Source organism: Dunckerocampus dactyliophorus, chromosome 12, assembly GCF_027744805.1.
Source record: "Dunckerocampus dactyliophorus isolate RoL2022-P2 chromosome 12, RoL_Ddac_1.1, whole genome shotgun sequence".
Taxonomy (NCBI): domain Eukaryota; kingdom Metazoa; phylum Chordata; class Actinopteri; order Syngnathiformes; family Syngnathidae; genus Dunckerocampus; species Dunckerocampus dactyliophorus.
In genome coordinates, this window is record NC_072830.1 from 28327969 (window position 1) to 28435679 (window position 107711).

The window sequence follows — 107711 nt, forward strand, 5'->3', positions numbered from 1 at the left end:
CTCTCTAGTGGTAACACCGGCTCTGATCCAAGATGTCGAAATTCAAGTAAGATTGTCTCATCGTGTCTTTTGTCAGTCTTTTTCACCTCCTGCTTTCTCTGCACTTTTGCAAAGGGATTCACCTGATTTCTCTGCTTGAATCTTGCCTTACAACATTTCCTGAACTGATACGAAATAAATTCTTGTCTTTTGCACCGAAGTGTCCACATTTTGGAGTTCAGTCCGCCATCCCAGCACCAACCCCTTGACAAGTGGGGCTTAAAACATTTTTGACACACTGTGGTCCTGCGTATTCAAACCTAGTAGTAGTCCGGTACTTTGGACCAAAACATTGGTGTGCGGTTCCGTTTGCGTTGGCACATTTGTCAGCGAATCAAATAATGCACTCAGTGACGGTTACAGCGATTGTCGCATTTGGTGACATATTCAGTGTTTTGGTCCGAGACCCATCTCTCGGGTCCCTGTTTGTTCCTGGACTGGGTGCATGTTTGACCGAACAAAGCGTACCAGCAGAAAATAAGGACTTGAACGCACCCTCAGTGAACAAGACAATCGCTACAGTAGAAAGTTGACAAATAAAGCAACCCTAATCACCACACTACATGATGACCGTGAAGTTTCATCTTGGCTTGGTAACACACGTTCCCACACCAGCATTGTTTTGCTTCAAACACCAAAGTTCCACTATGACATACTGCACTACCTAAATGATGCATTATGGGAAACGAGCAGTTATTTAAGGCAGGGCTACTTTTGATTCACACACTAAATACGCAAACTGTAGAGACGCTCATCCAATTATAATTACGGCTCTGTCCCTGGATGTGCATTGTGCTTTACCTGTAATGTGTATCTATTTCCATTCATTGGCAGGCATTAAGATAACAGAAGTAAAGGCAGATAGGAGTGTATTCACTCAACTCACCCACAAGAAAGACGGATGCTCGCCTCCTCTCTGTAAATCCAGCGCGATAATAATTTTTTTTAATGTAGATTTATTTGTATTTTGTCCACAGAGCTTCTTCAACCGCTCTATGACGGCGATGCATGGAGTCGAGGCGTTACTCAAGCAGCGTTCACTCTCACACACACACACTCACTCACACACACACACACACACAATGCAGGCACAGCGTTACAGTAACGCCACAAGCTCACGCATATATTGAAGAGAAAAAAAACAAAGAAGACATGAATTAAGGTTTCAAGCTGGTGTAAATGCTTGCTCGGCTGCTTTGCTTGCTCACTGTGCACTGACTGGGCTGCTCCACCCCGAGGACAGCCCTCACACTCATTGGCACACACACTCCGACATGCAAATACACACACTTCCCATTGATGTTTTTCCACAAAGAAGAGGAAAGCGGAGGGGAGGAGTGTTTCTCCATCGCTCCATTGCGCCACCGTGCGGTAAGCAGCCCTCTTGACGTCACTTCGTGCGCTGTGTATTAAAGAGTGTATGCAGCTGGCGCAAAATTCCTTTTTTTTTTGCAACCAAAAAATATAAGAACGCCACCGTCGGCAAGCGTAGTTACCAACAGTGGCGTAAAAGAACACATTGTACATGAAAACGTCTACATTTTTCACAATTACGAATTAAACTGCATAAAAATTGGCTGTTGGTATTTACGCTCATGCCCGTGGCGCATACACACACTGAAAAGCAGGAAAACTGCACTTTTTTTTTAAATTTTGCCCATCATCCACGATCCTTATGTAAGACATGAACATATATGCCTTTCGTTTCTGTGCATTTAAAAGATAACAACAGATAAAACGATATTAAAACACATAATGGGACAAACCAATTCCGCCTAAATGCCTCCAAAAACATTTTATGATTTTATATCCGTGCTGTAACCGTGTAGTAAGAGGCACATTCATGATAGCGTGTGATAATTACAGTATTTTGCCGCACTTTGGTCGTTTCAAGCATTCCTGAAACACCCTTTCTGAACGCATTGATTTCACATAACAACATAGCAACAAACGCCTCCACCGACCAGGAACTTTTCCAACCTCAAAAACTAAAACCACAGCTCCAACATGTAGCGTTACCTTTCTGTAGTGGCGTGACGCATTGTGAGCGTGGCGCTGACGTGCTACGAGCGAGTGTGTGGGGAAGCTAGTCGCTAGCCGGCGTGGTGGGGCTAGGTGTCACTCCTCCATTAAAGTAGTTCTTTGGCGTAAAAAGCGTACTGAAAAATATCGGTCTCACCACGCTATTTCCATCCGATGCTGATAGTCCCCTTGATATCGATAAATATGCAGATCCTGATCGCTGGTGCGGTGTGATAATCTTCAGCCCTGACACCATTCAAAGTCTACAAGCGTGTTAATCAAGTTACCTGAAAACGTTTACTCAGCTGCAGAGAGTATGTGGCGTGTTAACAGCAGTAAAGCATTAATAAGAGGAAGTAAAAATGCATTTTTTAAATAACATTAAATTATTTTTTCACTCTTTACAAAGAAAATCTAAAGTGTTTTATTTAAATATTAGTCAATGACAACACAACTGAATGCAAAATGCAGTTTTTAAATGAAACTTTTTATTATTAAGGGAGAAAAAAATCCACGCCTACATGGCCCTGTGTGAAAAAGTGATTGCCCCCCCCCGTTAAAACATAACTGAGATTAATTGAGCTCTATCAGTCTGGAGAAGGTTTTAAAGCCATTTGTAAAGCTTTGGGACTCCAGCGAAGCACAGTGAGAGCCATTATCCACAAATGGCAAAACATGGAACAGTGGTGAACTTTCCCAGGAGTGGCCGGCCAACCAAAATGACTCCAAGAGCGCAGCGACGACTCATCCAAGAGGTCACAAAAGACCCCACAACAACATCCAAAGAACCGCAGGCCTCACTTGCCTCATTTAAGGTCAGTGTTCATGACTCCACCATAAGAAAGACACTTGGCAAATGACAGAGTTCCAAGACCAAAACCACTGCTGAACAAAATGAACATTAAGGCTCATCTCAACGTTGCCAGAAAACGTCTTGATGATCCCCAAGACCTTTGGGAAAATACTTTATGGTCTGACGAGACAAAAGTTGAACGTTTTGGAAGGTGTGTGTCCCATTACATCTGGCGTAAAGGTAATGCCGCATTTCAGAAAAAAAACACCACGCCAACAGTAAAATATGGTGGTAGTAGTGTGATGGTCTGGGGCTGTTTAGCTGCTCCAGGACCCGGAAGACTCGCTGTGATAAATGGAACCATGAATTCTGCCAAAAAGGAAGGACGTAGCAAAGATTAGTCAAGATGAGGTGAGGAGGGCATTGAAGAGGATGAAGAGTGGAAAGGCCGTCGGTCCTGATGATACACCTGTAGAGGTTTGGAAGTGTCTAGGAGAGGTGACAGTAGAGTTCCTGACTGGGTTGTTCAACAGGATCTTAGATCATGAAAAGATGGCTGAGAAATGGAGGAAAAGTGTGCTGGTGCCCATTTTGAAGAACAAGGGAGATGTGCAGAGCTGTGGCAACTCCAGAGGAATAAAGCTGATGAGCCATACAATGAAGTTATGGGAAAGAGTAGTTGAAGCTAGACTAAGGACACAAGTGAGCATTTGTGAGCAGCAGTATGGTTTCATGCCAAAAAAGAGTACTACAAACGCAGTATTTGCTTTGAGGATGTTGATAGAGAAGTACAGAGAAGGCCAGACGGAGCTGCATTGTGTTTTTGTAGATCTGGAGAAAGCTTATGACAGGGTGCCCAGAGAGGAACTGTGCTATTGTATGAGGAAGTCTGGAGTGGCAGAGAAGAATGTTAGAGCAGTGCAGGACATGTATGAGGACTGGAAGACAGTGGTGAGGTGTGCTGTAGGTGTGACAGAGGAGTTCAAGGTGGAGGTGGGACTGCATCAGGGATCAGCTCTGAGCCCCTTCTTGGTCGCTATGGTGATCGACAGACTGACATGAGTACATCAGAGGGACAGCACATGTCAGAGGTTTTGGAGATAAAGTCAGAGAGGCCAGACTGAGATGGTTTGGACATGTCCAGAGGAGAGATAGGGAATATATACTGTAGGTAGAAGGATGCTGAGTTTGGAACTGCCAGGCAGGAGGCCTAGAGGAAGACCAAAGAGGAGGTTTATGGATGTAGTGAAAGAGGACATGAAGGTAGTTGGTGTGAGAGAAGAGGATGCAGAAGACAGGGTTAGATGGAGGCAATTGATTCGCTGTGGTGACCCCTGAAGGGAAAAGCCGAAAGGAAAAGAAGAAGGAAAAGAAGGAGAATGTCCAGCCATCTGTTTGTGACCTCAAACTGAAACCAATTTGGGTTCTGCAGCAGGACAATGATCCAAAACACACCAGCAAATCCACCTCTGAATGGCTGAAGAAAAACAAAAACTGGTCAAAGTCCTGACCTGAATCCTACTGAGATGCTGTGGCATGACCTTAAAAGGGTTCATGCTGGAACACCCTCCAATGTGCTGAATGACAACAATTCTGCAAAGATGAGTGGGCGTAAATTCCTCCTAATTGCTAAGGGTGGCCCAAACAGTTAATAGGTTTAGTGGGCAATCACTTTTTCACACAAGTTTAATTACATTTTTAGAAGGTACCGTGGGCCGCACTTTGAACACCCCTGCTCTAATCGATATGCAACTCGAGGCATTTTTTTTCTTCATTAAAAATAAAGTCAAACACTCTCTTGAAGCAAAATTAGTTCCAGAAAAGATAGAGCCTTTATTGCGAACACCTTGGCTAAAATGATGGTCAATTGAGGCCCGGTGATTGTGTTTTAATGGACCAAAATCTATACTGGACTCCACTTAATGATTATTTCTCAAAGCTGTCTAAAACTGCACCAGACAGATCAATACAGAAAACAATCTTGGCTTCCCAGCAAAGCTCATTTATAGACATAAATCTTTATTTCACATTTCATTAAAAATGAGAACACAAGGCCCTGTAGGTTAGAGGAGCCACAATAATGCACTGCACGTTTTAAGTGGAATATATTGTGTAATGTAAGGCAGGTGCTGGTAGTATCACACAGGCCATGAAGTCAACATAAAAGAAAGCGACTATGGATGTTTGTCCGTTGCGGCTTACTGTACATAGAATTTGAACATAAAGTATGTAGCATCTTCCAAGTCGTGAGAGAGATGCAATTTAAAAAGCATAAATAAAGCCATCACTCCATAAGTGATCATTTATTTTGAATCAATATACAGATTTTGTTGATAATATGAGCATCCCATCCCAGCTTCAGCCTGCATCACCAACATATCTCATTTTTATATAATTATTTACAATATGTTGGTGTACAGTCATGAAAGCTGAGTGGAATAAATAATTGTTACGCCATAATGCCGAGATTGGAGAAATTAAAAACAGTCCTTAATAAGCACATCAGCACAGTCCAACATGTGCAGAACCCCATCATGCATCAAAGTCTTTCATCTGCAAGCCTCCTGAGGTGTTTAAGCACTGGACTGTGCTGCCTGTTCGGCGTGTCTCCTCTGGTTGTAGGCGTTGTACACATCCAAAAACATGTCCCTGCATGCTATGCTCGCCCTCAGTTTGGAGCAGATGAGGAAAGAGCCTGCCATCTTGCGGTGCAGCGAGTAGGTCTCCTCGGGTGGCGGGGTGAGGCGGTGCCGCAGCATGATGGGGACGAAACTTTGGATGCGCTGCGTTGTGCTCTGGGTGCCGAAGTCGAACGGCTCCGAAGATGCGAATGCTTCGCCGAGAATCATCACAGCCTCCACATGAGCGTCCTCGAAGGCCTGATGGCAGATGAGGAGAGAATGCAGTCTGGTCAACGTGTGAGTGTACACGGTTCATGTAAGAAATACAGCATCTCAAATGTCTTGTATGAGGAAGAATCGTCAAGAGACCAAACACTCATTGATGAATTCATTCGAATGAATTAGAGGTGTTTCTGCACAAATCATTCTGCATGCTACAAATGATATTTAGCAGAGAAGTGCACAACAAATACATAAATGTGAATTGAAGATGACAAGATCTGACTGTGACATCAAGCAGAGGAATGGAGAGCCAGTAAAAATAGACACAGGTGGAGCCTAAACTTTATGAAAAATGCAATCGGCACATCAACAGAAGCTGAAATGTCTTACCTTGGACTCGAATCCTGTCAGGAACTTCAGGTCTTTGGATTTGGCAAGAACAGTGGCTCGGTCACCTACGGAAGCTGCGTGCACCACCTAAACGCGTCGTTGTGAAACATAGTCAAAACCTTGTGACCTAAATCAAGTTGAACTAAATTGTACATTTCGGATGCCTCTTCATACCTCTATGTAGTCATTTGTGAACGATTCTGGGTAGCTTCTGCACGCTCCAAAATCTAAAAGAATCACCTGAAGGGAAAATGGTATGCATATGTTGACTGCTTTCCATACAAGTCACCCTTTGGTTTCTCACAGGACTGTAATCTATGTGTGGTGGTGCCACTCGTGCCAAATTGTCATCTCATTTGCATAACCGTCCATGACTCATGTATGTAATTGTGATGGTGTAATGTAAGTGTTAAAGTGTAAGTGTTAAAAACTGACACGCACAGACAGCCCCATTATAATGTTTTATGAGCGAGAGCAAACAGGAAGGGCCAAATCAATTTGTGGCAGCCTGCCACAAACAAATGAACGCATGGGAAACACTGACATAGCATACTACTGGGCGAGAAAAAACAAATTAAGGCCGTACCCGCTCACCTTTTTTGTTTCGGAGTTGTAAAAGAAGTTGGCCCAGTTAGGATCCGTCTGCATGAACCTGAACTCAAACAGCTCCCTGAGACACAACTGGAGGATGTTGAAGCAGATCTGAAGCGAAAGGAGGAGAGGTTTGCATTTACGGCTTGTCTGTCTCTAAATGTGCTTCTTATTCAGGCATCTTCCCATTGTAGCCACACGAGTGATATTGTGCTGTTCGATTGAATTCTATGGTTGATTTGAGTGGTTTTAACAAAAACATCAAGTACCATGTTTTCCGGACCATAAGTTGCACTTTTTTCCATGGTTTGAATGGTCCTGTGAGCCACGAGAGGGTGCTCTGGGCTAGTGTGCCAGTAGTCTGCTACTCCTATCACTCCTCTACCACTGTACAATGTAAACATCAACTTATAAAGACAACTGAGAAAAACGGAACACAAATGCCCCCTAAAAGGAAATCATATTCTGCAGATTCCAAGCTGCAAGTAAACTAGTTATGTTGTTTAGGCTATAGTTACCTGAATAACTGTTAATCTTACGTCAACGTTACATTAACAGACGCCTATTCAGCCTGTTTCTATAACTTCCCTTTCAAGCTGAAATGTCTGTTCTTGGTCTTTGATTTTATAAATAGATTTCCCCCCAAAAATTCGACTTGTTTTTTTTTTCTCATCTTCATTGTGCATTTTTGGCTGGTGCGACTTATTATCCGGAAAATACCGTACATGTGACACATTTGGGACAAAAATGGGACAGTCCTTTTGCTACGACGTCTGAATTTTATCTGGAGGGGGAGGGGTTTGAATGAAACCTTGTTCCTGGTCTCCTGGTCCAAGTCCACACAGCCGTCTAATGGAACTCCTTGTACGAGCTCCATCGCCAACACTCTGCGTCCCGACAACTCGTCGACCACCTCAGGAACCTGGAAAAACTCGTCTCCCTCCAGCAGTGATCTGAAGGCCAGAGATGCAAATACTGTATCATCACAAAAATAATTCCAATGTTACTCTGCACAAAGCAGACCAAACCCCCCCCAAATGCAACAGGTTATTTCTTCTACTTGCATCATCCATCAATAATGTAGTCTGTGAATCACCTTACTTATTAAAACAGCCGTGCTCAATACATAACCTCTCACTGTAGTCCAAGGAAAAGCATGTACCCTATTTTCCGGACTATAAGCCGCACCTTTTTTCATGGTTTGGCTGGTCCTGCGACTTGTACTCTGGAGTGACTTGTATAGGGTTTTTTTCACGACGACAGCTGCAAGAGGGATACGAGAATAATGACGTCATCGACCCACCACGGTCTCGTCGCAAGTAATTCCACTTCTCGACAGACTTGCGCGCATCCGTTCTCTCTTCTTCTATGGTTTGGAGTGCCACGTGGTTCCGTCTGCGTCACACGTGGGTGTAGAACGACGGGGTACAAATGCCCCCCCAAAAAGAAAATCATATTCTGCAGATTACAAGCTGCAAGTAGTGAAATATGCAGCCGAAAACTGTCATCGAGCAGCAGAAAGAAGGTCTGGTGTGAACGAGAAACGTGTGAGAGACTGGCGCCCAGCGGAGGACACTCGAAGAAAACCAAAAGGGCCAAAAGAGCTAATCGCGGGCTAATGACGGATGGAGGACACAGCTTCACAGCAACCGGGAGGATGCGCCATGCAACTTTCCTGGAAGTCACTGGGTGGATTGACAAAGCATGGGCTTCAGTGACACCCGAAACCATACTATCGGGATTCAGAAAGGCCGCAGTAATAACTGGGACTGATGCCGAGTCTGACGACAGCCACGCAGAAGGCGAAGTGGCGCGCCCTCTACTGCACCGAGGATGAAGAATTCACTGGATTTGGTAGCGACTTGGAGTGAGTTTGGTAAACTAGTTATGTTGTTTAGGCTATAGTAAACTTTTAATATGTTACGTTAACATACCACCTATTCATGCCTATTTAGCCTGTTGTTCTCCATTTTATTGTTATTACTAAAACTTGCCTTTCAAGTTAAAATCTTTGTTCTTGTTCTTAAAGTCCGGAAAATACGGTACATTTTGTTCCAAGCTTTCCTTTTTTTTTTTTTTTTTTATATAATCAAAACTATAAAGAATATTCGATTTTGTTTCAGATAAAAACAAAAGACTCTAATTTGGAGCTACTTGTTCAACGAGCAAACAATATTGGTGCAATGTGAATACATGAAATGCTCACTGCAATCAATTGTACCTTTGACTCGACACCAGCAAATGTATAATCAGATACATTCCAGAAGAGTACCTGAATTTCTTGGCGCACTCAGCCTCTCTCTCATAGTTGCACTCCCATGCTAATTCTCTCTGAAGAACCTCTAAGCTGCTGTCTGCAAAGAGGCCTGGTGGAAATGAATAAAGATAAGTTGTCAGTCATGGCTGTCTGCAAATGTAAGAGTGTGGTTTCTGCAACTAAACAAACCATTAAAGTATATGAATGATGTACAGTTCAAGGTTAAAGTCATGTGGACTGGGTCCAGCACAAAAGCATCACCTTTTGTGAAATGAACACGTGTCCAACAAATTCTCAACATTTTGCCACAATAATGTCTGCGTTTTGGATTTGACACCAGCGCACCCCCTGGTGGTCTAAACTAAAAACAAACCAGTCCAAAACAGAAGTTTGACTACCAATAGCCAAAACCACTGGATATGAAACTGTAAGTGGGTATACCGCAAGTACAGGTGGTCCTCGTGTTATTAAAGAGTTTTGTTCTTACGAGGCGTTCTAAGTCCATTTGTAATGTAAGTCATAACTTATACCTGAAACATCACAGACAGACTGCTCTTCTGCAAAAGATACTGTTTGGTTCATAGTAGTGATGCCTTTGTTTGAATCTGTCGTACCTCCAGGTGTGCACCCACTACCGTTAAATCTTAATTTTAAAATAACACATATAAATCGGTATCAGTCTTGAGAAGCAGGACATTGTCAGTATTTGTGTCCCTAATTATTGCACAGGCGTGCTTAGGCTGGCCACAAAAAAGACCACTACAGTGACACTGCCCGTTAAGGAGTGGCTGTGTATTGAGGCCAACCTGAGGCACAACAAAAGTGTAGTGTTTTTGTTTTGTATAGTCCTTGAGCGATTCTCGTATTTCTGAGCCAAAATGAGGTTTTAAATTCATTTATGGGAAACGTAACACGCAACGTTGTAAAACGAGGACCACCTGTGAGTGCGACAAAAAGATAATTTCCATATAAAACTACAGAGATCCTGTTATTACCTTCGGGTAGGACAACACTCATCTTCAGCACTGACATTAGGTTGTTTATGTCACTGTGGATACTTTCTGCCACTCCAGGGTACTGGGATGAATATAAAAGAACAGATGAATAAATGCGCTAAACGCCTCAGGAAGACAGGGTGTCAAATTTCAGTCCTACTTGGATCTTCATGGCAATTTCTCTGCCATCTTTTAAGACACCATGATGCACCTGGCCAATGGAAGCTGCGGCAAACGGTTTGTCCTCAAAAGACGACAGCTTCGCTCTCCAGCTTGGTCCCAGGTCTTGCTCTAATACGCTCTACATGATAAAGAATATACAGTATATTGAGGCAGACAAAGGATAAGAGTGTTAATTGCATTAATGTCATGATATCAACGTAGACAACTACAGTTTACTAGCGTCCCTGCTTACAGTCATTTGCCAGGTTGGCATAAAGTCTGCGCTCTGCCGCACCCTCTCAAAGATCTTCTGCAGTTGAGGGCTGATGAAGGAGTTGTCTGTGGCGGGGGAAAAAAGGGGAATTTCCCTTTTTACAGCAGCAAAGTGGACAGTAGCAGCACACAAGAGTTACAGGAGTAAAAATCTAAAAGTCCCTATACAGAACCAGACAAGCAGAATGAAGCAGCAGCACAACAGCAAGAAATGACAAGAAATACTGTATATTCAGATGGGAATGGCAGCTGTACATGAATAAATAAATACTATAGACTAGGGCTGTCAAAAGGTTAAACATTTTAAGGAGATTAAACACAGTTTTAAATTAATTTGTCATTATTAATCACCATTAGCAACTATGCATGAAGCGCTGCAAAAATTAATCAATGATTAATCCATTTTCTATTAATCGACCACTATTTTTGTATTCGATTTTTTTTATGTAAATATACTCTAATTTGAGCATCTCAAATGTAAATATTTTTAAATTTCCTTAGTCATCCTTCAAAGCAGACCTATTATCTTTGGGCTTAGGCAAAACAAGATATTTACACACACATCAGCTTGGACTCTGACAAACAGTGATCAACATTTTTGCCTGTTTTCTGATACGTTGTGAACCAAACCACTAACTGTTCATGTTTGGTTCATATTGATTTGGTCCATTATGATGTTGTATGTAGCACAAAATTCACAACCATTTCTTAATAACTGTGCCAGATTAAGACCTAAAGTCAAAATAATTGAACTGTACACAGCTAAAAACAGCAGCACCTTAACCATTACACCCTGTCTGTACAAAATAACACCTTAAAAAGGCACAGGACAGTCAAAAGTGATCATTTTAACTACAGCAAAGCATACTGGGAAACGCGTAATCCGCCCATTCCACAGCTGCAAACTATTCTGGGTTACACATGTCGCTGATTGTGATGTTTTTGTATCGATATAAAATACTGTATCTTTTTCCCGGACATTGAGAGAATGACGAAGAGGTGCTCGATCAACACCCGCTATATTGAAAACAACCATAGTCGTATATCCGCAGACTATCGGAAAGACTTTTGAAGCAGGAACAGACATGAAAAAAATGCACATTTCCTCCACTCCCATGCAAAAAAATGTCCACATAAAGACACATTCATCAGCTGTCCTGCACATTTTCTCCCAACCTGAAAACACTACCAAAGGGGTGTATTATACTGTACTGTATGTTCCGATCCCGGGACTGCGCGCGCGGGAAACCAGCATAAAAGGTGTGTAGGCCTTTTACTTAGCTATTCATCAGCGCTAATGAGACATTTTCTCAAAATTTGATCATACTAACTACTATTTTTTCAGCCTGGATTATTGAGGCAGGTCCTGTCATGTTCACAACTTCAAACGAGCATCTGTGTGTGTGTGTGCGCGCACTGATGATGCATATGAGAAAATAGGAGGGTTCACTCTGCTTGCGTCTGAGCGCATTGGTTGTATAGTCAAATGAAGGGAAAGAGTGAGCCTCCTGTCTTTGTCACAGTACGTGGAGGAGGTGGCTAGCTACCTCGTGATTGAATACACTGAGTACTAGCTAGCAGTTAGCAACCAAACGCTAATATGAATGAAAGCACAAAAGCGACAGTTTCTACGCGGAATGCCACAGTTCCGGTGTGGATGTGTGGGGGGCATTCGTCATGGCGGTTGGCGGTGCTGGGTCGTTTGAACGGCGAGGTGAATGTATAGTGCCGGGCGGCGCGAGCTCGCCATATGATTCATAAGCGATATAGTAGGCATCTTCTGTGCCTGACACAGATAGACTACACTAGTACCATCTAGTGGCTCAAATGTGACATGACACAGTGATCATTGAATGATCAACTTAATGATAATATGGTCCAAAAAAAGGTCGAAATGATCCATTGTCGTTGACTACTGTCGACTAACAGCAGTGAAATAACAGCTAACAAATAATTAATAAATAGAGACTGCGCTTTTCTTCTAAACCGATCTCAGTTCACACTGACATTCATTCTAATTTCTCAATATTATATAATAATGAGATGCATCACAAACAAACGCTGCCATTTTAAACAAGGACTCACGCTGCGAGGGTCGCTGGCTATCATTCATCCGCTCACGGGAGAAACGATCAAAGTAATTCGCTGACTTTTCTTTTGACTTGACTTCATTACAACCATGAATCTATTGTCGCGTGAGCGAGCATGCAATTTTTTTTTGGACTTGATGGATTCTTTTGTCTTTCTCTATTCATTTTCTGTTAAAAGTCCCCACCTCACCTGTCCTTCTGGGACTTCCCATGACGAAAGACCATTGTAAGTTTCATTAAAGCAGAACAAGACAATGACGAGTCTAATAATAATGATAATAATTTTTAAAAACTGTGTGATTTCTTTAAAACAAAATGGCTTGGCCATGAACATGGTGTGTTTGTATGTTTGTGTACGTGTGAAAAAATATCCCAGAGAATCGCTATTCCAATTCTAAGCAAGAAATTTGTGACTGCCATTTTTTTGCAGAATCGTGCAGCCTAAATACAAATATATAAATACCTTGGATGCTTAGCATCTGTCCTATCTTGAGTGCAGCCCCGCGGACTTTGCACAATGTGCTGACAATTCTCTCCGCATTGGCTTCCGACAGGAGGGGAGAGTCTAGCAAGGCGCTCTTGTCTACAAAAGAAGAGAGAGAATGTGTGAAAACATGAACGCTTAGCTCCAGGCAGTATTCGGTGGTGAAACAGGCTTAACTCATTCAATCCTAGACGTTTTTTTGTTTTTTTTTAAAACACCTTCAGTACCGGCCATTTTATGTTGTGATAAGAATATACTATGAAATAACATATTTACTTATATAACATATAATATATAACATACAGGTATTAACCATTGTGAATTTGTCTTGGAGATCGATACAGCATCTATCTACAAATGTCTTTAGACGATTTTGACTGATTTTTCAAGGCACACCAAATATTGTGTTCTATGGCTATAAAAACACGGAACCTCCCAAGAGAAAGATTAGCCTCTCGTCTTTCATCAGAGAAAAACTTTGTTTCTACCTTTTTCCAATCTTTAGTAATTAGCAGTAGAACACAGGTAAGCTTCAGGAAAATATCAGTTCCCGACAAAAAAAAAAAAAAAGAAAAGTCTAACTTTCACGTTGAGACAATTTTTTTTGCTTTTGTGACAGCTCAAATATCGAAACAACTATTCCCGCATAACACAAAAAAGGGTTGTTTTACATCAAAATAACAATTTATTTTCAACTATAACACCATAAACTATTTACAACTTTCACACTGTGTGTGCAAGCATATGCGTGCGCGCGTGCCTGCCTATGCGTTAAAATTTCCCTACAATGCGTAACCTTCTGCACGTTGGAGTCCTCCATGCTCTTCCACTTCCTCCTTCCTCTCGAGTGTGTTTTTACAGGTAAATGATCTATGCCGAGCTCTTATCAAATGCACTTCCGCCACCTTGTGCCCGTTTTTATGGCTTAAAACATCACCTCTTTTTGCCTCTTGCGCAAAACAACATAAAAGACGTATAAATACGTCTTCGGTATTGAATGAGTTAAGGGCCAGGCAAACGCTTAATTTAATGCCAGTGAATCTAGCCCTCACGACGGAGTTAGCATCCTACCAAATGTTGTTTTCGGAAATGATTACCTCCTTTTTGTTTGCCTCCCAGTGACTGCTTAGCTACTTCAGCGATGGCGCCAATGCCCAGACCCACTGCCAGTCCTGTGGCACAAGTGGGTTTCATAATATGCATCTTGACAATTTTACAAAAGGAAATGCACAACGTAATGTATTATTTTTACCTCCAAAATTAGCCAGCCTGCTCATTCTTGTTGCAGGTACTGTCCTCTCCCTGGCGCGGTCACTCAGCTGAGGAAGGACAATATATCTTCATTATGGTGTTTCTTACTGTTAATGTTACTTTTACTATCACTTGCTTGTTATTTTAGTTGAAATAATCAGAGCTTCCATTCGCCTTCGGGTGACGTTTTGCTCCGCCCAATCAAGACATTAACATTACATAACACGAGGGTAAAAGTATACCTAATCTGTAAGTTGACTCCACAAGAACTCGTGTTGAATATTTGTCATATTTGCCACCAGAGTAACATAACTTACCCTCTGTCGAATAGGCTTAACCAAGGCCTGCTTAGCCTCTCTGGCCTTCTTGATATCTTCTGGTGTCAGCCTCGTCACCACTGTATCATGGACACATCGGGTTTGACAGAAGAATGGCTGCAGGGAGGGAGTCGTGTGTAGCAATCGTGTGTTCTGGCCTCGCCAACCTGGGCCTGCTGAAGATGCCCCTGAGCCAGAACGCACTCCTATGGAAGGGAGAAGACATGAAGAAGACATGCAGCACAGCAAGGATGTCCCTGCTCCGTTGTAAAGCCGTTTAGTCAATGTAAAAAAAATAAAATTTATACTTCAGCCAAACCAAACTTCAAGGAAAACTGCACATTTTTGGGGTTTTGGTCATCATCCACAATCCTTATGTGAGACATGAACACACGTCTTTCTCTTTGCTTTGCGCCCTAAACAGAGAAAACAGTGCTAGCACGGGACAGCTAACAGTGCAGGTAATGGGATCACCTAGTCCGCCTATAGAGCCCTCTTTTAAAACGCCTCCAAAAACATTTTATATATACCTGTGCTGTGACCATGTAGTAACCGGCACATTCATGATAACATGTAATACTTACAGTATTTTGCCATATTTTAAGCATTACTTGAACTTCCCCCTTGGGCACGGAGTCCACAGCAACGAACGCTACTTCCATCAACAATAGCAGCACAGAGCGAGCGTTTGCTATCACTAATTATGGCAGACTTCGTGAGAGCCAAGGACAACTACTACTTTTTCCTTTCCTCCACCAAGGCAGAGAATAACGTTGCTGGGTCCTCGGCAGAGAAACACTGAGCCATCCTCGTAGTGGCATCATGTAGCATAAAACAGCCACTTCCAATGTCCATTCTCACTGGGATGCCTACTAATGGGATGACTGTATATTTCAGCACAAGACCTGTGCTCCCTGTTGTGCTGTCTTAGCAAAAAAAATTTATTTGTATTTCTGGGAAAATCCACCCACTCATGCTTTTTCTCTCCAAAAAATGTTTTTTTTTTGCAGAAAATCCATCTGCTGCAAGTGACCCTAAGTCTGTAATTATTAATAAATACTTGATAATGTTATGATACAGCATACATGTTCGTAAAAACGTAACATAGGTGTAGGATGAGGATCACATATGATTCAAACCAACTCTACTTTTAATCCAGCATGACAACTAACAGGTCCAGAAAATACCTGTAGCTCTGGTGTCTGTCTGTGTTTGGTCTCCTGCATCAGGAGGGAACTCCGAACCCACAGCCCATTTGGCAGCTTCATCAGCATCCATATTTTCCCAGCCGTCCACTTCAGGAAACACATCCTCCTTGACTGACTGTTGCTGCGGACAGGGTTGGACATGTAATTTAGCAACATATGCATATGCAAACATATATCCACATTTAACCTACAGTAGCTTCTGTAGTTCTTTTCATATTTGATTGTTAGAAGAGTTCAAATGTCAACATCATTACATCAATAGCGAGACAGTCTAAAAGGTCGTGACGACTAATCACATGTCAGCATAACAGACAGAAAAATCACATTTGCGGGAAGTGTTAAGAATCCTCACCACACTGCTGCCACCCATGAAGGCCCCCACCAGCCCTTCTGCAACTTCCTGGGCAACTTTGACCCCTGCTGCCAGTGAGGAGTTACAGGCAATGAATTGGAGCTGTTCCCCTTGGGTGGCGATCAGTGCAGATCCCACTTTACTTGCCCCGCGAAGCACCTGCAGGACCTCTGACATCATCACTGTACACAGACTGGTGGACAGGTACAACATGGGAAGAAGGTCAGAGGACTTTACCATACTATACGGACAAAGACAACACGTTCCCAACACGTTTACAGAAATACAGTATAAATTGAGTATAAATATTGTGCGAGAAAGTAAGTCGTTACTGTGTGTATAAATGCACAAGATATGTTTAACGTTTGCTATCCCACTGGATGCATTGTTTGACCTTACACGCAATTGGCAGGTATGCTAAAGTCATTGACACGTGTTTGCATAGCTGACAGAAGGTAAAAAGTGGTTAAAATTAAACAGATGTGTGACAGAATACTCTTAGTTACGCTAGCTACCTCCAAAATGACTTGACTATCTTTACGATTGCTGTTGTTAACCATGTTGTGTAATGCTAAGGCACGAGCAGGGGCAAATGGGGCGAAAACAGACAGGAGTACGACTACGGGTGAGTCTTCTAAGCGCAAACAACCTTATCAAACAACAATACTTAAAATTGTTAATTAAAATACTCACTTTTTCAAAAGATATGCAGCTCAAGTTTTGCAGCACTATTGTCCGCTCCGGTCGGGGTCTGTGTGATGGGACGTCTGTTTTGCAACGTTTCAGCACCCGGAAGTTGAGTCTTGACTGACGGAATTATGATCCAGTCAAAGTGCCCTATATGAATAGTTATACGACGGAAGCGAAAGGGGACTCATTTTTGAACGAATAAAAGAAAAGAATTGTGGACCAAGGGGGTGTAACACCGGATTTTTGGTCCAATAAAATGCACTGTAAGGCGGGCCTAAAACGAAAAACCGACAAATAGGAATCAAGGGGGTGGTACCGTTTTTGAAGACACCGTCGATGCACGTGCTGGGACGAACAGCATGTTCCTTCATCTCTTTTCATACATACAAGTGCTCTGTTGGATATCGTGGTGATTGTTCTTATTGTTAAGAGATGATCATGTTTAACACAGCTCTCCAAACGTCTTAATTATCTACATTCAATACATTGCTGAAAGCTATGACAATTTCATATGTATTTGTATTATCTGATTATGCAGGAGCTTGATGCAGCCACAGTAATATACACTATATGTGGCTGCTCTGCTATACAAATCCGAAATAAATCACAATACCACACAACCCCACTTGCTGTAAAATGTAACTATATTCCACAGTAAACATAATATAATGTTTTTAAAAATAAATGTTCTACTGTGGAATGGAAATTGTGGTTTGTTATTGCTTTATTGTGCTTGCATTTAATTGATGAACTATGCAAAAAAAGTTACAAAAAAAAAAACACCAGAAGATAATCCTCATCATACAAGGCAGTTTTCAGTGTTGGGAGTAATGTGTAACACAATTTCAGTGACTATTGCTTTTTACTGTAATGACAGGCATTACTTATAACATTCCAGTAATGTTATACTCATTACAATCTCAGTAATGCAAGGTACAATGCGGGTTGACCTTGTGGTGATCAGACTTTGTCTTTTCTCCACATATGTCCACTTTTTAGACATGCAAAAATTGTCCTCCTGCGATTCCTATATGTGATCATCAGTCAGCATGAATTACTCCAATATTGTCATTGTCACGTGCGTTGCTGTCTGTGTAATGGCAATTTTATATTAGACCTTTATTTCATTTGTTTTGACTAATATTAGTTATAGTTATGCACTGACATATGTATACAGTATATGTATATTTCTGCTAATATATACATTCATGTCACACTGCTTGCTAGAAGAGCTGACAGACTACGCTATGTTATCATTAGCTGCTGAAGGATAGAGACCTTGCAACTGGACATTAGATGTGGGCGGATCGATCCAAATATTGATAGTCTCGATACCAAGGGTAGTACGCTATCAGTATAGCATCATTGCTAATGATGTATTTAAATATTGTTAAATTGCTTACAAGTATTTTTTGTTTTCCCATTGTTTTATTTTGATTTTAATTATGATCAACAAATTGACTGGGAAATCAGAAAATCATTCAACGACCTTGAACATTTTTTAAAGTAATCAGTATCGTTATCCCTATATTTACATGGTATCGGATTGATATCAAAATTTGCAGTATCGCCCACTCACTGGACAGTGCTGTCCAGTGAGTGGGGGAGTGTAGCGTTGAGAGGGAGGGGGCCGCGCATCCGCCATATATGGGCACACCACCGACTCTGGTTTGCTATTGGCTGGCCGCCTTATGCAGCTGCTTGTCAACAAGATGGCCTTCCTCTCTCTGTCGTGTTGACACTGATTATTTTGGTATCCCAGTGCACATACCGTAAAAGCTTGTGTCACTTCTAAATAGATAGCGGGAGAGGGACTGCCGAGAGTCCTAACAAGGTATACAGTCAGCCAGGCTGTGTTCAGGGAACTGACAAGCTTCGATAGCAGCAGCCGCCGCTCAAGAAGGCTGATAATAGAAAGTAGCTGCTGTCGACGTTAGCTTAAGCGTGAGCTAGCCTAGCTTACGTGGACACGGACAGTTAAGTCGTGTCACCTGCATCTCACAAACAGGTTTGGTCAGGAGAAATACTACGAGGAAAGTCTAACCATCGACAGTTTAAGAGCCAAGTTGGTTGTGTGTGAACACCGGAGTGGTTAAGGTAAGAGGGCAGACGAATTCCAATGTTTTTTTGTTTTTTTTTTTACCTTGTTAGCTTGCTAGCTACTTTGCAGGTAAATTACAATATGAAGTTAGCAAGCCTGTTAGCCAATGGTGTATATTTGTTTATTTACGTAACTTTTCTGTGCTAACTGGACAAAATACAAATTGCCTTCTAAGTATTCTTAGTTAGAAGCAATGCAGAATTAAGCATTACACTTGCTTGCCCCGCATTATGAACAAGAAATGGCGTTTCTGTGACGCTACGTAAGCTTGACTCTCCTAATTGGGCATACATGGTTTGTAAAGACTAGTTAAACAGTGTGCTTACAATAACCACCAAACGAACTTTAGAGATTTAGAGAGACTGCGGTTTCTGCCATCACGTTTGATATAATGTATGGGTATTAAGTAGTTAAAACATACAATTTACTGCTTTGAGCTAGCGTTAGAAATCATGTATTCACTGGCTCTTACATGACATTACATTACACATGGTAACAATAACCCCCTTTTTATTTAAAGTCATGTGGAGATTGACATGCTTTGAAAGGATCCGTGAACCTGGGTTTGAAGTAGCCATGTATTGGACATGTCTGCTTGTGCTGATTGTATTTCGACAGATAAGGATGCATGATTTGTCGGCTGCCTTCCAACTTATCAATTAGGCATAGTGCCCCATCGATTTGACAAAGCAAAGTCTAACTTGTAGTGATGTTGCTGTGGAGGATAACCTCTCAGACACACAAGACAGCCCAACACACGCTTTCTCGATGTCTGTTGTTTGTGGGCTTTTTTGGTATATACTGTACTCTTTCACAGCTGAGTAGCTGGATCCTATATCAGTCAAGGAATTATACCAAATATCCATTTTATTTGGCTGGGGAGGGTGATGGTTGCCATGGTATCCTTGGCCAATGATTTGTTCATCCTGTTGCCATGCACTGTCATCTTCTGAACCACTTGCAGCTTTATTAATCAGCGATTGTCCTGGTGAAAATGCAGGACCACTGACTGTTAGTTGCTATAGGTGTAAGACTCAATATTGCAAAATTGGAGTCTTAATCCAGCCCTACCTAAAACAAAAACAAAAGAGGGAATCAGGATTTCCACACATTTCTTTACCTCGTCTTGCATCGTTTATCAAATGTGCACATTTTTTGGATCGATAACAAAATGTACAGGAGGTTATATCACCAGTGTCTGCAGATCAAAGCTGCTTCCTGAAGGTTAATACAACAGAATGTTTTTAGCCTACGAGATACTCGCCTGTGTGTGAAACTATCCGGTTATGTTAGTGCAGGTAATGCACGTGAAGCAATTATGCTCTCGATTGTGTGTTTGTCAGGGATCACAGCTACAACTTTATGTCCCAAGTCCCCAGCACTGAAGTGTTCCCGGCTGCCTCTGTGCTTGGTCAGGATTTGGAGGATTAGTTTGATGCAGAAAGCTTAAACCCAAACCTTTTTCAGGAACTGTTTCAAATGAAACGATTTAATGCAGCTTGGTTCTCAGGCTGCTGCGGTTTACCAGTTTTATGGTGAACTGCTAAGACGTTCATGCCCGCACTCGTCGCTGTCCAGTGAAAATATTGACTCCACTTCATTATGATTTTGTCTTTTTAAAATATTGAGACTGAACGTTTTGTCCTTCAAGAAGCCCTAAAGCTGTGAAGCTCAACATCAAATGAGAACATGTTTTATAAACTCGTGATCAGATTGAGTGTTTCTTATTCGGACAATAACAGCCCTTCAAAACACATATTTTCTTTTCAGACCACACATCCCAAAATTGGGCACCTATTTACTGACAATGTCTTGATAACCTTGTTTAATCTACAACATTTGAGCAGATGGATTAGCAGTAAATGTATATATGTACGTTTTGAATCAAGTCTGATGTGTGAAGGTCAATATTTGGCGACTAAATTCATGAAGTTGTGCTTTACAGTGCAGGTTTGGATGCCTTGAATTTTTTTTTTTTTTTAATTAAAATGAAATGTTAAAACACCTTCCAAAGTGGGGGAAATCTGGCTACGTCACTGCATTGTTTCTGTGTGGACAAGCAGACCACTTCCGGAAAACGACGACGTCGTGGACCAGAAGTGACTGCTGCCAACATAACATCTGAATGCAGGACTCCCTCGTTTATCGCGGGTAATAGTTTTTTTTTACCATTATTGGAGCCCTCTAGACATGAAATAACACCCCTATAGTCACCTTTACACTCATGCCACCCAATATAGTAGATGTAATCAGAGAAAATAAGCCATATAAGACATAAATAAGACTTGCTCGGGTGTTTCAATAAATGTCTTCCGGACGTGTGGACAGGAAGCGACAATAGCAATTCGGCGCTGGAGTACGGCCACAACAGTAGTTATTATGATAACGATAATGACTATTAACGTATTGTGCCTGTTGTGAAATAAGTAATTATAATATAAAATAATGAAAGCCAGCTGTTGGCAAACAAGACTGGTGCGTGTTACTAGTGACACCTAGTGGCCAGTAGACTACGGGTCAGCAATGTCTTCTATTGCCTTAAACTGTATTTGTATTTTAGTTCATTTAGAACATTTTTATGCTTGAAAATGTTTAATTTAGGCCAAGAATACGTAACATTTCCTTAAATATGCATTTTTTGACTAATAATAAGCAGTAGTCAACCATAGAACAGCAATGATTTAATAATTATTTTTTGGAAAACCGCAGTAGATGGAGCAATGTTGGAACCGCGATGGAGGGCCAACTGTATTTCGACTGGCATGGCTCACCCCGAGTCGAGATTCTCCTGATTATTTTTGTCTTATACTGCATAATGCCTCGCAGACGTAATTCCACTTCATTAGCAAGACAAGCCCTGGTGAAGCAGAAGATGACGGACTTTCTGCGCATGCGTTCTTTCTTCTTCTATCGTTTTGCTGTGTCATGTAGGTGTGCCTTATGTATTGATGCAACTATTAATGGAGGTGTAAATTCTCAGGAAAAAATGTCACGAGGCCATCGCTTCTTTCCATCAATACCCAGTTGTCATTTACCAAGCTTAGAAATGACATAATAGTCCAAGCTGTCAACTCATGTACCTAAACCTGTCAGTCTAGTCTCGACTAACCAATGACAACCCCGACCCCACACAAGCATTTACTGGGCTGTAGTTGCAGGCCTAAAATTCTCACATGTTCAGGATAAACTGCATTGCATGTCTGGTGCGCTCCTGCACAGACAAGGCTGGCCGAGTCGTCACCATCGATGTTTTAAGATGCCAGAATTCACTTGCAACCAAATGTCAGCTTATCCAATTACAGTAACAGTTGGGTCATTAAGCTTTATGCCGTTTGGTTGCTGATTCAATCATTTTTTTATGAGACTTGTAACTTCCATTTGAGTTGCAACAGACAGAGGCTACTTTTAACCTTAAATGACAAGTTCCCTTGTGCAGTCTTGTGCATTTACAAAACAATTTCTGTAATTTGAGAGTCAAGATATAAGTAAATGTAAAAGATTGTGTGGTACCTAATAGAATCAGGGTTACCGATTAGTGATTTTCAATAAACTGGTAACTGCTCCGATCTATGTGTTTGGAATATGTATTATGACTCATGGTAGCCTGTTCCCATTTGTCAGTAAACCTTGTAAAAAGCAGCAGCGTCTCGGTGTCTCTGTTGACACCCTACAGTACGAACACGCAGCAACGTTGATCATAGAACTCCAGTATAGCATTTTGACTCCGTCATTGATGGAATCGCTAAGTTGGATATTATATCAGATTTCACTGATTACCTATTTATGCTAATGTAAACACTGCCAATCGGATTGACTGATGTTCAGTCTGGTTTCTTTCCATCTTGTCACGAGCGGCGGCTGGCAGACAGGGCAGTAAAGCAGGTACATGGCGCCTCTGAACAGCACAACCTGCTGCTCTTTGTTGAATCCGTGTTGTGTTTGTTACAAAAGCAACTGCCTTTTGTGCAACACACTGTGTGGATCTCAACCTTGTCATTTTTGGACAAATATGCAGATAGACACCAGTTTGCCGTCGTGATCCTCCAAGAACATCTTCCACAGAGGTTGAAGTCATGGATTTTTCTGAAGCCGATCTGAGGAATTTGTATCTAGACCATGTAAGTTGGCTGTAATGACGGGTTTTGGTGTAACAATCTTTTGAGATTTATAGTACAAGAAAAGTGCATGTCGCAGTGACATTTGAAACACACACAAAACTGGAAAGCGCTTTTTTGTTACAAAAGCAAGAGTCATGTTATTTGTGAAAATGTTGAATAGCTTCTCTCTTATCAGCATGGGACCGGTAGTGCTACTATGTCCTCTGGCAAGTCAGTACTGTATTATTGTCTGGATTTATTTTGGAGTAGATTCTACTCGTGCTGTCCAAGAAGACACCATTCATCAGGCACATTTAAGGAAAGCAAACATTAAGTGAAGTAGGTGTGTGTATAACATGGAGCTCTGGATGTAATTACAAGAATATTTTGTCAGAAAATTGTACATTTGTCTTCCATGGTTGGGAGAGGGAAAAAAAAAAAGAGTATACACAGTACAAAAACAGTACACGATACAACAAACAAACAACAAAAAAGCAGTGAAAAGCATACAAACCAGTCGACTGTATTTTCAGTGTGTGAATTTCAGGATGGGCATCTCTGAAAGTGGCAATAAAAACATTATGAGTGTAATTTTCATAAAGGATTGAACTCAATTGTCCCAACTGAGTGCAAGCTAATGAACGACATACAGTTACGCTTACATGACATTACTGAAATAGTTGCATGTTTGGACCTGCACAGACTTGGTGTACGTAGTACTTAGTGAGACTTGGTGTACGTAGTACTTAGTGAGACTTGGTGTACTGTGCAAAATCTGTGTTGTAATCCATGTATTTTGTCTTCAAGATGCAGTATGAATGACAAAATAGCTGAGGTTGCTGGAAGAGCCGCATATGTGGGTTTAATCCGTTTTCAGCAGCAGAGAAAGGCCTTTTACATTGAGTCAAACTTGTTGCTCTAACGCTCCTACGTTCTCACAAGTATGCCTGCACTTTCCTGACAGCACTTCCAGCTGGTATCAATGCGGAAGCAAAGCATTTTGGGAGCACGAAAGGCTCCCTGTGGCCTGGAGCATATTCACAATGAAGGGGTGAGGGTAAGGAGGCTCCAGCGTAGGCATGGGCGGTATGGCCTCAAATCCATATTGTGACATATATTGCAGCCTGTTGCAATACCGATATAGTGTTTGACATATAAATTATAATAGAACCATTCCTCCTCCAGCTGCTGACTTAGCTGGTAACTTATTTCATCATTTTCTGACGTGTGCGTTCACAATGTAGTTCATCTGAGTAACTGTAGTAGTATTCGCTCTCTAGGCTCTTGTGACTTGCTAATTACCTGTTAAAGTGTACCAAGCACCTATTCTTTTGTTTTCACTACTTTACATTCAAGCTAGCTTAGCGGTTAGCATGGCTTCTTATTACCTTTATCAACATGCATTATCGTGAAGTATATTCTCTGTGGTAGGGCAATATTATATTGTTTTTATGGCATATTGTTTCTATTGCTCCTTCCTACTACTGCAGTTCCACTACTACCCCCACCATCTTTGACAGTTTTCTAAAAATAGGTCCAGCATATGCCTGCATGCTCCTCCTTGTGTTGCCTTCCATTAAGCAAGTCCTCTTTGTCTCACAGAGATGCAGCATCCATTTGACACCTTTTGGTTTCATCTCATCTGCTGGCTGTAGACGCCGAACCTGAAATCCCTTTAATTTGATTTAGAGGCTTAGATAGCACCGAGTTCCACTCATTATGACGCTGAAGAAAAATGCACACTGTGAAGTGCTTCTGATGCAAATGACCTTTATATCTATTGAGATACGGACTGTTCCTGAACGTTTGACTAATCTTGATCTTATTCTTTCATCTCAATCTTTTTTTTTTCTCTGCTTGTCCTCTTCCCTTTCCTCCTACCTCTGACTGTCTTCATGCAGGTTACATGCACAGGTAAAGGAGAGCTTTGTGGCAGATAGTGCTGCACAGGTTGGCGCCAACATAGGAATCTGACCATGAGAGCACTGGTCCTGGGTGCCTGCAGGCCAGCATAGGTGCTGGTATGTTACAGAGGTCCGCATCCTGATGGACCGAGACACCTTCTCCCACATCCGCCTTTGGTGCCCACGCCCCTTTGGCACCTACTCTCAGAACAAAGTGAGGAGTCCTGGCACGGGGAGCAATGTTATAGCTGTAAATGGGGCAGGGTCTTCCTCCCTCTGCAAAGGCGATCCCCCTACCGGTGCTCGGAGGGCGGGAGATGGAGCAGAAGATGGGGGAATTCTAGTGGGCGTGCAGGAGGACAATGTAGAAGTGGAGGATGTGGGCTCAGAGAACACGCCACCTGAACCTGAGCTTAACTCAAGTACCCTGACCCAGAGTCAGACGCCTATGCCCACTTCAACCCCTTCATCACTCCCCTCTTCTGGGTCCCAAATGGAAGACGGCCGAGTGCTGTTAGATACCTGGTATGTCATCAAACCAGGAAACACGAAGGAGAAGATTGCCTTCTTTGTGGCACACCAGTTTAGTGGGGCAGGCCAACCCAGACCCAGCGCAATGAAGGTAAGTTGCTAAACCAAACACCAATAAATACTGTAATGTCGTTCCTTATGTGTGCATATACTGTATGCTAATGCTGTTGTTTTCATCACAGGTTAAAGGTAACTGGGCGACTGACTGTAGTAAAGCAAAAAGACGAAGAAGATGCTCATCCTATGACCCACCGAACCGTGCCCATGGCTCAGAAATACATCTCAGCCATGGCTCCTCCGAAGCACCTAACATACCTCCTAGCCCAGATCAGCCAGCACTTGATGGGGCCAATGAGACAGACCTGCTGTCAGTGGCTCAGATGGTTGCCTTGGTTGAACAGAGGACCGCCATGGCCCTCCGAGATATTGTGGCTGTCCACGGGACCCACCAGCAACAGCCCTCTATTACCAGCCATGAACAGGGCCTTACCACACACCAGCACACGTTACTTGAGGGAACAGAATCAGACCCCACTCCTTTGAGGTTTGTGTCTGACAGTTCAAAAAGTCAACCTTCCAAAGAGGCCAAGCAATCATCAGCTCCCATTCAGACAGACCAGGAGCTCGAGGAACAGCAAGAGTCATGCCGGGTTGCACAAGCCATTGCACATTTTGAGTCTCAGAACCTGGAGAATCGCCTCCATATTGGCGCGGGTTCAGGAATGGGCTTTTCTAATAGAGAAAGGGAGCTGAGGGGAGGACCAGAGCCCAGTATTGTCACACCTCCTCCACCCCCCAACCACAGCCACGGTGAGGTGAGGATAGCTTTCCGAGTGTCTAACCTGGACCCACGTTCTCAGCTGGAGCCAGCTGGTCGGTCCCGCTGTATGTTCATGAGCTGTGGAGGCGGGAGTAACCAGTCAGCCGCAAGGTCTAAAGAGAAAATCACCTGTGACCTCTACCAGCTTGTCAGTCCATCTTCAAGAGACCCCAGTAGTCTGCTGCTTGCTGCAACTGCTGCCCCCAAAGCAGATGGAGACCTCCGTCACCCTGACAGGCAGGCCTGTGGCAGTCCGGAAACAACCCAGGAGCCTTCTTCTGGAGAGAAAAAAACTGTGGGTGTGGGTAGGGAGCGGGTGACTGGTTTTCACGTGGAAGTGGTGGTCACAGGGGCTGTGGACCAATGTGTGTTTTATGGCAAGGACAGCACAGAGAATGTCCAGGAGGAGACTGTGTGTTTTGCCATGCCTGGTGGGGGAGGAAGTGTTGGAAGTGTAGCCAGCTCAACTGACCACTCATCAGATGATCCTCCTCCAGGACAGCTCTTTTTTTTCCCACCGCCACGAGGGGCAGAGGAGGAAGCGAAAGCAACAGGTTCTGGCAGGGGGTCAGGATTATGCTCTCTGGACTGTGCACACAGCAGCAACAGCAGCCAAGGAGCAGGGGTGGTTGTGGGCTCAGGAGAGCGGGCACCTCGACCAGACTCTCCCCTGGCCAGTGTTGGGGAAGAGTGTTCAGACCCATCACTGTGTCGTCTCTATCGCCACGTCTCCCATGATTTTTTGGAAATCCGCTTTCAGATTCAGCGCTTGCTTGAACCTCGCCAGTACATGCTGCTGCTCCCTGACCACATCATGGTCAATATTTTTAGTTACCTGCCCACACGCTCCTTGGCAGCCCTCAAGTGCACCTGCCACTACTTCAAAGTGCTGATCGAGACCTATGGGGTGCGGGCAGTGGATTCTCGCTGGAATCAAGACCCTCTGTATCGGGATGACCCCTGTAAGCAGTGCAAGCGCCATTACGAGCGTGGGGATGTTTCATTGTGCCGTTGGCACCCTAAACCCTACCACCATGACCTGCCTTATGGACGTTCCTACTGGATGTGCTGCCGGCGTACAGACAAGGACACTCCAGGCTGCCGTGTTGGGCTACATGATAATAACTGGGTCCAGCAGCCTGCTGATGGCTCTCAGCCCATTCGATCCAAGAGGGAAGAGCGACAGGAGGAGGCCAGGTAGAAGAGGACATATATCGCCTCCCAGATACAACGCTCATCTCCTCTCTTTCTTCTCCATGCTATTTCTGCTTTGACGATGAGCATGGAAACGGAGTACAAAGAGAAATCATCACTCCAGGACATTGTTGAGTCCACCTCTGCTCTTGTTGTCAACATAGGGAGGTTGAGCAGAGGGAAAAAAAGGAGGTGTGCCCACACTCCATGCCTTTTGGATCAAGTCCTACAGAATTTCTCTTCTCCCACTGTACTCCAGAGTGGCACCTTTTCAAAAGAGTGCCTACCAGGGTTGGGGTGCCCTCTCACTGCTGTCAGTTTGCCCCGTTTTCATGTTTTCAGGATTACTGCTCAACTCCATACATGGTTGTCACACAGTCACGGTGACAGCTTTGCAGTGTATTTGATTGAGATTAGCATTAAGTGACAAATAGAAATGTAATGCCCTAGAGCCTGCTTATTGTTCGAAGACTTGGTCTACGTTCTGTTACATCACCTTTTTCCATTCTAGTAACACTATGGAATCTCACTGGGCTCAGTGCAGCTGATTTAAGAAATTACCTGTACGGGATCCAACATATGTAAAACCATTTAGTGTGGAATGTTCAGCGTTTCTATAGAAATGTGATTGTATGTGGCAAACTTGATATTCCAACATTCAAGCCTGCTACTTATCTGTCCTGCACCATGCATTTCTATTACTCTGAATGTGCTGTATTTATTGTATGTTGATCAGACCCCTGATAATGCTGCTGAAATCATTGCCTGTGTCACTGATATTTCTGAACTAGCCATACTATTGATGGGAGACAGTCTTGCATCCATCACTTTGTTTTTTTTCAGCTTGGACCCTAACTTAGTCGACCAGCCATGAACAAACTTTCTGGTTTACAGTGTTTTCTGGGAGATATAATTTATAGATTCAGGTCAGTGGGATCATGTTGCGACTTGTGTGGCTTGACTGACTTGCTTGTTTGCCTTTTTTTGGGTTGCTGTTCCACTACTTTCTGATTTTTAATCGGACCCCGCTACCCCTTTATGATCCGATTCCTCTCTGCAAGACAGATTGTTTTGGTGTTTTACTTCGTTGTTCAACTTCCACATCTCGCTTCTTTTCCTCCTCCGTCCTCCCATGTCGGCACAGGGCAGTGTTAGCCAAAGCCGCCAATGCTCTAAGCGTTAAACCAACTAACACACACCAGCCTCCAGCCTTAAATTCCCTTTACCTCTTAATCCCCCTGCAGGACGGAGGCATTAGATACCTCACAGATGATCAAGAGTATTGGAAGTTTCATAGACTTCGTCCTGCTTGATAGGATCCGCCTAGAACTCTTTAGTGTTGGTGTCAAAGGTGATCAGTGCCTGGTGACAGCTCTGACTCTTCATTCATGCAAAAAACAAACCTCCCTAACCTTCGCCCCTGCTTTTTGGAACCCCCGCCCCCCCATCCCAACAACCTGACTTTCTGGACTTTATAGTGATGCTGAAGCTGTGCATGAAGGTGGGAAACAGGTCGGTAGTCATGGGAGATATCTCTAGGTGTCAGATACAGTATGTACAACTCTATTGGGGATTACCTGCTTAAATATAAAAGAAGTGATGATTAAAACTGGAAATCCAAACATTTACCTCGTTTCTGTGTTGTTCAATGAGCCGGAGGACCGGGAACTAGTAGTAGTACATAAATGCTGAACCCGTTTTTCAGTGTCAGAACTGAAATCTATTGTGACTTTCTGAAGTTCAGAAACATAACACGTAATGACAAGCCCTGGCCAGCAGATGGCAGCGAAGTTATCCTTACTTTAGAAATGTATTTTTTATCCCATCAAATCTAAGTAACATTTTAGTAGCACACATGTACTTAAACCTTTCAGCCTGCTGAGCTGTACTCAGCACAGTACTCCGCATAAAGACTGCCACTGACGCCATGGTGAGATCATTGGCATCCAGTTGCTCTGATCCCTCAGGAGCTTCACATGCTGTCACTCCTACCCAGGAGTGTAGCACCCATTTCGGTGCCACTACCACACCTTAAACCCACCCCTGTTGGGCCCCATACACAAACTGTAATCTATCCTTAAATTGTGAATGAGCGGCTTCGCAAAAGCAACCTTTACTGTTCAGGAGTCCTACCAGATGGAATGAACCATTTTGCATTTTTGCGAGCTGGGTCGTCTCAGACGCTGTTAATTTAATTCAAGCAACATTATTGAACTTTTGCAGCAAAACGTATTTTATTAACATTTCTGACGTTGATTTTTGTAACTGGCATATGAGTGACACTAAAGTAAAACTGAAAAAAAAAACGACAAATGGGACAATCGGACATGTCGATACTTGTATGCATTACTTGTGTGTACTCTGCTTTCCGACCTGGATCACTTCCATCACCCTCCTGCTGGTCATCGTCCAAATCCACCCTCTTAGAAATAAAACAGTGCACACCGTGGAGCCGCAACGTTGACATTAAGTTTCGGTACGGGAAAAAAAACAACTTGACATTGTAGAAAAAGTTGCATGTCATACGGAAGCAAGTATGGAATTGTAAAATGTTGAATTGAACAGTCAACTACAGACATTTAAAAGTTTAGGGTTTTCAGCTTCAGGTTCCATTTTTTTAAATCTGGCATGTTTTGAGTGAAAGGTAGGGGAGGAAGTGGAGCGGGACTCAGGAGCCCCCAGGTTTTGAGGAGACAGTGGCGGTTCGAGATATGGGCCATATGGGCAATTGCCCCGGGCGGCATTCTCTTGGGGCCGCTGCGAGGAGGAGGGGGACATTGTGTTCTGCGCTCATCAAGTCATGATGTGCCAGACGGCGGGCGCCCTCTACAGGCGGGATACTCGCGCCCCCAAGCTGCTCGGACGTCCTCAAAAGTCCACCACGTAACCAAAACAAACAGTATGGCGGGTCACTTCACCGCTGGCGCAGGTTAATTATACGGTAAAAAAGTAAGTAACAACAGTAATTGCTCAAAAATAAAACATGTAATTCTTCATATGAGATTATATCCATTATATCGCAGACCAAGAGTGTCAAACATGTTATTTCACTACAAAAATAAGAGGACTTGAGAGTCAATGAGTTGGTTTAGCCTTGACTGCTCGTTGGGTGACGGTGGGAGATTGCAATTAAGTGCGGCTAAAGTCAAAGCCCTCAGGTGCACAATTTAGCATCGATCGATTTGGAGTTCCCTGCTTGGATAAGCCTTCTTTACAGACGCCTTCACGTGCTGCTTGTTTGTGGGTGTTGCTGCCTTCGTTTCTGTCTTACGTAAGGGTGAGAACTGTTGAGCTCTTGAAAAGATACATAATATATATTTTAATTTTATGCAAAATCTCATGAAATGCGAAGCTGTAACAAGTTTTATTTTGAATCTATTGTAGTGGCATACAAGGGCAAAAATCCAAATGACGTTCCTAATTGTTGAGGAAACGAAACATTCTGCATTAGTGCATTTGATGCTCAAAGAACACACATAGTGATCATCTATTGTGTCAAACAGCATGTAGTTTGCTATTGTGCAGGGACAAATACTGACTGTACCCCCAAATTAATCCCCTATAAACAACTTGTGCAAAGACTAGCCAAAACATGCCAGCAAACAGGTCATTTCATTTCATCCTAGTGCAGTTCACAAACTTTATTGATGGTACAAAAGAGCTTTCTTTGTGGATGTATGCGGTGCAAAGAGCTTGTGTTAAGCAGATTTACCCCTCGGCATAGAAAACTTGCACATTTTATAAACACACATCAACCAAAATACACACAGAGAAAACAACTGCATTTACACACTTCAATTCAAAATGGCATGACATCAATTTGTGAAAAAGTGGATCTTTGAACCACACAGACCACACTGCAAGTCTAAAAGGTGAAAAAATCCAGCCTGAAACTCCTAGACTTTTATAAAAAAAAAATAGTGAAAGAGCATGGCGCTACAGCTCTACAAAAAAAAAACTGCTAAAAAACGTCCCTCAGCTACATTGTGAGTAAATACACTCACTAGCCACGTTTTGTTACACCTGCACAATCTGAACTTTAAAAGCTTTGCCTTACCAAAAAGGTAATAATGCTCACTTCTGACTAATTACCTTCATAGATTTGTGCCCTACCTCATGTTGTGGCCAGTAAATGTAAATATTGTCTTTTCATTTGAGTTACTGTAAGTCATGATAGCTAACAAATTGATGACATTTTATTGGTTAAATGGGTATCTTTTGGCTGGAAAAGACATGAGAAAGTGGCATTTTAACATTTTTAAAAGTTGTGTTAGAGATATTAACGAAAACTATTCACCAGCACATTCTGAAAATGGCTCATAGCCCTCACAATTTTGAGGAAACAATCTTTTGCACCAGTCTGATGAATCCTCGTAAATTCTTACATTATTGTATGCATCTATCTTCTACCACTTTTTCCCATTCAGGTTCACAGGTGAGAGGGTGAAAAGTGGCATACGCCCTGGGCTGCTTAGCCGTTAGTCACTTTTTAGGGATTGGGAGGGAAGCAGAGTAAACCCAAGCAAGCATGTGACAACATGCAAACTCCACACCGAGAGGTCCTAGTGGAGCATTCTGGGTGTGGGAAAAAAGTGTTTGCCCCCTTCCTGATTTCTTATTTTGCATCTTTGTCATGTGATTTTTTTTCTCCCTTAAGTTTAATATAAAAAGTACGTTTTGTGTTGTCATTGGCTAAAATGTACGTTTGTTTGATGAACTGAAACATTTTAATGTGACAAACATGCTACGAAATCAGGAAGGGGTCCAACACGTTTTCCCACCACTGCATGCGCCTGCATTGACATGACGGTTTGTCAAACGGATCCTCCCACTCGTGTTTTTTGCCATTTTCACGTGCCGTTTCCAGCTCGAGTGTGGTCGCAGTATGAATACTTTTAGGCTTAACAGTATCTCACATTTAACCTACTGTGTTGTCTGACTGCACTTATGGGCCCTGCAGCAAAAACTACAAAAGCCTTGAAAACAAAAAAGGTGCAATCGTGTGATTATGATGAAGCAGTTTACATTCAAATGTCCCAAGCTTGAAAAGTTCATAAAAACACACACTTTACGCCTCGGAGTGGTAGCTTCTGAAACGTGACTTCCAGCAGATAAAACATGTAGAACACATACCTGACACATGAGCTATTGCTGTAATTAGACGAGGAAGGTTCTATTTAAGCAATGCAAGGCTTAATGGCTAGTCATCAAGCCAGCTAATGTGATTGGTCTATTTGAACCAAATAACTACATCCTTTTTGGCTAACTGTTGGTGTAATTAAGGGGGTCACACTGCCACACACTGGGCCAGTTGCAGTTGAATAAAAAAATAAAATAAAATGATAAGCCTGACCTGCCAAATTAAAAAAAATTGACACAAACATCATGAAAAATTAAACTGCAAAGGGAATACTTCACATCATATTTACCATCACAGGTCCTGCGACACTGAATGAACTCGTTGGACCATAAAAGGCGGGACAGTTTGAATCGTGGAGGACTGGAATAAAGTAAGAACCATTAAAGCTGCTGTATGTCACCCGCTCAAGATTACATTTATTTTTTCCAACCAAAAAATATAAGCCCACCACCACTAGCTAGAATGTTATATATAAAAAAAGTATATATTTTTCACAATTATAATCAATAAAAATTGGTGTAAATTGCCGTTTGGCCTGAATAAGATAACTGGTCAGCTCAACAGCCGTCTGGTATTCATCTGTATGTCCATCGCATGTGCACACGGACACACACAAGCAGTCCCAGAGAAGCGCTCAACAATGCTAAACTTTGTCAAATAGCTATCATGAGCTGACGTGTTACATACAGCGTAGCTGACATGCTGAAAACAGGGAGAGGGCGGGATATGCTTGCAGTGTGTTTGGAAGTTAGCGCCCTCTTGGCAGCCGCATTTCTGTGACACACAGCAGCTTTAATGCGGTGAAGCCCTTCAGGTGTTGTTTGTTCATATAGAAAATATTGTATATATTAGATTAGTGTATCAACAACAGTACCACCAAAATTTTGCCACAGCTATTCAAGTTTCTCAAAGGCTTCCAACAGACTTGTCCAGCTGAAGGTGCAAGTTTTATACAAACTTAAAGAATAAAACAAAAGCTTCTACCGAATGACTTCATTGCCGAGAGCCACACAGGACGAGAGCACATTCAGGCGCATTCGGTTAAATTCAGACCTCCATCTTGACCCGCTGGAACAAACCTCAACGTGTCTGCAGTTATGGTGTGGTGTGGAAATGCAAGCCCAAGGTGAAGCTCATCTCTGTGGTTCCATTCAAGCTACTCATCCAGAACACAGCTTTCTTTGGCTCGTCTCAGTCTGGACAGGATGTGCTTCTTGGGGAACTTGAGAGTGGTGCACCCAAACTGACTGACCCCACCCGTTTCTCCAGGGAGTTTCTCACGTCTCTGCACCCAGCTGCGCCAGCCAGGTTTCCAACAGTACACGCTGTCATAAAATCGGGCGCCATTTTCCCCGCCCAAAACATAAATCCTCCGTTTCCACCGAGCCACCCCCCCGGCTGCAATCCGCCGTGGCAGGCCTGGGAAAACCACAGGGCTCGGAGCTCTGTCGCTGCCCCCACCTGAACCCCCTCGCTGTTCTGCAGAGACTGTCACCCCTCCCCCAGTCACCTCCCGCTCCACACCAAACGCCCTGCCCTCCCGGAAAAACAGCACACGGCCAGTAGCGTCTAAAGTCTCCAGATTAGTGTAGTTTCCATCTAGGAACTTTGTGGTATCCCTAATGTAGCCCCCGATGGCACAGACTCCTCCTCGCACCGCTACACCGCCAGCAAGGCATGTGGCGCCAGAGTCCAGAGCCACACGAGTCCAGCAGTCTGTCAGGGTGTGATAAATAAGAACCCCCGAGTGGACCACGGCACGGTTTTGTTCAAGCGTGGTTCCACCTAAAAGGTAGAGTCGACCCCGCAGGGCTGCACAGGCGAAAGCACGCAGGGGGACTGGTAACCGAGGACCTGGTGCCCACTTAAGTGTCGCCAGCTCCAGCATCTCACTAGAGTCCAAAAGTGCTGATCGATTGCTGCCCCCCAAGGCGTACAGCAGCTCGCCACAGCCCAGTAGGCCCAACATACACCGGGGTAGGCCCATTGCAGGACGCTCTATCCAGCGATTGAGAACAGCATCGTATTCATGAACAGCAGCAGACACCGAGCCTGTCCCCAGAATCCCTCCAGCCACAAACAGTCTGTCGCCTACAGCCGTGCAGCCAGGACTCACCAGTGAGTCTAATGCCGCCAGCTTCTCCCACTTCCCTGTCCGCGGATCAAAGCAGTCCACGGTGTAGTCTCGTGCAACTAAATTCTCATCTTCTCTTGGCGACAGGTCCACACACACTATTTTCTTCTCGAACATCCCCTCCCTCGGACGTAGAGGCCCCCCGGGACCCTCACTGGCTGCAGCGGGACCCAACTCCTGGCTCAGTCTCCGACTCTCCTCCTGCGACAGCAGCCCAGGACGCAGGTGGTGAAGCAGAGTTGGCATGTGGGCGTAGCGATCCAACGGTTTGTGCTCAGCCCATCGGCGTGCAGCGTCGTAGACCTCCGCCTCAGATTCTACCCCCAAGCGGTCGGAGCTCAGGAGGCTGCCTAAGGTGCCGTGATCAAGCAGGAGGAAGTCCTTATGACGGGACACCTGAGGAAAGTGTTGGGCCACCAGCCTGAGGGAGGCACGCAGAAGCAGCTGGTCATGGTGAGAACGAGCTAGAGAGTACATCCCCAGACAGTTGTCCACTGAGAGGTGCTCAAACAGAAATCTACAGCGGATTGGTCGGAGCAAGGAAGAGAAGACGACAACCGATGTTAAAATGCAAATGAAAACAAGTGGAACCACACATGAGGGCACATGAGGTCACCTGGAGCACAGGTCCTGCAGAGGCATGACCTGAAGGCGATTGGCGGCCACAAATAGATCCTCAGCAGTTTCCAGAGAGAGCCCTGCCTCTCCAGTGTACACAAACTGGATGATGGTCTCCATGACAGATGGTGTCACTTCTTCCAGTCGGATCTCTGTGAGGCGCGACTCCACTAGAGGACTGGTGAACATGGCCCGGAAGTATGGGCTCACAGCTGCTAGCAGCACCCTAAGCGGATGAGGGAGAAGAAAAAGATGTCAGCTTGTGAAGTCGTCAAGTTAGTCATCCGGCAATTTTCTTCACTTTCCTTATTTTTTTACTCTCCTGTTGTAGCAGTGCTCGGAGTGCCTGTCCCAGCAAGGGCACGGATCCCAGAAAGACAAAATACACCTTGGACTGGTCGCCAGTCAGTCACAGGGCGATCATGAATGGAGTGCATGGGAATTGATCTCACGCCGGCTGTGTGAAAGTAAGCTACATCAACCGCTGCAGGCGGTCTTCAATTTACTGTGTTCTGTGGTACGACATTTCATCCCTCCCATAAATGAAGCCAAAACTTATCAACAAATGAACAAAACAGTCCTTTTGTAAGAGAACAAACGCGCAAGATGAGGCAATTATAAGGCCTCTCGTAAAAACACTCAATGAAACAGCGCTTCTCAACTTTCATATGTGCCAAGTTACAGTGGGTTAAAATACGAAGCTACGAAACACACGAAGTTAAGAGCACTTTGGGAGCCGAGCCAAAAGAGCCGAACTTCACATCACGAGTGAGCTTCATGAGGACATGCGATACAGAAAATGGATGGACGGAAGTTAAAGACTACTTTGGCAAGCATACCTGTGGCACATGAACTTCTTTCCCTCAACAAGCAGGGTCACATCACACAGCTGCTGAGCATCCAGGAGCTGCTTCAACCCTGAGGAGTGGACACAGAGGGAGGTCAGATACAGACGTGGTGCTAGGCTATGTCTCAGTTTGCGCACTTAGCATTTTGAGTGCATAAGTGCATTCGCACTGAGAAGTATGCGCAAATACAGTGCACTGTTAGTACCCAGATGTTAACACTCAAAAAGGCCAAAATGAGGAGTGCCCAGTCACGAACAATAGTCGCCATCTTGGCTATGTAGCTAGCAGGAGGCAGGGGACTAACATGAAATAATGGCAGCTGAGGAGCAAGCCTGAGGAGGTGGAAGATAGTGGACAAAAGAAGAAGCAGTTAAATACAATATTGTGATTTCACACACACACACACACACACACACACACACACACACACACACACAGTTGCACACAAAGCACAGAGTTGCACAACACTTCAATGTGACTCATGGAAAATGACTGGGAGACACACAATACATGCATTCTTCTCACTCACACCAGCTTAGCACTCACACTTAACTTTAACTTCCCAGGCACACAAGCTTAAGTTTCACTTTGTTGAGGAGTGCGGCAACTGCTACATGCGGCGGTGTGAAAAGGTGTTTCCCTTCCTGATTTCTTTGGGTTTTTTGCATGTTTGTCACACTTCAATGTTTCAGATCGTCAAACAAATTGAAATTAGTCAATGGCAACGTAACATACAGGGTCAGGCAAAATGATCTGACACATACGTAGGTTAAATAAAAGGCAAATAAAGTAAAGAAACAAAAAAGTGTTTTATTTTCAAAAAGTACATATGCCATTTCGCTTTGTTCCTTTATAATGCCATTGTTTTTCGTTTCTTTTTCAGTTGCTGCCATGAATTGGACTGGTGAGCATCGCGCTTTCATTGTGGAAACGTTTATCAAAACAAACGAATCTGTAACTGCAACACAACAAGCGTTCCGTTTGCACTTCAATCCTGGTAGACATGATCCTGTACCAGCTCCAAACACCATCTTGTTATGGTCACCAACTTCACAGCTACCGGATCTGCATTGTGTGTGGACAATAATGGATCCCATTTGACTGATTTCATTTTTAAAACATAATGAAACAGAATGGCATTATATTTACTTTTTGAAAGTAAAAACACTTTCTTGTTTCTTTACTTTATTTGCCTTTTATTTAACCTACAAATGTGTCAGATCATTTTGCCTGACCCTGTAGAATGCAGTATTTTAAATGAAACTTTTTATTATTAAGGGAGAAAAAAAATCCAAAGCTACGTGGCCCTGTGTGGAGAACTGATTGCCCCCTAAACCTAATCACTGTTTGGGCCCCCCTTAGCAACAACAACTGCAATCAAGCATTTGTGATAACTTGCAATGAGTCTCTTACAGCACTGGGGAGGAATTTTGGCTCACTCATCTTTGCAGAATTGTTGTCATTCAGCCACATTGGAAGGTTTTAGAGCATGAAGCGCCTTTTTAAAGGTCATGCCACAGCATCTCATTAGGATTCATGTCAGGACTTTGAATGGGCCACTCTTCAGCCATTCAGAGGTGGACCTGCTGGTGTGTTTGGGATCATTGTCCTGTTGCAGAACCCAAGTTTGGTTCAGTTTGAGCTCACGAACAGATGGACGGACATTCTCCTTAAGGATTTTTGGTAGACAGCAGAATTCATGGTTCCATTTATCACAGCAAGTCCTCCAGGTCTTGAAGCAGCCAAACAGCCCCACACCATCACACTAACACCACCATAGTTTACTGTTGGTATGATGTAATGCGACACACACCTTCCAAAAAGTTCAACTTTTGTCTCATCAGACCCAGTATTTTCCCAAAGTCTTGGCGATCATCAAGATATTTGATAGATTTGATCAAGATAACACACTGGTCTTATTTTTTTAAATACTATTTGAAAGCCTTTTAAATTGTGTGATTATTGACTACTTCTCGGATAGCAATGCGGCCCAAGAACCGAGAAGAAAAGCTCTACATCGGTAAGTGTGTAACGACAGTAATAGATTTGGGACAGCACTACGCTGTCAAAATTCACACTCTCAGGAAATACGTACACAGTGTGCAAAGTATACTTGATATAAGTGTACTAACGTAAGTATTCGATTTGAGATGGGGACCTAAAAAAAAAAAAAAAAAAAAGACTACTTTGAAATCATGTGCCTGAGCCTGTCTCACCATGGGTGATGTAGTCCCCCAATGGAGTGGTGCTGTCATCCGGGAAGTCCTCCTCCTCTGAATCGCTGTCGGACAGAGGTTCTCCTCCTCCTCCGTCCCCGTCCTGCCATGGCTGGGGGCGCCATGTGACTGTGCCCCCACGCACAGCATTCATCTAAGGCGCAATAACACACACAGTCCATAAGACATCACCAATAGCACCAAGATATCATCCAAATTGTTTTGCTAGTCAAAGTTCACAATAGCTTGGGAATATTGTAGAGTGATGGTTTGTCAGACATCGTCATACTAGACTTTAAATACACTAAAAGCTGTTGATGTCAAGTTAGTAGTTGGGTTTGTCGCTAACACTACCTTTGCTCTTCTTCTTGTTTCCACTTTGAAGGCCGGTTGTGTCTCACTTCAACATAAATACTGAATGTGAAGCAGGTCGGAGAGAGGGCTTGTTTGTACCCGAAAACTCGCTTATTTTTGTTTTCTCACAATACTGCGTTGTCTTTCTTGGTCCCCACCTGCGTGTTGTGGTGCTCCGGGCTCAGCCGACAGACTCGTTTGGCCTGCGGTGAAGACGCGTCAGACTACACGCTGCCCGTCCAGCCCCATTCATCACCAACGGACATAGCAAACATTAGCATTCTGCTGCTGTTCATAACGCCTCCTGCTTGATGTCAGTCCACCGAGGCACGGGTTCCCATGGATGAGGGTCAGTGGTGAAACAGTTTGGAATGAATTGTACGGTGTGCCTAAAACACCATCTTGTGCTGAGTTGAGGTCCAGCCGGCCGCACTTGTCATGTCTCAACCAGATCACCGCAGTCCTTAGTTTCCGCTCACCTGATTGGCTGACCTTTAGCTCGTGACGATCGCTCGTTTTTTTCTCCACTACTGTCAAAATATTCATATTCCTACTCCTGTCCTAAAATGTGTTAAATGTTACATACATAAAAAATTGCATTGTCTGTAATAATAGTTTTGAGTATATACAAGTTATCAAAAGAGTGTGCCTAGGAAACGTTAACGTATTACATTATTTCTGCTTCCGGAGTCGTGCTGCCTTTTTGTACAGCGTCTGTGTGGTTTCAAACAGTACTATGCGTTTTTCACAAGAGCGGAAAAAGACCTACTAATGGCTTTTATATACTTAAAATGAATAAATATGTCATACCCTTTTAAAGCACGTCATAGTTTACATAGCTTGTTTTATAATATGATAAATCTGCGTTGGCAAGGCGTGGTCGTAAGCACCCAATCCTACAGTCCTGGCAATTCCAGCGGTCCATGAACGCAACACCACACCATATGTCAAACATGGCGACATGCTTATTTACAAGTGCTGCATTTAAAAACTTTTTTGTGTTGACGCCGGTGGCGCGGCATTACTCTACAAAGAAGATGGGTTTCGTCGTTCCTTGTCGCTTTTCCCATAGATCTCGGAGCAGCTTGTATGACCATGTCCGTGAAGGATACAGTGACAAGCCGGAGCTGGACATGAGAGCAGTGTGTGAAGACACCGACAAAGTCATAGCTAATGTAGAGAGCAGGAAGGGCGAGCTATGCGGCGAAGACGTCAGGCTCATTGTAAGTGTGTTTGTATCCAAAAAATAGACATTGCTAGAATAATAGACTGAAATACACATGGCTGGAATAATGTGTGTTTCCCGCTTGGCAGGCGTGTGTGTGGCAGAAGCTCCAGGCAGTAAGAACAGAAATCGCTGAGCTGGAACAGCAGAAGCAGCACATTAGTGGAACAGTCAAAGCTTTAGTGGTCAGTACAGTTTTGGGTTGTTGCTTTCATTGTAAGATGCCTATTTCTGTAGTTGTATACACTTCCAACTGAACCTGAAAGACTTGTAACTTCTGTTATAAATTGTATTTATATAGTTAATGCCGCAAACCTAAAGTGCCCATCGGTTGAAAGTTTGTGTACTTTGCAATATGTGTTTTGGGGGGGGGACGTAATATGCATTACAATGGACCAAAGTTTGCCAGCACGTCAGGCCTGCTGAAAAATGTCATATTCCAATATTACAAATCTGGACACCCTGATTTCATTCAAACTCCTACCAACTTGTGTGAACTCGTTGGCAACGTTGCTCCAACTTGTAACTTTGATTGCAACTGTAGATGTCAATGATGTGAAGCTGAATCACACATTTGACGAAATCATCTCTCCTTAGGCAAAGCACACAAAGCAAGTTCTGACCAACGTAAGTCCAACTTTTGTGTATTTGAGAATGATCTTGTACATCAGTGTCAATTTTGAGCTCCTTCTCTTCATCACACAGCTTCCAGAGTACAACCGGGCTCTGCTGAAAGGTCGAGACATCCGCGGTAGACTGAACCAGCTGTATTCCCGAGAGACCGAGCTGGATGAGGAACACTATGGCCGAGCGCTGCGTCTGCCCAACACTTCACACCCTGATGTTGTGAGAATTCCCACACTTGACAGATAGATACAGTGCACGTGTTCATACCATGCAGTTTATAGTCTTCACTGGAAGGTGGCCTGAAATTTCAAACTTCCTTCTCAGCCCATCGGAGACGAGAGCCAGGCGAGGGTGGTGGAGCTGGTTGGACAGAAACCAGGTTAGTGTTGTAGACAACTGTGAGGAACAAATGGAAAAAAAATGTACTGGTTGTTTCTAAGTAAAGCGTTTAAAAATAATGTCTTTTTTGAAGAATTTGACTTCAAGCCCAGAGGCCATGTTGAACTGGGGGAGGAGTTGGGTCTCATCAGACAGAGGTGACGATAACTCTTTAAGTACTCGCTCCTACTTGAAAATCCACTCTGTACATTCTGAACATCATTTTTGAGCTCTATGACTATTAACCAGAGGGCTTGTTGTTTTTGCAGTTTAAACATGGAAGTTTTCAACAAGAAACAGAAATTCTGCCATTTTGAAAGAACATAGCGCTTCCTTTAAATGCCTCCCCACCTTTGCTCTCCTGCAGAAATCTAGCTCACGTCTCAGGCCATAGGTCCTACTATCTTAGAGGGGTGGGCGCCAGACTTCAGACTGCGCTCCAGAATTTTGCACTTGACACACTGCAACGTCATGTAAGCATTTTTTTTCTTGGGTGAAATTCATTTTTTGAATTATTCACATAAAGCAGTAGTTCTCAGTTATTTTTTGCCATGCCCCAACTGGGGGACACAAATGTTTTTGCGCCCTCCTGATTTGAAATACTATTGAGAAACGGATAATATTTATTTATGTATTTGTGCTGTACAGACTGAACTCGAAACCGAAACCAGAGAAATGCAACAAAATAGAGAGAAAGCATACAAGCGTATTCAAGAGTCAAATTTCATGCGGAATACAACAAATTCATACGTGTTGGCAAGTGTGCACTAATATTGAAGACCCCCCTGCCTCTCAGGCCGCCCCTGACAGTTCATCACGTCCCACCAGGGGGCCCACCCCACTGACATAAAGGAAACCAAACGGTGAACTAGTGGTTAGAATGTTGGCGTCACGGTCAGGAGATTGAGGGTTTGTGTTTGGGTATCTCTGTATGGAGTTTGATGGGTGTGTGGGGGTTTTCTCCTCCAAAAATAACGATTAACTCATTCAATACCAAAGAGGTATTTATGTATGTACTTTATTTATCCCACAGCGGGGAAATTTACTTTTTATTGATTATACTGATTATACATTTTTATAAACCCCAAAACCTGATCCATACGATCCATGGGCGTACTTATACGTCTTACGTTTTTTTTTTGCGCAAGAGGGAAAAAGAGGTGATGACGCAAGTGCACATTAAAAGAGGTCACTTTTCTAGCAGCTTTAAGCCATAAAAACGGCCACGAGGTGGCAGAAGTGCATTTGATAAGCGCTCGGCATGGATCATTTGCATGTAAAAACACACTCGACAGCAAGGAGGAAGTGGAAGAGCATGGAGGAGTGTAGCGTGCAGATGCTTGTGTTTGCATTGAAGGGAAATTTTAATGCATGCACACACATGCGCACACAGAGTTTAGTTCCAAATGTAAAATTGTAAATAGTTCATGGTAAATTGTTAATTTGATGTAAAACAACCCTTATTTGTGTTGGTTATGTTGTGGTATAGTTGTTTAAATATTTGAACCGTCACAAAAGCAAAAAATATTTGTATCAAAGAGACAGTTATGCATGAATTGTATCTTTCCACGAAAAGCTGTTTATTTTGCTCCCTTTTCTTGTTGGGTACTGATATTTTCCTGAAACTTACCTATGTTCTCCTGCTGATGACTAAAGAATGGAAAAATGGTCTTAAAATGGCCGCTACTAAAGGGGTTGTCTTTTGAAAAATGGCTGAGATTGAATGAGTTAACTGAAGACTCTAAAATGTCCAAAAGTGTGAACGTGAGTGTGAACGGTTGTCGATGTATGACCTGCGCTTAGCTGGCGACCAGTCCAGTGGCAGCTGGGATAGGCTCCAGCTCACCCATCACCCTAATGAGGATGAGCGATACAGAAAATAGCTGGTAGCCAAATATTGGGGATTTCAAACTTTTTTTTTTTCTTTCTCTGCTACAGGGCTTCATTCCCATGGTTGTACCTGACATGCTGAAGGGAGCAGTATTTGTGAGTAGCATATTTTTCTATCAGTTTTTTAACCTGTGTGCTAACCTATCTTTTGTCTTATTTTCAGCAAGTGGGGAAAAAAATAACCGCCGTACGAGCTTCAACCTTGGTGCACCGCTACAATCTAATGAGATTTAATACAAGAGTTACAGTTTATCTAAAATGCCCCCCTTAAGGCCACACTATAATGTGAGTCAGTATTAACAAAATGGATACTTTACTGGATCTGCTATCCAGATTACACTCCAAAATTGAATGTTCTTTTTTTTAATTGGAATTGGCCAGATCAGATTTGGTTGATTGCAATGGTGAAAACCAAAGGTGTTGCTTATATTTTATTTAGGGTACCTTGTTTAACCACATGACACGGGCATAATATTAGGAACGTACTGTATTTTCCCTCGGATGCTACTTAAAGCGATCATTTCTCTCATATTATGTTTGACAGACATTTCTTTTGCTGCTCATGTCCTAATTTCCCCCTCCTATTCTTTGTCATCATGTTTCATGCTTCTCCAGGAGGGATGCGGCATGCAGCCCAATGCCCATCGCTCTCAGGTCTATTCACTGGACCCGGCTCGGTTTCCCAACTTAAGTCTGGCTGGAACTGGAGAAGTTGGAGTGGCAGGTCTGACTTTTTTTCCCCCTAGCGATAATTAATGATGCGTTACAAGATTCTTCTTTGATGACTAGACTTTTCATGATAGCTTGGGATATTCATGCAGCAATATGAATTGATTTTGCACATGCTCATTGTGTGATGCCTCTCTTCACCAGGCTACTTCATGGATCACGCAGTTAACTTCAAGGAGCTACCTGTCAGGTAACGAGCATCTTACAGTCGGTGAAATGACTCTCGCTGACCTGCTGTGAGGCTTTCTGCTGCAGGACAGTGTGCAGTAGCACATGCTACAGAGCAGAGACTGACACAGGAAGAGAGACCTGGGGCCTCTATAGAGTTCATCACTTCAATAAGGTCAGTGTAGACCCCAGCAGCATTTGCTAAACCTGCACAATCTAATGATACTATAGTAGGAATTCTTCCATTACATCAACAGTGGAACGTGAATGAATTGTGCATCTAGGTCGAGATGTTTGGTGTGACGGCAGACGAGACAGGCGACGAGAGCACTCAGCTCCTGGAGGAGTTTGTGTCTTTGCAAAAAGAGATGTTTTCTGCATTGGAGCTGCACTACAGGTCTGAAACAACCATTTATCATATTTTAATTTCCTGTTTCTTTTTGTAATTTGGAGGTGTGATTTCTCCTAGAGTGCTGGACATGCCAACGCAGGAGTTGGGTCTTCCAGCTTACCGAAAGTATGACATCGAAGCCTGGATGCCTGGCAGGAACAGTTATGGAGAGGTCAGCGTTGTTATATTGTCGGCGTCCACTGAGATAACATGCAGTGTGTATCCTTGCAGCAATTCCTCTGTCTGCCTGTCAGATTTCCAGTGGGTCCAACTGTACCGACTACCAGAGCAGACGACTCAACATCCTGTATGAGAGAGAGGATGGCAGCCTGCAGTACGCCCACACAGTAAGACCAAAGAGGAGGCACACTGGCGTTTATTCCTGCTGTTGCAGCCTACAAAGCATACATCAAACCTTCGAGGTGTGTGTGTGTGTGTGTGTGTGTGTGTGTGTGTGTGTTACTTTTTTTTTTTTAGGTGAATGCGACAGCATGTGCCATCCCCAGAACAATCATTGCCATCCTAGAGACTCACCAGACCAAAGTAAGACATGCTTTACTTACTAGAAGATATTTGTCATGATTATGTTAAAGATAAGCAATCTCTCACTTAACTGGCAGCACAACATGATCTTTGCGGACTACCGTTAATTCCTTATGTTCAGTACACCATGTGAAAATGATATGTGTCAGGGAACCCCCTCCCCGACCATCGATGAATTAACAAAATGACCACAGACTACAAGATTTGAGATTTTCTTGCGCAAGGAGAGAGCGTCCGTGCCACACTGCAACACTCTCCTGCTTCTTTTTATGACATAGATGGGCGTGGCAACACATAGATGGACGCGTTCAGTTACGTTTCGATATTAGTCACACTAGTTCCGGTAGTGGACTGTTGAGGAGGCGGCTGTTTCGCCCACGTCTGTGGAATGTGTTTATGTCCTTGAGATGGCCTGTAGCTGACCTGAGCCCACGCATGTGGTGGGACAACCTTGGACATGTCTCGCACCCTCAGGTGCTCCCTTATCTCAACTGCTTCCTCTCAGTCCACTCACGGTACTTGTCCACTTCTACAGCATAAGCAGAGAATGACGGTGATACTTGAATGGTTGATTAACTTCAGATGCTAAAATATAGAGTATGTACATCCATTGGTCAGATAATCCTTAACAATATGTTATCCTGCTGAACACATCACAATATGGGCAATATGGACTTTATTTTTGTACGAAGTGGTTGCACAAATGTCCCATACATGCAAATTCTCAACGGTGTTGCGTGAGCACTTCGTGGGGAAAAGTTGTTAGAATTTGTTTCAGATAACACCCAACACATTTGTATCTTTCTCTACCGCAGGAAGGCTTTGTGCGTGTCCCCGCAGCCTTGCAACCATATTTGGGCCTTCAAGTCATTGAAAGACCAGCGTACACTCCACTGAAGTACATTGGTCCAAACCAACCCGACCGCCCACCCAGGCCTGCTCCCAAGATTAGGTGACGTCGGTGTCGGGAATAACACATAAAACAGCACATATTTTTCCACTTTGCCGCGAACAGAGTTTCTTGAGTCCTGCTTTGCTGGCAACTCTTAAAGCATCATGAATTCCACGTCAATCTTCCATCAGCACCACTGATTGATCATCCCTTCATTATCAATCAATGGTTACCCTTTGAGGCGTTTGGCTGTGGTTTTAGTTTTTTTGGGGGCCAGACTAAGAGGAATTATTTCATCAAAACGCATCTTCTTGAACAGGGGTGTCAAACCTGCTTACATTGGGGGCCACATCCAAGTAACCACCAAATAACTGCTATAAATATTTGCTTCATCATAAAAAAATAATACAGAAATCAAGGAAACAGTGGCAGAACCGTTTTTTTTATGTCCCGTCTTGTTACATCAAATGTTGTTGGAGTTCAAATTTTCTGCCAAAATTGAAAAGAACTACTGCATTTAGGAAGATTGATGACTGAGTAACCAACACCAAGTTACGCCCACCAGAGGTTTAGCACAGCCTGCATGCATGTCTGCATTTCTAAAGACACCCGTGTGTTTCTGAGGAAATGTGGAAATCACCACGTCTAAATCATCAAATACATAATGTTGCAAAAGCTGAATGGCACGAAGGCTTTCTGGATTATCATTTCTAATCTTGTTGGTATTGTTTTCTTGCAAAAGGCAGCCATTGCCATACTTCTGCAATTACCCCAAAAGGTGGCCACAGGCCGACCCGGAGAAACTACTGTATGTACCATCATCATGCACTCAAAACATGAAATAAAGTTTTGTGCAACAGCGCTACTGTTACTATGCTCTTTACATCCTCCATTAGCATCACATGTCATCACAATGGCTGGTTTTGTTGTCATGCAAAAACATTTGTAACGCAAGAGACTTGTCCACACACGTGAAATCCCTACATACTGCAACTACTAGTAATATTTCTATTTAATCCTACTTGTAATTGGACTTTACTTTATTATACTTCATCTAATCGCTCAAGGTGAGTACACTCTGCTGTGTACACCACACCCACCACCAGGCCAGATGTCAGAGTGAGGGCGTCTGTAAATGATGAGCTGAGGCTGGGGTGGTCTGGTGTCTTGCTCAAGGGCACATGCCATTTCTTTTTATGCATAGCAGGAACTGATGGCTTCTGGAGCCCAAGCCCTGATGGACTGAGCTACCGTCCCAAAAATAATAGAAGCAATAGCAACAATAACACTTACTGGTGAAATGGCCCACAGTTAGCATGCTTGGCAAAATACGGCCCTTATTGGCATGCAACTATTTCTACCGAGTTTCTTTTACCGAAAAATGACAGGATGGAGATACTTCTTCATGCTGTTCAATGAGAAGCTGTTTCCAAATTGAAGTGGTATTGTATAATATCATTCCAAAGGCTGGTCTTCCAATCTTAAGGGATTATTGTTTACCCAAACAAAAAAACACATAAGAGCCCTGTTCATAGAGGGGTCCATTTGGTTCTTTTGACAGTTCAAAGTTTGGAGACACTTCCTCACACTTCCTCATGCTACGGAATGAAAAGGTGTGTCCAAACTCGACTGGTACTGTGTAATACACTCCTGATCAAAATTGTAAGACCAGTTGAAAGATTGGAGGAATGTACATTTTGCACTGTTGAACACACCCCCACCTCATCCCCACAAGCCCAAACACCCACAAAAGCATCAATGATACGTCACACCGTACCACACCGTCAGAGAACAACAAAATCACCAATATCCAAAAACAATAATAGGTTAGCAACAGCAACCACAATAAAATACAACATCACAACCATTAAAAGCAATTACATGATGTTTTTAGAAAGCCAAATACGGAATTCTTGAGAATACAGAATTTTATTATGCGTGTATTGTTGAGTGTGTCTGAGAGGTATGGTGGTGTGAGTGGGAGGTATTCACACTCATGATCTCCTGAGCCCAAAAAAAGCTTTCGCTTTTGAATGCGGTCGGATTGTTGAACTGCATAAGCAAGGCCTCTCGCAGCGCACCATTGCCGCCGAGGTTGGACGCAGCAAGACAGTCGTTAAATAAGTTAAGATATGCCTTTATTAGTCCCACAAGGGGACAAGCCAGGTTTACAGCAGCAGAAGCAGAGTACACAGGTTTATTGCACGGTTTATTGCACGGTTATTGTACAGGATGTTTGGAGCAGTTCATATTATGGTCATTTGTAACACCTTAAAAGATCCTGAGGGTTATGGAACAAAAAAAGTCAAGTGGTAGACCCAAGAAATGTCACCGGCCCTGAGTTGGACGATCCGTTGGCTGTTCGTCAAGACACGAGATGTTCTTCACTGGTGCTGAGTGCAGTCCAATAACCTTCGGACGCCATCTGCCGGAGAATGGCTTTAAGAACGGAGAATGTTTTCCAAGTCCCTGTGTCCTTCAACGCCGCACGATGTCTGACTTCCAATGTTACTGAAAGGATGCGGGGGCCACTTTGGTATTTTACGTTACATTTTACACTTTTTGTGCACTGCTCGATCCATTTTTATGTTTTTCAAGTTGGCAAATATTTCTTCTGGTAATTATTTTTCAACACTGTGACTTTACTCCCATCATATTTTGACTTGTATCACAACTTCCCATCCTAATTTTCTAAAAATGACAACTTTATTCTTTGTTTTATTAATGATATTGTGAAAATTGTTGTGTAACTTATTGTGAAAATGTATTTTTTTTCCTCATAGTATTACGACGTTATGCTTGTAGAATTTGTTGTCGTAATCTTAACAGTTTTTAGAATAAAATCTCACTTTATTCTTGTAAAATTACTGCTCTGCTTTGGTCAGTGTTGTTTAATTGTGTTTTTAAAATATGTCAACAGCCGATTAAAAAAATATATACAGTAGCGGGCCATAAATGGCCCCGGGCTGCACTTTGGACACCCTGTCTGAACAGATGTCATGGGTACTGTAATGTACAGTATGTGACAAAATAGCTCTTTAATACGGAAGCCTTTTAAAAACATGCTTTATTTACTAAGTGCAGGTGACACAGTTGAGGATTTGAGCTGGGCTACGTCATTTGACCTAGCACACACACACGCGCGCACACACACACACACGTCGCTCTGCTTGGCTCTGCGCAACGAGGGTGCAGGTGTGTGTGCGTGTGTGTGCGTGTGTGTGTGTGTATAGGTGTGTGTATAGAGCATCCAGCCCGCGGTTTGAAGGATATCTCCTAAGGAACCTCTTTTTTGGATCCTATGGGGATTCTCATCACCGCAGTTTGTGTGTTGGCAGCCGTGGGAGGTAAGTGTTGGTCGTATTTCCACGTAATACATCGAGACATCTCGATAGGCGTATGACAGTAATGATAACGCTGCCTTGGCAAATGATTGCAATTACATTTTCTACACAAAATCACCGTTATATCATTTGCTGGCTGCCCCACCTTGTAACTGCTCAGATATGGTTGTGTATTTGGGGGTGGGCGGACGATCCCAATATTGATACCAATTTCAGAGTCGGCGTGGACTCGATACAAGCGTTCTCGTCTGGTTATTTTCATAATCATAAATATGTTTGTGTCATGTTCATATTGTTTACAAGTCGATGCCAAATACTGCAGTATCATCCAACCCTAGTGTATATTAACTTTTTTTTAAGAATAATATTTTGCTGCTTAAATGTGCACAAATGCGCATAAAGCTTAAAGCAGGGTGTGCATGCCGCTGCTTCCGGTATGTTGGTCCAAGTGATCCAATCTGTGCAACCATACTGTGGGGGATAATCCTACTGTGAGAACAAGCTGACATGGCTGCTACACACAGGGGGACATTGTTACCAGCCAGATAACCACCATCTTTAAGTTCCCCAGTTCCACCACGTCCTGGAAATACAACATGGATCATGTGTGTGAGGAATTCCCGTATCAAAACGTGCTATTGTGGTACCCATTTTGCTTTTCCTTGCACTTCTGACCGTAAGGCCCGTCCAAAACATGCACCTGGCCATACCACAACCTGCATCATTTTACTGCGTTTTTGACCTTGACACTTGACTTTTACAGCTTGGGAACATACCTGGAACTTTATTGGCATTGGGAAAGGTACGAACAGTCCAAGAATTATCCCTGTGCGTAGTCATGATAATCAATAAGTCAATTAACTGCACGATAACTAAAAACAAACTGGATAATTATTGTATATATTGTCGTGCATGCGTATTTGATTTCCTCCTCTTTCTGTACCAAATAGGCCATCGTGACGATAAGGAACGTTTGTATGGGGAAGTATTTCCCTGGCGGACCGCTCAATCGTGAGCACAGCATGCTACTGCGGCTGTGCGTGTGCCACTCGGGCTGCACGAGTGTGTTTGCACTGTGTTGTCTTTTACTGCTTGTTGATGGAAGCGAGCGTTTTGCCATGCCGGCAGACGTCGTGCAAGTTTTCAGTGAAATAAGGACGATGCCAACGTCCACACACATTCTCAATACACTTCCGGCCTTCACAATAAGAGCGCCACATCCTGTCTAATTGTGCTAGCAAAATAAGGGTTGGCAATGTTCAGACAATAACGAAAGTGACACTGATTCAAAAGTGCAATTTTTGCTAAAAGTCCATTTTCTTTTCTTTTTGTCGATTCGAGTGAATTGAGCACAGTCTTCCCTCGCTGCATCACGGTTCACTTTTCGCGGACTCGCTGTTTCCTGGATTTTTTTTGGGTGCTATTAGTGCTTTTTTGTATGAACGCTGCTACAGGCCAAGCCTGGCCCTTTAAGAAGAATTGTACTGTGGGAAGTTGAGTGTTGTAGTTCTGCGCTTTAGCAAGGGTGGCTGTGTCTATCTTCCGCCTGCTCCGCCCATTTTCTTCTGCGTCCTGATTGGCTATAGACCATTGTCAATGTGCCATCTCCTGTTGTGGTCATTGCTGACAAACTAACTAACCGTGTGAGCTGCTTGCCGACCGCCAATAAACAATAGAAGAAGAAGCTAACAGTGTGACTCTGAACGCTGAATGTTTGCAAGTTTTCTTCCCGACAAAACCCACAATGTTGACGAAACGTCCTGCACCCGAAATGCAGAGGGAGCCGAGCATCGCACACAAAGTTGGACTTCCGCACATGTTGAAGGAAGGTAGAAGTTGCGTCTGTAGGGCGAATAAATGAATCTTTGGTTTGAGGAGGAAGAAAATAAGATGACAGGAGAAATGTGTTTTAACAACGATACAGAAACGCTGCAGCGGAGCGGCGCCAGGACCAAGAGGCACAGTCAGAGGAGTGAAATACGTGTGAGGCACTTCATAATTTCTTCACTTATCTGTGAGTTTATGCGCATGCGCTCTGCGCCGAGTGTACCGATTCACTTCCGTGAGTGGCTCATCAGAACTGCAGCCAGCAAAGGGTATCGAGTTTCCCATCACTGCGATCAATGCCTGCCACGCGTCACCTGCCACTGCATATTTTTATTTTTTATTTTATTCATCTGGAAATGAGGAACGCACATATTGATCGCTCATCCATGAACCTGCATTGAGTTTGCAGGGAAGTGCTGCACTGCTTCGGGTGCCTTTAATGATATAATGACAGTATGGGATTTGAGACCGATTTAGCCCCAGGTGGAAGCGACCCGTGAGCTTATGCCCCTGGGAAAAGTGTGTGTGCGTGTGTGTGGGAGAGAAAGATATATAAGCCTCTTTGCTCTGTCACTTCACCAAGGTAACAGTGCTTACCTTAAAACAAGTCCTGCCTCTCGCACGAGGAACAGATCACCGCTCGTTGCACTTGTGTTGCTTTCTGTTTGTTTGATGCCAGCTTGCCGTGGCGGAAATGAACAATACCGTTCTTCTAATTCTCTTTTTGTCCGTTCCAGTGGGATGTCGGCCTGCGATCTTGCCTCTTAATGATGCAAAGGTCAGATATGATCTCCCTTGTGATATGTGTGTTTCACATTTTAGCAATAAGTGGGTGTTCTTGTGCTTTGTGTCAAGGTGGAATGTATCGTTCAGGAGGTGCTGAATGGAGATGGGTCGCAACATGGGTGTGCCCCTCAGCTAGCAGGTGATGTCCCCAGTAAATATTCACTTAGCCAGTAGCGTTAGAACCTTACAGGTAGATTAAAGGGAGGATTTTTCCAATACAAAGAGAAATAATCAGAACAGTTGTCATCATAAAACAGTTATTAATTGTAGTCTTTTGAAAATGTAATCTTGTGTATCGTTAGATGTTAACCACTTCTCTTCTGCAGCCGAACTTGATGAAGTACAGAGACACCAGGGTCTCCTCAGGGAGCTGCAAAGGCTAGCTGATGATGGTAGGCACTCGTTCACGTTATTCTTTTTGGACTTAAATGACACTTGTCCGACAGTGGGAATGTGGTGTGATGCGTTCTTTTTGCTGCATGATGACGCTGGCCATTGCACTTGCAGAGAGAGACGAAGCCAGGGAGGGGTTTGAGTACACTGATGAAGATAGCGACGTGGAGCAGACGGATGAGGAGAGCGATACGGCCAAAACAGCAGAGGAAGATGAGCCCAAGAATACGGAGATGGAGGAGCCAAGGATTGATGACACGGGGATTCATGATGAAGAAGAGAGAGCAAAGGAGCTTGAGGAGCTTCTAGATGAAGAAATCAGCAAGAAGGAGAAGGAGGAGAGAAATGATGAGGAGCTGAAAGAGCTGCTGAGAGAGCTGAAGAAGAAGCGTTATGAGATGAAGGAACGGGGGAGCCAGAAAGGCTCTGGAAATGGTCCAAAGGAGGAAGAAACAAAGCAAAAGGTGGCAAGAGACAAAGAGGGGGTTCAGAAGCAGATGGACCAGAGGAGGAACGAGGTGGAGCTGAGTGTTGAGAAGGAGAAGGTGGAGAAAGAGCTCAAGGAGTTGAAGTCCAAGAACAAGCCAGAAGAGGAGAAGGAAAGGAAGGAGAAGCAGGAAGAGCTGGACGAACTGGTCAAGAAGATGGAGCGAGTGCAAGAGGAGGCGCAAGCGGAGAAGAGAGATGATGCTGTGCAGGAGGAGGACGACAAGGCACGGGGTGAAGATGACGGAGCGAAGGAGCCTCGAGACGGAGGTGAGAATGAAGTGGAAAGCAAAGAGGAAGCAGCGGAAGTGAAGGAGCCGCAGCAGAAGAGAGTGATGGAGAAAGCCAGCGATGAGGCCACACGGCAGTTTGAGCGGGAGAGATTAAAGGATGAAGAAGAGGAGGATCGCAATGAGGAGGATGACGACGACGAGGATGAGTACATCAGAGAAGATGAAGACCGGAGGGAGGAGGACGATGATGATGAAGATGACTTGGAAGACGATCAAGGGGAGGTATGTCCATGCAACACGATGTTCTCATATCACCTTTAGGACGCAGTTTTAAAGTCATGGAGATGATTTGTGACTTGGAAAACCACTTCATGTTTCTGCCACACCAGTTAGGAAGGACGACAGGAGAGCCTCGGCCTGGAAGTACCCTCATTTCCACCGTATAAGCTCCGCTTTATGCAGCGGTGCGGCAAATTTATGGCGAAGTTTTAATCTCCTTTACTTCAGAACTACTACTAATGGTTGAAATACTGTGCCGCTCGCGAGCCAGTGAGGAAACAGTAGCTCTTTCTTTGGCAGGAGCCAATCACGAGCGATCAGTGAACTCACCACAAGCCTGTCAACCCACTGGGACTCACGGTGTCATCTTACAAAGAACGCTAAAGTCATCGCACAGCAACTTAACACTCAAAGGTTAGCTAACAAATATACAATACAAGTACCAATATGAGTTTAAAATAAAAAAAAACACTATTTTAACATTTTCCCGTAATGCATTTTGTGCAAACAAAGCATTTCATTGGTGCCTGCCGGAGTGCTGCAATGATGTCAGCCTCCCTCCGGGCTCCTCTGTTCTCTCTGGTGGACAGAGGCAGCATTGTATCGCCTCGGCAGCCATCCATCCATCATATAATTATTTTAAACTCTTATGGATACTTGTATTGTATATTTCCTAGCTACCTTTTGAGTGTTAAGTTGCTGTGTGATGAGTTTAGCGTTCTTTGTAAGATGACAGCGTGAGTCGGACTGTTATATTGACTAATGAGCTCCTGCTGTTTCCAATGAGTTGACAAGCTTGTCGTGAGTTTGTTCATCGCTCATGATTGGTTCCTGTCAAATAAAGAGCTGCCTGGTCCTCACGGACTCGTGCGCGCCACAATATTCCATTTTATGACATGGACATGCGCGGCTTATAGTCCGTGTGGCTTATATATGTACAAACCTGTATTTCAGGGAATCGGTTAGAGATACTTAATAGTGGCTTTTTACCGATATCTGATATAGCGATATTGTCTAGTACTTCATTACCAATACTGATATCAACCAATGCCGATATTGAATGTACACATGATGCTTCTTTTACTGTGATGCTACTGGATGCATCACATATAAACACTGTTTGTGAAAAATAATACAAATACTTCGATATGCAATTTAAGTTGCAGAAAGGTGCCATATTTCTTTGAAATGCCGTCTGTCAAACTATGCAGCGTTTTTATTGTTTTTATTGCTTATTGTTCCGTCCTTTCGTTGTGTTGAGCTTGTACACTGTCAGCGGACATCTTACAAAGGCCCCATCTCACACGTATTTACCATCCGAAGGCCAAAGTTGGAGATAATTCCACACGGTGTGAATCAGTTGAGAAAGGTGGGAAAATTCTCTGTAGATTTCAATGGGAATTTTTGTCATGAAACATTGGGGGTTATGGAAACAGAATGAAATCACGGTATTTGAAGAATAGCATTTTTAGAACATTTCAGCATTTTGATGTTAGAATGGTTTGAATCTGGGAAAAAAATGTTGAAGTAGTATTTTCATTCGCCGCATCGATCACGTGCGGCTGTAGCCAGAAGCCTTGCCCTCTTTTTTCTTAATATTAATCATTTTGTTGCGAAAATGTTGACTCCTGTTGCACAAAATCCTTGAAATTGCCATAAACGTGCCGAGGAAACGCGAACTGAGGCAACGTTTACTTCCGTAAACACACGTCAAAGCGTGCGACGTCGTTCTATTGCGCATGCGCGTCCCTTTGCAGCACGGACACTTTGCGTTCACATCGACAAGTCGCATTTTTTTGGGTAAACAACCACAAAAAAGACCGGATTTTAACAAAAAATCTGAATTGGGCAACATAGCTTGCGGTGTGGACGTAGCCTCAGACAGCGCGGTGACGTCTGTTAGTCTTTGCGTACTTAACCATGATGACGATCACGATGTTTTCCTGAGTCTTCTTCTCTCCTTCTCAATCGTTAATTGCAACCACTCCAGTTAGTCCCTCTTTTCCCCCTTACGTAGCCAAGATGGCGACTTTTGAGGGGGGTTAGGGTCTGTTTCTGTGCACTCACTACTTTAGTGCATTGATGGTGCCCAGCATTTTAGTAATCATAATAAAGGATTACATTTTTACAATGAAGGGAACCCATTATTCATTCACACAGTGGTGCTGGTAGGCTACATCTGTAAGCACAGCTGCCCTGGGGTCGTCTGACGGAAACGTGTCTGCCAATTCACGCCTACGGCTGCCCCGACCACCACCAAACATTCATTTTCATTCATACACCAGTGTGGGCAGCACTGGGGGCAAGGTGGGTGAAGTGTCTTGCCCAGGGACAAGAACTGAGGGAGCGAGAATCCAACTGCCAACCTTCCAGTTCGTGGGCGACCTGCTCCACCTCCTTAGCCACTGCCGCACCAAAGTAATAAAAACACTGTAGTAAAGTTGCTTTGCTTTGCCGCATGTGTATTTCAAAGAAGGCGTTCCTATGGACACTTGTGAGTGCAGGATGTTGTTCTTTTCGATGTCACCCCACCCTTGTGTGCAATCTCACTGGGTCTTATGCTGTCCTGTTTTCATCTGCAGGAGCTGCTGGAGATCGAAGCACAGTTACGTGAAGTTGCTGCAGAGCTAAGGGAGCTACGCAGAGGATAAAACGCACACACACACACACACACACACACACACACACACACGCGCACGCAGTAGACTGACAAAACCCATTGTTGGATTCTCGTTAACGTGTTCACATCACTCGGTGTTTTCTACCTAATGTAAAATTGGAGTGGAAAGTGTTCACCCCCGCTTTCTAGATGCTGATTTTAGTTTGTGAGCTTTGTGTGGCGCTCGGGGGCTGTGTGGTTGACAGGCGAGGTACAGTAAGTGCGACACTGCCACGGATGCAAAGCATTCAGTACTTTTTCTTTACATTTCTGGCTAGGACACACCCGCAAGTCATGTGTCTGATTCCCTGTATAAACACCCTGTGTCGATATCTATCCTGTGCAATAACCAATAGCTGTATGTAATCTATTCTGACTGTTAAGTATCACTGATATTTCTACATGACGACATGTCACTTGTTCGTTAGAAACGAGGAATGTGCTTCATTCGGCTCCTGCACTGTTAAAATCAGACTGTTGATGACGTTCAAGGGTGACACAAAACCACACGCACGGCGCGTAGAACCGACCGACTTAGAGCTTACGAGGTTTAAAAGTGTCACTTCAGGTTCAGACAGCTTTGCACTCTTAACAAGCCAAGGAGGGGGCCAGGAGGAGGGACACACTAAAGCCATTTTCTTGTCTTACACGGTAACACAAACGCTGACAACAATGTTTTCAAGCGTCGCATCGCAGCTGCAGCGGCTGCTGCCTTGACATTGTCCTCACGTGAATATCTTTGCGCCAAGGTCATGCAGAGTATAAACAACAGCGCCCCCAAGAGGTCTCTGCGTACATTGCACACAGAATTAACAGGGTCGCCAACAGAGAACACGTAATCTGCAATAGCACAACGTAGAATGCAATAAGAAATAATAATTCAGCAAGCAAATATAGCAGGTATTTTAATAAGTCACTAAAGTGCGCTGCTCGTGCAAATGTATCTTTTTATTTTCGACACAGCCAAGAGAGAAAGTAGTGGCAATATTAGTACTGTCCATTCCAAAGATGAGATGTTTGTTCATTTCACGATTTAACAACTGTTAATCTACTTGTTGTTTTGTACTGAAGTGCAAAGTGTATCTGAAAAAAACAGCAAGACAGAAGAAAGACATTTCAAATCACTACAAATGACAATTTGTAATATTACTGCTCACTAAAAGTGCTGTATTTTGTGACTGCCGTGTCTTCTACGCTACCTGTCAATCAATAAAAGTATATGAAACACATTTACTGACAGTTTGTCCACATCAAAATCGCTTTCTAGCACAACGCTGACAAGATAGACGCGTGAAGCCGATACCGGACGTTGCGTGTTCTGATCGGTGGAGGGAAGCCCTAATGCTGGGTGGTCTCAGGGGAGCTACCAGGAGCTTTCTTGTCCAGCACAGACTCAATGTGGCTCAGCAGAGAGGAGAAAAACTGGGGCACACCCTCATAACCTGATAAGAGAGACGTCAGTGTCAGACGCACATTTCCAGGTGTCGTAGTGTAGAAACATACGCTGTGTTGCAAATGATGATTTTGCTGAAGAGTCAATATTCACTAAATTATCATCACAATTTTCAGGTTGTCAACCTTTAGAGTACGACTTGAATGTTATTGAACAAACCTCCCAATGATGACAGCGTTATTTTCAAAAATAAAAACTTTGTTTTTATGTTGTGCACAACAGACTTTTAAAGCATCTCACTGGTTAAGAACCGAAAAGGGTCATTTGTTGAATTGGCAGCATAAGGAGGTGATATCTACTGAAAGCAAAACCCATTTCAATCACTACCATTTCAAAAATCTCAGCAAGAATCTGGAGAAGAAAATAGACACTTTGGAGATGAGATGCTTCCGCCGATTACTCGGAATTCATTGGCACCATCGCCGCACCAAAGCATCGGTGCTGGAAGAGATCAGGAGGAAAATCAGGGATTATGAACCGCTGCTGGACACAATGAAGAGGAGGAAGCTGCAGTGGTTCGAACATGTCGCTGGACGGCCAGGCACACTAGCGCACACGCTAATGCGTGGTCGGGTGGATGGGAGGCGAGCTCAAGGAAGACCAAGGAGGAACTGTGTGGATGATGTGAGGATATGGGTGGAGAAGCCGGTGGAAAACTGCATGAGAATGGCGCAGGATAAGGAAACCTGGAGAAGGATGGAGAAGGACCTGACCATTTCCACAGGCCAAGTTTCAGGTTCTTTGAGGTAACCTTCACAATTCTTACATTGAACTTGTGAGTTTTTGGAGCGTTTCTGTTTGAATTTCGGTGCAAGACGTCAGAATAGCCTCACACAGCTACTGCTCTGTTGTGATCCGCCTCCAACACTCATAGACTTTTTGCTTGACGATGCTCTACAGGTTCTCGGTTGGGTTGAGGTCAGGTGGAAAAAGGCGGCCAAACCATGAGTTTCTCTCCTTTTATGCTCATAACAGCCAGAGGTAGGAATTCTTTGCATCATGAAATGCAGCATTGTCATGCGTGAAGGTCATTTTTCTACAGAAGGTACGGTTCTTCATATTCTACCATGGAAGAAAGTGGTCAGTCAGAAACTCTACATCCTTTGCTGAGGTCATCTTCACACCTTCAAGGACCGTAAAGGGCATGCCAGCTGTTTCCCAGTGATTCTGATCCAAAACATGACTCAGCCACCTCCTTGCTGACATCACAGCCTTGTTGAGATATGCTGGCCAAGCTCTACTTCATCCATCCGGACCGCCCAAGGTTGCACGGCCCTCATCAGTAAACAGGATTGTTTGAAAATAAATCTTCACGTATTTGTTGACCCACTGCCCCCGTTTCTGCACGTGAGTATTGTTTAGCGGTGGCCAGATAGTAGGTTTATGCATAACCGCAAGCCTCTGGAGGATCCTACACCTTGAGGTTCATGGGACTTCGGAGGCGCCAGCAGCTTCAAATACCCGTTTGCTGCTTTGTAGCGGCTTTTTAGCAGGTGCTGTCTTTGTTCGATACATTTGTCTGGCAGAAACCTTCCTCCTCATGCCTTTATCAGCACAATCCTGGCGTCATCTGAATCGGACACAAATTTCTTCACCGGACGAAGGTTTTTGTGATGATTGAGTGTTTTCATGCCTCGTCCAAGGCATTGCAATATTCAACACTTTTTTGTCGGCATATTGCATGAAATCTGTGGCACGCTCAATAATGGGGAACATCATTTTGAAGTAGTTTTCTTTGAAAGGGGCTCACCTGGCAAATGAATTATGACAGTCATCCCAGATTGATATCAGTAACCCAAAGAGCCCCAAGACACAACGCCATCCAGGAACGTCATTGAAAACCCCCAAAATATCTACTAAAACCCTATTTGCATAATCATTTGGAACACAGCGTAGAGTTACGTGTGCGTGTGAGGCCGTGCAATACCTGGGAAGATGTTGATGTCAATGACGGTGAGCGTGTGCGTGTGAATGTTGATGATGACATCCACGCCAAACAGGGCCATGCCAAGCTGAACGCGGAGTTCTCTGACCAGGGCGGCTACAGCCTCCGAGCTGGGAGGGGGAAGGCACGGCATCTGCTCATCCAGCTTGGAGGGCGGACGGGAGAAACATTTTCAAGTTACCTGAAGTCTTTCTTTTGTTTGTTTTTGCGATGGTGTGGAAGTGTTATCACCTCGAGACTCTCACTCTAAAAAATAATCAGGTTTGAAATCTTGGGGTAGTATCGAACTCAGACCTGAACTTTAACATCAGCGGCTTTTTACCATCTAAAATGATTGCCAAAACCAACGCAATCGTGTCTAAACCAGTTTTAGAGAGACCAATCTGTGCGTTTGTTTGCTCACTGGACTCTCTAAACCTTCTCAACCGGTGGGTCGCAAGTTCACAGCACACTTTTGGGTGACAGACTCATTTTCATCGGGTCATGGGTCTTAATCTTTAACTTTTATTTTGAAGGGGATTTGTTTTTATTCAGCAAAGTGTCATCTATTAATACTCCTATAGGTGGCGGCAATGCTCTGTAGTGCCATTGGACACCAATCAAGAAGGCCACCAACACTGAGATGTTGAACGTGTCATCGTGTCTCCTGTTGAGCTTTAGAAAGCGTTTGACTGTAAGTATTTTACGCTTATTATATGAATTGGCCGTTTAAGTGGAATGCGCATCTAAGTCATCTATTTACTTGTCATTTTTGGAGGTGTTCAAAATTGCCATGTAAAATCGCTAATGTTAACCAATGTCCTGTAGGGGGCTCCGTAATAATTGACATGCTTTATTTGTTCATGTTCAGTTTTGCAACGCGTCAAAGTAAAGGCTGAGAAGTGGAGTCTTTTTGAGAACGTGTTATCTGTCTGCTCAGCTAGCAAGTAGAGATCAAATGTTACCAGGAGCAAAATAGAAAACTTTAAGACACTTTTTGTTAAAGTAATTCTGATAAAAATGTTTTGTTCCTGTAATGTTCATGAAACGTGTTTTGTGGTGGCACACTGTGTAATCTAGCACCGTGTAATCTAGCACCGTGTAATCTAGCACTGTGTAGTCTAGCACTGTGTAGTCTAGCGCCGTGTAGTCTAGCACTGTGTAGTCTAGCACTGTGTAGTCTAGCACCGTGTAATCTAGCACTGTGTAGTCTAGCACTGTGTAATCTAGCACTGTGTTATCTAGCACCGTGTAATCTAGCACTGTGTAGTCTAGCACTGTGTAATCTAGCACTGTGTAATCTAGCACTGTGTAAACTAGCACTGTGTAATCTAACACCGTGTAATCTAGCACTGTGTAGTCTAGCACTGTGTAGTCTCGCACTGTGTAGTCTAGCACTGTGTAGTCTAGCACTGTGTAATCTAGCACTGTGTAATCTCGCACTGTGTAGTCTCGCACTGTGTAATCTAGCACTGTATAGTCTAGCACTGTGTAGTCTAGCACTGTGTAATCTAGCACTGTGTAATCTAGCACTGTGTAATCTCGCACTGTGTAGTCTAGCACTGTGTAGTCTCGCACTGTGTAATCTAGCACTGTGTAGTCTAGCACTGTGTAGTCTAGTACTGTGTAGTCTAGCACTGTGTAGTCTAGCACTGTGTAGTCTAGTACTGTGTAGTCTAGCACTGTGTAGTCTAGCACTGTGTAGTCTCGCACTGTGTAGTCTAGCACTGTGTAGTCTAGCACTGTGTAGTCTCGCACTGTGTAGTCTAGCACTGTGTAGTCTAGCACTGTGTAGTCTCGCACTGTGTAGTCTAGCACTGTGTAGTCTCGCACTGTGTAGTCTAGCACTGTGTAGTCTAGCACTGTGTAGTCTAGCACTGTGTAGTCTCGCACTGTGTAGTCTAGCACTGTGTAGTCTAGCACTGTGTAGTCTAGCACTGTGTAATCTAGCACTGTGTAATCTCGCACTGTGTAGTCTCGCACTGTGTAATCTAGCACTGTATAGTCTAGCACTGTGTAGTCTAGCACTGTGTAATCTAGCACTGTGTAATCTAGCACTGTGTAATCTCGCACTGTGTAGTCTAGCACTGTGTAGTCTCGCACTGTGTAATCTAGCACTGTGTAGTCTAGCACTGTGTAGTCTAGTACTGTGTAGTCTAGCACTGTGTAGTCTAGCACTGTGTAGTCTAGCACTGTGTAGTCTAGTACTGTGTAGTCTAGCACTGTGTAGTCTAGCACTGTGTAGTCTCGCACTGTGTAGTCTAGCACTGTGTAGTCTAGCACTGTGTAGTCTCGCACTGTGTAGTCTAGCACTGTGTAGTCTAGCACTGTGTAGTCTCGCACTGTGTAGTCTAGCACTGTGTAGTCTCGCACTGTGTAGTCTAGCACTGTGTAGTCTAGCACTGTGTAGTCTAGCACTGTGTAGTCTCGCACTGTGTAGTCTAGCACTGTGTAGTCTCGCACTGTGTAGTCTAGCACTGTGTAGTCTAGCACTGTGTAATCTAGCACTGTGTAGTATAGCACTGTGTAGTCTAGCACTGTGTAGTCTAGCACTGTGTAATCTAGCACTGTGTAGTCTAGCACTGTGTAGTCTAGCACTGTGTAATCTCGCACTACCTCAAATTCAAACTGCACTGTCTTTTCATTAAATATAAAATATCTGAGAAATTTCAGTTGAAACTTTCTGCCATTTGGGTCACCAAACAAAAGCCGGGACACTTTGTGATGAATCTTCAATAAAGACTTGCGAAAACTGTTAGCCGGATGCTGCTTTTTCTTTGTTTTGCACATTTTCATTTGTGTTCGGTTGTGTTCTTGTGTTGTTTCACTATGAATAGTTTAACTTAATTAATTGAAGCAAGAAAAAAAATCTGAGGAGCCGTTTGGAAGCCGAAAGATCTGGCTCTTTTTAGTGAGTCGGTTCTTTGAAAAGCGATGAACTTTTCTTCACGGTCATGTGCAAGTACTTTCTGCCATCCAGCGGAAGAACATTTCATTGTTCTGCCTGTCACTGCAGGTCGCAAACCAGGATACGTTATTTCCAGTAAATAAATCATCACAAACAATCATCAAATTGGATCATTTCCAGTGACACACCTGACGATCTGTAACACTTGGAGGTTCTCTGACCTGTCGCATCTCAGGAAGTGATGATATTTTGCCTTTATGTTGCATTATTGTGCTGCTGCACAGCGGTTGGGAATCGCCGCTCTCCACCATAAGTGACTTTGCATTTAAATCCCAGTTGTCTGAGCCAGAAACAAACGGTAGAATACTCACTGCTGTGAGGTCAGAGCTCGACTCTGGTTTGGACACTTGATGGCTGTTGAAGAAGATGGTCTTTCTGTCTGCAGGCAAGAACACATTGGGAACACACGGAAACAGAAACACATTGGAAGACGCTGCAAGGATCAAAAAGCGGAGGGCGTTTCCAGTCTGACCGCATGGGCCGGAGGGGAAGTTCTTGAGTGAGGGCCTCTCCACGCAGAAGTGTTTGTCTCCGACCACGAACACCTTGTGCAGGACGGCACCGTGGCTTACAAAACTCTGGAGCACACACGGAGGATGGATCGCCACCAAACTCGCTGCGCTGAAGATCAGCGACATCTGTGCACAAAACCACGCATGGGGAAGAAACAAACACAGCAGCGAAGGCGGAGGGTTGACAAAAAGACACGGCGTGCAGTGTGCAAGATGAATGCACCCACCTCATGGGACAGGGAGCCATGTGCCACTCTCGTTTTACAAACTGCTCAACAGAAAAGGACGTCGTGTTTGGCGTTGGTACATGTCACAAACAACACAAGGCAAAGCATCACAGCATCAGTACGCTTGTATAATAAATGTCATACACTCTCGGTTGCATGCGACAAACCAGTCCATTTGCCCTCGACGGTGTTGTTCCGTGAAATCGAGTGCCCAAACAAATCACAGACGCATGGCTGGCTCACTGTCCGTGCATTTTTTCTCATGAGTGCGACTGCTAAATGACATGCCATGGGGGGCCAACGAAAGTTGCAAGCGCCAGCGCTTTAAAAAAGAAGGGGAGCAACGCTATTGATTCAATGTCGCCTGCATGTACGAGAAGTTGAATAACAATAAGTTCCATCTGTCATTTGTAATTCTTAACAGCCGGTTAATTGGTTCCATACCTGACCAAAGTAGGACTCAATATTAATAAACTGAATATTCCTTTATGACTTTGTAAACATGGTTTTTACCATTCTTGGGCATGAAATAACAGCCCTATAGTCACCTTTAAAATCCTACTATTCTTTGTTTACACCACATTGCGCAACACTGGGATGGGATCACTGCAGGGACATAAGAGATGGCCGCTGCTCATAGCATATAGCAAGCTACCGAGCTAACTAGCTAGCCTCCAATTTATTTGTTCTCAACCTAAGAAAGTGTTTTAAACGGAGTAGGGAAGAAGGACAACCAAAATGACCCCAAGGGCGCAGCGACGACTCATCCAAGAGGTCACAAAAGACCCCACAGCAACATCCAAAGAACTGCAGGCCTCACTTGCCTCAGTTAAGGTCGGGGGCAATCACTTTTCCACACAGGGCCATGGAGGTTTGGATATTTTTCTCCCTTAATAATAAAAAGTTTATTTCAAAACTGCATTTTGTGTTCAGCTGATTTGTCATTGACTAATATTTACATTTGTTTGATGATAAACATTTCAATGTGACAAACTGAAATCTGAAGGGGGCAAACACACGGTACGTATCTAAATCTGCCCAGCACCAATCACACAAGGTGAGAAGGTTGGGTTTTTGTTTGCTGGCCGGTAAGTTAGCAAGCATCATAACACATAACTGTGAGAAGTTAGTATGATTTCCAGGAATCAATATTTTACTTTTCAATCCATCCCATCACAGCACCAAGACAAAACCTACTCAAGCAGAAGAAGAACATGTCAACTCAGGTCGGAGGTCAGTGTAGAGCCTGGCTATGAGACTTGAATTCATTGCCGCAATAAAAATGCAGTACAGTAATTGCAAACTGACTGAGAGGGAAGCTCAGGTTCTGGGTCATCACTTCCTGTTGAATGGATGGCATCTCGCGGGCACTGTGGACCTCAAGGTACGGAGGACTGCAAATGCGCCAGTCTGTCAGGTAGAACACATGCGTCTTTTAGAGGTCGTCTTGTCCTTTTACTGTGCAGCATAGCATAGCATAGCATAGCATAGCATAGCATAGCATAGCATAGCATAGCATAACATAGCATAGCGGTTTTACTAATTCTATCATACACGAGACCTCGGAGTGAATTGTGCAGCTTGCTCATGATCCGGTAAGAGGCAAAGCGGTCTAGAAGCTGCGTCATGGCAGGCAGGGGGTCCAGGAGAACCGTGCTGCTGTGAGTTGACACGTAGTTCTGGAGCGTGACACAACGGGAGATCTCACTTGCACTTTATTTCTCCAGTTCGGGGGTATAAACTTTTTCATTTTGCACCACAAAGATGCTAAACCAGGGGTGTCCAAACCTTTTCCACCGAGGGCCACACACTAACAAAGGGAAGGATGCAAGGGCCACTTTGCTATTTTGTCCAACAACGTATGAGATCTGCTAAGAAGTGAGATCTTTTTCAGGAAAACAAGCGCATCTCAGCTCGGTGATATCCGTGGAAAAGTGTTCTATCTTTGCCCTTTTTTTGCTGCAGTTTTTTTGTAAACTTTCCAAATATTAAAACTTTCTTCTCAAGTAATATTTGTACATTTTTGCCTCGTAATATTATGACATTATTTTCATCATATTTTGACTTTATTCTTGTAAAATTATAACTTCCCCAACCTCATTTTCACAAAATTACAACTTTATTTAGTTTTGTTTCAACTTTATTATTTTACAACTTAATAAAAAAATGCTTTTTAAATATTTTAACTCGATGCTACTGAAATTACATTATTTTCCTCATAATATTTTGACTTTATTCTTTTAAAATTTAAACTTTTTTCTCTTAATATTTTGACTTTATCTTTGTAAAATTAGAACTTTTTCTTTGCATGTAATTTTTTAAAAATGTTCCAATATTTTCATTTTCTTCTTGTAAACTTCCCGTTTGTAACATTACGCCTTTGTTCAAATGATATTTTGACTTTATTCTTGTAAAATTACAGCTTTTTTTTCCATTTCTGCTGCTGTTTTTTAAAATTTCCGATGATTTCAACTTTCTTCATGTACATTTTCTTCTGGTAATTACGACTTTATTACCATCACGTAACATTACAACTTTTACCGCAAAAAAAAAACAAAAAACTTTTACCGCAATCAAATAAAAAAAAGACAACTTAATTGTTTTGTTTGTTTTTCATAATATTCCAACTTTTAAAACTTTTGTAAAATTAAATTTTCTCGACAGATAAAAAAAATATATTTTGACTTTATTTTTAGAAAATTACTGCTGATTTTTCAATTTCTGCAGTTTAAAAAAAAAAAGTTTTCTTGTCAAATTATATTTTTAGAATGTGCTGCGGGCCAATAAAAAACAACCGCGGGCCGCAAAAGGCCCCCGGGCCACACTTTGGAGACCACTGTGCTAAACCAATGCAGTGTCGGTCCATATATGCTAACAGAGCTCAGCTGCATTGCTGACAAAGGAAATGAGTGTAAAGTGTAACAATAACAACATATGCTTTTAATAATTAATTCATTTTAGAATATGCCAAGGCATGAGCCGAAAACGGCCCACGGGCTGCACTTTGGACACCCCTGCTCTAGTTGGAGGTCATGCCAATTGGCATTCACTCAATAATGCATCGTTCTCGTGGGCGTGCTAAAGGACAGGTAACGCCACCTGAAAGTTGGCCAGGAGCTGCTGCGATTGGCTGTCGTGCTCCGCCTCCACGATGACATCGGACAGCTTGTGAACGATGACATCAAAGGGCCCCTGGGGGCCCAGTGGCTGGGTGAGATCAATCTGCAACGGGAAAAACAAATCAGCAACAACACCCGAGTGCCAACTGCTCCTTTGTAGCCAGCATGCAGTCTTTGCAGGTGCGCCCGTTTCAAAAGGAGACCTTTCCTCATGAAAGCTGGTGCAGGAGGGCTGCAGGTGGCTGTGACATGGATTACTAAAGTTGTGCACACGTGTACATGACACCTGTGGCGGCGGGTGCACACTGGCCAAAACTATTGTCAGCCATTTCTATGAACACAAAGCAGTGCAAGCGCGAGTCAGAATCTGTGTGCTGTGTCAGAAACCGCAGCCATCTACGTGCACACACGTAGCACACGTCGTCACACACAGCAGGAATCCAAACACGTCCATTTCCGTGCGACAAAAACACATTTTACCTCCACCACCTCCACTCCGTGGCCCCTGCATGGAAGACAGTACATTGGTTCATATTCTCGTCTTCGTGCTTTAGAATTGTGCTCACCCTGCTGCGAGTGGATTTCCCGTGAATGTGCTCTTTTGGATTATAGAAAAAACAAAAAAGTTATCGAACTTACGCACAGAGCTCTGCGAAGGCATCCAGATTCATTCTTCTGCGTTTCTTATTGCTGAGACAGAAGCCCACTCTGCGGCGCGACATTTGGCTTTCCTCTCTTGGGACCCACCGACAGCAGAGATGGACAGCAAGAGTGGGATGCCCACACTCTTATCCCTCGCCTCGGCCACCTACACCCCCAGCACACACACACACGCGCACACACACACACACACACACACACACACACATGCGGCAGTGGACCAACACAGCCGCCTCATTGCTGCATGGGATTACGCTGAATGAACGAGAGAAAGAGAAAGTGAAAACATCTCAACTAAGCACAAAACGCTCACAAAGTGAAAGTGTTTCTTGGATTGAGTTGATGTGTGGAAATGTTTGTCATGGGTTCAACCATCTACGCCCCAAGGCTGGTGAGACGCCGTCGGACGTGGATAAAACTGTTGGTACCGTCCGTGAGAGAAAAAACCCACAATAACTCAAAACTGCAAAAAGAAGAGAACGTAGGGGTGCTCTGATAGAGCGGCCACCGATCGGACGATTTCCGTGAAAAAGCCGATCCCCTTCCCCGATCAGCTCCGCCCCCTTTGCTGCAGCCAGCCTATAGCGCCTACTTTCCCTTCACGAAGCCAAAGCAAGCATGTCTGCCGTGTGGGACTTCCTGTCGTTGTTTTGCACGATGCAAAACACGCCTTAAAAAGCTTTAGTTTGGTGCACTTGGCAGCGTGTGGTGAGTTTTCGGGACACGCGCCCGTGATAGCCCGAACCGTGGTGGGATTTGTCGGACTGGATGGTGGGACGGTGGCGGCGGTGGAGGAAACCGGCTCTTGCATCCGAAGTCTCCGTAAAGAAGGCGCCTGGTCCTCGAAGTTTCACCAGTGATTTCGAAAAAGTACATCAAATGGTTTTGTCTAAATTTTATGGTTCCCCTTTCATATCATGTAGCCCAGCGCTCGCCAACGTGGTGCCCGTGGGCACCAGGGAGCCCCCCCTCGTCCACGAGGCACCTGCAGGCCTGCTTTTCATAAGTTTTCAGTTCATAATGCGAGAGCCACATGGTGGCTCTCGCATTATGAACGCATTATGCTCCAACCGGAGCAGGAGCCTGGTTGGCATTGCCAGCAGTAAGTCGAGCCTGTTCCCGGTGAACGCTGGCCTCCGCCAAGGCTGCCCTTTGTCACAGATGCTGTTCATCATTTTCATGGACAGAATTTCTAGGCGCAGCCAAGGCGTCGAGGGATTCCAGTCCCATAGAAAGGATCTGGTCTCTGCTATTTGCAGACGATGTGGTGCTGATGGCCTCATCGGGCTGTGACCTTCAGCGTTTACTGGGACGGTTTGCATCTGAGTGCGAAGCTTCTGGGATGAGACTCGGCACCTCCAAATCTGAGGCCTTGGTTCTCAGTTGGAAAAGGACGGACTGCCCCCTCCGGGTTAGGAATGTGGTTCTGCCCCAGGTGGAGGAGTTCCAGTATCTTGGGTCGTCTTCACGAGTAAGGGAAGGTTGGAGCGTGAGGTCGGCAGGCGGATCGGCGCAGCGTCTGCAGCAATGCGGTCGCTGTACCGGACCGTCGCGGTGAAGATTTCCAGTATTTTCCCACCCTCACCTCTGGTCGCCTATGAGCTTTGAAGTCGGTCACTACTAGTGAAATCCTATCACTGCTATTTGCTTCGATGATTATTAATCATGCGTTACGATGAAAGCATGACGTGAAGCAGTGAAGCCTGAAAGCGTTGTTGCAATGCAACAATGTTCTGCTGACGCTGCAGTCCAATAGACCTGTACTTTAACCAGCAGCTTATCGAGGTCAGATGGAACATCTTGTATTGGAGGCTTTCATTGGATCCAGCTGATCAAGAATTATAATCATGAACGTAACCAACTTCATGCACGCATTGAACTAAAAAAGCACTCAGAGGGCGCAGACCACAGCCAAGCGCCATAGTTGCCCCCATAATGTGATTTACACCATAAATATCAGTCCTACATTTATTTTATCTACATATTTACATTCCTTGACCGTGAAAACATACTATGGAAGGGTTTGAATGACTTACAGAATGCCAACATTACTAACATGCTAACACCTAGCATAATAGCGCTAAGTGTTTGTAAAAGTGCCTACTTCTGAAAATGCTACAAATGTTAGTATAATTATGTTAGTATAATTATGTTAGTGTAATTATGTTAACGCTAACATGCTAACTTTAGCATGCTAACACCTAACGCTAAGTATCTGATTAAGTTCATATTTATAAAAATTGCAAAAAATGCTAGTATGCTCATGTTAGCATGCTAGCAATGATAACATGCTAACGTTAGCATGATAACACCTAGCATAATACTGTCTACCTATGAAAATGGCTAAAAATGTTACTATGATAATATCAGCATGCTAGCAATGCTAACATTCTAATGTTATCATGTTAACACCTAGCATAATAGTGTCTACCCATGAAGATGGCTTAAAATGCTAATATGTTAATGTTAGCATGCTAACACCTATCATGGCAGTGCTAAGTGTTCATGTAATGTCTACCTATGAAAATGGCAAAAAATGCTGCTAGGCTAATATTAGTATGTTAACATGATAAGGTTAGCACGCTAACACCTAGCATGATAGCGCAATGTACCGGGAAGGCTCAATGTCCCGAACAAGTGCTCTGACCATTTTTTTTGTGGAATTATGTGCACAAATGCCGAAAATGGTCCGATCTCACAATGTTAAAGAATCCTTTTTTAAAAAATTCCTGGATCCAAGCGGTGATCCGGATCACCGCCAAAACATTAATCAGGTCTTCCATATCCCATTTCCGACAATTCCTGAAAATTTCATTTAAATCCATTCCGAAGTTTTCAAGTTATTTTGAGCACAGGCAAACAAACAGATAAAAAGGAGGCAAAGGAGGTAAAAATGTATGCTGCATTTGTGACTCAGCAACTGACGTCAGGCCAGCTACCAGAGTGCCAAACAGTGGCGGGATGCTGGGACTGGAATTGTGTGCAGCTGAGAACGTAGCGGTGTCACACTGGAGCTTTGCCAAGAAGAAGGCGAGGTTGCAGGTGGACCCGGTCTGGCCTGGAAGCCTCACGTTGGAATGTTAGAAACACCGTAAACATATTTTGCTTGAGACGCGCTGTCCACATTTAACGACATGTTTATTAGTCGTGTGTGAAGCTGTCTTTGCCGTCGTCTGTCTTCCGTGTTCCCCGAGGAGCAAGCACGAGTCAAAAAGTGTCAGCACACGTGCTGGACTCCTCTACGATGACTTGGTTCTATCGTGACACGATAACGTGCTGGTGTCCGCCCGTTCTTACCCACAGCAGCAGGTTCCCTCAAGATGCCTCCTCTGGTCAATAGATGGCGCTGTTGTGTACCGATTGTGTACATAAACCACTGTTTGTGTGTCTGTTTGCCACAAACAAAGCGTACATCTATTTTGACTCTCGAGACAACTGCCCTTGTGTGAGTGTGCGTGTGCGTGTGCGTGTGCGTGTACGTGTGTGTTAGCCCTAACATGACCTATTATGTGAGTGTGCCACACTTGGATTTGGGGTTACGGTTCAGTGTCCTGTTCAATTAATGTGGACCACCAGGATGTCTTCTACTTCAGTACACAAAACAACACAACGTGACCCAAGCATGAAGTCAAACACGGACAGACAACAACACACGAGTCAAATTTTGTGCTTTATTCATCAAAATCAGGTGTGCATGTTTTTTTCCAATACTAATACACACACACACACACACACACACACACACACGCACGCACGCACGTGCATAACAAACACTTTACTTACCTGCGGCACACACACAAAGTAGCGTATGAACTTCAGTCTTTTTTTCACCCCCTTTTTAAAAAATATTTAAAGTTCTTCTCAAATAATCTTCATACATTTTCTTCTCGTAATATTATAACTTTATTCCCATCATAGAGTGAATTTATTCCTGTAATATTAACGTTTTTCCCAACCTAATTTTTCCAAAATGACAATTTTATTATGTTTTCTTTGCTTCTCATAATATTACGACTTGAAAAAAGAATGGTTTTCTTTTCTATTTCGGCTTTATGCTCCTAAAATGACATTATTTTTCCTCATATTAACAGTTTATTCTAAAAAAAATTGAACTTTTTTCTCTTAACATTTACACTTTATTCCCATAACATAATTTTCCCGCAAACTAATTCATTGTTTTGTTTTACGTCGTATTACGACTTAAAAAAAAAGGTATTTTTTTCTTTAATATTCCAACCTCGTGCTGCTAAAATGACATTATTTTCCCTCATACTTTTTTCAATAGATTGCAACTTTTTCTCCTAATATTTTATTTATTCTTGTGAAATCGCTGCTGGTTCTCCCGTTTTTGCTGTCATTTTTTTGTTTTTTTTTCCTGTTAAGCCATATTGTTAGCTTGCGCCAATAAAAAAAACAGCCACGGGCTGCAAACGACCACCCAGGCTGCACTTTGGGGTGTTAAGGCAAGGGTGTCCAAACTTTTTCCACCAAGGGGCGCACACTGAAACATCAGAGCATGTGGGAAGCTGTTTTCATATTCTTCCATACATTATTGAGGTTATTATTGATTTGTATTCTTTTTACATTCATTCATACATAATGAATGAATTATTTTTGAGAAAAAGGCTAAAAAAATGATTACATATATATTTTTATAGACATTTATGTATCCCGGAAAACCCGGGACACTTTGGCGAGACCGTGTCTCTCAAGCGGCGCTAATTGGAGGAAGCGGTAGAAGATGGATTTGTGTTATTATTAGTTGTTAGCGTAGTAAACGTTTCAACTTTTTCTCTTTGCATTGCGCCTTGTTGCACTATTTTTCCATTTTTTCATGTTTTTTTTTTGTTACAATGTAAAGAAGCCCCAGGCCGCACATGGCCCCCGGGTCACACTTTGGACATCCCTGCGCTGAGTGAAAATGACAGAAACTCTCAAGGTCTTATTCAGATAACGTAGCATAACGCCTTTCAGGATCCTTCCGTACCCCGATGCAAGTAGATCTATTATTCTACATTTTGGTTTTTCTATTTCTTTTGTGTCATTATTTCTTCGACCGTAGAACAGAACGTACTGAAATGTACTTCCCTGTAGAAGGTAAGTACGCACAAATGAAATGACAAAATCAATATGAATTCCAGTTATTTCACGGGAACAAACGAATGGATTTGGGTGTGTGTTTGCCTGGGATGGAGAAGAGGGACGCTGCATCGTCGCCTCAGACACAGCAGAATTAGGCTAAGAGGTGCGTATCAGTGACAGGGAAAAGATCCCCGCTAGTCTCCTTAAAGCTACGAGTGCAAGATGCTCTAAGTTACATGAATAGGCTGCTAGCTTAATGCTCCACGGAATCCACTTTATGCTTGCTGGGTGACGGGGATGCAGGGTGCAGAGCAGTGGTGTCCAAAGTGCGGCCCGGGGGCCATTTGCGGCCCGCGGCTGTGATTTTATCGGCCCGCAGCAGAGTCTCAAGATGTAATTCAACAAGGAAACTTAAAAACAACAACAACAGCAGCAAAAATGGGAAAATCAATCAAAATATAAAGAGAAGAGGTCATTTCACAAGAATAAAGTAATAGTATGAGGAAAAATGTCATTTTAGTAGCATGAAGTTGAAATATTAAAGGAAAAAAGTTGTATTTTTGTTTTTAAAGTCAAAAACAATGATAAAGTTGTCATTTTTGGAAACTTGGGTTGGAAGGAAATCTGTAACGTGGGTATAAAGTCAAAATATTAGGAGAAGGAAGCTGAAATATTTGGAAAATTATACAAAAAATAATCAACAGCAAAAATTTGACCAGAGCTAGCTATGTCAAAAATGTTAAGAGAACAATTTTCAAATGAGAAAAACTTGTAATTCTATGAGAATAAACTTGTAAAATGAGGAAAAATATCATTTTAGTAACAAAAATAAAGAAAAAATACATTATTGTTGTAAAAGATATAAAGTTATAATTACGAGAAGAACATTTACAAGAGGAAAACTGAAATGAAATAGTTGGAAAATAAAAAAACCCCAGCAGAAATGGAAAAAAACAGCTGTAATTTTATGGGAATAAAGTCAAAATATTAAGAACAAAAGCCATAATCAAATGAAGAACAAAAGTGGCAATTTAACAAGAATAAACTTGTATTATTATGGAAGAAACGTGCTTTTTAGCAGCGTATCACCTGAATTCCAAAGGTGAAAGGCAGTTTTTTGCTGAGCTGCATAAAGCTCACATGGCCTCTTGACACAAATGGAACAAGCGCGCACACGCGTGTTGCATCTTCTGGCCTTGTTGACTGCGTGTTTGTCCGTCGTCCCCTCAGTCTTGTGTCTCGCGCCGCATCGCAAAGGACAACCTGGCAAAACACAAAAACAATCGCTTGTCAATATTCGCTTGGCACGAGCACATCGTCACAACATGGAAGCTGAACGACCTCTGCGATCGTTTTGTTGCTTTTGTTTACTACTGCGGCTTGTCGGCACGAACACGAAGTTGCATCAACTTCCAAAACAAAGTGAGCACACCCCTCCCGGGACAATCCTATAGAGAGCAACCGGAATCTACTTTAAAGTAGTCAGTGTACAGCTTGTGTTGCAGTATGGGTTTCCTATCCATGGAAAAGAACCCGCATCGATTCATGTGTGAATGGCTGCCAACGCAAGCGAATACCAAGGAAACTACAGTGTGTCTTGTCGACAGTAACTCGACAGCGCTTTCCAAGCTGTGCATTGACTACTCTAAGTTACATCCTGGTTTCATTTCTGTACTATTGTCCCTGCAGAAAATGTAATAAAACGGTTGCTAACTTTGCCAAGAATGTGCCTCCACGGGTCGTGGGGCCCTACATCCTGCATTTGTTCCACTACAAATTTTGAGCATGGTGTGGAGTGGCGGAGAAAAGCAATCCCGCGTACTGAGAGGAGTTTCCAATATGTTGACCCTAGCCTGTAGCCAAATAAGGGAACCAAAATTGACAGTGAAGGGCATAAAGCATCAGCAGTAATTGCAAACTATGCTGTTGACAACATTGGTTGGAGGCTAGCGCAAAGGAGGAAAGAATCCACGTCATTTTCAGGCTGGAATGACTGAAGAAACAATTCAGCAGCACTTACTGCAAATGCATTCTCTCATTTCCTGTACACCTTATGTTGTTCAGGGTCACGGGTGAGCTGGAGCCAGCTGGGGTACGCCCTGGACTGGCCGCCAGCCAATCACAGGACACATCCTGTGCAAACAAGCAAGCATTCACGCCGATGGACAATCTAGTGTCCAATGAATGTAACATGCATGTTTTTGGTTTCTCCATACGTCCATACGTCCTCAATTCACATCTCCCAGCAGCCCTTCCAGTCTGCCCCCTAACCCCAAACTCCTCCAACTCACACCCCTCCATCCTTCCTCCCCCCGGTATGAAAAATTGCCCCTGTGGCTGGTATGGCCTGGTACCGAGTCCGCCTACCACGCTGAATAGATCCCGGGCATCGGGGGTGTGCTTGTGTGTGTGTGTGTGTGTGTGTGTGTTGGGTCACGGCGTGGGGATTAGGTGTGTGTGAGTGATTGAGGGTGACAGCGGTCCCAGCATTAGGGGCCCTGCGGCAGATTTGGAAGGCCTGTTTTAGACACACTAAGCTGGATTTAGCAGCAGCAGCAGTGTGTCAGCAGTGATGCAGCCTGCCGAGACCTCCTCCACAACACACACACAAAGTTACACATCCATAGAAGCACACACCTTTGTCACCTGTGACTCCACCTATTTCGGTCTTCCATCTTTAAAAAGCGTAGTACTCAAAGTACCACGTATAGTTAAGTACTAATGTGCTGTCACAAACTGTGGTTTCAACAATGGTTGAAACTTACGCTCAGGTCATTTTCTCAAAAATCCAAAAACCTCTGACGTTTCTCTCACCGCAGAATGAGCTGAAATATATTCACACAAAGCATTTATTAGACACTACACGCAATAATGTAGTACACAGCAACCGGGGCGTGTCGTAGCGATTTGCAACACATGGCTCACGATGGCCAGAATATCCCGATAGGGTGAGACAATTAATAAGTCATTTCGTAGTTTATATTTTGAATAGAAAAGGAAACATTTCTCTGACGAATGAGGTGGCTGTTCATATCTGTCGTGGCGCCCAGTGGCGGAGCTACGGGGTGGCCTTGGTCGCCCTTCAGCCACCCCAGTGGTCACCCCCAATTTTGGCAAAAGCAGCTTTGTGGTGCAGAACATTAGTTCAGTCTAACCGCCTTTCCGTGTGGAGGAACTGTCAATAAAACCGCACCTTGCATGAACCGCAGGCACGTTTTCCATGATTACTTTGGTCGGTTCCGGTCAAGTTTTGGAACTGTGTTGACTTTGACTTCAATTCTGAAGCGTGATTCAGCACATAAATCTTTTAATAATGGAGCAGCAGGAGTGAGCATGTAAACCCAGGAGTTAAAACAGGAGTGGCGATCGGCATCCACTTCCAAAATATGCCCTGCACGGGTAATTAATATCGCGGTAGTTGGATATGTAGATATTTTGTCACAACCCTATTTGGGCGTGATGTCGGCTCCCTGCATGCATTGTGGTTTGTAAAAAGCTGTTAAAGTTCCGCGTTTAGAGTTAACATAGTTGTTTATTATTCCCCACAGTAGTCGTTGCCCTGTGTGTGTACATAGTGTGCTGTCATTTTTTATGTTTTTTTGTGTTAGCACCACAATTGTAGGTAGCGTTCTGTGTAGCGACCCCCCAGTTCAGTTCTCTACATGACATGCTCACTCTTGGTGGCTCATGCTTGCACTGTCAGTGGCCTCACGGGTTGCCTTTACAGACTTCGCCGGCTGCAAAATGTGATTCGGCACGCCGCAAATGGCCCGCGGGTCGCATCTTTGAGACCCCTGCTCTACAGCTGGCTGACAGGGGCAAACAACGCCAAACGCTGAAATGATCCGAAACTGAAAACACACAAACGCCATAAAACACATGCAGCGGGACATGAAAAATAAACACTGCAGCATCAAAAAGAAAACGGCTGCAAAACGCACGCAAACCCCAAAAACAAGTGTAGGAGAGAAACGCTGCGAGTTCACACAACAACACGGCAGTTTGCCAAGCTACCAGGGGCGCCAGACTCATAACCAAAAGGGTGCCTTTTTATTCTGCCAACTTCCTCCCTCAAGTCTCGTGCCCCTGAAAGCCTGGCGAACGTCTTTTCTGCCATGAACTTGCAGCATTTTTCTTTTGCACTTGTTTTTGGGGTTTGTGCATGTTTTGGGCATTTGCAGCATTTTCCTGTTGCATTTGTTGTTTTTTTTGTTTTGGATCATTTCTCTGTTTTGAGCGTTTGGACGTAGCTGCACGTTTTCCTGACGCTGCTTGTTGTTTTTGTAAAAAAGTCATCCTCTTTCTACAGACTGCACTTAGTAAAAATACAAGTCACATGACAATCCATCCTGTCTAAAAAGGAGTAGGAAGAAGCAGCTCTTATTTCCTCCTACCGCTTCACCGTGTCTCTTATTTTCCCGAATTCCCGAATGTGAATTGTTGCGTGTAAAAGATGAAAGTTGTGTTGGAGTTGTGAGTTTTGCAACAAGATTCTCACATCGTTCTCTCTCAACCAAATTCTTATTTTGTCGAACCAAGGCCAAACTTTAAACACGACTTAAACACTTAAAGGAAAACTGCACTTATTTGGGGGGAATTTTGCCCGTCATCCACAATCCTAATGTGAGACATGAACACCCGTCTTTCTCTTTTCCGTGCGTTCTAAAGATATAAAAACAGATAAAAGAATGCACGTAATGGGAAAACACTTATTCCGCCTATAAAGCCTTCTGAAAAAAATGTCCAAAATGCACCAACAAGGCTCCATTTACATATAATGAGACGTGCATATTAACCAAGCTACATCTTCTACATCTTTAGAGCGCACAAAATAGAGAAGAGTTCAGGTCTTACGTAAGGATTGTGGATGATGGGTCAAAAAAGGAGAATTTGGTTCAGCAGAGAACTGGGTGTTAGCATCCGTCCATCTTCTATGCCGCTTGTCTTCACTAGGATCGCGGGTATGCTGGGGTATTCTGGGGTATGCTGGTGTATTCTGGGGTATGCGGGGGTATGCTGGGGTATGCTGGTGTATTCTGGGGTATGCTGGGGTATGCGGAGGTATTCTGGTGTATTCTGGGGTATGCTGGGGTATGCGGAGGTATTCTGGGGTATTCTGGGGTATGCTGGGGTATGCGGGGGTATGCTGGGGTATGCTGGGGTATGCGGGGGTATGCTGGGGTATTCTGGGGTATTCCAGGGTATGCGGGGGTATTCTGGGGTATGCTGGGGTATGCTGGGGTATTCTGGGGTATTCCAGGGTATGCGGGGGTATGATGGGGTATGCTGGGGTATGCTGGGGCCTGTGTGAGAGGTCCAACCTGGACTGGTCGCCAGTCAATCGCAGGCACATATAAACAAACAACCGATGGACAATTGAGAGTCACCACTTAACCTAACATGCATGTTTTTTGGAGTGACACAAGCACGGGGAGAACATGCAAACTCCACACAGAATGCCCAACGGAGATGCCAACCCAGCTCTTTCATATCTCCTGACTGTGGCCAACATGCTCACCGCCAGGCCACCGTACGGCCCTGGGTGTAAGCAATTCAGAAAAACAATGTAATACATTTGTGTCCCGTAAAGAGACTGATTATCGCATCTTGTCTTGAGCTGAAAATTTCGGCTCTAGATTTGGTTGGAAGTTACCAGGATCCACCAAAATTGTTTAAAAGATTGAACTGTGTCATCAGATCATGGATATGAACGTACTGTGCATTGTAAAATATATACAACTACATCAAACATGAGTCATATCATTAATAAAACCTTTTCCAGTCTTTTGCTAAATTTGCAGTCATTTCCAGTCAGAAGATAACCATACAACAAATTTAAAAAACCAAACCCTCTAACTCATCATTTGGTCTGGATTTTCTCGGGCCAGAGCTGCCCCTTCGTACTCGTGCTGTGCATGGATCGTGGGGCCCCAATTTTGCACGAAGGTGACGCATTTTCGGCAGGAGTCCGGCAGGAGAGGTGGAAAAAAGAGTAATGTGACATTACACCTGTGTAAAGGTACAGCTGCTGCCTTTTAAGCCAGAGGGTGTGGGTTCCATCACAACCCTGGACAATTAAAAAAAAAAATCTGTTTCTTTCACATTTTTCAAAACTGCTTTATTGAAGAGATGAATGTTGATTTAAGTCCACTTTATGAAGCCACCTTGTCCCAGCGTACTAAAAACTACTGTGGTTTTATTCTATTTGTGTGTGTGCGTGCGTGTGTGTGTGTGTGTGTGCGTGCGTGCGTGCGCCATGGAGCATGCAGCCGCTTGTGTGTGCCGACTCCCAGATCTCTCTTACAGCCCGTCCATTGTGAAGTGATTGTGAGCGTTGAGCAAGACCCCGACCCACCGGCGGGTACTAATCAGACGCATTCCTTGGGATTAAACGGCCAATTAACAATAAGAGAACCATTGTTGCCTTGTCTCCTTTTGCGTCACAGTTAAAGGGTTTTGTGTGTATGGCCAACGTGTTGTGTGCTTGACTCTTTGTGCATGTGTGAGAAGGAATGCTTTTGGTGTGCAGGGTGATTCTTGTAATTAAAAAAAATGGACATTTGATAACGAGCGCTGCAATTAGTTTGGATGAATATGCACAACATGACCTCATAAAAGAGACTGGTGATGTGGGTGAAACACACAATGTGTGTCCAAACAGTGGTGGTGTGTCCCAGTGTTAACAAAGCATATTAACCAGTGGCCCTTCTATGCGTGTGCATGGTCGTACACATCTTTAATGTGTATATTCATGTGTGTTTGTGTGCTACTTTCTTTATTTCGTGTCTTTGCAGTGTGTCTGTCTGTGTGTGTGTGTGTGTGTGCATGCGGTTTGGTTATATGCATGATTGTGGCACGTGTCGGAGTGAGGCTAGGGATTAGTGAAGCTCAAGGCCTGTTGCTCCACTTCCATGATTACTACTGCTGTCTGCTGCCATATGGACTGATGGACGTGCAGGTGCACAAGGATGCGTGTGTGTGTGTGTGCGTGTGTGTGTGTGTGTGTGTGTGTGCGCGTGTGTGTAAATCAAAGTAATCTAATGCAATAATAAACACAAACAATAATAATTCTATTTTTACATAAATGCTTATCTTAACAAATGTTACATACAGCTCCAAAGCTTGTGCAGGTGTACCTAATGTTGTGGCCGGTGATCGTAGCTCTCCGCCCAAGTTAAAACATGAAAGAAAACCTCAATTACTCCTCTTATTGGGAGTGTATGAGTATGAAGACGTGAACAGGTGGTGCTCGCCAAAGCCACAGACACTGGTCGGGGGGGGGCTAAATGATGTTCCCACGCACGCACACACACATGCACACACGCTGACCCCACCTGCTGCTGTCTGCGGCGGATTAGCGATCTGTCTACCCTCAGCAGGCAGCAGGGCACACATACGCACAGCAGGGGGGCTACACTCTGTGAAATTGATCAAAATGCTGCGCTCTCAATTTGTGGGGTTCTAGCCTGAGCACGCTGATGCAAACAAAACGACTTTGTGGCTTTCTAGACCCCCTCCTCCGGCAAAAGTGTGCGGACAAGCAGCCTGTTAAGACTGGTGGAGCTGGCCATCAATAAGACACATAAAAACATAAATAAATAACAATAAATATACTGTAGTACAATAACAACACAAATATGAAATGGAACCGGATGTATTTCGACATGACACCTCAACTACTTGTAGAGCAGCGATACATTCAATAGAAACTCTTATAGGTTCCACAGGAGTACACTGATGGAGCTCATCCTTATATAAGTGATGTCAGCCCATCTTTAGCCAGCCAATGAGGATGGGTCACATCTCTAAAGCCTTCTAAATGGACTCACACGCGTGCATTCACTTACACAACCTGCCAGGACCTCCTATAGAATACTGGACACACACACGCGCACGCACACACACACACGGAACTGATGGGCGGAGTTATAGTAGTGGGTACAGATAGTGGGTAGTCGGTAGTATTACTAGTGGGAAGTCGAGTCCTGCTACAAATCTTTGGTCTAGCATACTAATACACGGCCAGTATCGCCCATACTGATACCGATACTTTTTACTTGAACATATTACAAGATGATTTTGTGATTTTGCCTTTCATAAGTCGATGACGATTACCATCAGAGTAAAACACAGGACAAAGATTGTAGGCAAACAAAAAAATACATATATTTGTATCGACACACTTCTAGGTGAACGATACATGAATACAGCAGAGCTTCGGTTTTCGTACGCCCCGGTTTTTGCATGACTCGTTTTTTGGTTGAAAATTTCAACAAAATGTTGCCTTGGTTTTTGTACAGCATCGCATGTAACAAACTACGCACCGTCTTGATTGGTATCGCCCAAACAAACCACCCAACACGGTGCCGACTCACCATCCGCACATTTGTTTATTCAAATCAAACCAAATGGACGTTTATTTGTAGAGCACCTCACAGCGTCCCCACGGCGCCCAAGGTGCTTCACAAGAGTAAAAATAGGTTATAGCCAACGAGAGCAGGGTAAGATCAAATAAACAAAATAAAAAAAGTAAATAAAACAATAAAAATACGGGCACAGAATCCCAACTAAAGTACATCTAATCATCAGGTTTCATAAGCCAGTCTGAATAAATGCGTTTTTTAAAGAGATTTAAAAACTGACAACTCTGTAGTCGATCGTCGCGCAGGTGGAAGGGAGTTCCAAAGTGTGGGGGCAAACGCAGCAAAAGCGCGATCCCCCCATTTTTTGTATTTCAACCTTGGGACTTCTAATGTTGTGTGTTGAGAAGAGCGCAGGGGCCTGGAGTGGTGACGGACACTTAAGAGCTCAGCCAAGTATGCTGGAGAACACAAATAAACAGACTTTAAAATTGGTTCCAGACCGTACCGGGAGCCAAAGGAGAGAACGGAGAACTGGAGTGATATGGGCTATGATATGGGATATGGGACATGAGTGCGATTGCGAAATAGCCCGCCATGGGGCCAAAGAAAGTTGCAAGTACAAGCAGTTTGATAAAGTAGGTGAGAAACACCACTGAATTTGATCAGGATGTACGAGAAGTCTGCATCAACAATAAGTTTCCATCCAGTCGTCATTTCTGATTATTTTGAATTGTTTCATGCTTGTAAAACTGGAATTATTATTATTAATAACCAAAAAATGTATTTTTCGGTTATTATTTTTGGGTGTCTGGCTCTCATGCAAATCCTTTGGCTTTTTGCCCCCAAAGCCCCCAAGTGTCCAATAACTTCATCTCTGAGTTTGAAAATAATTTAACAATAAAAAAACAGATGAGAATAGATGAGACCGCAAAAATATCAATATAATCCTGCTAGTATCAATCCAATACTGATAAAACCCTGGTATCGATAATATTGACATTTGGATTGATCGGCCCTCATCAAAAGCAGGCTGTTTTATTAATGCTATAGTGACTCAAATGATATCAATTTATACATCGGCATCGCTATACAGACGCTCACCAAAATGTGGGATGTCCTTGGGATGTCCCATAATTGGCATAAAATAGTGATATCGGTTCACATCAGTGTCGCTCATATCAGATAAGGATATTGGGGCTTGCTAGCTCTGTATGGCCACGGTGTGGAATGAGTTGGGGGCACATGTTACAGCAACTTCACTGTTGCTCAAAACGTTCTGAATGTCTTTTGTTGAGACAGAATGTTGAACTCATTCGATACCAAAGACGTATTGCACCTTTTTATTAACCCGAACGCCCCGTCCCAACAACGTATTTAAATGTCTCTTATGTTGTTTTGCACGAGAGGCGAAAAGAGGTGATGACGCAACTCTTCGCTAATGCATTTCATTTCAGAACAATTTTAAGCCCCAAAAACGGCCACAAGGTGGCAGAAGTCGGCAGAGATCATGTGGATGGAAACATCACACATGGCAGGAAGGAGGAAGTGTTAGAGCGGGGGGGAGTGTAGCGTGCGGAAGGTTACGCCTTGAGGGGAAATTTGAACACACGTGCACACACGTGCACACACGTGCACACACACATAGTTGAGTTCCAAATGTGAAAGTTGTACATAGTTCATGGTGTCGTATTTGTAAATAAATTCTTATTTTGATGTAAAACAGGCCTTTTTGTGTTGTTTACGTTGGTTTTAGATATTTGAGCTGCCACAAAAGCAAACAATATTTGTGTCAAAGTCAAAGCTGTGCTTGAGATGTATCCTGATATTTTCCTGAAACTTACGTATGTTCTACTGCTGATTGCTAAAGAACGGAAAAAGGAAGAAACAAAGATTTTTTTCTGATGAAAGACGAGAGTCTAATGTTTCTTTTGGTGGGTTCCTTGTTTCTATCGCCACACAACACAATACTCTGTGTGCCTTGAAAGATCAGTCAAAGGCACTGAAGGGGTTGTCTTTTGAAAAATGGCTGGGATTGAATGAATTCAAATAAATATGGCACATTTTATACAACTTGCATTGTGTACTGTATATAAGTATTTCTCTCATTTTGCACAAACTGTGTTCATTTGTGAAATGATTCCAGACCGTGCGCCTCTTCCTGCAGTGTTTCCTGCCTCCCGCCCAAACAGTCTGTGTAATTTACTCCACCCCCGGCCCTCCTCCAGGTACGCCTCCCACCGAGCCCACTCCGCTGTGATTGGTCACCCTCCCGAGCGCTCCCGAGGACTTCCGGACAGCTGCTGAACCCCTTTTGTCCGATTACGTACACAAAATAAACACAGTCTTCAACACGACCAAGCAACGTTGGAAAGGCGTCAAACTTCAGCAACAGTTTGGCGGACAGTCCGGCTTCGTATTGGCCCGTGTTCACAGAACGGTCCCGTGTGACAGATGGGCATATGTTTCTCTTGCTGGCCAGGAGTCAGCAACTCCAACCACTTCTGCCTGATGCCTGGTGCCCCCTTAGGCGCACCCAACAAACACTTCCTGGGAGCCATTGCTCCAGAGCGAAGGGCATGCCCACACAAGGAAGTCCGGGTTGCATTGACGTCAGTGGGACTCGGTATTAAAAAAAACTCAGCGTGCAGAGCCGTCCAAAACCACTTTCATGGCTCACTTCCAAACACGCAAACCTCATTATGTGACGTGTTGGCATCGTTTAACAACATTACAACAACATTTATAGGTCAGAAAAGAAGAAAAACATCATCGGCCCCCTTTAAGCGTAAGGTGTTCATTCATTACACAAGATCTCACCTAAAATTCATTTGAGGGAAGAGCCCCCCCCTTGTCGGTATCAGTAATGAAGTGCTGGATATCGGTATGTCGGATATTGCTAAGAAGGCCAATATCAAGCATTTCTTTTTTGTCCGCGGCAGGACCCGAACCGAGGCGACTGAGCCGCTGCACCACATTTACTGCTTGACTGAGTCAGCACGGCTGACTGGAATTAAAGCATCAACGCTCGTGAGAATTTTGCACAGTAATCCAGGGGGTGTCCAAAGTGCGGCTCGAGCGCCAAAATCGGACCTCGGCATATTGTGAAAAGGAAATGAGTTCATCTGTAATGAAATGTATTAATACATATGACGCTAGCTTTCTTTGTCATCAAGAAGTGGGTGTTTCGCTCAGCTAGCACCCCGCACATTCTTCGGTTTTTCCGTATGCGGCAGATGGAATAAAAAGTCCGACCACATATATCCTAATGTATAGCCCATATTCCTTGGATATGGACTCGTAGGGACATGGACATACATTCACGCTTGTACGGTGTCGGAGTTCACAGGACATGCCGCATGCTGTGGTTGGGCCTCCTGTCACCATTTTGAAGCCTCCACGCTCAACGGCAGCAGACTTCACTAAGAAAGCACACATAAACAGACACCAAGAAAACTGTATATCACAGCACAGACGGTCTCCGCCGATGCCCCTCCCATGCCACCCCTTCCTCATCCCTCGCTCTTATTTCATTCACCGCGCGCATACCTCCCCCCATACATCCTTTCCCAGTTACAGTTGCAACCACCACCTGTCTTTCACCATTTTGCACTGCTGCTAACCAATGGCTTCTCTGTCTCTCACACACACACACACACACACACGCACGCACGCACACACACGCTCACACTGCAGTGGGCTGCCCCTCGCCACGTTGCTTCGTATCGTAGCAGCGACACACACAGTTACCTTATGAAAAGTGATGGATCCTGCCAGAAAAGTCCCTCTGTGTGTCTCCCATGCATGTGCAGCCAGCGCTCCATTCTCTCCATCCACCCTTCCTCTGTCAATCTGGCCACAAACCCCTCTTTCCTCCCTTTATCCCGAGGTAAGATACTTACTTTTCAGATAAAGCATATTATGATAAATCGGCTGAACTCTGTGCATGCGTGTGTGTTTATGTGTGAGTGTGTGACTGTCACACACACACACGCACATGCGCTCACACACACACACTAATCACCACGCACACATACAAATATGCTGTGTGCGCTGTGTGTATCGAACAACACGATGTCAGAGGTACTTAACAGCTGGGGAAGTGTGTGACAGTTTAGGGTGGGTGTTTAGTGCACGAACCAATCAATTCAAAATAAATACAAATTCATTTTTTATAAGGACAAGCATTAACTTCAAATGCATTCTGGGGAAATTCTACAAAAGCTACAATGAGTGTAAAAAAAACGTGATTTTTTTTTTTACAGTGGAAACTTCAAAGTCGAATGCCTTAAAAATTGTACAAATCGGAGTTCAACACACAATTTGGCACTCAAAAGTCAAACAAAACTTGAAGTTGGAACCACAATCATGTGTGACATTACAGTATTTATTACCAAGGTGGTTTTTTTTTGCTAACTAGAACAATTTGGATCTCATCCAGCATCACAGTACAGACGGTGCCCAACTTTAACTGGACCATTTCATCACGTGCACTGATCGGCGGGCAAGGGAAGATGACAACAGTCATTTTCTTTGCACCGCATCGGACGCGGAATTTGCTCTTAGTTCACTGAAGGATGCGCTGCTGATGAAATTGCATGAGAGAAACAGTGGAGCATATGGCCAAATGTTCTCCAACAAAGTGGAAGGGACCATAAGGTCAACAAGGGGAACCAAAGAGTTTGGAGAAAATGAAAACTAAATGAAAATACAATGGCTGTGTTCGCCTCCGGGACGTGTATGCGTGTTTGAAAAGATGTTTATGAAATACTTTGTGAGTGTGTGTGTGTGTGTGTGTGTGTGTGTGTGTGTGAGTGTGTGTGTGAGTATAGATTAGGTCATAAGCCTCTTATGTGTTAGCTGTCCTTAATTTGCTTCAGCTCTGGGTCCTAGTGCCGGTCCAAAGTACTCACAGTCAGTCATTGTGCACAACAAATTGCTACATAAACAATCCGCAAAGCAATAATAACAAACAATCATCACAAACGATTAAACCTTGAAAAAAAATAAAGATAAACGAAAAAAGAAAAAAAAACAATGATAAGCATTTTCCATGCAATTTTAGGTGAAAAGGAGTTGTTGTAATATACAGAATATTTGGGAATACAAACACTGGAGTAAGCATTGATTAACGGCGTCATACATGCACATTCTCCCGCTACGAGCAAATCATAATAAATATGAACTTCATGGAAAGAAAAGCAGCGTACTAACAGGAGTTTTTATATGTTTTTTTTTCCAATGAAACAACAGCGTATGTGAAAAAGACGTTTTTTGCCATTCTTGAATTACCTCCAAAAATAAACCTCTTGTTGATGTTGCCGTAAGATGCGGGGGCTGCAAGTGTGACTTCAGTGGTTTATTGTCGGATGCATTCTAAACTATAAGCACACCGAAATTGGTGTCCAAACAAATATATATATATACTTTACAATATTTTACAATATTTCAACATGCCTGTTTGATGTCCTCTTTTATTTTATTTCAATTAAAAACATGTTTGTTTAGTCCAGTGGGGGGGAAAAAAGCAACATGAAGGAAACCAACAAAACAATACCTGACGTGGAGCAGAAGGGGCGCGCATTGGTGCAGCGGGTATCCAAATTGCAACACGCACACATGCACACGCACTCACACACGCACACACATGCATTGAAAGGCCTCTTCCTCTGGAACACAGTCACCTCATTGAGCAGGTGAAGACATTTCATTTAAGATTTACAAACAGGTAAAAAAAAAAGTTATCCCAAGGCTGTGTGGCTTCACACAACTACATAAACCCCTTACACACTTTGGGCCTGTCTTTCATGTGTGTGTGTGTGTGTGTGTGTGTGGATTTTAAACTATAAGAAATCCGATTCAATTAACAAGCAAAGAGAATCGGCTTTGGACGCTGTGAAATTGTCTGGTGGCGCAAAGGATGGCGCAGACGCAGCCCGAGAGGACGCCGGACTCAGCGTGAGTGAATAAAGTCGACGCAAAAATCCTTAACAATTTAACAAAAAAAGAGAGAAAGAGATCGCTTGCAGTTTTGACTGTCCTGCTGCATTTTTTAGACAAGCCGGTGTGGTGTAGGCGTGGTCTTCTGTCACAAATCAATCAAAAGAGTGACACGAGATTGCTGTCCATCGAGTCATTTAGGTCCTTCTTCTAAAACACAGATTGGAATGAGATGAAATATTGTTATTGTGTATTGAATGTCAAATATTCAACTGTGTAAATAAATGAAATTAGCCTTACTGTCTTTTTATTCGTCTCTTGTATTGGATTATTCGATTGGGTCCACTAAACTCAGTTTGGTTGACCCTGCCAGAGATATTTAGTTTGTGTTTTTTATTATTATTGTGGTATTTGGGGTTTCTATATTTTGGTTACCTTGTTTAGCGTATTTTTTTAAAAAGACAGTTTTTATGTATATATTTCCATATCTTTCATGCAAATTATTATTATGATTATGATTATTATAGGCTGGTGGGAGCATGCTAGGCACCAAAAGAGGATTTCATTGGAGAACAAGCGCTCTTTGTGCTGCCTTTAATCCGGCCTGTGCGTCTCCTGCGCTCAGCCAGTCGCTTCTAAAGGCCAGTTTTGAATAATAATGTTAAATACTTTATTTGTGTAAGCAAAATAAGACGGTTATTATTAATATAGATATAAAGTATTAAATATTATTTTAGTATCTGTATAATAACAAATATATATAATATAGAATAAGCAATAATAATACATATCTATATAATAATAATACATATTTATTTATTCATTTATTTGTATTATTTATCTGTATTAATGTCTCTTCTGTTGTTGCTTAATTTATTGGTATTTATGTTTCTTATGTTCTTATTCTTTCTTGTGTTTTCTTTCTTTTCTTGGGAGAATGAACAGAATAAGAATTTCATTGCGTAGTGTAACTGCCTGTTTTACTGTGCATATGACAATAAAACTCTTCAATCTTGAATATCTTACAGATATAAAGCAAAAATGTTACGTTATTTGTCTAAACAATAATAATAGATTTATTCTTGCTTATAGAAATAAAGCAAACTTAGGATTGTTTCCAATATTAAAATACAAAATGAGCAACCTAGTGCATTTTTGTAATTAATAAGCTGCTATAATGATCTATACTACTGATTTATTTATTTTTTATTGCTATTGATTTTCTAGTGTTACTTTTTCATTCTTCGTGGTAAACTTTCTTGACCGTGAAGTGTAAAATGTGTAAAATGGTGCCAAAAATGCTAATATTAGTTGGTAAGGTTGACCCAACAACGTAACTCTTATACATAACAGTATACTGGATGTACGCGTATGTTGGTGTGTGTGCGTGTGTGTGTGTGTGTGTGTGTGAGAGAGAGAGAGAGAGCGAGAGACACACAGAGGGAGGGGGTGGGGGGCAGGGCAGTGGGTGTCTACTTCAGCGAGAACTGAGTTCTAATTAGCCAACCACTTGTTTCTCGCCTCACTTGTCCACGCGGCTGACACCCACAACTTCTCCGAGAGCCTTCAGTGAGGGACCAGCAGGACCCTTCCAACTCCACTCCACTCCACTCGCAGACCGGCTTGCACACTCTTTTTGGATCGTCTTTCGGCGCCTCCCAACAGGAGACGTCCGTGCGTAACGCTATTACGCGCGACCTCGGCTGGAGAAAATACTTACCAGGGTGTCGCTTGGTGGTTTTATTGCATTCTTTTAGTATATGGCTGCATTTCTAGACTTTTGGCGAGGTGTTTTTGTCCTTCCCAGTTGCACAGAGGACGCTTAAAATATACAGGCATCACTTCAGTGCTGGTGCGTAACGTGGTTGTTTGTGCTGGTGTCGCGCAACAGGTGCTCCTTCGCTCCATCTAAGAGTATCATATTGTTGGACATAGGGGAATAATAAGTACAAATAATCGGAGCGAGAGAGAGAGAGAGAGAGAGAGAGAGAGAGAGAGAGAGAGAGAGAGAGAGAGAGAGAGAGAGAGAGAGACCCCCTGGAGACAAACTAAGAGAGGAAGAGGAGGAGGCCCCGGGTCTGAGAGAAGAGGAGAGAGTGAGGGAGTGAGGGAGTGTTTTAAAGCCCACTGGAGGCATGATGTCCTACATTAAGCAACCCCATTACGCCGTGAACGGGTTAACACTGTCCGGCCCGGGCATGGATCTGCTCCACACCGCCGCCGTTGGATACCCCAGTGAGTATTTATCACTTTATCTCACTTTATGCATCACAGTTTGGCGTTCAAATGATGAAAACGTGAAGACTTCAGAGACAACATCTGCGATGCCGTTTTTTGGGGGGGGGTGTTGTGCTTCTGCATCCATGAACATGTGTTGACTTGACCTATAAGTGTAGCGGATTATCAGAGGAGTCAAACAACAATAAAAGAAGTGTGTGTGAATGGAAACGCAGCTTGTTCTCACACGGACTTAAAACAAACCTCAATGTGCTGCATTTAATGTAACCCAGATTTACTAAACGCTGCTCTTTGGGTTTGATTGGATCTCATCTTGGTTGGTTTGCAACATCTGTCATCCTGGACAGGAGGGCTTCGTGAAAGGAGGCCACCGTTGGCCTTTAATGCTCTTTCAAAATGTAAACTGAAAATCATCACGTTGATCTAAAACAAAGTATTTGTCCGCATATTGCATTTGGTAACTTATTTGATTCGTTCTAGGTCCCTTTTTGTGCTTGCTAAACATTTAATGTTCTCGTGTTTTTAATGATGCAGTAGAAATGTAAATGTGGTCATTTGTGCTGCATGAGAAATAAATGTGAGTAGAAAGTAATTTTAAAAAACGGCCTGGATACATTATTTTACATTTTTGTCATTTATAAAAATATAAAAACAATTACAGTAATGATTAAACATAAAATAATATGAATAATGATTCCGGTTACGATAATAAAATAATAGATTATAAATAATGACGAATTGATGATTCTTTGACACAGGCACCCCGCGTAAACAGCGTCGGGAACGCACCACCTTCACCAGAGCACAGCTGGACATCCTGGAGGCTCTGTTTGCCAAAACCCGCTATCCAGACATCTTCATGAGGGAGGAGGTGGCCCTCAAGATCAACTTGCCTGAGTCCAGAGTGCAGGTAATAGAATGCAAAAGGAATGTGATCTATTGACTACAGGCAATACTTGCATATATTTGCAGTGTACTAATCATTTATTTCTATTGAATAGCAGCTTGGTATCAATGTGCTGATGTATCTCTCTCTATCTGACTGCTAATTTGGCAGCTAACAAACACACCTAACAAATGATAAAGATCTTAATGGGTTGGATTATGATGATTTATGGTGCTTTACCTCGCCACCATCCAGGTGTGGTTCAAGAATCGCCGTGCCAAGTGCCGCCAACAGCAGCAGCAAAGCACAGGCCAGTCCAAACCGCGGCCCCCCAAAAAGAAGTCCTCCCCAGCCCGTGAAGCTAGCGCCGAGGCCACCGCCAACCCCGCCAACGGACCCTACAGCCCACCACCTCCTCCGCCAGGCACCGCCATCACCGCCAGTTCCAGCTCCGCCAGCGCCACAGTGTCCATCTGGAGCCCAGCTTCCATCTCTCCCCTGCCAGACCCCCTGTCTGCTTCCACCACTCCCTGCATGCAGCGTGCCACCACCTACCCCATGACCTACACCCAAGCCCCGGCCTACAGCCAGAGCTACGCTGGCTCCTCCTCCTACTTCACCGGCCTGGACTGTAGCTCCTACTTGTCACCCATGCACCCGCAGCTGTCGGGCACAGGGGGTGCCCTCAGCCCCATCACCGCCTCCTCCATGGGCGGGCCCCTCAGCCAGTCCCCGGCCTCGCTCTCTTCGCAAGGCTACACGGCTGCCTCACTGGGCTTTGGGGCCGTCGACTGCCTGGACTACAAGGACCAAGCTGCCTGGAAGCTCAATTTCAATGCCACTGACTGTCTGGACTACAAAGACCAGAGCTCCTGGAAGTTCCAGGTCTTGTAATTATCATCAAATGAGGGGTCGAGAAGGAATGGACATGGGAACAAGTACCAATCAGTGTCAGGGGGTGTTGAATACACCAAATTCCTGCAGGAGTTTTTCCAAGAAAGCTTAAATGAAAACGTGGCTAAATTCTAAATCATCACACACAGAAATCAATGGTGACAATGAAGAATTTCAACGCTCCATCTGAGTGGTGTAGAAGGTCCAAATTGTGCCTTTTACAGGGCAAGAAACCATACCTGGTCACTTAAGAGCGATATCACACACCTACAAGACAGTAGAACCATGCTCGTTCAACGTCATGAATCATTCTTAGGCTTGTTTTAATCTTACTAGACTACGTCAAAAAATGTTAACTTTCTGGGGTGAAAATGATGAATTTCAGGTATTCCACCAGTGCTCTCACAATATCACTGATGACTACGTGACTGGAAGGAACAGGGCACTTTATTCGTACTAACACAACACTTGTACTTGTACAAAGTGTACATCGTGTGTATTCTTAGCAGCCTTGATAGCAAGATGGACAATCAACGACAAATGAAGTGCTGACAGCAGAAGAGCCGATCAATACGCCGTCAAAGCCGATGACCCCCCCAGTAGCCTTGTTTGACACGGACCCTCTCCATCCGTGTGTGTGTGTGTGTGTGTGTGTGCGTGTGACACAAGCCAAGAGGGCGGAGTGAGTCCCTGAAGTGACTGCAGTACAAACCCATTGCCTTTGAGCATGCTTGTGATCATCAAGAGAACGGCTCACGCGTTGTTACTTTAATAGGATCAACTCCTAATTTGGGCGACAATGGCCGCATTGTGGCTATCGGCACTCAAGAACTAAAGACCGCCCCCCCCCCCCCACCACCACCTCCACCCCACCAGCCCCACGCTCCTTTTCACAGGAAGTTAGCAGATGACAGCTTATTCAAGCAGTTCTGCCTATCATGTTTGTATCATTATTATTTTTGTGAGACGCTCAAAGACCGCACCAGAGAAAGGGAAAGGAGGTGCCAGTCCCTCCCCCACCCTTAGCACAGAGACTTTGGTGTCTCTCAAATCCAATTTGTAACGATGTGATGGCTACCAATATATGTATTTCATGTATCTTTGATTTGTTTGTTTTTTTTATGTATTAGATTTCATATTATTCTGTTTCTTTGAACGTTTGTGGATTCGTCAAAGTAACAAAAAAATGTGTTAATTTGTTTTGAAGTTGATATTATTATGACCGTCATCGTTCATATTATTTCTTCAGATGTCATTGCGAAAACGCTTTCGTTGTCTTTTTTGTAAATATCCAACCCTGGAAACGCAATCACGTCTGATGTGCGCACGCCATGCAACAATCTTAACATGAAATCTTAGACGACTGCCAACTTTTCATGTTTTTCCTGTTTATATTGTTCTTCTTCTTATTTTCAAACTCAGGGTTTTATCTGATGAAAGTAGCAGTAATAGGAACGCGGCTGCTCATGCTTCTTAGTGGTTTACTGTACTTTTATCTGTTGCGGAACTACATTATGAATGATTCGTCTTTTTTTGTATTTGATCTCATTTGTCTCCTGTGTTTGACCAGTCGCACCGCTACCTTGCTAGATAGTTTTAATGTTTCTCAGACATTAAACAACTTTATTTAAACATCGTGTCCGGCTCCTTCTCTTCTGTTCAGGTTTACCTTTCAGAGGCGAGCGTGATGCAAGACCTTGAAAAAGCAGGTTCTAGACTGAAGTCAGTCTACTTAATCGGTCTTCATTGATCAGTTGTCTTTGTTTATATTCCCTCGGATTGGCTGACTCACGTCGACATAATTGTCAACGTAACCAAAAACGGAATTATCCATTTTATTTTTTTGTTCTTGTGTTTTCTTGAATATTTTATACACTTTCATTTTAATGCACTTTACTTTTTCCATGCAGGGCCAGATACTGAAAAAATGTAAAGCAACACATGCAGATATGCTATATGTTATATATAGTTTAAGAAAAAAACTGCATCTCAGCTTTTATAGGTGAAAAGGCATATTTTGCCCCCCGCCCATTTTTTTTTTTTTAATTTCCTAAATAGTTCAGCTTTCTTTTTAAATAATCTTTGTAAATGTTCTTTTCGGAATATTACGACTTTATTCCCATAATATTTAGGCTTTATTCCAATAATATTATAACTTTTCCCTTATTTTCCTGTAATTTTGTTGGTTTCTCATAATTTTCCGACTTAAGAACAAATTCTTTAATATTTCAACTCTATGCTACTAAAATGACATTTTTCCTCATCCAAGTTTATTCATGTAAAATTGTATTTGCTTTCGTGTCAGAATCCAACTCTTGATATTTTGACTTTATTCTTGCAAAACCACAGCTGTTTTTTTTTCAACTTTCTTCTCGTCATTATGACTTTATTTATTATTAGAAATACTTCCAGCTTTGTTCTTAAATAATCTTGATACTTTTTTACTACTTTATTCCCGTAATATTTTGACTTCATTCTCATAACATTATAACTTTTTTCTTTTTCTCTTTAATATCTCTACTTTATGCTACCAAAATGACGTTATTTTCCCTCATAACATTACAGCATTGTTCTCGTAAAATGACACCTTTTTCTTGTTAGATTAGAACTTTTTCCTTTTACTATTTTGACTTTATTCTTGTAAAATTACTGCAGATTTTTTTCATTTTTGCTGTTGTTTTTTTGGTAGTTTTGTTAATAAATCATATTTTCAGAAAGTGCCGCTGGCCAGTCAAAAAACAGCCGCAGGCCGCAAATAGCCCTGAGCTGCACTTTGGACACCCCCGTTTTACTATAATGACGATAAAGCGTTTGAACATGCCGAATTCTTTCTTCTGGTGGCGAACAATCTATGAAAACAAATAAATGGGTGTGTCTTGTTTTTATTTTGCACTAGGAATGGGCCGGTATCAGATTCTGATGGTATGATCACCTTGGACTCGCTGGTGTGTTTGGGATCATTGTCCTGCGGCAGAACCCAAGTTGGTTTCAGCTTGAGGTCACCAACAGATGGCCGGACATTCTCCTTCAGCAGAATTCATGCTTCCATTTATCACAGCAAGTCTTCCAGGTCATCAATCAGCAAAAACATCACCAGGCCATCACACTACCACCACTATATTTTACTGTTGGTATGACGTCCTTTTTCTGAAATGCAGCATTACTTTTACACCAGATGTAATGCGACACACGCCTTCCAAAAAGTTCCAGTCTTGTCTCGTCAGACCACAGAGTATTTTCACAAAGGTTTTGGGGATCAGCAAAATGTTTTCTGGCAAAATTTAGATGAGCCGTAATGTTCTTTTTGTTCAGCAGTGGTTTTCGTCTTGGAAACTCCACCATGCAGGTGTCTTTCTTATGGTTTGACTTTCTTATGGTGGAGTCATGAACACTGACCTTAACTGAAGCATGCATACATACACAGATAGACAGATAGACAGATAGACAGATAGATAGATAGACAGATAGACAGATAGACAGATAGACAGATAGACAGATAGATAGATAGATAGATAGATAGATAGATAGATAGATAGATAGATAGGAGGCAGAGTGGTCCTGTAATCCTCCAGTAGCAGCATATGGACTGTAGAGCACAGAGACACAGATACACTCAGGACTTAGAAATATGATTCATTTCTTTCCTTGCTCTAATCCTCTACAAACAAGCTGGCGGCCAGTCTGCTCCGAAGGCACATTGTAATCATGCTGACCAGCTTCTCCTTCCCCCCCTTCCCTCCCCGTTTTGCTCCCTCCTGTTGGCCGACAGTCCAATTTCATCTTAATCGATTCCTAATCCCAAGGCCGCCAAACATACACGTGGCAAGCATGCGGCGGAGCGCTCATCTGCACATGTATGTGGAGACTGGGGTGGGAGGCCGACACAAATGATTCAAAAGATTGTAAAAACATGTTAAAAGTTGAAAAGAAATATAATTTACGAGGTACAATGTAAGTGCACATGTGAGTATAAACAAAACACCACTACCAAATAACAACAAATGAAAAAGATATTTAAATGAAAAAGGGGAATCATAATAAAGTAGAAGCGTAACGTTTTGTAGTCCTTTCTGGACAAAGTCACCATATAAGAATAATTAACAAAACTGCTGTCTTGTACATATAGTACATATGTACATGATTGATTAGGCATTTTTGCAGTGTATAAATCTGCATAATATAATGAGAGCCATCCAAAAAATGTGTCTTTACAAAGACATTAATGCTCAGTTTTGAGTGTAAATGTGAGTTTTTAACGTAGTGGGCTGCATCATACTGTAGATATATTCATATTTATTGTGTATTCAGCAGGGCTGTCAAATGATGAAGAATTGCAATCAGATTAATCAGTTTCCACTTAATTAATTATGGTTAATCACCATTTGCAACTCTGTGTGAAATATTTTAACATTTTTACTGTATTTTATATAAAACAAGATAAATGATCAAAAAGATAAATGGACACAAGTACATATACATTTGTATGAACTAAGAGCTCCAAATGAACTGAAAATTTAACTCATGCTAAAAGATAGCACACATGTCTAAAAATCTATTTGCCTAACACCAGTCTCTTTAGTACAAGTAGAAGCACAACGTTTCAATCACGCTTTAATCGTGTTATTGTGAGCCATGAAAAGTTGCGTTCAAACACACCAAGTATTTAAGTTGAAATGACGTCTTGAGTGTAGAAGTATTTTCTGGTATTTCCGAGCATACTTAAATGCATCGAACTGTACTTCCGTAGCAAGAGTTAGGTTAGTGAGTGATAAAAAATACGCACTTGTTTTTCTTTGTCTCTCTGTTGATTTAGACCACACACAATTAAGACAATCTTGTGTTTTTCGGAGTGTCCATGAATGCATCTCGAGGCCGTCTGGTGGCAATGAGGAAGTGTCGTTCCGAGGAGGACGAGAGGCGTGTTTTGTGAGGTGGATATACGTAGACTCTGTATGGTGTTGGAACTGCACTGCTGTTGATGTGTTCAGGTCAGAATAAAGTTGTAAAAGAGCGTCTGACTTTGTGTGTCTGTGTGGGGACACTACACTATGGTGGAGTGGCTACACTATGTAGTGATCTGCCGTCATATCAGAGAGGTATGGCTTGACGTGATGCTCATGCGTTAATTACGCAAAAAAATTCATGTAATTAAATAAATTAGTTACGCAGTTAACGTGCTTTTTTTGACAGCCCTAGTATTCAGATACACCAGAGAGGCAAACTGACAGTGTACTTCATGAATTGGCAGTTACATGGTCAGCAAAGTCCCATTCATTTGGTTGGTGTAGTCAGGACCGGCCCTTTCCAAAATGGGGCCCTAAACAGAATTTTACTTGGAGACGCCCCCCAATACAAAAGGAATATATCATGAACAGAGGTGCCGCCATAAAAAAAAAATCACATTGTGCCACCCCTGCGCTTGTGGTCACCACTAAGTGACCCATTAAAAGCTATTTTTATACAATTTGACTTGAACCCGATTTCATGTTTTGGAGAAATACAAATGCATGGGAAACAAATTAACAGAAAAAATTGCGTAGCAAATTGCAATTGCGGAGCAAACACACAACCTGTACCTTAAAAGGCAGCAGTTGTACTATTACACCACCAGGGAGGTGAGGTTTTATTCTCTTATTCTACTGCGTGCTTTGTAATTGTAAACAGGTATGCACACTCATAACACAGCTTTCAATTATTTTTGTTACTGAAAAGAATACTTTAATGCGAGTGAGTTACAGTATATATGCTAATGCAAATTCTTTGCAATGGATTAGTTGTGCTGTTCATGCAATTGCCTTCCCGTTGCTAACCATAATGAAAAGCATAAGTCATGAAAGAAGATTTGTAAGCGTGCAGTAATGCTGCTAAATCACACCTAGAGCAGTGTAAGTCGGTTTGAGTGATCTGCAGCTAGCAGTGCTAACAGGATCAGCATTACACTATGAATGGATCAACCAGCGACTGTCAGACTGCAGATTACAATTTAACACCTAGTTAATATCACTAATAGTAAAAGTCAGAGTTTAGCACAAATTCACAGATTAATATCTTGGACTAAACCAGTTGGATTATGGAAATGCTTGGCCTCTCACACACAGAGGGTCAGCCGCAAAGGTAATTCCTGCAGTATCAGTTTTTAACCATCCGCTACCACCCGCTTCTTCCTGTTTTTTCTTGCACCATCCTATTTTCCACGCTCACGTCACTCGGATCCTCCTTCATGCCAACTTGAACTTGTCCGTTTGGTGGTGCCACCTCTCACAGTGTGCCCCCTCGTCCCCTCTGCTCCACCTCTCTGTGCAGTTTGTTATTCTTGCTGATCTAATTTAGAGAATGTCCTAAATCCTCTTAGTGTCCTGCTCCCTCAGCGCAACCCTAAGTGAATTAGACAGGATTACTGTCTACGTCTTCCTCCTCCTCCTCCTCCTCTTCCGTCCAGTCCTTTTCTTCGTCTTCCTCATCGTCATGCTGTCAATCATCCTCCAATATCTCTTCATCTCAATGACCACCTTTCTCTGGACATCTCATTTCATTGGCAGGATTACAGTCATCTTCTCCTGAAGATGTTAGTGACAGATGCTATGGCGTCATGGAGCCTAACAAGTTGTTCATTAAAATGATATAACATTCTACAATAAAAAAATGGAAACAAATGACATTCATTGAGGCTGCACGATGGCCGAGTGGTTAGCATGTTGGCCACACAGGCAGGGGATCCTGAAGATGTGGGTGAGAATCTCCGCTTGGGCGTCTCGGTGTGGAGTTTGCATGTTCTCTCCGTGTTTCCAAAAACATGCACGTTAGGTTAATTGGCGACTCTAAAGTGTCCATAGGTGAGTGTGAATAGTTGTTAGTTTGTCCTGCGATTGGCTGGCCTGGAGTCAGCTGTGGCTCCAGCTGACCATAATGAGGATAAGCGGATGGACATTCATTGAATGATGGACATTTATGATGGACATTCATTGAATGTCCATCATAAGTCTTAAGTCTTGCTTCCGTTAAACTCTTAAACATGAGCTGTTTCTTTTCTAACTGGTTTGGCCACATCAAGCATCAAGCGTTTGTGATAACTTGCAATGGAGGAATTTTGGCTCACTCATCTTTGCAGAATTGTTGTCATTCAGCCACATTGGAGGGTTTTCCAGCATGAAGCGCCTTTTTAATGTCATGCCACAGCATCTCAATAGGATTCCTGTCAGGACTTTGACTGGGCCACTCCAAAGTCTTCATTATGTTTTTCTTCAGCCATTCAGAGGTGGACTTGCTGGTGTGTTTGGGATAATTGTCCTGCTGCAGAACCCAAGTTGGTTTCAGCTTGAACAGATGGCCGGACATTCTTATTCAGGATTTTTTGGTAGACAGCAGAATTCATTGTTCAATTTATCACAGAAAGTCTTCCAGGTCCTGAAGCAGCAAAGCAGCGCCAAACCATCACACTACCGCCACACTATTTTACTGTTGGAATGATGTTCTTTTTCTGAAATACGGCATTACCTTTACGCCAGATGTAATGGGACACACACCTTCCAAAACGTTCAACTTTTGTCTCGTCACAATATTTTCCCAAAGGTGTGGGGATGATCGAGGTGTTTTCTGGCAAGTTGAGACAAGCCTTAATGTTCTTTTTGTTCAGCAGTGGTTTTGGTCCTGGAACTCTGCCATGCAGGCCGTTTTTGCGCCGTGTCTTTCTTATGGTGGAGTCATGAACACTGACCCTAACTGAGGCAAGTGAGGCCTGCAGTTCTTTGGATGTTGTTGTGGGGTCTTTTGTGACCTCTTGGATGAGTCGCCGCTGCGCTCCTGGGGTCCTTTTGGTTGGCCGGCCACTCCTGGGAAGGTTCACCACTGTTCCATCTTTTTGCCATTTGTGTGCAATGGCTCTCACTGTGGTTTGCTGGAGTCCCAAAGTTGGATTTTTTTTTTCTCCCTTAATAAAAAAAATGTCATTTAAAAACTGCATTTTGCGTTCAGTTGTGTTGTCAGTGGCTAATATTTAAATTTGTTTGATGATCTGAAACATTTAAGCGTACACAAACATGCAAAAAAAAAGAACGACACTTTTCCACACCACTGTTGGTGCACTGAGGTAAACCTGTTGGTGTACGTTATGAAGTGAAAACATTTCAATTCAAAAGAAAAACAAAAGTTTTTGTTAAAATCTTACAAATAGCATGAGTGTGTCTAACGCTGCTCTTCTTTACGTAAGGATAATATGCCTCCAATTTGTCAAAGCATTCACACAAATTTGGAGATTTTTTTTTGCCAGCGATGTCTCTCCATCTCTCTCACGAGCGGCTCACCGGGCCTATCACGCCTATTCTGAAGGCTACATGTGAATTATAGTCTGATAGACTCTGGCAGACAGGACTTGCTGGAGCGGTCCTTTAAACATTTGGGCTGTAGAAGTCTGTCCGCTCTCCAGGCTGTCCAGGCTGCTGTGGGGCGGATGGTGAGAGACATTGTTGAGGATAGCTCCAATCTCACCTCCTGTCACTGATCCTCCAATGTAGTCAGCCTGCCAACTGACTCAGCCTTTTTTTCAGCCTGTTTTCATCCATCGCTTTGACTCCAGCTCCCCAACACACAACAGCAAGGAAGATGATGCTGGCCACAACTGACTCCGCGTTTACCAGACCTCACACTAATAGACTTTTTTTTATACGTAAACACCAAAGTCCACGCTATGAGAGCTGCAACAGTCGCTGGATTGAGAGCAGCCATCAAACGTGAATGCACGCAAAAACCAAGGGAATTGTTTAGTGATGTGTGCGATTCCTTTGCTTCGCGTTGTCAGCAGTGTCTGGACCACAGCGGACGTCAGTTTGAGAACAGTCGGTGACAAAACAATAAAATTATGTTTCTAATTTGTTTTACACTTGGAAAATGTAACACATTTTGATAAACACCTAGTTTACAATTATTTAAAGTGTGTATAATTTTTTTGGGACACCCTGTTATGTGGTCATCATTATACAGTATTTGTCCAAACAAATGTACCTTTAGTTGTACCAATCATTAAAATGGATCAGTAACCTGAAGAAACAAGGGTGGTCTAATCATTTTTCCCATGACTGTACATTGTGTACATTGCCCGTCCACGGCGACTCCTCCAGCTGTACACTCTGGTTCTGCCGACCTCCGTGGACGCACGGCAGCTGCTCACAGAGCATATCCGACATTTACGGGCCTTGGCGGGCGGCTTCTCCCGGCCAACGCTCTCGTTCACGGTAGCCGTAGGTGCCGTGGGAAGGCAGTACGCCCGTCTTCCAATCGAAGTGAGTGGGCTTCACGAGCCTCATACGATGCCCACACACGGTTCGTCCCCAGTGAGTGAAACGTATACCGTACACGAAGCCCAACTACCACGCACAAGTCGCGAGAGGCAAGCACGTCGGTGTCCCGAATCACTTGCTCCAGAAGCACGACACTCTTGCAACCCCTCTGATACCCTACGCCCTCTACGTGCTGGCCACGGCCAGCAAATTTCCCAAAAATTGCGGAGCCTGTGAGTGTGGTAACACGTACGTCACCCTATGGAGCCACCCTATGGAGAAAACTCATTTTGGCTGCTTGTACCCGCAATCTTGTCCTTTCAGTCACTAACCAAAGGTCATGACCATCGTCCAAGGGTTTTACATCAGAATGTTTTTTGAATCTTTTAAGAAGTTTGTTCTACTTCTACTCAAGCGTTTGGTTTAAAAATGTACGGATCTGTTTTGTCCAAATGGACACTTTCCTGCATTTACAACATCAGTCATGACCTTTGCGTTGTTCAAGCCCCCTTTTAGACTAAACCTCTGTCCTCACCCCCCTGCTTTACTTTCCACTGTATCCTCCTCGCTTTGCTCCATCTCTCATCATCTCCCTTGTTCTCTTCATCTGTGGGCCATCTGACCGCTGTACATCCCCCCAATACGCACACAAACACAGATACACATGCATGCATTTCCTCCATCACTTTCAGTAATTCCAGAGCTGCCTCTCTCTCTTGCTTGCATAGCTCGCCCTAATCCAGTTCTGACCTCAATCCCATGATGTAACGGATCATGTGATGTGGGGATAGGAGCGGGAGAAAAAAGGAGAGAGGGGAACAGGGGACAAAAAGTGGGGAAACATGCTTTAATCCTCAGAGCTGGAGCCACAGACCAATCCCAAACTGATGGGGTGGGTGTGGGGGTCAGTGGGTACCTCCATTAAGTGACAAACACTCTGTGACAGACATGCACTGCCGCTGTCATAAATAAACACACACGCACACACACACACACACACACACACACTCATATGAGCGCACGCATCCTTTGGAAACAACAAGTCAACATGTTTGTTTCATCTCTGTGACTCAGAGGCTATTACGAGTCTGCATGTTGCTAACAAATAACAACACAACCATGGTGTTTGTGACTGAAGGCGACGCGCTCACAAATATTTATTACATTTGCGTCCATGCATGCATTCCCATAGCTTTTGTTGTTGAGTGTATGCACTTCTCTATAGATGATTAATTTGCTCAGTTTGATTTGTTTTGTCTTTGTGTCAATAATTTGACTCCTGACACCTGCGCCATCTAATGCCGATTTTATTGACGATACGATACAAGAAGTGAATCAAAAATGATGTCTTTACAGCATTTCTCAGTGTCTCGGCAATATAACATTTACCAGAGCCAGCTGGCCCATTCGGCAATATAGATGGATGCTAAGGGTGCTGTGGCTGCCAAGGGCGCTATAAAAATTGGGAAAAAAACCTTCAAATAATATTAAAACTAGTAATTGCTATTAACTGTTCAAATTGAAACGCTCACATTGATTCAAATGTAAAGCGATGCCCAATTATTACTGATGCAAATATTAAGTAAGTCTCATAATTTTTGTGCATAGTTTGGCATATAGTGCGTAGGTCATTTATATAGCTTTTGGACAGCTACCTTATTCCCTTTTTGTATACAATGTAGTTATTGCAGTGTAAATGTAGCTTGTAGAAGAGTTATTGTGTTAATGTGTGGTTATTTCAATGGTTTGATGTTGATTGTTGTATTTATACACTCATGGAAAAAATGATTAGACCACCCTTGTTTCTTCAGTTTCTTGTTCATTTTCATGCCTGGTACAACTAAAGGTACCTTTTTTGGACAAATATAAAAATGACAACAAAAATAGCTCATAAGAGTAAATTTTTTGGCAGTACAATGCTATAACTATTCATGTAAGAACTTAAGTGATTTGGTTATTGTCAAGAAAAACATGGAAGTTGCTCGATATCAGCTCTTAACTTAAACTCTTATGAGCTATATTGGTTGTCATCATTGTATTTGTTCAAACAAATGTACCTTTAGTTGTACCAGGCATTAAAATGGATCAATAACCTGAAGAAACAAGGGTGGTCTAATATTTTTTTCCATGACTGTAATTTATTGTTATTATGTATTCCTTTATTTGCAAAATGATTATTTTGTTATACTTCAGATTTTTTTGGATTCATTTGTAATTTGTTAACCATGAAAATTGGGTGACACATGTTACAAATTAAAGACAATGGTGAAAACAATGCCATTCAACTTTTGTAAGCATAAGACAGGGGTGTCCAAACTTTTTCCACTGAGGGCAGCAAACTGAAAAATGAAAGGATGAAAGGGGCCACGTATATATGTAATATTTATTGATTTTTTAATATATATTTATATACAGTAAATATATACAATGGTGTGAAAAAGTGCCCCCTTCCTGATTTCTTATTTTATTGCATGTTTGTCCCACTCAAATGTTTCAGATCATCAAACAAGTTGAAATATTAGTCAATGACAACACAACTGAACTCGATATACAGTTTTTAAATGAAACTTTTTATTATTAAGGGAGGAAAAAAAACAAAATCTACATGCCCCACCCGTTAAAACATAATTTAACTGTGGTTTATCACACTTGAGTTCAAGTGGAAAAGGTTATAAAGCCATTTCTAATGCATTGGGACTCCAGCGAACCACAATCCCAGCAGTGGCCGGCCAACCAAAATGACCCCAAGAGCGTAGCAATGACTCATCCGAGAGGTCACAAAAGACCCCACAGCAACATCCAATGAACTCACTTGCCTCAGTTAAGGTCAGTGTTCATGACTCCACCATAAGAAAGACACTGGGCAAAAACAGCCTGCATTGCAGAGTTCCAAGACCAAAACCACTGCTCAACAAAAACAACATTAAAGCTTGTCTCAATTTTGCCAGAAAACATCTTGATGATCCCCAAGACCTTTGGGAAAATACTCTGTGAAGGTGAACTTTTTGGAAGGTGTGTGTCCCATTACGTCTGGCGTAAAAGTACCAACATGCCAACAGTAAAATGTGGCGGTGGTAGTGTGATGGTCTGGGGTTGTTTTGCTGCTTCCTGGAAGACTTTCTCTGATAAATGGAACAATGAATTCTGCTGTCTACCAAAAAATCCTGAATAAGAATGTCAGGCCATCTGTTCAAGCTGAAACAAACTGGGGTTCTGCAGCAGGACAATAATCCAAAACACACCAGCAAGTCCACCTCTGAATGGCTGAAGAAAGACAAAATGAAGATTTTGGAGTGGCCTAGTCAAAGTCCTGACCTGAATCCGATTGAGATCCTTTGGCATGACCTTAAAAGGCACTTCATGCTGGAAAACCCTCCAATGTGGCTGAATGGCAACAATTCTGCAAAGATTCCTCCACAGCGCTCATTGCAAGTTGTTGCTGCTAAGGGGGGCCCAACCAGTTATTTAGTTTAAGGGGCAATCACTTTTCCACACTGGGCCATGTAGGTTTGATTTTTTTTTGTCTCCCTTAATAATAAAAGATTTCATGTAAAAACTGCATTTTGTGTTCAGTTGTGTTGTCACTGACTAATATTTAAATTTCTTTGATGATCTGAAGCATTTAAGTGAGACAAACATGCAAAAAAAAAAGAAAAAGAAATCAGGAAGGCGGGAAACACTTTCACACCACTGCAAATATTACATCAGTGAAAAAAACTGTGCCATTTTCGCATTGTTGCTGTTGTTTTTTAGTTCAGTTTTATTCCGACAATGTGTCGAAGGCCGATTAAAAAATGGCTCCCAAATGGCCCCCTGGCCTCATTTTGGACACCCCTGGGGTAAGCTGTCAATATGACGCTATATAACTGCAACCACAATTATACATAGTTGGCAAATTAATTGCAGTTTTTGTAAATGCAAAGCTGGTGTACTGTGAATAAATACATCCGATGCACAGTCCATATTTTTGATAACACGCTGTAATTCTAATAATTATGATTGTTTTTTAATAGTATTTATTAGGCGTGTTAACTGAAGATGTTTTAGGGGGCGCTGTAGAGGCACAAATCACTCGAACATCCCCCCCTCCCTCCCGTCTGCTCCACAGCAGTGTGACTAAAGATGCACATGGCCCTGACACACAGCAATACACACGTACACACACATTACATCATACAACTTCATGTAATTGAAAATGTACACTTGTTGAAAGAGCTTAGGAGACGACAAGAACGTGTTTTATCTCGATAGTAAGGAAAGAAGCAAAAAAAGAAAGATTTTAGTGTACAGTATATTGCTTAATATAAGCGACTTGGTCTAACATGGTAAGAAAAACATAATATTAGTCAAATGTAAGTATTTTATTTTGAAAGCTTGATTGTCATTGTAGTCAAGGCATAACACATTAGCGCAGCAGCTGTTAGATGAGAGTATAAAGTGCTGTCATGTCAGAATGATGAAAACAGCACTGTACATCTTACAGCAGGGGTGTCCAAAGTGTGGCCTGGTGGCCAATTGTGGCCCGTGGCTCATTTTCTATTGGCCTGTGGCATATTGTAGAAATAAAACCAGCAAAAATGGGAAAAAAATCAAGCAAGGAGGAGCAATTTGAAGAGAAAAAGCTGCAATCTTGTTACTAATAACTAACAATAAGACAAATCTTTGTCTTTAAATATCCGGTATATTTTATTGAATGCTCTTTTTGGCGTTTTTACAAAATTAAAAAATATCAAAGTAGCCCCCACATGATTTGATTTCTCAGTATGTGGTCTTTAGTGGAAAACGCTTGGACACCCCTGCCTTACAGCAAGACACTCCACGCCGCACCTCAGTGCGGCTTGGGAACTCTTCTTCTCTCTTTCACTGGCTTTAACTAGCATGCAAACCCCACTGCTGCCTGTAGCCCAACCGCTGAACCACAGCTCAGAACCATGCACAATACTCCCTTTGCTACAAAATCATATGGAAACAGAAGAATCTAAATCAAAATATGCTTAAATGAAGAAAACGCATGTTAAAAAAAAGTCCCATAGGTTTAAAAAGCCCTTATTATTGGTTGTTCTCCTTATGTCTCTGGCCAAAGTCACAAGTAAATGTGATGCAATGGTTGGTTTCAATTTTGGTTATGTCAGGGGTGCTCACACTTTTTCAGCCTTTAAAATGACCAAATTACCCTAATTGTCCATAGGTATGAATGTGAGCGTGAGTGATTGTCTATATGTGTACCCGGCTGGGATAGGCTCCAGCATACCCCCACGACCCTAACGAGGACAACCGGCATAGATGGATGGATGGAAGTTACGTCACATGATGGCACTTGTACAACTCATCATGTCAGAAAAGGAGCAGGAAGAAGCAGATCTGTCTCAGCAGTTAGCAGTTAGCTTCCTGTGTTTAACATGCACAGTTACCATTTTCTCATAGGGAATGAAAATGGATTAAGAATTATATAAAGTATTTGAACGAACACCCAAAACTACACTTTATCCATGTTTGAATTAAAAGAGCAGTGTCATGTAAGCAGCCCCTGAGTTCTTTCAAGTGTTCTTATTGACCAGCGTGTTGTGCTTGTGTTGAACCGTGCCGTGCTACCAATGACTGTTTGTCCTACAATGGAAACAGTTAATCCCTGGGACACCCCCTACCCTTCAAGTCTCATGTCCCCCCTGAGCCCCCACCCATGCTCTTATTGTGGTCTGGTCCACTACAATAATCTCAGCAAGTCTTCATGTAGTCTGAACCCACTCAACCCACTGCTGTCCCCTCCCACTAGCCCCATACCCACCCAACTCACGCACCGCTCACCTTCTGTTATCGTTTCACCTGCAATTCTCTTGCACTTCCAACTGTAACACATTTTAGGATATATTAAAGTACATATACTTATCATCACAATAACAACCTTTAGTAATTTATTTGGCTTTTATTCTAATGGCCTCCCAGCCAGGAGATCTTTCAGTTTCTTCCCGTGGAAATGACAAAAAATATTTGAATGTAGTAAATCGTCCATATACTGAAGACTTATGTGAGCTTTTAATAACTGCCATGGTGCAACTGGACTGAAATGATATGAGTAAAGTCACCATTTCACTGATGGGGAGATAAAATAATAGCGAGAGGGAAAACAGTGCTATAAAGTACAAACTAAGCAAATAGTAATAAAAAACATTAACACGATATAGCTTGTGCAGTGATAAAGGAAACGAAAAGAAGAACATTAAATGATAGTCAAAAATAAAGAGTAACTACAACAGGAATAAACAGAGTTAAACACAGTTAGTGTTCTGATCTATGTGGGTCTATGCATCATTCTGGTAAAGCACGATGACGCCTTCACAGATCTACTCTGAAGCATCAATTGTGTCATAAAGTGCTTGGGTGTTGATGGGTCATGTAGACATGTCATTGGAGTTTAATGTACAGCCCCCCCACCCCAATTTACAAACATCTGGTTTGCTTCTTCCCCTTCTGTCACCCCACAAGCTGCATCGTGTACCAGTTGTGTACTAATCCGTCCTCGGCCTTTCAACCTGCTCCCTCATCTCCCCTCGACTTCCCCCTCTCTCTTCCTCAACATCCACCCCTCTCCTCCAACATGCCCAGCGCACCCCTCCTCACCCACAGTCATACTCCACTCCCGTCTACCAATCCCTGCACTGTGTTAATCTGGTGCTGCTCTGATGGTCAGCACTTTGAGCAGCAGACAGACAGATTGGCTGTAATCCCCTGAGTGCCACAGATGGAGGGCCACCACGCAGACCTTGGGGAAGGTGAATGCACTGTTGTACACACGCATGCACTACACACACACACACTTCCCATTAGAGTGAACTACTGTATGTACAGCATGCATATCCTTCATTTACATGCATGGTTGCATATAGTCAGTTATGTTGAAGAAGACTGGTGTCAGCATCATGTCATCACATGATGCTCAAAACAGTCAGTGTTGAAGAAATGTTATAGAATCTTCCATTTAAAAGTTTTCAACAAGTGGACAACTTTTGAGTGGACATGAGTAGTGTTTACCCCTTATTTTAACCCCAACCCTAGCCCTAAGCCTACACCTAATCTCCTAACCCAGATAGATAGAAGCCAAACCCAAACCCTTTTCGGACACATTACTTGTGACTCTTTTGTTTTTGTGACTCTTATTTATTGTTGTGTTGGAAATAATAATTTTTAAAAACCCTAACCCCCTAACCTTACCCTTAACACCTACACTGTAACCCTAACCTTAACACCTAACCCATCTAACCCTAACCCAAACCCCTAACTCCCGACCCCGTAACCCTAAACCTAACCCTAACTCTAACCCCTAACCCAGACTTGGGAAAAACTATGGCCAGGAGCCATATACGGCACGCTATTATTTCCATTTTTTGTTTATATCAAAGTATCTGGCAAGGATTTGCGATCCTATTTTTAAATTACCCGAAGTGTTAAATGATCCAAATAATTCCAATGGTTTCTGAAGCTAGAGACTCTACGCTTTCCAGTGGTATATGGGTCATTATGGTAATCATGGGGACTGCGTCAAGGCCCCTCCAGGAAGACAAGGCCTTGATACAAACCTCAGAGAGTGAGGGTCTGTTTACAGAGGAGCACGAGCCCGCGTGACGGAGAGGGACAGATAAGCAACTTTGCTATGACATAGTTCTGGAGAGTGATATTTTATCGGACATTTGAGTGTTTTTGTGTTTGGCACATTTTTGGCACATTTTTGCTTGATTGCAAAACATGCCAAGGAAGTTAACTGAGAAGTATAGTTATATTTTAGTTCATAGGGCATATTGTAAATCCCAAATCCTTTATTCTTGTACATTCTGGTGTCTTATTCAGTAAAAACCTGTACAACTAAATTCAACTGAGTTTTGTCAGGTGGTCTGTCTTTTTAACCTGGTATAACACTTTCAGCATGCAGTGATGCAAGAATAAGGGGCTAAATTACATACAGTAAATTCATATAATTTAACACCTAAATAATTAGACAATTGTAACAATCCACCTGGCAATAGTTGTCTTATTATAGCTGTCATATAATTTGCTGTATGTGCTTGGGTCCCTTGTTTCAGGCGTACTTAAAACATGTTGATGTTGTTTTGCATGACTGCATGCTGAAAGTGTGAGCAGAGTATCATAACAAAACAAAACAAACGGACCCAGGATATGTTGGATGATTAAAACATATAAAAATAAGAGTCATGTATAGAGCAATGGACACATTTTCTTTCCTCCAAACCAAAATGACCAGGTACATAGCTATTTGTCATGATCTTTTTTATTTTGATCGGGACTTAGCAGATATGTTAGCATTCAATTAAAATAAGAGCAGATCAGAAAGTCACTCGGGTGGCACCTTGTGACATTGTGGTAGATTTCATTTGCATATTAGCTGGCACTTCCTGCTTCTCTGAAGATGACAAAAAAGACTGTACCGGTCTTGATGGTGGTTGAGAAGAAAGGCTCAATTGTGACTCAAAAGGCAATAAAGAGAAAATAAATGAAGTTTTCTGCTCCAAAATGTATTGGATTGCTGACTGGCACTGCTCCACAAACGTCCATAGAATTCAATTGACTAGTGTTTGTATACACTTGGCAGTCATGTTTTT

The 107711-nt window shown here is 43.1% G+C and overlaps 8 protein-coding genes across 13 annotated transcripts in view; 4 read left to right on the forward strand and 4 right to left on the reverse strand.

Moving 5' to 3' along the window:
* The window catches only part of numbl (NUMB like endocytic adaptor protein), a 72595-nt gene extending 71316 nt beyond the window's left edge, over nucleotides 1–1279 (reverse strand). Inside the window, exon 1 of one of the 2 annotated variants that reach the window (XM_054793796.1) lies at nucleotides 926–1279. The gene's annotated coding sequence lies outside the window, so the exon portion shown is untranslated. The remainder of the gene's footprint in view (nucleotides 1–925) is intronic. The other variant, XM_054793794.1, reaches the window with a different exon arrangement.
* A 3420-nt stretch (nucleotides 1280–4699) lies between these two features.
* coq8b (coenzyme Q8B) lies at nucleotides 4700–16912 on the reverse strand. The gene is made up of 16 exons (XM_054795211.1): nucleotides 16761–16912; nucleotides 16068–16260; nucleotides 15695–15836; nucleotides 14508–14713; nucleotides 14192–14258; nucleotides 14037–14111; nucleotides 12919–13038; nucleotides 10346–10431; nucleotides 10091–10231; nucleotides 9931–10012; nucleotides 8951–9044; nucleotides 7490–7631; nucleotides 6682–6789; nucleotides 6262–6327; nucleotides 6088–6174; nucleotides 4700–5733 (listed from the first exon to the last, which is right to left on the reverse strand). Exons 2-16 carry the CDS (start codon nucleotides 16245–16247, stop codon nucleotides 5428–5430), a joined length of 1902 nt encoding a protein of 633 aa, XP_054651186.1. The 5' UTR covers nucleotides 16248–16260; nucleotides 16761–16912; the 3' UTR covers nucleotides 4700–5427.
* A 1544-nt stretch (nucleotides 16913–18456) lies between these two features.
* On the forward strand, nucleotides 18457–29861 carry fbxo46 (F-box protein 46). Its single transcript, XM_054794567.1, has 3 exons — nucleotides 18457–18854; nucleotides 24857–25481; nucleotides 25573–29861. Exons 2-3 carry the CDS (start codon nucleotides 25002–25004, stop codon nucleotides 27409–27411), a joined length of 2319 nt encoding a protein of 772 aa, XP_054650542.1. The 5' UTR covers nucleotides 18457–18854; nucleotides 24857–25001; the 3' UTR covers nucleotides 27412–29861.
* si:dkey-260j18.2 (uncharacterized protein LOC325231 homolog) lies at nucleotides 29452–39267 on the reverse strand. 4 transcript variants are annotated; one of them, XM_054794569.1, is made up of 6 exons: nucleotides 38873–39265; nucleotides 38715–38774; nucleotides 38361–38514; nucleotides 36136–36214; nucleotides 35295–35522; nucleotides 29452–35195 (listed from the first exon to the last, which is right to left on the reverse strand). In XM_054794569.1, exons 3-6 carry the CDS (start codon nucleotides 38512–38514, stop codon nucleotides 33701–33703), a joined length of 1956 nt encoding a protein of 651 aa, XP_054650544.1. In that variant the 5' UTR covers nucleotides 38715–38774; nucleotides 38873–39265; the 3' UTR covers nucleotides 29452–33700. The 4 variants fall into 4 exon arrangements, with proteins under 4 accessions (XP_054650544.1, XP_054650545.1, XP_054650546.1 ...); XM_054794570.1 differs by lacking the exon at nucleotides 38715–38774 and having other exon boundaries at nucleotides 38873–39267; XM_054794568.1 differs by having other exon boundaries at nucleotides 29453–35195; nucleotides 38715–39264.
* A 358-nt stretch (nucleotides 39268–39625) lies between these two features.
* Nucleotides 39626–46418, forward strand: sars2 (seryl-tRNA synthetase 2, mitochondrial). Of its 2 annotated transcripts, none has more exons than XR_008573252.1 (16): nucleotides 39626–39937; nucleotides 40029–40124; nucleotides 40537–40566; nucleotides 40645–40785; nucleotides 40891–40945; nucleotides 41039–41102; nucleotides 41312–41417; nucleotides 42883–42930; nucleotides 43450–43558; nucleotides 43708–43753; nucleotides 43819–43906; nucleotides 44016–44128; nucleotides 44201–44294; nucleotides 44354–44469; nucleotides 44600–44665; nucleotides 45481–45564. XR_008573252.1 is itself a non-coding variant. In XM_054795304.1 (16 exons), exons 1-16 carry the CDS (start codon nucleotides 39638–39640, stop codon nucleotides 45619–45621), a joined length of 1590 nt encoding a protein of 529 aa, XP_054651279.1. In that variant the 5' UTR covers nucleotides 39628–39637; the 3' UTR covers nucleotides 45622–46418. The 2 variants fall into 2 exon arrangements, 1 of the variants encoding a protein (XP_054651279.1); XM_054795304.1 differs by having other exon boundaries at nucleotides 39628–39937; nucleotides 44377–44469; nucleotides 45481–46418.
* Nucleotides 46419–48716: 2298 nt separating this feature from the next.
* Nucleotides 48717–56793, forward strand: LOC129191003 (DNA ligase 1). Its single transcript, XM_054793911.1, has 6 exons — nucleotides 48717–48904; nucleotides 51466–51506; nucleotides 51584–51653; nucleotides 51841–51906; nucleotides 52022–52908; nucleotides 55488–56793. The coding sequence occupies exons 1-6, from the start codon at nucleotides 48859–48861 to the stop codon at nucleotides 55554–55556; spliced, it is 1179 nt and encodes a 392-aa protein (XP_054649886.1). The 5' UTR covers nucleotides 48717–48858; the 3' UTR covers nucleotides 55557–56793.
* LOC129191004 (inositol-tetrakisphosphate 1-kinase-like) lies at nucleotides 56382–83857 on the reverse strand. The gene is made up of 11 exons (XM_054793913.1): nucleotides 83620–83857; nucleotides 66407–72772; nucleotides 66248–66272; nucleotides 65748–65870; nucleotides 64210–64327; nucleotides 63957–64058; nucleotides 62649–62689; nucleotides 62382–62547; nucleotides 62221–62288; nucleotides 58945–59107; nucleotides 56382–57006 (listed from the first exon to the last, which is right to left on the reverse strand). Exons 2-11 carry the CDS (start codon nucleotides 66487–66489, stop codon nucleotides 56903–56905), a joined length of 993 nt encoding a protein of 330 aa, XP_054649888.1. The 5' UTR covers nucleotides 66490–72772; nucleotides 83620–83857; the 3' UTR covers nucleotides 56382–56902.
* Nucleotides 83858–87277: 3420 nt separating this feature from the next.
* Nucleotides 87278–91462, forward strand: otx5 (orthodenticle homolog 5). Its single transcript, XM_054793914.1, has 3 exons — nucleotides 87278–88044; nucleotides 88806–88957; nucleotides 89189–91462. The coding sequence occupies exons 1-3, from the start codon at nucleotides 87945–87947 to the stop codon at nucleotides 89825–89827; spliced, it is 891 nt and encodes a 296-aa protein (XP_054649889.1). The 5' UTR covers nucleotides 87278–87944; the 3' UTR covers nucleotides 89828–91462.
* Nucleotides 91463–107711: the final 16249 nt, after the last annotated feature.

What these genes read in the sequence shown, in the direction of transcription:
- coq8b (XM_054795211.1), bottom strand. Translation starts at nt 16,247, where the DNA reads ATGATGTCAGAGGTCCTGCAGGTGCTTCGCGGGGCAAGTAAAGTGGGA. An exon ending in TCATGGGTGGCAGCAGTGTG is followed by an intron (nt 15,837 to 16,067) that starts GTGAGGATTCTT and finishes CCCTGTCCGCAG; the next exon opens with CAACAGTCAGTCAAGGAGGA. An exon ending in GAGTGTTGTCCTACCCGAAG is followed by an intron (nt 9,045 to 9,930) that starts GTAATAACAGGA and finishes CATTTCCACCAG; the next exon opens with GCCTCTTTGCAGACAGCAGC.
- fbxo46 (XM_054794567.1), top strand. Translation starts at nt 25,002, where the DNA reads ATGGACCGAGACACCTTCTCCCACATCCGCCTTTGGTGCCCACGCCCC. An exon ending in CCAGACCCAGCGCAATGAAG is followed by an intron (nt 25,482 to 25,572) that starts GTAAGTTGCTAA and finishes TTTTCATCACAG; the next exon opens with GTTAAAGGTAACTGGGCGAC.
- si:dkey-260j18.2 (XM_054794570.1), bottom strand. Translation starts at nt 38,514, where the DNA reads ATGAATGCTGTGCGTGGGGGCACAGTCACATGGCGCCCCCAGCCATGG. An exon ending in GGGGGACTACATCACCCATG is followed by an intron (nt 36,215 to 38,360) that starts GTGAGACAGGCT and finishes TCCACTCCTCAG; the next exon opens with GGTTGAAGCAGCTCCTGGAT. An exon ending in CTGCAGGACCTGTGCTCCAG is followed by an intron (nt 35,196 to 35,294) that starts GTGACCTCATGT and finishes AATCCGCTGTAG; the next exon opens with ATTTCTGTTTGAGCACCTCT.
- sars2 (XM_054795304.1), top strand. Translation starts at nt 39,638, where the DNA reads ATGAACGCAACACCACACCATATGTCAAACATGGCGACATGCTTATTT. An exon ending in GCTGGTTGGACAGAAACCAG is followed by an intron (nt 40,946 to 41,038) that starts GTTAGTGTTGTA and finishes TCTTTTTTGAAG; the next exon opens with AATTTGACTTCAAGCCCAGA. An exon ending in TGGAGAAGTTGGAGTGGCAG is followed by an intron (nt 43,559 to 43,707) that starts GTCTGACTTTTT and finishes TCTCTTCACCAG; the next exon opens with GCTACTTCATGGATCACGCA.
- LOC129191003 (XM_054793911.1), top strand. Translation starts at nt 48,859, where the DNA reads ATGGGGATTCTCATCACCGCAGTTTGTGTGTTGGCAGCCGTGGGAG. An exon ending in TGCCTCTTAATGATGCAAAG is followed by an intron (nt 51,507 to 51,583) that starts GTCAGATATGAT and finishes CTTTGTGTCAAG; the next exon opens with GTGGAATGTATCGTTCAGGA. An exon ending in TGGAAGACGATCAAGGGGAG is followed by an intron (nt 52,909 to 55,487) that starts GTATGTCCATGC and finishes TTTCATCTGCAG; the next exon opens with GAGCTGCTGGAGATCGAAGC.
- LOC129191004 (XM_054793913.1), bottom strand. Translation starts at nt 66,489, where the DNA reads ATGTCGCGCCGCAGAGTGGGCTTCTGTCTCAGCAATAAGAAACGCAGA. An exon ending in GCTGCACAATTCACTCCGAG is followed by an intron (nt 64,059 to 64,209) that starts GTCTCGTGTATG and finishes TCTACCTGACAG; the next exon opens with ACTGGCGCATTTGCAGTCCT. An exon ending in GAACCTGAGCTTCCCTCTCA is followed by an intron (nt 62,690 to 63,956) that starts GTCAGTTTGCAA and finishes TCTGTTGAGCAG; the next exon opens with TTTGTAAAACGAGAGTGGCA.
- otx5 (XM_054793914.1), top strand. Translation starts at nt 87,945, where the DNA reads ATGATGTCCTACATTAAGCAACCCCATTACGCCGTGAACGGGTTAACA. An exon ending in CGCCGCCGTTGGATACCCCA is followed by an intron (nt 88,045 to 88,805) that starts GTGAGTATTTAT and finishes TCTTTGACACAG; the next exon opens with GCACCCCGCGTAAACAGCGT. An exon ending in TGCCTGAGTCCAGAGTGCAG is followed by an intron (nt 88,958 to 89,188) that starts GTAATAGAATGC and finishes GCCACCATCCAG; the next exon opens with GTGTGGTTCAAGAATCGCCG.